This window comes from Mytilus galloprovincialis, chromosome 13 (assembly GCF_965363235.1).
Source record: "Mytilus galloprovincialis chromosome 13, xbMytGall1.hap1.1, whole genome shotgun sequence".
NCBI classification, from domain to species: domain Eukaryota; kingdom Metazoa; phylum Mollusca; class Bivalvia; order Mytilida; family Mytilidae; genus Mytilus; species Mytilus galloprovincialis.
The window spans coordinates 9,669,442-9,802,734 of NC_134850.1; the positions used below are offsets into that span (position 1 = coordinate 9,669,442).

A 133,293-nucleotide genomic window follows, 5' to 3' on the forward strand; every position below is an offset into this window, starting at 1 on the left:
GGTCAAAAGTCTAATTTGGCTTTAAAAATAGAAAGATCATATCATAAGCATCAAATGTACTAAGTTTCAAGTTGATTGGAATTCAGCTTCATCAAAAACTACCTTGACCAAAAACTTTAACCTGTGGACGAATGCACCAACGAACAAACGAACGAACGAACAGACGAACCAACAGAGCCACAGACCAGAAAACATAATGCCCCTCTACTATCGTAGGTGGGGCATAAAAATGAATCCACAGTAGGTACATGCCTTTTGTGTAGGACTGTGACCTTGACCTGTAGACATTTATTGTGAGTGTGTTTTACAGAGGTGAACCATACATATACTGGATCATCAATATATAAACAGTGTTTTTCTTTTTGTGAAATAATGTTTACACTAAACCCATTGGATTTGTGTTGATTGATATTTCAGTCTGTGATGCATGGTTTTTGTCGAGCCTGCAACTTTTGTTGCAGAAAGCTAGATAGGGATTATATAAATAAAGTGATCCGGCGGCGGCGGCTGATCTGTTAGCTAATTTCTAAAAAGCTTTATAGTTAAGAAGGTAGACGACCAGGATGCTTCATACTTTGTATATTATATAGATGCCTCATGATAAGAAGTTTCCGTAAGTCACATGTCCAATGTCCTTGACCTCATTTTCATGGTTCAGTGACTACTTGATAAAAAAGTTTAGATTTTTTGTCATGTTAAATTCTCATTTATTATAAGTAATATATATAGGATAACTATAATTGGAATGTGCGTACCTTGCAAGGTCCCCATGCCCATAAGACAGTTTTCACTTGACCTCCACCTCATTTCATGGATCAGTGAAAAAGGTTAATTTTTGGTGGTCAAGTCCATATCTCAGATACTATAAGCAATTTTTTTTTGTGTTTTGTCTTAAAAAAAGAAGTTGAAAAAGTACAAAGTTTCCGAAAAGTTTTGCCCAAGACAGCTTCAGTAATCTTCCTTGAAGTAAAAAATCTATTGATAAATGCACAGTTTTGGAAACTGTTTATCATATTAAATTTTGACCATATCAATAATAACTCATGTCAACAATGGGCTTGTAGTACCCTATTAGTACCCTTGAGGAGGAAACTTCCACCAGCAGTAACATAGACATAAGAACAAAGACATTTGAAATACTTTTGATTTTAATTTTAGGCTTTAAGCTAAAAGCTTCAAAATATACATAAAACTTAAAATGTACAATTAACTTCACCACACATTCTCTATCTAACATACACAAACATGTCTCATTAAATAAACTTAAAAATGCTCGTCAATTAAATAAAACAATAAAAATATCTACTTTAAAAAAGACTTTCATCACCTGAAACTTTAACAGAATAATTTTTTAAAATGTCCTGCATTAATCATTATTCTAACAATTGTTATAAAGTTTCAGAATCTAAAGATCTATGGGCAGTTGCAGGTCCAGTTCTCTGAAAAAGGGGACCCCAACAAGGAATATTAGAGAAGAACTTGTGAAAAGTCTGCATAATATGTAGCTCCATAAGGGGTCCCCAGTTTCAGGTTATAGGATAATAATAAATTACAAAAGATTTTATAAGCCCTCTAAATCTTTACTTGATTTTCTCTCTGATGTCATTCTGATAATTTAAAATTCTGAAATTTCATTCTAAAAATATATGAAATTCTGAAATTAAATTTTTTAAATTTCATTCTAAAATTAAAATTTCAGTTGTTTGTTATACACGTCGTGGTAAAGGCATGATAAATCATGAGAACCCAAGAGAAATTCAAAAGAAGCAGCTGCCTAAATTGAATACAAGTATCCAGTATTCCAATATTTAAAATCAGACACAATCATATTGGTATACTGAGGCTTAGAAATCTGTATAATAACTCATTTGTTCTGTACAATGTCATAGAAATGTTCTCACTGTGTTGGAATTGTATTTTCAGTAAAAGTTTGCTTCTTTATCTTGTAAATCATCTTATTATAACTCAGGATGCAGGAACAATCAGAAAAATGTGAATTTCATTAATAGGATGATAAATGTAACATCAACTTAACAAAATTTACAATTCTTGGTTCAAGAAAAAATCCTAGAATGAAAAATATATGCATATGGCCTTATTTATTAAGTCATGATTTTAACAACCCTGTATACCTATAAATAACAAACATTACTCTCATTTATATGTCATTTACAAATATTTTTGTTTCAAATAATTAACATAAAAGTGTTTTTTGAAATGAAAGGAACATCACAAAATTCTAGTTTGTGGTGCACTGAATTTTCTTTGTACAAAGGGAGCTAATCCAGATATTATTTTAAAATTACTCTAATGCTTGGTCTAAAGTTTAAAAAAGGTCAAAAATGGGAAGGGTAAGAAAACTAATGTTAATAACAACATAACTTTGCAGAACTCTGGGTAATTCATTGATAGTTGATATTTCAGCATCAGATACTTATAGAAAATCCAAAATGACTCTTTTACAGTTTTTGCCAAAACTGTTTTATTAAACTATTGGTAAATGATTCTTTAACTATATGTACACGATTAATCTTTTAGTTCACAACACACAATTTTTATCACATTAATATTGCACATTATACACACATATATATACATATACATTTATGTATTATGATAAATAAGGTTACATACATTTGTCATATGTAAATGAACAAATCTTGGTTTTTACCAATTCAAAATGCGTATATTTTATACATATTTATGAGCTTTAGATTCTATTTAGAGAGTTGAATATTCCTACTATTAGACCTACTGAGTAAATTAAAGGGAACACATGTCATTTTTTTGGTTACTATATTTAATTTGACTTTTAAAAAAAAAAACAAAAAAAAACTGATTGCATCGAGTCATGATAGCAAGTATATAAAATGTCTGATTGTCATGGGATTTTAAAATAAATAGTCATTTACATAAAATTCTAAAGTATGCATGTTCTTAATATTGATAATTAATTCTAATGAAAGACGTCGTTTAAAAATCATCTGCTAAAATCATGAAAGACTAAAACATTTAAGTTAAATATGTTATACTGTAATATAAAAATTTGTCATAAAAATGTCCATAAATATTATAACTATTGAATTTCTATGAATGTTTTTGTTGTTACTGTTTTTCTGAGGTCAGGAAAAACACATATTCTAAATGTACAAATTGCAACTTTTAATGTGTTTATACAATGTAATTGCATCATAGTTTTTTCTAATAATAAATACCTAAAACAAGATTTCATAAAATATTATTTTTATATTTAAAATACAGGATCAATTCAACTGACATTGCAAATACAAATAGTTCAAATAGTCTAAGATTGTTATAATAAAATGACATTTTCTCCCAACATTAATACAATATAAGGGAGATAATTTCTTTTCTCCCAAAATTTTAATAATATAAGGGAGATAATTTGATTCTCCCTAAATTTTATAATTATAAGGGAGATAATTTTGATTACATTTCAATACTGAAAAAAACTTTCAAGTCTTTGGTATTATGCTTGTGTGTATGTATAAATGATATGTAAATTATAAAAAGTAATGAATTATGCTTGTATTTAATATCTACATTACATCTACTGTTCCTTGTGAATAATGTCATGAAATACAATGAAATATTTTAGGCCACACCAAATTACTAAGTTGTTCTTTTGTGATAACATTTATCTTAGAAAATAAAGAAATCAGTACATGTAATACTGTTATTATTCAAAAATTATTATCAAAGTTCTTAAGACTTGAACTCGAGAAAGAGTAAAAATAATCATAAAAAGGTGTAATGTATTTCCGTCATTTAAAATTATATAAAATTTTTGAACACAAACTTTTAATTAAAAAGAGTTTCTCCTTTTTTCAAAATGAGCAGTCTTTTTAAAGGCTTAATAAACAAAACATTTCCATCTTCTATTAGCACTGTAAGGGAGCAAATATCTTTGAACTTAAAAAATCACTTACTGAAACAAATGAGGATTCCTTTACATGATATGCTTTTGTTTCATTTTGTGCAAAAATTAGGAATAAAGAATCCAAATTAACATCAAATTCATATGGTGTGGCCTAAAAAAATGAGATATTGTGTGATTATGTAATAGTACAATATTCACATGTAGTGTAAACAATGGCAGTGTGCCCCTGAGACTGCACAAGGATAATCCAAGAAAGGGTGAACAAGTCTTAAGGGAGATAACTCCTTTATAGTTAACATTATGATATTGTTACCTCCCTTACTTTAACTTAAGAAAAAAGTGTCAAAAATAGTTACATATACTTAAAACAATCTGTTTATGAACACAAAAATGATAATTAAAAAATTGCCATAGTTGGACCTATATTTTTATACTTTATAAAAAAAAACAAAAAAAAATAAAATTTAAGAACATAAATATAAAACTTTCAAAATAAAACCTTTTTCAATTAAAATTTTCCATTTTTGAAGGTGTTTAATAATTTTTGACCGACCCTGCAAAGGCTGTATAACCAGTCAGGGTCGTTAAACACAACAATCATCAACAATGAATAAACAGAAGTCTTCAGGGACAATAATGTCATATTAACAAAACATGTGAATTAAACAATTGAAGACTAGGCTAATGCTATGATGAATTAGTTTTGGGTGTGATTTCCTGTTCGAACACTGACTGTAATGTATTATGTTTAAAGTCTGATGGGGCGGAGATTTTGCGTTTTGGTGTTTCTACATCTATTGTGAGCTTGTTGAGGTCTTCTTTGACTTTCCTGCCAAAGGCCCGCCCAAGAGAGCCCTGAAAAGACACAAAAATATAAATATAAATATACATTATAATTGTCTAATAACAGATAATATATATTTTTTGATACCTTAGGTTTTATAATCTTGATATTTTGTTACCTGATCAAATTTATTAAATCAATCTTGTTTTAAGTAAAGTAAGTTTCAAAATATCATATAAAATTTCATAATCTGTTTAGAGATCATCATATTCATATTGTCCTCTTTCTAGGCAACTTATTTAATTGCACTCTATCATTATTTTTCTGCTATAATTACACATCCGAAATTCTCATAAAATTAGAACGTCACCCATCTGATGCAACAAAACCAATGGTCATATGCAGTCAATATTTCAAATGTCCCAAAACCTCGGCTAAAGTTTGCTAATTCACAAATAGCAATAATGTCTTTTTAAATACTAAGAAGTTTCATTTGACAAAACCTTTCAGAATTTCTTAACTTCAATGCTCTTCAACTTCATACTTTATTGATTAAAGCATCACTGATGAGTATTTTGTAGACAAAACATGCTTCTGGTGTGCAAAACTTTAAACCTGGTATCTATGAAGAGTTTACTTATATTTGCCAAAAAATTTGTAATGTTTGAAATCAGGTGCTTGAATGGCAATTGATTCCTAGAGCAAAATGAACTGCTTGTTACCATGGCAACAACTTGTAAAAAGTACAATCATACAACCGTGTAATCAAAAAGACAAGTTTCAACAGAATATCCAAACATGTTGTTACATATTAATTGAATTCCTTGTAATATAATAAAACACTTGAAAAATCCATATTGACTTCTTAAAATAAATGTTTTGGATCACTTGGGGTCAGCATCTTTTTAGATAATAAAAGAAAAAGCAAAAAAAAAGCACTGATTCCTTACTGAAAAACAGTAATCAAAGCCCTGTTCTAATTCTTATGCTTTTTGTGTGTATTTTGCTTTGTATGCACTGATTTTGAGACATGGATGGATGTAAACCCAATATCATATGTTTTCTATCCTATAGTAAAAGATTTCTAAAAATTATTTTACTTCCAAGCAATTCAAGATATTTTTGGTGTCATTTTCTTCTAGGAGACTCATATCCTATCTGTTCCTATAAATAGTGTACATATAAAAAGATGTGGTATGATTGCTAATGAGACAACTCTCCACAAGAGACCAAAATGACACAGAAATTAACAACTATAGGCACGGCTTTCAACAATGAGCAAAGCCCATACAGTCTGTATGTATAAAAACTTACCCTGAAGCTAATACGAGTTTTGCTTCCGCTTGTGTCCAAATTTGGACCACGAAACGACCGACCCAGAGTTGAGTTTCGGCCCAATGTGGAGAAGCTATTGTTTAAAGTGAGATTATCTCTGAAAAAGAAAATGGTTAGTGTTGTGTTAGTGGCACTCTCGTGGACAAACATTCAATAAAACAATGGAAAGGTGTGGACACAGATTAGTGTACAAAGGTGGACACACATAAATGTTTAAATCAAATCGCTATGTGATTTGGTACAATGTTTATTGAATGATGGAAATCTAAATCTAAATCATTTTTTAAGTAGATTTTCAGATGATTGTCTAAGAACAGATTTGTGTCTTTTAAATTTGCTTTCAGGATCAGTAAAAAGCTAACAATTCATAATCATTTCAAATTAACTTACGATTAATTTTTATAACAAAGATTTTTAAGAAAAGAGTCATTGTTTTTTTATTTGTGTTTTACTTTTGCAATTTTGTAAGTTTCATATGTATACTAATTAGCAACAACCTATGTGGTTCTATGAAAGATTACCATGACAAAGGGACTTTGAAATGCTGCATGCATTTCCAATATTCACTGTAAAAAAATACATTTTTTTTAACATCCTTTACTTCGACAAGATGTGTGCATTTAAAAAACTAAAGATTGTTTACTAAAGTAAAATTTAAAATGCAAGATGAATGTTTATTTTCCAATTTGTGAAACGCCTGCATAAATTAAATCCAAAATCATTCAACTGAGTTTTTTGTATAGTGTTTGATGAAACATGCTTCTTATCTTCAATACCCATGGGTGACTATCGAACCTCCTTCTCCTAACCCTCAACAGATTCAGTCAGAATGTGGGATCCAAGTGATTATAATTTCCATTGGTCATTGCAGTATCAAATAAAAAAATACCTTCAAGATGATATTTTGTAAAGAAGAAAATGTATACAAAAATGGCTTTTGCAGATTTTGCAAACAAGTTTTTATCCCCAAAACATCCGACAATATTTAGTGACACTTCTAAAGTTCTTAATCAATTTATTAAAATTCTTGGGTATGTTCCTCATGCAATGTTTTAATGTCAAGGTCAATATGCAGATTTTGATTTATCAAATTTTACAAAACACTGGACAGAGAATCATTTTCAGCCCTTCAAACTAAAGAGTACATGTGCTGTCATTGGTCAATTATGATGTAGTCTTGAGTGGGCATGGCTTCTCTCTGTGGCTAGATGGCACTATGTTCACTATATACATACATTCTGTCTTAATCTGCCATGGGTGAAAAAGAGAAGGTCAGATTGTTACCCTTGGCTAGCGAAGATGCATGCTTCTCAGTCAGTGATATGATGCATGTTAATTGCAGGAAACACAGAACATCATGCCGGGATCACAAATGCTCTTTTGCTTTAGGAGAAGATGTGAACACTTACAAACAAATCATTGACAAAGATCATACCAATGTTGCCAGGGAAACACATATTTACCTTGCTGGTTTGACTAGACTTTCTAACTCGGTTTTGAGATGTCGTCTGATGTACGACTTTGACGGAGGAATGCCTAGAGCTGTTGCCAAGGTGTCAGCATTAAACTGAGGCTCTAGAACTAAAATAGCACCATGTACACCACTATCCTTTAAATTCTCTGCATACTCCTATAAAACAGGTAAACAGAGAATTAAAAAACAGAAATAGAGTTACAATAATTAAATAACTCAAAACATACAGGGAACTAAAATAAGTCAGATTATTTGAACTATTGTCCTGTTTACACTAAACAAAATGTCTCCCTTAACATATTATCTAAATGCTTGCCTTCTTAAACATTCAATTCTATATGCCTATAGAGATTTTTTACCACAGTATTAAATAGTTTACATTAGCTGTGTATAGAAAATTCTTTTGAAACTTTTGGTACTAAATGCTCTTCAACTTTGTAATTTATTTGCCTTTTTTTAAACCTTTTTTATTTGAATGTCACTGATGAGTCTTTTGAAGATTGAATGACTGACTTCCTGCATACAAAATTTAAATCCTGGTATCTTTATATGGTGAAATCATTTCAATTTTGCCATTTGCTTAGGGACTCTCTGTTTCCTTGGAATTCAGTATTTTTGTGATTTTACTTTTTTTTTTTCAATGCAAATGCATACAAACTTTCATTTCTACACTTTTCAATCAAATATAATCACCCACATATTTACAATTCATATCTATATAATAGGTCAATCTTTTTACTGGTCCTTGTCTCACATAAATAACCAATCAAAAATGACACATCAATACTTTTTTTGTAATTGATGATAATTGTGAAGAAATAAATGGAGAATATTTCCATAGGACACAGATGATGCCCTGGTTTGCATATAAAGGGATATTACTTAGGTAAGGTAGATATTTTGCTACCCAAATTTGAACTTTATCTGAATTTCATCGTAATAAGCATTGTGCAGAAGTTTTGCAACATGTGGTTGAGGCCAAACTAAAGTTAGAGGAAGTTCTTTTTTTGTAAATGAAAATTTGAAACCATGAATTCAAATACTTATAAACCTTTGTCTTTTGGAAAAATAACTTTTAGATTATTAACATATAAGTCATACAGGTCATACCTCAAGATCTATTGATTGTACCCATTTAATGACTCGTTCATTTGTCCAGACCAAAGGATCAGTGTCACCCTCTTCACTCTTTGATCTTCGCTCAATTAGCACCTGAAATATTTTAAGTCATATGAAACCTCAAATTAAAAAAAAATTATGCATATGTTTTTTATAACAAAATGGATAGTTGTCATTATTAAACTTATGTAAAGATACTCTTTTCTGAAGAAAATTCTTCAATTTGTCCAAATTGAGAAAAAGTTTACTTTTTTTTTAATTGGTTGCTTCCAGGAAGCAATTAGTGGACATAATTTCCGTATTCAAAGTGACCTTAGCGTGACCCTACTCGTAAAAATCTGGTGATGGCAATACGCATGGATCTGTAACTGAAATAAACTATTATCTGATTGTTCATGTTATACACATGCTCAATATCCGTGCTTCTTTGTTGAATGTTTACTTTAAGATGACAATCGGTAAACTACGGCTTCAAAACACGAATATTAATGAGCTGGCATATTTTCACTTCATAATAGACAGAGTGAAAAACCAAGAATGTGTCCATAGTACACGGATGCCCACTCGCACTAACATTTTCTATGTTCAGTGGACCGTGAAATTAGGGTCAAAACTTTAATTTGGAATGAAAATTAGGGAACATGTGTATTAAGTTTCAAGTTGATGTAACTTTAACTTCATCAAAAACTACCTTGACCAAAAACTTTAACCTGAACTTTGCACTATCATTTACTATGTTCAGTGGACTGTGAAATTGGGGTCAAAACTATAATTTGGCATTAAAATTATGAAGATCATATCATGGGAAACATGTGTACTAAGTTTCAAGTTGATTGGACTTAAACGTCTTAAAAAACTACCTTAACCAAAAACTAACCTGAAGCGAACGGATGCACGGACGGACGTACCAAAGGACGAACAAATGTACGAACAGAGGCACAGACCAGAACACATAATGCCCCTCTACTATTGTAGCTGGGGCAAAAAAATGACAATTAAACGGTATTTTTGGGTAAAAATGATAAAATAGTGCAAAGAAGACTAAGTTTATGATATATACATGCATTGGTTCAAGAATTGGATAAACATTATTTTTCACCAGTCACTCGTTTCATATGACTTGAATGAATATGAACCATTACTGACCATGTGACTCCTGAAAAGACCAGGATGTTGGTATATGATTCTGAAGTAGCATTTATCATGAATGTGATTTTCCAATATGGTAAAATCAGAAATTATTGCAAAGTTTTTATTAAATTAATACAAATTAAAGCTAGAGCATCAGGTTTGCCGTAATAAAAACTTGCCTTCATAATTTCAGCAGTTTACATTCTTATATAATTTATTTGCAATCACTTAATAAGATTAAGGAGTCACAATAATAATTTATTATAAATAAGAATGAAATTCAAAACAGTGTAGCTGTGGCCATTGATTGACACATTAAAATCATCCATTGACTGGGACAATTTAGGTGACCGTTTGTATGTAATGACCAATGCTCACTATGTACTTTTTAAAGACACTTAAACTATGGGGTCACCAAAGGTTCTCAACACCTAAATAAAGTAATTCGAAAAATTAATCAGAAATAACACGATATTTTGATTTATATCAATTATATAAATCAAAACACAAAGGTTATTCCTGATTAATTTTTCGAATTATTTTATAATTAAAGGCGTTAAGAAACCTTTGGTGACCCCACAAATTAAATGTCTATCGTAGGTACGTCGTGAACAGTGGTCGTTACAGACAAACGTTCACGTAAATTGTCCAAGTCAATGGATGATTTTAATGTGTCAATCAATGGCCACAGCTACACTGTTTTGAATTTCATTCTATTAATTTCGAAAATTTACAGTATAAGGAATAAAAACAATTTCAATCCAAGTTGAAAATGCAAGTGCCATAAAAATGTGATACTACATTGTGCAGTACCAATATTTTCACATTTTTTGGATAATAAATAAATATGTGTATTCTCTTAAGATTGGCATATACAAATAAGCAATACATAAATGGCAGTTCAACAGTATATCTTAACTTATAAATCAAAACGTTAAATATTTTTCTTCTTATGCAAAATTAACAACATACACAGGCAAATTTTGAGCTTTCACGTGAAATTCACATAAGATTTTCAATGGAATATATGATACTTGTACTACAAAGTATGAGGGGTTAACAAAAGTTTTAAGTTTGGGCTTATTTTTTTCAACTTGGACGTACACCATTAAATATTATTTCATGTGAGCAAAATTTGGCTGTGTACCTGATTTAATTCATTTCTTACCTCTTTATCAAAATTCAACCTGCGCAGCAACTCAACGGCATGTAATACACTAGCATGGTGAAACTTCCGATGAATATTTAAATGTTTTTCCATTTCTTTTTTCGATAAAATGTTCAATATACGTCCATCGACAAGATTGTTTTCAAATTCACATTTATACTGAGACAGTCCTAGATCTGGTATCCATCGATGAGCAATCCACGTGTGGTCCAACCTACTACTTTTGGGATATTTTCTGAAATACAATTTTCACATTTACTACTTGGAGTAAAGAAAAAAAGATTTTTTCTCACCTTGATAAATGCTTTTATACAGTTAGATGATTTAAATAAATGGGGAATGTGTCTGTGGGACACAGCTAATGGCTAACTTTAGTCAGAGAATAGAAACATACAATTCAACAATTTTTCTATTTGTAAACAGACATTACTCAGAAACAGTAAAAGTGACACCACCAAAATTCAAACTGGGTCTGTATTTTGTATTAATAAGCATTGTGTATAAGACTCATAACATTTGAGGCAAACTAAAGTTAGAGAAGGGAAACAAAAAATTCAGCATTTTTTCCTTTTATAATGAGACACAACTCATAGAAAGGTTAAAGTTGATATGCATTTCATAACATTTGGTTGACGCAAACTAAAAAATTTCTTTTGTTTATCACGTTTCAAACCAATCACAACGTTTTGGTGTATGCTTATGGAAATATTACCCAGAATGCATTAGATTCTAAAACGGTAAATTGGAGCTGTGGGACCAGCTTGAGCTTGGTGTTAGGTGTGTGCTTTTTAACTGTGTTTTCTAGATTAACAGCAAATGATGAGATGAAGAATAGAAATAAAATCACAATTTCTGATGGATTCTGAGGCATATAAATTAATTATAAAACTGTACCATTATTTCAATGTTTCATGTCTTAATAAAGCCTCCCCTCCCTTTTTTGTCATTTATTGGCAAAAGTACTAGGTATATACTTACGCCTCTCCTGGATTTCTCTGTTCCTCAACAGCCAATCTTATCTTCTTCCGATGCATAGGATTGGTGATACACAAGGCTGAGCCAAGCTCTGAATCACTTAAACCAAGTAACACCTAGGCAAAGTTACAATGCATAGGATTAGTAATAGACAAGGCTGAGCCAAGCTCCAAATCATTTAAACCAAGTAACACCTAGCCAAATTTACAAATTTTAAATTAAAATGAAAGAAAACTTAAGTTCTGTCCATTTAAAATGTATTATACTTTTGTTCAATATCAAACAGCAGTACATATGTTATGCTATGGATTCATTTTTACTCATGGGATATCAATTTTCAAGGATTATATTGCTATCAGAGGTCCAAGATGATAGATCTTATTACCACTAAGCACTTATCAATATCTTTGAAATCAAATCTAGTTAACTCCCTTGACATGTTCTAAAACATAAATTTAATACTCCAAAATATTTTAAATCATGTTTATAACCCCATCACATTATTTTCCCTGTCCATAGTCAGGAAGTTGTTTTTCTGTGTTCTTAGTTCATGCCTTGTTTTTCTGTGTTCTTAGTTCATGCCTTGTTTTTCTGTGTTCTTAGTTCATGCCTTGTTTTTCTGTGTTCTTAGTTCACACCTTGTTTTATATAATGTTTCATTTCTCAATCAAACCAATAATTTTTTTTTTATATGAAATGATTCTCATTTTCATGTCAAGGGTTTCATAGCTACGGTGGCCTTTAATAATTTATTTCCCCCATCATTTGAACTCTGGTGAATAATTGTTCATAATTGGCAATTGTACCACATCTCTTTATCTTTATATAAGATATGTCAGTGGCTGAGTGGTCTAAGTAGTTACTACTGTAATCACTAGCCAGTCAACACTGAGGTTGTGAGTTAGAAACCCTGCTCGTGCGGGTGCACTTGACTCTAGTCTTAATTAACTAGGATTGTCAGTTTTCCTATCAAGGTCGGTGGTTTTCTCCAGGCACTACAGCATCTTCCAACAAAAAACTGGCCCCAACAAATAGCCTAAATGCGGTGCTTAAAAGTGGAGTTAAAACACCAAAAATCCAAAAATCTAAATACAGTAGGGCTTTTCATTGTTGAAGGCTATATGATGGCCTATAACTGCTTTTTACACATCATTTGAACTCTGGTGGATAATTGTCCATAATTGACAATGGTACCACATCTCCTTATCTTTATATATAAGCAGTAATCACATTTTTTATGGAGGTTAACAATTACCTTGCCACTTTTAACATTTTCTGAACATGTTTTTCCATACATGGGCATGTTGATGACAATCTCTAACCAAGCTAACACCTGATTGGCTTTCCAGGTAGACATGTGACAACCACGTGACTGCTCCACTAACTTGAGCTTGTCTTGGTAATTTTCTGGATTTAACAAGGTAATTCTTGATGGTGAAGGAGAATCTGCAAATGTACAATGTAAATAGTAACATGATAATTTTAAAGTTAAAAGTTGGGTCATTATAATTTTGTAAGCTTGCTCACTTATTGTATTCAATTATCTGTTGATCATTTTGGTTTTAGAATGCTAAATCCACACCATATCTTTTCCTTTCTAAAATAACCAGGAATATGATTCTTCAGAGAAAGCTAATTGTTTAAGTTATACCAATTGATATCAGAAAAAAATTAATTGAGGACACAGATAATGCCCCCTATTTGCATATATTAAGACTTAACTAGAGAATTGTAAAAATGACCCTCACAAATTTGTACTTTATGGTTATAACTTAATAATAAGCATTGTGAACTACTTTCATAACATTTGATTGAGGCAAACTATAAGTTAGAATGAAAATGAAGTGGCATAACTCATGAACCATAAAAGTGAGGCCACCCAAATTCCAACATGATCTGTTTTGTTGTTATTAGAATTGTGTTAGTCATTTGGCAACTAAAGTTAAGAGAATTAAGTAACCAATTTAAGGAGGACATAGAAATGTGTAATAAGACTAAGAAATACAATTATTTTTCTTGAAATGTCAATGTTAACTAATTTAATTTCATTGATAACAATTGTCAAATTATCAACTTTATACTAAATGTATTATAAAATCGCATTATTTATAACATACAAAATAATTGTTTACTTATGACAAAGTCCAATTGAAAGTAAAGTTTTTGGAAAGTTAAATTTTCTATTTAATCTGATAGTACAAATCAACAAAAAAGACACTTTGAACCTGTCCTGCATGTGACAATGAGCTGATATTTGTAAATTAAGTGCAAATTACGCTTAGTTCATTTATTGATTTGGATTGAACAAAACTACTCTGTTTAACATGGCCGTGATATAAAGATTGTGGTGTTACAACTACAATGGCGCAGTTTCCATCTGCTTGTCTGCTTTGTGAAATAGATACTAATATAGAATGGAAGTGTTATGAATGTGACATTTTATTCTGTGATGGCTGCAAAATCAAGATTCATTCCAAGTTAAAAATTTCCGACAGTCATCATGTTTTGAACATTAAGACTTACACAGAAGAAGAAGAAGAGATATTTAAAAAGGCGGAGCTTAAAAACAAACCGTGCAAAAACCATAAATACCGGAAGTGCATTTTTTACTGCTGTAAATGTAATAAAATGATATGTGCCGCTTGTTTACCAGAATCCCATTCAAATCATAAATTCCAGGAGATTGAAGAAGCTTTTGACCAAAAACTGGCAGAAATAAAAAGTATAAGAGAAAAGACAGATAAACAATTCCAGGTCATTGAAAGAGATACAGAAACATTTGAAAAATTCCTTTCATGTGTTGATGAAAGTTATAATAATGAGGCATTTAGAATATTGTATAAATATTCTCTACTGCACAAGTTCCTAGATCAAAAAAGTACTGCTTTGATAAATTCTCTACAAGATGCAAAAAAAGAAGCAGGTGAAAAAATTTCAAAAGAGAAGGCTTTGTTACAGGAACATAAACAAATATTATCGCTCAGGACTGAAAAAATTGACAAAACGCTAATATCTTTGGAACCTGAAAAGGTATTTAGTATTCTACATGAAATTAAAAATGTTACTCTCCCAACTTATAACATAAATGTTGGAAAACGCTTGAATTTCAATTCCCTGTTGCATCAAACTACAATTCCAGATTTAGACTCTATCTCTCAAATTGAAACTACAAGACAACAAGTCAGCACAAAATTTAATATTGTAGAAAAGTATGTTCTGAATATCAAAGGAAAACTCGCTGGTGTTTCTTTTTTTAAGAATGACCATACCATGGCATGGATTTACGATGATCAGAACACACTAAGAAAAATAAAGTTTGCTAAAAATGGTATGAAATTTGTGAAAGGAATCCAGGTTCAAGTTCAAGATATTTCAATTGATGCGGGAGGAACTCTTTTTATCCTTGAGAAGGATAGCACAGAAATCAAGACACGTCTACCGAACAAAAAAAGTATTAAAACTTTTCTGGACATGTCACCTTACTATCCAATCAGCATCCATATTACAAAGGACAACGAAATAATAGTAGGTCTCATCAAGGATAAAGAATGTAAAGTCGTTGTCCTATTAAGGTCAGGCGAAAAAAAGCGGACATTTGAAATGACCTCAAAAGATGAAATGCTATTTTCATTTCCATGCAAAATAGCTACCAATAGCAAAGGGCACATTTGGGTTCTTGATTGTCCACCAGGTAGTAAAGGAAGAATTGTGATCATAAAAAAAGATGGCTACATAAAGTTTATTACAGATGCAAATAATCCCAAGGAAGATTTTTGTCCTGCAGACATCACCACAACTTCAACGGGTCATGTAATTGTCCTAAATTCTAAGTACCATAGACTCTGCGTTTTCACAGAGGACGGTGATTATCTGGCTCATGAATATTTTAGCAGTTTAAAAAAAAATATAGACATGGACAAAAGTGAAATGATTGCAAGCAATATACCCAAATTTCCAGAAGACTTTAGTGACATGACAAAATATTTGTCATTTGCGCTGTGTATTGACTCGAACTGTAATGGACTATTACTAGTTGGAAGTGAAAATATTAATACTAAATTTGCTAAGATATCAACAGATTTATGCTTGGTGAAAATGGAAACTTCTAAAGACTGAATTCAAAATACATGTATTTTTTTATAATCATAAGACATTAAACCATTCAATTACGAACTTGTGTTTTAAAATTGTCATGATTTGAAAATTTTCTTATTCCCACTTAAAGGACCAATACATTCCTTTATTTCACCAATTGATTTTGATTTCAACAAAACAAATATCTGTACATGTATAACAATGCTTATTGATAGATTGATTGGTGTTTAATGCCCCTTTCAGCACTGTTGTGCTATTTCATGGTGGTCAGTTTTTACTGGTGAAGGAATCCAGAGTGCCCTGAGAAAATCACCAACCTTTGGTAGGAAAACTAAGAGTCCTTCTCAATAAAGATTGGGGTCAGTACACCTTCCACATGCAGGATTCAAACTCACAACCTTAGTGCTAACAGGCTCGTTAAGACTAATCATACCACATCTTCTTTTTTATAGTTTTACAATAGATTCTACTACTTACACCATTTGTGCACCAAGATTCTTGTGCATATTCAGAACAAGAAAATTTTGTTAACATGATATGAGCATAAACCCTGCATTGAACTGGACCTCATTTGTTTGTCCTTTTTTCTCAGCTACAGTTCTCAGGAAAACATTTACCTTATGAGGACACATGTGGAGCATGCTCAACTTATCCTTCCAGAGAACCTATGATCTACTTTGTATTTGGTTGTGTTAGAGTTTCCCAGTCTTAAATTTGTTTTGTATTCTTTTGTTTGTCTTTTGATCCTTATTTGATTTTTGCCATGGCATTGTTTATAACTTTGGCATCTTTGGCCAAAAAAGGGACATAACTCAAGAATGGTAAAAGTGAAGCTACCCAAATTTGAACATGATTTAGTGCTTTGGTGATAAGCATCTTGTATGATTTTCATAAAATTTGGATGAGGCAAACTTCAGTAAGAGAATGTTACAGCAGGGCATACCTGTAAACATATTTCCAAGGCACTTAAAGCAAACAATAATTTTGTCATTAACAAACACAGTGTTATAAAATCTGAATGATAAATTTATCATATCAGTGTATATTGGATATTATGCAACAATCTATCTGTTTATTTTCGATTAAATAATGAAAGTTCATGTTTAAGATAGCAGAATTATATCATGGGATCTATCATCAGCTGATTTTATCTATAAATAACAATAGCTTCCTTAAATAATTTATTTTGACAGAGAAGTATCATTATTACATGTTTAAAAAGATATAGTGACGTTTTACTAATTTACATGTAGTTATGGCTCAGAAGCCTTCAACATGCCAACTTTGTGAAGTAGAGACAAATATAGAATGGAAATGTTATGAGTGTGATATACTATTCTGTGATGGCTGCAAAATCAAGATTCATTCAAAGTTAAAAATTTCCGATAGTCATCATGTTTTGAACATTAAGACTTGCAGAGAAGAAGATTCTGAGATATTTAAGAGGGCGGAGCTAAAGAACAAACCATGTGAGAAACACATAAAACAGAAGTGCATTTTTTACTGTTGTGATTGCGATAAAATGATATGTGCGGCTTGTTTACCGGAGTCCCATTCAAATCACAAATTCAAGGAGATCGAAGAAGCATTTGATGAAAAATTGACAGAAATAAAAAGTATTCAAGAAAAAACTGAAAAACAATTTGAGGTTATGGCACGAGATGCAGAAACATTAGAGAAATTCCTTTCATGTTCAAATGATTATTATAAAGTCGAGACACTAAGAATAAATTTAAAATATTTTAATTGGCTGATGCTTGTAAAAGAAAAATGGAATCATTTAACTAGTACTCTACAAGTATTGAAAAAAGAATCAGATGAAGGAATTTCAAAAGAAATGGTTTTGCTGCAAGAAGGTAAACAAATATTATTGCGAAGGACCGAAAAGATTGATGAAACACTGAAATCTTTTCAACCTGAAGAAGTATTTAATGTTGTAAAAGAAATGAAAAAAGAAAATATTCCAATTTATGATGCAAAAGTGGGAAAACGTTTACATTTCATCTCCAATTGCGATTATAAATCAGTAATACAAACAGACTTTATTGCACAATCTGAAATCATGAGACAGAATGTCAGCACAGATTTTGAAATCTTAGGGAAGTATGTTCTTGATATACCAGGAAAACTCGCTGGTTTATGTATTTGTAAGAAGGACCCTACAATGGCATGGATATACAATGATCAAAACTTACTAAGAAAAGTATATCTGGCTGAAAATGATATTCAGACCATAACAGAAATAAATGTCAGTGTCCATGATATCTCAATGGACCAAGAAGGTATTCTTTTCATTCTCGTGAAAGACAATACTGAAATTAAGACATTCAAAAGGAAGAGAAAATTAAAAACCTTTGTCAACATGTCTCCTTACTTTCCAATAAGCATCCACATAAATGAGAAAAACGAAATATTAGTTGGTCTCATTAAGGATAAAGAATGTAAATTCATGATCTTATCAAAATCGGGAGAGAAAATCCACTCATGTGATTTAGATTCAGAAGGAAAGAAAATCTTTACATATCCACACAAAATAACATCAAATATCAATGGGGATATATGGGTTGTTGATTGTCCACAAGACAGTGCAGGGAGAGTGATAAACTTAAATGATGGAAATATCAATTTAATTTCGAATGCAAATGTTATCATAGAAGATTTTTGTCCTGGAGACATAGCAACAGCTTCAACTGGTCATGTCATTATCATAAATAAAAAGCACCATACACTTTGTATTTACACCATGAATGGTACTTATTTGACTAATGAATATCTTAGTATATTCAAAGATTATTTATGTGAGAAAGAAAGAGACAAGACCACAAGCCATTTACCCAAAATTACATCAGATATCTTTGAAAAATTTAAAGAGACTGAGAAATATTTTTCTCTACCACTTTGTATTGATGCAGGCAATAATGGCCTCTTACTAGTAGGTGGTGAAACAAGGAGTACAGGATTTATTCAAAATTCAACAGGTTTATGTGTGGTCAGACTAAAATCTTCAGAAGCAAGTGAAGTAGAGCAAAATACGATGACAGTTTTAAAATATTTAAGTAAATATGATGTAATAAATTTGTAGTTTACATCGTTGACTTATCATTTTGGTGGTTGGGGTTTTAACAGGTAAATAAATGTTATAGCTTCACCAATGCAAGTTGTTTCTCTTTCGTGTAAGAGTTGTCCTTCTTGGATTAGTTTCCAATGCAGATTTTTGAAATAAGTTTTGCTACGTCTGACTTCCTAAATGTCATCAGAAAATAGGATGTGAAGAATTATCAAATAGGATAATATACATTTAAATTCTCATGCACTTTGGAGGTTAATTTGTAACACATTTTGAAGGCATAATTTTCCTACTATTGTCAACTATCAAACATGAAAGCTCAAAAACAATGGAAGATGAACATTCCTAACTTGATAGGACTATTTATAGATGTCTGTGGTGTTATATAGGTTTTTAATACATTGATAATGGGCATTCTGTGACCTATAGCTCTTAATTTCTGTGTCATTTGGTCTCTTGTGGAGAGTTGTATCATTGGCAACCATACGTAATGATAATCAGGTTGTCTGCATGTTGATATTATATAAAAAAAGAAGATGTGGTATGATTGCCAATGAGACAACTATCCACAAAAGACCAAAATGACACAGATATTAACAACTATAGGTCACCGTACGGCCTTCAACAATGAGCAAAGCCCATACCGCATAGTCAGCTATAAAAGGCTCCGATAAGACAATGTAAAATATCACTGTGAGCCACAAAAAGCCTTTATATTGTGTTGAGCAACAACTGTATGCAGATAACCAGATAATCCATTTATCAGGCTTTATTTGCGTCTTTTGGAAGTGTTTTCCTAGTTTCACCAGCAACTGGCAGATGACTTGATAAGTTCAGGTAAAACTTATCAATGTAGATTCAAACGTTATTATGCTGCCGATCTGTCCAGGTCAAAGTTATTAAGGCGGGGTTAACGTATTTAACATCTCAAAGCCGTGATATACAATTTTAATAAGAGCTGAGCAGAGTAATATATACAGTGGGATGTACGATAACACATCTTATTTTTTTATTGATATTTTACCTTCTAACTCAGTTCCCACAGGTATTGCTATTGACCTCCGGACCCTGCCTCGTGTGAACACTTTGGATAAGGATCCCAGACTGATCCTCTTTTTCTTCTTGGTTTCAGACGATGTTTCACTGATTGGTAATGATATACTACTTTTATTTTGACTGTCAATCAATGGCGTCAGGGAGTTACTGCGATCTCTCAACTCTTTTGGCGTACCAAACTGTGCTAGAAAAGGAATGAAAACTTTATAAACCAGTGAAACTGCGAGCTACTGCTCACTGATGATACCCCCGCAGTAAGTGGATAATTTTAATAGTGTATAAATATGCAAGTGTTCGGTAAACAGGAAGTTGTAGAGTGATGAGTCTGAAAACGCATCACACTCTATAGCTGACTTATATAAACCCTGAAACCAAATTTTCGAAATCCTTGTATTGTAGTTCCTGAGAAAAATGTGACGAAAATTTTCCACTTGGCTATCATGTGAAAAATCATACAAGTGTTCGGTAAACAGGAAGTTGTTGAGTGATGAATCTGGAAATCACATGATATAGCAGACATATATAAACCCTGAAACCAAATTTCAGAAATCCTTGTATTGTAGTTCCTGAGAAAAATGTAACGAAATATTCATGGGACAGAGGGACTGATGGATGGACTGACGGTTGGATGGACAGACAGACATAACACAGTAACATGTGGTATAATAAAACAATTGTGCAGATATATCAAAAGACTACATACTTGAATTTGATAACGTGTAAAGATAAATTTTTTAGAAGTTTGGGTCGTTGGTCTTCATTAGATTCTTGAAGTTTGGGTCTTTGGCCTGCTTCAAATTCTTAAGTTTGGGCCACTGGCCTTCTTCAAATCCTCTTTTGTTTGCGCCAATGGCCTTCTTCAGACGAAAAAATTACACACAAATGTGCTCCAAAGTCAAAGTTCTTAATTTGAAAAAAGTTTCAACATTAATCAAAGCCGACTTAAAATTAACAGAACATAAATAATACCATCAAAACTTGAGTCGTTATGTGTGAGGTTAGCTGACAATGGTGGTGTTTCGTACGGTGGCAGATCTTCACTGTTTGGTGTGGTACAGCGGATGGTGGGTGGTGTGGACGGCACATGTAAAGTATACCCAGTCTTCACTGCTTGCTCTTTCATCTACAAAAGGCAATTCATATTTCTTTCAAAGTAAAAAAAAAGAGTTTCAAACTTATGCTGAAACTGATAGATTTATAGTACTGATAATCTCCCCTTAATAACTTTAATATTATGGATACACTTTGTTGTCAGCTATCAAATTTTTGAATTTTGCCGAAGGAACATTCTTTCCATCAAAATTTAGGATTTTGAAATATTTAATTTTCTTCCTTTTTTTCTTTTTCAATAATTTAAAACACTTTAAACCAGGTGCTCCGCAGGGCGCAGCTTTATACGACCGCAGAGGTCGAACCCTGAACAGTTGGGGCAAGTATGGACAAAACATTCAAGCATGATACAGCTCTGAATTTGGATTGTGATCAAATTTTTGACATTACATGTTTTTTTTTTACACAAAACAAATGCCAAGATTTTACAAATCAATTAAAGATTTCTTCTTCAAACTTTTTAAATCTAAAATTAAATAGTTGACACAGCATAGGTTTCTGACACAGAATGAATGTGGTCTAATGAACTTAAAAGGTTTTTTTTGCCTTTGAGCAAATCACTATGCTGTTGAATATTAATCCTCTCAAAAAAATGTTTGAAGAAATTTTCTTTTTATTTATGAAATCTGAAATGAGAAAAATTTAACCCCCCCCCCCTTTTTTTTCACATCCCCGTTTCCCTTTTTCAAAACTGATATCAATTCAAATTTCTAATGGAGTTTGCAACAATAACTACTCATTTAAATACATCATAAAATATTAAGATGTAAAAAAACTGCTTGTTATCACTGAATGGTAAAGATTATTTAAATTTATCAGTTGGTAGTAAAAAGTGTATATACATTGTATATTGTATATAACAAAGATTTAAGTTGATTCTGGACAAAGAAAGATAACTCCAATTAAAAAAAATTCTTGCTATTGCACAAATAGGATATTTCTTGCTTACTATTCTGGACAAAGAAAGATAACTCTAATTAAAAAAAAATTTGCTATTTCACAATATTGTGCAATTAGATATTTCTTGCCATTGCACAATACTGTGCAATTGAAAAGACTTGCTATTGCACAATACTTAATATAATAATTTTAGATCCTGATTTGGACCAACTTGAAAACTGGGCCCATAATCAAAAATCTAAGTACATGTTTAGATTCAGCATATCAAAGAGGCCCAAGAATTCAATTTTTGTTAAAATCAAACTTAGTTTAATTTTGGACCCTTTGGACTTTAATGTAGAATTTGAAATTTGAAAACAGGACCAAAAATGAAGAATCTACATACACAGTTAGATTTGGCATATCAAAGAACCCCAAGGATTCAATTTTTGATGAAATCAAACAAAGTTTAATTTTGGACCCTTTGGACCTTAATGTAGACCAATTTGAAAACTGGACCAAAAAAACTTCAATAATCAAGAATCTAAGTACATTTTTAGATTCAACATATCAAAGAACCCAACCGATTCATTTTTTGTCAAAATCAAACTAAGTTTAATTTTGGACCCTTTGGACCTTAATGTAGACCAATTTGAAAACGGGACCAAAAGTTGAGAATCTACATATACAGTTAGATTCGGCATATCAAAGAACCCCAATTATTCAATTTTGATGAAATCAAACAAAGTTTAATTTTGGACCCTTTGGGCCCCTTTTTCCTAAACTGTTGGGACCAAAACTCCCAAAATCAATACCAACCTTCCTTTTATGGTCATAAGCCTTGTGTTTAAATTTCATAGATTTGTATTTACTTATACTAACATTATAGTGCGAAAACCAAGAAAAATGCTTATTTGGGTCCCTTTTTGGCCCCTAATTCCTAATCTGTTGGGTCCTAAACTCCCAAAATCAATACCAACCTTCCTTTTGTGGTCATAAACATTGTGTTTAAATTTCATAGATTTCCATTTACTTAACCTAAGGTTATTGTGCAAAAACCAAGAAAAATGCTTATTTGGGCCCTTTATTGGCCCCTTATTCCTAAACTATTGAAACCAAAACTCCCAAAATCAATCCCAATCTTTCTTTTGTGGTCATAAACCTTGTGTCAAAATTTCATAGATTTCTATTAACTTAAACTAAAGTTATGGTGCGAAAACCAAGAAAATGCTTATTTGGGCCCTTTCTGGCCCCTTATTCCTAAAATGTTGGGACCAAAACTCCCAAAATCAATACCAACCTTCCTTTTATGGTCATAAACCTTGTGTTAAAATTTCATAGATTTCTATTCACTTTTACTAAAGTTAGAGTGCGAAAACTAAAAGTATTCGGACGCCGGACGACGACGACGACGACGACGACGACGACGACGACGACGCCGACGCCAACGTGATAGCAATATACGACGAAAATTTTTTCAAAATTTGCGGTCGTATAAAAATGACTAGTTTATATATCATTTTATTCTGGTATCACCTAAGTTGAACAAAGGTATACAGAAAAACATATAATTTAATATAACATTGCGTTGTACATTGGTTGACGAAGCATTAAATGTTATATTACAAGGGTATGATCAGTATAGCCGACAGGTTAATATCAGAGAGAATCCAGTTTGTCATTTAGAATTCTAATAATTTGGCGCAATTTCCAAGTTTAGATTTCTGTTTTTGGTTCATAATAGCTTTAAATTTTAAAACATTACAGTTCAATAGGTATTTCTTGTCAATAAGTAGTGCTCTATCTGTCATTAAATAGTGGTATTCGTCACGGATAGCAACTCTGCAGAATGGACAGTGTTTTCATATAAACAAATTTAAAGACATCTATCTGCTACCCTCCAAAAACTAGACAACATTCTTTGGTTGTATTTCGTTCTTACCACAGAAAGTTCCATTTCCAACTTTTTAACGTGTTGCTCTTTGGATTCCAGTTGAGTGCGTAGAATTACAGCCCTTTCCTGAGCGTCCCGAGCTTGTTTGATTATCTCCCATTTCTCTTGTTCAGTATCCTCTCTTTCACGGGCCAACTATAAAATACAATGTATAACATCATTTAATGTATGGTGATTTGTCTGTGATGAGAAGGTTTTATACTGATTTAAATGAGCAGGATATATGTGCTGGAAATAACTATTATATGGTTATAAACTCACGATGAAAACTATCAAAAGAGAAATATAAAAGAACATTTAGGGAAGATCACTCACAAACATGTTTAACCCCATAATATTCTTTAAGTGCCTGTCCAAAGTCAGGAGTCTGTAGTTAAGTGGTTGTTGATGTTTAATGTCTGTCATATTTGCAATAGTAAATTATAAATTAGACTAAGTTTTCTCACTTGAATTGTTTCATATGCCTTTTATATAGGCAATACACAGTTATGGTTTTTTTACTCATTGTTGAAGGCTGTATGGTTGCCTATCAGTTGCATACATCCACTTCATTCAAACTTGGGTGGATAGTTGACTCATTGGCAATCATATCACATCTTCCTATAATAGTTGTTAAATGTCAGTGTCATAGGAGAATCAAACACACAACATAACTCCTGTAAATTGTTAAAAACAAAAACAGTTCAAAAATAAAATCTTCCTTTTGCAGCAACAGTTTTTTGTAATGAATATGTCTAATGTCAATTTTTTTTTTTCAAAGATGTCTACCTGTTTGATGGTTTCATCATTTTCTGCCATTTTCTGTTGATAATTTCTGATAAAGTCCCGTAACTCTGTCTCTTTATCCTCCAGTGTGGTGTACAACTGTTTCATCTGGTTCAGAAGCTCTAACTTTTCTGCCTTTAATCTCTTTCTGTCAGATTTCATTGCTGAAATATAAAAATATATCATGATTTAAAACACTCTGGAGATTGAATTGTTCTGTGCATTTGATTATGATTTCAACAATAATTGACAACTACAGAAAAAGTCATATATGATACTGCAGTCTTTTAAAGAATGGCTTGTTTATATGTTTTGAATTTGTTGCACATCTTCAAAGTTTCAAATAAGGATACATTGACCTCAGAGACAAACAAACTCTCAACCATAGTAGTAATAGTTCAAACAGAACATTGATTTCAATAGTGCTTTATTGTTTTCAAAAAGGGGTTGGTATGGCCTTCTGTTTTGGGAGCTTTATGGTGCATAAACACCAGTATATCTTTAAAATTTGTAATCTGGCGTGTAGGTGCATGTATAACTAAAGGTACCAGTCTTATATTACATCTCCAGTTTTCGGTGCATGTCAAAACAATGAGGGAAACAAAATAGTCCACTTTTTTCCGAATTTTTTTCTGGACTCAATTTTTTCTGTTTGATTATAGGTTCATGCTGAATTGAAATATATATATAGATTTTTTAAAAAAATTGCATCTTTTTGGGGATATCAATCCAGGAAAGTTTACTGGAAGTGGTGGGGCCTAGTAAAAACACCAAACAGAAAGTAAAAAAAATGTTTTGACTTCAGGGTTACGTTACTTATATTCTTGTTGCATGACCCACTTTTTTTCTATTAAATCACAATTTCACATTATTTTTTTATTTTCAAAGATCAGCTGTTTTGCATGTAAGCCTAATGGAGCAGTCAATTACAAGACTGCAACCTCAAACCTACTCTGTTCATACAGTACAATTAGAGTTATTTCCCCTGGACCTAACTACTTGGGGGGAAATTAACCCAATGAAATGTTTGTGTATTTTTAAATTTTATAAGGAGGTTATTTATTACTGTATGCTTATAAGAGAACAAAACTTTACATTTTTCATTGCGTGCATGCCTTTTATAGCTTCATTGCTGTATGGGCTTTGCTGATTATTGAATCTGTACCATGACATATAGTTGTTAATTTCTGTGTCATTTAGTCGCTTGCAGAGAGTTGTTTCATTGGCAATAATACGTACCTGCACTAATTATTATTATATTTTTTTTCATCATATTTTTAACTCTGGCTTTCCAGACAGGAATGCATGATTAACAAGAAACTATTTGTCAAGAGGAATTTGGTTATCAAAACTTAGATATAAACAGACACTTGAACAGCTGCGAGTATCTTAGCTTATAACTTTCTTTAGTAGAAAGCACATTTAAGGTGGTACCTAACACTACAGGGAGACAACTCTGTAAAGTCAGCTAAACATTTTAATTATGTTGTGTTGTAAAAGGAATATTAAGCTTCTCAATGATCAAAATTGGTGTTTGTCAAATTGCTATATAACCAGTGTAATTTTACTGACAAAACGGTTGGTTCAAAAAAATTTATATTTTTGTCAAAGGGTCAAAGTAAATACTTTGTCAAAATTTTATGAAAATTAAACGAGCCAAATTAATTTTAGTGAAAGTGTTGGGTACCACCTTAAATCCTTTTTTCCAAATTATTAGGTGTATTTTATTTCCAAAAAATAGAGAATGGAAATGGGGAATGTGTTAAAGACACAACAACCCGACCATAGAACAGACAACAGTAGAAGGTCATTAATAGGTCTTACATGCAGCAAGAAACTACCGCACCCATGTTTGAATCATTAGACATAGTGTTGGTAGCTGGACAGATCAAGATTTTATAATGTGTTTTACGTCTATGAAATATGAGAAAAGGGTGAATTTAATGAGCATGAAAAAAGAACCTGCAATCCCATTTTGTGCCTGCATGTACCAAGTCATGTGTTTTTTTTTAAAATAGAGAATTGAGTCAGTAAAAGTGTCAAAGAGACATTTACTACCCAAACATAGAGCAGAAAGCAGCTAAAGACCAACCCTGGGTCTTCAACGCTGTGGGAAAATCAAACATCAGGAGTCTGCTTTAGTCAGCGCTTTGTTTGTTTGTATGTTTGTATGTTTGTTTTTGGCAATTCCTGTTATCCTTTTTATGTGTTATTATTAGCATACAGGCTACCAATATTTCAGAACTGGTTCCTTGTTACAACTTACCCTGTAATGCCTCCTTTGCTCTATTAAGCTCCTGCTTAGTCTGAATTAGTTCTAGTTTCAGTTCACCATATTTACTTATATCACAGTTTATATCTTTGCCATTTTCTTGTGAAGATAAAATGTCATTCTGAGCTTTCAGCCGAGAGTTCTCTTCTTTTAATTGTTTCATTTCGTTATCTTCATCAACTCTTTGTTTGGGATTTATATCTGTAAAACAGAGAATACATGTATTTATGAATACCCAACATTGCCTTAAATACGGGTACATACTTCTAGCTATGAAACCAGGTTTAATCCACCATTTTCAACATGAGGAAATGCCTGTTCCAAGTCAGAAACATGACAGTAATGTTTACAATTGGTTTGGTGTGTTTGAGCTTTTGATTTTGCCATTTGTCTTTTTGATAAAGGACTTTCTGTTGAATTTTCCTTAAAGTTTGGTATTTTTGGTATTTTACTTTTTTCTTTTTTATAAAGAGAATGGTAATGCTTGGTCATAGTGTATTTATTTGGTAATGCTTGGTCATAGTGTATTTATTTGGTAATGCTTGGTCATAGTGTATTTATTTGGTAACGCTTGGTCATAGTGTATTTATTTGGTAATGCTTAGTCATAGTGTATTTATTTGGTAATGCTTGGTCATAGTGTATTTATTTGGTAATGCTTAGTCATAGTGTATTTATTTGGTAATGCTTGGTCATAGTGTATTTATTTGGTAATGCTTGGTCATAGTGTATTTAATTGGTAATGCTTGGTCATAGTGTATTTATTTGGTAATGCTTGGTTATAGTGTATTTATTTATGACTCAACATCCATGTCTTTGTACCAAACGAAACTCAGCTACTCAGTGCAGCCCTTAAATTGAAAAATATTTTTCATCAACTAGTCACTGGGACCTGGGTTACCATTTGGTCTAGGTAGTGATACTTTTGAAGTGAGGATGTGTTTATTTTTTGCTTATTTTGTTCCTTAACGATTGCTCTTCTATTTATAGTACTGTAAATTCAGAAATTATTGCGTGCATTTATTATTGTTATTTTGTCATTTTAGACTAAGATGCAATTTTAACTTTTGCAATATTTAGAAAAATCCTGTTTGATTCATATAAAAAATTTCAAAATGCAGTTTAGATAATTACAGGTATAAACCTGAAGCATTAGTTTCTGAATTTACCGAATCAATTTTTAAATTCAAATTTTTTTAATTTCACCAGAGACTGTTTTTCGAATCATTATCTATATCAAAAGTAACAGCTGGCACAATATTGTAAAAGACCAGCAAAATTTTGCACTTTATAAAAACATTCATAAAATGTTTGATTCTCTTTTTTTAAGTTACAAATACCATACAATAATCCATCAGTTTCCTGAAATAGGTTATCATGATGGTAATTTTTTCTGAACACAGATGCTAATGATAAGATTATAAAAATATGTGGCTTTACTTATTAAATCTTCAATTAAAAAGTTCAAAAATACCTCAAAACAGATGCCTTTTGAGTGATAATAAAAGTATTATTATTAGTTATCCTGTGTTTATTTCATAATCTTTTCCTTTGAAATAAGATATGACCTTTTAACCTTGTAGATGTTAAATCAGATGAGGTATAGAGGATGAAATTATAAACTGAACAAACTTGTTTTTGTTCTCCATATCTCTCTATCCAGAAATCTCTATTTATCTTTTATCGTTGCATAATTATGTATAAATTGATGAACAAACAAAACAGTCAAACTGTATGAAAAAGTTTTACAAATTTTATTTGCTAGAAAAAAAAAAAAAATTTAACCAAACAGAACAAATAAAACAAACATGTGCCTGAGGACATGAATGCCCCTGCTTTATAAATTTCAGCTTCAAACAAGTGAAAATGGGAGGGATGGATGGACAAAATGATAGAAAGACAGAATTAAGGGCAAACGATAGAAAGTTGGAAGGACACAAGGTCAAGGGTAACACTTGAAGCCCTTTATATCTTTCTGCCCATTATTCTTTATTTTGTAAAATACTCACGTTCGTCATCACACTTTGTCCCACAATCCTGTTGAGGTGTTGATTCAGTTATTTCACTAATTTCTGTTAACTTTTTATTCGTGTCCAGCAATTCGGCTCGTAATGAATTCACTTCCTGGTTGGCAGCGTTTATTGATCCGTCGATTCTCGCAGCTAATTTCTTATTATCCTCCACCATCTTACGGAATTTACTCTGAGCGTCGTGCAGAAGTCGTCTAATCAAAACCATAGACGACTTCAGTGTGTCCTGATGTTTTGGTGACAAGTCTGTGTCAAAGGATATTTCGCCATTTCTTGGTCGGAAAATGTATTCCACAATTTGATCATTAAGACAATCCAGTGACTGGATAGCTGAAAAATAAAGAACGAAATGATTTTACCTCCTGGTTAGCAGCATTTATTGAACATAAATCTGTAAAATAAAGAACACAAATTTGGTTAGTCCAGAAATGAAGTGATCAATGATTTTAATTCAAAGAAACTTATTCACCAAATTAAGTATCAAATCTGGTCTCAACAAGATTTTTGATTTTTTTTGATTTTTGGTGTTTTAACGCCACTTTTAAGCAACGCATTTAGGCTATTTGGTGGCGGCCAGTTTTCATTGGTGGAGGAAGCCGGAGTGCCTGGAGAAAACCACTGACCTTCGATAGGAAAACTGACAATCCTAGTCAATTAAGATTGAAGTCGAGTGCACCTGCACGAGCAGGATTCGAACTCACAACCTCAGTGTTGACTGGCTTATGATTACAGTAGTAACTACTTAGACCACTCGGCCACCAAGGTCCCGGTCTCATCAAGAAGATACAAAGTTGAACTAACAAGTGGTTACATGTTACATAAAGCATCAAGCACAGAAGTCATTTTATTTAGGACATGACAAAAAATGGATGAAAATATAATTGCTGGACATATAAAAGAAAAGATAAGGTGAAGGCAAGCAAGTGGGGGATATCATCTTTTATTCTAATGAAACTGAACAAAAATACTTAATAATGAGTTATCTCCCTTATGAGTTTGACTGTCCCTCTGGTATCTTTCGTCCCTCTTTTATGCAAGTATCAAATCACAGTTATTCTCCCTTTTAAATTGCAATATATATATATATCAAGGAATATTATATATCCTAAACATAAAATATTAATGGATTAAATGATTGAGGTTTTCAGCCATTTTCAGCCCTATTGGTGGCAGAAACTGGACTGTCTGGAGAGAATCACCAATTTCTGCAGGAAAACTGACAATCCTTGTCAAATAAAAGAGTAGGATTATTATTCCGCCATTTAAATTAAAGTTAGACACTAGTCGCAGCAATTATCCACTGTCTTCTGTTCTTATATTTTAAGAAAAAAACCCTTAATTTACAAATTAAGACCTTAAATGCCTCCTTCTATAAATTGATGATAAACTGTTTTTCAAACAACAAAGCATGTTAATTTTTAACCTTCATGTATATAGCTCCAGGTTAATTCATATTTGATTGCATACGAATCAATTTCACCAGAAATATCTTTTAGTAATGTACATTTCATATTAATGTTTTTGTTTCTTTACATTTTCTAAAGAATGCATGTTTCTATGAAGAGGTTATTACTGTTAATTTGTTATAAATATCAATAAATTTCATGTTATCTCACAGATCATAGATATTATGCATCTTTCAGATAGACATACATGTTTGAAATTACATTTCTGATTGCCGGATTGAGTCACAAAATATAATACATAAAACTTCTTCGTCTATAATGTACAGTTTAAAATGATGATTGTATTACGTCAGAATTTCAATTCTAAAGGATAAAATTGAATACATCCTACAATCATACAATTAACTGTGTAAATAGAAACATAATTGGTAATAAATATAGTAATCTATTCCGTAATATACAAGTTTTGTAGATAAATTTCCTGCTTATCCTTAACTTAATCTAAAAGGTTAAATTGTATTTCAGACACAACTATTATTTCAAAGGAGACAACCTTCAAATATATCTGCATCTAACATTGAATATAGTACTGAATTATATAAACAAACAGAAATGAATTTGTATGTATGTTTCCAAAAACTTTTCTTGGTGGGACCACTAATATTACAACTTCCAATTCTTTGCTACCACAACCCCTCCCCTTATTTATATAACTTTATGTAAAAGTTTTAACCAGTTGCTGAATTTATTATTTTAAATTATAAACTAACAGTGGCTGAACTAGAATAATCAACAAAAAAAAAGAGTGTGTGGTGTATCACTGGAAAAGGGCAAAAGTATTCCATTAATAATTGTGCAGGCAGGCCAGACAGTCAAATTTCAGAAAATGTAAAAAAAAACAAAAACAACAACAACAACCGCGATCTACCCTGCCCTAAATATTCAAGACATGTATATCTGCTGACTTTGTCTTTTTATTCAATATGGTATATACCCAAATCTTTCTTATTTTATCTTGCTCTAGCTTACCTCTCAAACTCTATACCTTTAAAATATGATTTTGATTTTTGGTGTTTTAATGCTACTTTTAAGCACCACATTTAGGCTATTTGGTGGCGGTCAGTTTTTACTGTTGGAGGAGGCCTGATCAGTGTCCGGAAAAAACCACTGACCTTTGATAGGAAAACTGACAATCCTAATAAAGTCAATTAAGATTGGAGTTGAGTGCCCCCACAAGTGGGTGTCAAACTCACAACCCCGTTGTTGACTGGCTAGTGATTACAGAAGTAACTACACTGGGCCACCAAGGCCCCTATATCTTTTATATATAATGTAATAACAATCTAAATTAAGTATGTACATACATTATTGAACTTTCAGACACACTAACTAATAACCAAGGAAATGAATTATTAAGCATGGACATTCATCCTCACTATTAATTCCATACTGGATGAACTTCCCCAGAAAAGATACATCACGATATGATCTGGTACATTGTACCTGTATTCAATCCTGACTGAATCTGATAACTTTTAAGACAGGAAATGAAAACAGGTGATAATTTTCTTTTAAGAACTCCAACAAAAATACCAGTTAAACCTCTTCTTTTTCTAAAAGTCTAATGTCTGTTCTTTTTGATAATGGCATTTAGATAAATCTCTCAAAAATACTGGTCTAATCTCTGATTCCTATTAAGCTCAAATTATTATCTAATACTGCTCCATGAAAAGAATTTAACATTTAAATAGGAAATCTTAAAATTCTAAATCCAGTGTGAGAAAAAAAACAGAGCATAAATAGACTGTAGCTTAAAAGACTTAACATTTAGATATCCCTCTTGGAATAGGATTCTTACATAATCTGGAAAATCACTTCAATTAGTTATATGAAATATTATATAATTACGTACAATTTCATTGATCGATTTCCGAGTTGGATTTTGTATCTCATAAATTTTCCTCAAATTTAATCCTCAATGGGCATCAGTATCCAATGTAAATTAAGTCACTATATAAACATTGGATATATTATCTTATACTAAAGCTCATCCCAATCTAAAAGCTATAAATAATTGTGTCCAATGTTGATTCTTCCAAGTACGATTCACTAAAATCAATTCCCAACTGAGATGAATTTCCGATACATTTCATGCTCAAGTACCTGTATCCCGCTAAGAATCGGACACTCTTCCTTTATGGTAATGTATCACTCAAGAAAAAATGCTTCTAATGAGAACTGACATTCTCTAAAAAATTTCACATATACAGTAAAACTTGGCTAAACCAAATCCTACATAAACCAAAAACCTGTATAAACCAATTATGTTCTAAAGCACCATCATATCAAATTGTATGTGTTGTGAACCTGATAAAACCAAACATCAGCAAAAACCAAACAAAATCTTAAGTCCCAAAGAAGTTCGGTTTAACAAGTGTCACAGTATATTTCAAGCTAAAGACAACCACACAGCATCCCCCTTCAAATCTGCATCCTTTTTTTAAGGTAATGGATCACTCAAGAAAAACGTTTTCGAACAGAACTGATGAATTCAACACTTTTTTATACATCAATTTCACTGATAACGCTGATCGGCAATAAAAAGTATTAAATTCTTTATGAAGCTATGATAAAAATCTGATAAAACTTTCTAAGCCATCTTTATTTCTAATGAATTAAAACAAGAAATGGATTTCCGATATAAGTATCTCCTTTAATCGTAAGGATTATAAGTACCTGTAATCAGCTTTGATTCCAATACCCTTCATTAAATATAATCGTCAATTTAAGTATGTAAATTGCAGATGTTAATTTCACATCTAAGTCTTACCTTTTTGAAAAAGACGTTTAATCAAGTTTTGAAATCTATAATCATGGAATCGTTAACATCTAATGGGCTCTAAATTTTTATCTCTAAATTTTTATCTCGTCTTTAAAAATTGCACAGATTTTACAAAACTCAAACATGAATCACCGATACATTTCTTGTTTCTAGCATAGTGTAAACTTTGAACGATTTCATTTTTAAAATTTATTGACCCTTGTAAAGTGTGAACACATTTCCATGATGAAGTGATATTAATGAAGCAATGATGAAGAAATCAGCTCTTTAAAGTTTATGCGATATATAAATACTTTTATATTTACATACTATTAAATATCATTATTTTTTGCCAATATTTACATAGTAAAATCTGTTTCAAAAATATAAATTCATCTGGTTTATATGTTTTACATGTTAAATAAATTACGCATGTAAATTTTTTTTTTAATCTTGAAGTTTTGAGAACTAATTTATCAAGAAAAGTCATGATTTTCTCAGATCAAAAGAATTGAAAGATTCTCATCAATTTAAAAAAATAAGATATATATAGCTGAGGGCAACTATTCTACATATGTATATCGATACATTTCAATTTGGTATACTCAGGAAAAAAAACTTATAACAAGGATGTTTTGCAGCTGTTAATAAAATATGCACAAAAATTCCATTGAAAACTAAAATTTGTTGTACTGTTAGTTTAAATAACCATCAGCAACTATCTCATTACAAGACTAGAAAAAAATTGAACACTCAATGTCAATTAGAAAGACTCTGCAGTTTATTTTGATCTAGATTAAAGTTGGGAAACCTGGACAAGCATTTAAAAATGAACAGGGTAGCAGTATATGTTTGCATGAAATAATAAGGTCATGCAGCTACTACAATCAAAACCAAAAATGACTATTTGTAAGGATCCTTGTACTGTATTAGGCAGCAGATTAATATGAAATAAAATCATTGAGACAGCAACCCAACAAAACAGAAATAACTAAACAGAGTAAGACATCCAGTCAGGTCCTAAGACATTTAGACAAGACTTGAGGAAGTCATCTAAGTGCCATGACCTTCAGTAGGAAAACTTACAATCCTTAAGTCAATTAAGATTGGAGTTGAACAAGGTTTGAACTCACAACCTGAGTGTTGACAGGCTAGTGATATAATTGGTCAACTACTTAGAACATTCGGTCTGATAGAGGTCCCAACCAAACAGATGCCCAGGCTAGTGATACAATAAGTGAACCACTTAGAACATTCAGTCTGATAGAGGTCCCAACCAAACAGATGCCCAGGCTAGTGATACAATAAGTGAACCACTTAGAACATTCAGTCTGATAGAGGTCCCAACCAATCAGATGCCCAGGCTAGTGATACAATAAGTGAACCACTTAGAACATTCAGTCTGATAGAGGTCCCAACCAATCAGATGCCCAGGCTAGGGATACAATAAGTGAACCACTTAGAACATTCAGTCTGATAGAGGTCCCAACCAAACAGATGCCCAGGCTAGTGATATAATAAGTGAACCACTTAGAACATTCAGTCCGATAGAGGTCCCAACCAAACAGATGCCCAGGCTAGTGATACAATAAGTGAACCACTTAGAACATTCGGTCTGATAAAAGTCCCAACCAATCAGATGCCCAGGCTAGTGATACAATAAGTGAACCACTTAGAACATTCAGTCTGATAGAGGTCCCAACCAAACAGATGCCCAGGCTAGTGATACAATAAGTGAACCACTTAGAACATTCAGTCTGATAGAGGTCCCAACCAAACAGATGCCCAGGCTAGTGATACAATAAGTGAACCACTTAGAACATTCGGTCTGATAGAGGTCCCAACCAAACAGATACCCATTAGCTTGTTATATTCACTCAGGTGGACCTGAGATATCTAAGTGACAGTATTTCTATCCCCCAGTAAACTTTTAAGGTGGTACCCAATACTTTCACTAAAATTAATTTGGCTCGTTTAATTTTCATAAAATTTTGTCAAAGTGTTTACTTCGACACTTTAACAATAATTTAAAAATTAAAAAAAATTTGAACCAACCGTTTTGACAGAAAAATTACACTGGTTATATAGCAATTTGATAAACACCAATTTTGATCATTGAGAAGCTTAATATTCCTTTGACAACACAACATAATTAAAACATTTAGCTGACTTTACAGAGTTATCTCCCTGTAGTGTTAGGTACCACCTTAAGGTTGATATAAAAAGGATTAGAAATCAATTCCAGATCTATCAAAATCAAAACTATGTTTTTCCTTTTCATACGCCTCATATATTTGGTTCCAGACGACTTTTCCCCTAAGATTTTCAAAAATGGAAATAATTATGAAAAATTTTACATCAATAATTTTCTAAACTGCGTAATTTAAACCACTATGTTGGGTTTAACAAAGATGTTAATAAAAATAACAATAAGATTTCTCACAAAACTAATTCAGAGAAAATTAATAGTACTTTTTTACTTCCACCACGCCCTATTACTGACTATCACTTTGGCAGATACATTAAGATCTGTGTTTAAGATTGCCATTAAAAACAATTGTCTCTTGCAGCAGATTGCCTTGCCATACAATGCACTTTGCTATCAGAAACAGAAGAATACAATCTTTGTACCAGATACACCCATGAGGGCATTAACCCAGATTGTGTGTTTCTAATTTACACCGAGATATTATTGTCAATTCAAAATTATAAGTTTTCATTAATTTATTGCAGGGGTCCTTTAGCAATTTGACCATATGTTATTGAAATGCATGAGAAATGCAGGGTACCTAATTTCATTTAACATTTACATCTTGGTGTATTAGTATCATTAATTAAGTCTGCTGTTCTGATAGCTATTAATAGAATGTGCAGCTCACACTCAAAACAAAAATTTGTAAAGACCATGAACAACAAGCAATAATAACAATTTTTTTACGAAATACTAAATTAGGATAGATTTAGAATAAAAAATTTACTTACTATATTTCATAAAATATAAATCCTTATATAGATATGTAGACGTACTTACTATCATACATGAATGAGTGTTATTTATTATGATACCTACTTAAAATTCTTTAATTTGTATACTATTAAGTACATAACTGGTTTGTATAGGATGGGTGCAGGAAACTATCAGTTAGTTCAAAATGTAAAACTGTTCAAGTGTCTTAGGTGGATCATAGTGCAACAGCTCATTGTTGGGTGTCTGTCTATTATCATATAACTTGGGTGGTTTTAAGATTGTTGGTCTGCTGCTTCTTATCATGTTAAAGTGTCTTAGGTGGATCATAGTGCAACAGCTCATTGTTGGGTGTCTGTCTATTATCATATAACTTGGGTGGTTTTAAGATTGTTGATCTGCTGTTTCTTATCATGTTAAAGTGTCTAATGGGTGGATCATAGTAACAGCTCATGGTTGGGTGTCTGTCTGTCTATCATATTATATTTCTTGGGTGGATCAAAGATTGTTGGGTTTCTGTTTTAGATCATTATCTTAAATTTCCTTTTATTCATTTTTTTATAATCTTGATGCTCCTTTTAATTATGATTTGTATAGTCATTCATAATATAACTATATAAGCAGTGAATATTATATACTATAAAAAAGATGTGGTATGACTGCCAATGAGACAACTAATAATCCACAAAAGACCAAAATGACACAGACATTAACAACTATAGTTCCCTGTACGGCCTTCAACAATGAGCAAAGCCCATACCGCATAGTCAGCTATAAAAGGCCCGGATAAGACAATGTAAAACAATTCAATCGAGACTAACAGCCTTATTTATGTAAAAAAAAAAAAAAATGAACGAAAAACAAATATGTAACACATATACAACACCCAATAAGTTGTTTTATGCTGCATGGTTCAGATTGATGGAGGCCGGGGCCAGACTAATATAGTATCCGGAGAACCAGTGTGCCCTTCTTCAATAAGAAAATAGGCAATATATACTAGTAATTAATGCTGCAAATAAATTCTTGTTGCTTCCTTCTTCAGCATTCTTAGACAAGTTATGATTTTTTTGTCATCCGTTAAAATTGTCATTTAAAAAAATCAGTAGAAAATTGCTGTCTGATCTATTCAGTTATGAGGGGGATGGGGATCCCGGTCTATTCTTAGATTTTTGACACAAATAAGTCATACATTTTGTATCATATCAGTGGAATTTGTTGACCTCTGAATGTCAAATAATTGAGATATTTTGAAAAGTCTTTTTTTTTTTAAACTGAAAGTCAACCTCTAGATATCATTTAAGTTATTTGAGTCATTGGGTAACTATATCATTGAAGAGGTTACCAAACATATCTCATTTTTTTTTTATTACACCACAGTTAATTCATTGTGAACATGAATATGTATAACCAAGGAGGTTATATTAGAAGGAGAGTGAACACTCTGCTTGATACAAAATTAACATCCCCAGGATAGCAGTTCGATCAGAGAAAAATGATAATAATGTAAAGAAACCGACATGTTTATCACCCACTTGACATGGCCCTCTGATGTACCGGGCTGTTACCGCGAGCAGTTCGGGCTAATAGATAAATCGCATATGTCACGTGGTTGTTATCAGTGAGTGGGTCATTAAAGTTCAGGTGTATTTTTGGTAACAATGCAGTATATAGGTGTTTATGATATGGAAAAAGATTGGACGCGCAATTTCAAAATTAATCGTCTGTCTACCGTGAAAAAAGATGAAGAAATGACAAAGTTATGAGGGTTTAAAGGAAAGTTGGTGTGCGATTTTTATTCAACACTACATTGCTTTAAACAAAGATTTTCGCTTCACCTGTCAATTCCTGTTGATGAGAATTGGCAGGTAATAATCATGGAATATATACGAATATGCAAAGTACTTTAGTTACGGTGACCGGTAACGACCGGAAAGAATATTTGCAATTGAAACATAGAGAAACTTATCGGGAACAACGTAAAAGTGCTTTCTGTTGGTATTAACATTGACGGCAATAAGACAGATATTCGTTTCATTTCTATTGGTTAGAAGTTAACTTTTAACATAAAATTTTAATTTTTAATTACTTAATAAAAAATATCACAAAAAATCGTATTAATATATCAATAATTATATTTCCGGTCAGTTTATGACACCTCGGGTGTTTCCGTTCTTACTCGGGTATGTAATTAGGACAAAATCTCCCTCTGTGACAGAGTCGATCTCAAGTAATTAACACCCACTTACAGAAAAGTCGGTAACATTTTATGTGTAATTATCGTCTTTCGTCCTCTCTCCTTCTAATATAACCTCCTTGGTATAACCCATCAGTCATTCAACCCTTACCCCTGAATGTTAGAGAAAAATGCTGGCAACATGAAATGTACACTGACTGATTGATGTTGGTGTAAACTTCACATAATTAAGAAATGTACAACTTATTTATAGAAACAGATAAGAGGGTATGATAAAGACAGGTTAATAAAACAGTCAGCTTATTTTTAGATCTTTTATTTACATACAACTGCCAACATTAATATCTAGGAGTTAATTAGTAAACAAAGATGTCTACACCTGTTGATTATAGAAATTCTCAATAATTTGCCATAATTTGAGATTTTTAAACCATAACTTCCCAATAATTTTGTCTATATGCACAGATGTCTTTTTCACTCCAATTACTTGTATTCAATGTTGGGGGTAAAAATCTTACACTGGTTCTATAAAGATGTGCATTCAGAGTTTAATTACTGAGCTTGATAAAGACAATACAGTGACGGATCCAAAGGGGGATTCTGGGGGTTGAAACATCTCCCTTCCCTTTTTTTTGGACAATCATTCAATGTATTGGAATGGGGACATACAGTTTGAACCCTCTCCTCCCTTTTAAAAATAGCTGGATCCGCCCCTGCTATATATAAGCTTAAACTTACTAGCATGATCTGAACAAAATTGTTCTCCAATGAAATTTTGAAATATACAAGGAGGATTTTAATTTCAAAGATCACAACGACTGGCTGCCCGCTGGTGATTGTTTTTGGAAGACTCATAAATAAATTGTTGAAAAAAAGGGGGATGATGCATCATATCAAAGAATGTCTGAACCGAATTTTCAATGAATATGCAAATGCAAACATAATCAAGTCTGACATGTACTTTAATTTGCAAACTAGTTCTCTTTTTAATAAAAATTAAAAAAAAGGGGGGGGGGGGGAGGTGTTTGCATCAAGGCAATAAATATCTGAACACAAAATTCAATAAGTCTCAGATTTGCTTTGCAAACTATTTCCATACTCAGTTTTCAAATTAATGAGAGGAAACATAGATTAACAAGGGGATATTGTTAGCAACAAAGATTTCAAATGATATAAAGATCTTGAAGATAGTAAGCAGCTATGACTCAACTCCTCTTTACAACTGCATGGTGTATCATAATTCAAAAATAAAATAAAATCAAGATATATTATTGCAGAAATAAAAGAATTTTGGTTCATCTTTATCCACTATGAATTTGGTCTGTTCATTTATTGCTTTGATGATTCTATGCAGACCAAGGTAAAAAAAGAACTTAAGGGGAGCAGATGGAAAACAAAAGGGGGAGGGAGGTCACAATTAATGGAAACAGTACAAAATGCTAAAATGTCTTAATCGACTGCTCAACCATTCATAGTTATCTCAAATTCTTTGCAGGAGAAACAAAATTTCCGATTTTCACAACAAAAATCTAGAAGGTGATAATTAATGCAAAAGATTTTCAAAATCTGTTAAAAATTTATAAAGCTGCTTTTGTTTTTTTAAGTTTTAAAAAAATGTGTGGCTCTGAGGATGCTCTTGCTTTGTAAATTTTAAATTGTGGATAAATACTATAATATGCTAAATCAGTTTTTTTATATATATAAATTTGATAAAAACAGCTTACATCGATATTACAAATAAGATGACTGGAATGACTTTCAATGAGACACCTAGCTATCTTATAGCCAGATACAAAGGATTTAAAAGGTAGCAAATATAAGGTCAAGAGGCCTCTTACAATGAGCAAAACCAATACTGCATAACATGCAATAATCTTAAGGCCCAGACAGGACAAAATGCAACAGCAAAACAATTCAAATGAAAAAACCAACAGTTTGATTTATGTACAAAACATTATCAACGAAAAACAAATTTGATGTCAGCTGTAAGCATCTGCAATTATCATTCTTAGCTGATTAATGTAGTCAATTATCAACAAGCAAAAATCATAAGATCTTAAAAATAAAATAAATAAAACTTACAGATTTTTTTTTTGTAAATCCTTCATGTGAAACGATTTTAATAAATCTCTCCATACAATGAAATGATCAACATTCTTACTGTCATTTTTTTTCAGCAGCTATGCCAAACTTTTTACAATATCTACTTTAAGTCAGAAATTAAGTATGATATATAAGACGACAGTGCTAACAAAAATATAGTGGCACCTGGCAAATTCGTAGATAAAATTCTGTAAAATCATGATATATCTACTCTAACTTCTGTATATATCTTGATAATCATCTGACTAGGTTACAGTGACTCAATTTAATTTCACATCCATCAATTCTAGCAATAATATTGTTTTTAAGATAAAATTTTAAATGTTTTGATGAAAATTTGCATGAATAAAAAACATATGACGATTTATCTCCCCTTTACCCAGATGTTATTGATGTTTTAGAAATTTAACCGGCTTTTAAACTTTATTGATTCCTTATATTCAATGCTTTCAAAAATTTACCGTACACAAACAATATTAAGCATCAATTGAGAAATGGGATGCAGTTAGTGTATTTTAGCAGTTAGCTGGAGGTTGGAGAGAATCTAATAATTAAACTTAAAATTAACAGTGTATAAAATTAGTCAACTCAAAGCCGTGTAAAATTCAAAATCAGGGGATAAAGTGGTATAATTAGGTACTGTAAATTCAGAAATTAATGCGATGTTTTTATTATTGCGAAAAATGCGACTGAGTTGTAAACGCAATAATTTAAACTCGCATTTTGAATTTTTTTATATAAATTTAACAGGATTTTTCTCAAAATCGTAAAAATTAAAATCGTATTTAAGTCTAAAATCACAAATTCGCAATAATAAATGCACGCAATAATTTCTGAATTTACAGTAAATGGCTAAAAGGTCAACATTTCTATATATAGATGAAAATTAAAAAAAAAATCATCCAGTTTGGTATTTTGGAGAAACAACTTGGTTCATTTATTCGAGATTCAAAACATTCTAAATAGCAACAACTACTTATAATCCAAAATTTCATCCAAGTAGTCATTTTGTGGTTTTAACTTATTCTTAGGTTGCTGTCTATATTGATGTGTTAAACCATTTATCTCAAAGTATATACATTAAATCTATGATGAACTGTGTTGTGGCTAAAATGTAACATGAGAATAAAATGTTTTTTCAGTGATATTATTTGACTTCATAGTTTTACCATTATTACACAAAAGACCGTAAAATCCACAAAGTTGATAAACCAAACAGTACTTGACTTAACATATCAAAGTGATAAAATACCTAAATAACAAAAATTCTGATGAAAGATAAAATGTGTTTACCTTAGAAATAAAAGTATATACCCTATCAGTTGTTGATGATAAAAGCAGTATATCAATTAACACTGTGGCCTTGAAAACTCTACTCATCTTTTTTCTTCCCACAAGAAGTATACATTCAATGAAGGCATTCAAAACATTAGAGAAGGATTGTTAGAGATTAAAAATTAGGAATTTCTGAGCAAATTTATGTCATCTTTCAGGAAGAGGCGACAGAAATATTTCATTTCGTATTTATAGATCTACTTTTGACCACCTTAAACAGTAGCAAGCTTCAACCTCAATCAGGGTTTCTTTCATTTGTTTTAACATAGTCATTTTAATGACCTCTAAGTTGTCTCTTGACTAAAGATGTATGTGTTTTGGGTTGCTGCCTATACATATTTAATACACAAAGTCCACTTCTCTTTTTCTTAATGCTTACAATTCCTTTAGTCAATGTGTATAAAATGCATCCACTACACAAAGTTACTACACCTTTTGGACAATAATTTGGATTATATACAACCAAATACAGTATGTTTTTTAAACATAATAATACCTTTCTTTATAAAAATAATAAAATGTGGTATGAGTGCCAATGAGACATAGAATCCACTAGAGTCTAAATGACATTTTTACATAAATAAGGCCATTAGTTTTCTTGTTTGAATTGTTTTACATTGTCTTATCGGGGCCAATTATAGCTGACTATGCAGTATGGGCTTTGCTCATTGTTGAAGGCCGTATGGTGACCTATAGTTGTTAATGTCTTTGTCATTTCGGTCTTTTGTGGATTGTTGTCTCATTGGCAATCATACCACATCTTCTTTTTTATAGATCTAGTGAACAAGTATAGGTCATTATTATAGGCCTAAAAAATCTTCTTCCATTTCACAACGAAGTGGAAGATATTCAGAAATATTACTGCAACCTGTTCTATCTTAAAGCTTTTAAAATGATTGAGATAACTTCTGCAAGACCACCCAGCTAGGAAATGCTACTGCCCCCCCCCCCCCCCCCCTGAAATATTTTGGAGAAACTTATATATAAATCAAAGCAGTTCTATCAACATAATTTTTTTTTACTATATAATTTTTTGTTACTAAACATGATACATATATGTCAAATAGTTAAAAACAATTTCCGCGGAAGACACTGAAAAACAAATATTTACTCAATGACTGTCCTTGCAATAAACTGTCACCTCGTCTTAATTTGTAAACAATACATGCCCCTGAAGTGACGGGCTTAAATCCTTAAGACAAATAATCCATCTTTGTGTAAGATTATCTATTTAATCTACAAGACATTATAATGAATATAACTGTCCATTCAAAAAAAACTGACTTTGCCTTAACTTGTAAACATATTACAAGCAGTCTGAAGTAGGGTTAATTTAATCCTTTTTCATCCTAATTCTATTACTGTCCATGCAAAAACACTTAGTCTTAATTTGTAAGCAAATAATAATAATACATGTGTTTGAAGTACTGCTTAAATCTTTATAATATAAATCCATTTTCATCTTAAATGATCTGAATATTCTACGACTGTCTGTTAAAAAACTGACCTTGTATCTTTACCTTGCAGCCTCAACGAAGTTACGGTTTAAATCCTAGAAGACAATTTATCCATGTTCCTCTTGAATTATCGGTATGTTATCCTATGAAAAAACTGACCTTGCAACAATACATGCAGCCTCAAGTTACAGCTTAAAATAGTTATCCATCTCCATCTTAAATTATCGGGCATTTATAAAACTGACAAATATTTACAAACAAAATTCTACAAGACAGAGAAAATAGTTCTTACCTTTAGTTAACATATAGATGTGTTAATCAGTGGTAAAAACATGAAAACATTTTCATCTTGTACAGTGGTAATCAACAAAAGCCCCTTAGGCCATATATAAGTTATTGTATACTACAAACTAATCATGATTTTATCATGTAACCTAATCATCAGCAATGAGTGAGTTTTCTCGTTTGACCTAACATCAGAAAGGTCGTAGCCTATTAGCAGATTATTAGTTATGATTTAACAATTGAAAAGCATCTTATTTCTGGAGGAATTTAATAATAATTCCATATCATACACTTCACTAAATCTTATCTAATAAAACATTTGGCCTAGAAAATTTGTTTGTTTAAACACTTAAACTCTACTTCAACTTGGTGGTCAATTCTTTTTTAAATTCATTTCAGTTTGCTTATAGTTTATCAAATATACATAATGTTTATTTGATGCAGAAAAGTATCAACAGAACTGACCAAGGGGGAGATCCATAAAAACTGCAAAAAATTAAATGTTAGACTATATCAAAACACTAATGGGAAACAATTATCAGTATTCCTGATTTAGTGCATCTTCGCTAGCCAAGAGTTACGATCAAATTCCCTCCTCTCCGCCCTTGGAGGATTGGGGAGGGTAGTGGATCATAACCCTTCGTTGGCTAGCGAAGATGGATTTAGTGCAGACGTTTTCAGAAGAACCTGGTTTAATAGCTAGCTATACTTCCCACTTGAATGCAATTGTTTATAATTTGTTAAATTACCTCCCTTATTGTTTACTTACATAACAATTTTAAGCAGGGATTGAATTTTCCATCCATTTTTCATGTCCAAATTGCATGTTGCCATTAAAAATGTGCAGTATAATGCACATAAGCAATTAGCATTTGTCAAAAAAATTAAATAATAAATCACTTTGTTATTAATGATTCCCCCCCTCCCCCCTAATCTTACTTATAAATCTTCCAAATATATAGTAAGCAATGATCTATGATAAGAAATTCTATCAAATGCATTTGTTATATCTTGAAGGAAGAAAACAACCCAGAAAATAAATGATGTTGGCCTGACTGACTATGTAACACACATTCCTAAGACAATCATGCTGTTTATTATTATTGATAAGTAAATATCATCAATGTCTGACAGCTATGATGCATTTACTGGTACCTATGGGTGTAGGATATTCATTTAAACCAGTTACATATGTATAAGTTGTCTCCCTTGAGAATTCATTGCTAAGGTTATGCTGATGTAATTTGTGATGCAACATGTATAATTTATGTTACATAGAGACATTGTTTTGTGGCAAAGTCTTTAATTATTAATGTAGTATTGAAAATGTGTCTAATTGAACATAAATGATTTATACTCTTTAAATATTTTATCCAAAATTCATAATTACACTACACTTAAAAATACCATTGACAATTCATTGTCTTGTTTAAAAGACCAAATGCATATGTGCCCACTTACTCTCACAAGCGTTAATGGCTGATTAACATGGAAAAATATTGCATTCATATTCAGATGAAAAACAGGTTATATAATATAAACACAGTTTTATATCTAAGGATTGCAAGGTACATGTGTAACATTATATTCAGGTTATATGGTATGACTACTAGAGGTTCTGCAGGAAAAAATATGAATTATATATATATTTGCAACTTAGAGTCTTCAATACATCCATGCTTTGGTAACCTAAACCCCAAATATATCTAATCTAAAAAAAACAAAATAGGTGTGCAATGGTATTTAATTTAATTATGGAGAAGGTTCTGAGAAAAAATTCTTCAAATTTTCATGATGTACTATTAAGTAGTTTTATAAACCTTGACTGGCTGTTTTAGCCCTCGCATGGTCACTTCTGATTATGGATGTAGGAAAAGGGGGAAAATATATGCATATAGTAGTGTGTACCATGATTTACTGACGGAAACTGTGAAAATGATAAACATAAGTGGTGGCAAAATAGCTTTTTGTGATAAAGATTGCGAAAAAGCTTTAAATAAATTGTAATCCCAATTTAGGAGGAGTAAAGTAGGATATAAAGTAAAACATTGGGTTTTTTTGGCCAACAACATAACACTGTCATCAAAGTGAGAGGTTTAGCGCTATAAAACCAGGTTTAATCCACCATTATCTGCATTTGAAAATGACTGTACCAAGTAAGGAATATGACAGTTCTTGTCCATTCCTTTTTGATGTGTTTTGTTATTTGATTTTGCCATGTGATTATGGACTCTCCGAATTGATTTTCCTCTAAGTTCAGTATTTTTGTGATTTTACTTTTTACAAGTTTAAGACGAGAAAATAATGCAAGAGCAGACAAAATCTTCCAAAACAGAAATATTCAAACAAATTCATGTGTCATAAAATTTAAAGCTTCTTTTTAGGTGGGTAGGAACGGTTACATAAAACAACTTAAATGTTATTTCTGGCCTAACATTTCATATTCATCATTTGTTGTCCTTAAACATGTTAAAATATCAGAAATCCAAAATGACAACTTTTTTTCATTCTAGATCTTATATAGATATTAGGCTAAAAATAGTATCTCTGAAATGATTAAGAGTAAATCTGACATGGAATTTCCAGACCCAAGAAAATTACTAATTTAAAGTCAACTGGTTTTCCATATCACTCTTTCATTTTTCCATATTTTTTTTCAGTTACGTAATTTCCTGGAATCTCCAAGCTGATCAACGAAGACATAATTCCCCCTCAATACAAATATCTTTTTATTAAACAATGCATGTAATATCTTCAATGGGTTTACTGAGAGAATCAATAAAGTATCTTCTTTCGCTGTCAAAATGGTTGTGATTGATAAATCGGAGCTGTTACAGCGAACAATATAATCCAATGCTGATCAGATGAAAACAAATTGCAGACTTTTGAGAAGGAAAAGAACTTATAAATATAAAATTTTGTTACTGCACAGGAAGGGAACAAAAACTAAAATGTTCCAAACTTTTTGTCTTCAAAATATTGCTTTAGACCTCAAATTAGTCTTTACATATTTAACCTCAATGACCCCTCTTAACACCACTTTGCTAAACCTGTTTTTCTCTAAAGGAAATAAATCATAATAATTTGTACCTTACCAATATTCCAAAATAAAACTTTTTTTAATTTGAAGAGAATTATTTTTATTTATAATCAGACTAAACACAGACAAGTTAAATTAAGAAAAAAATTGTCTATGAAGATAAAAAAAATTGTTACCTTACCTTCCAGTCCCTCACTACAGTATAATGTTACAAAAGGGAGGTAACTTTAAAGAACTTCCGAACACCACAAAAGGGGTCACAAAATACAAGTTTTCAGATTTACGATGAAATCGAAAGTGAGAAAAATACTTGACTACTTAATTTTCAAGCTTTTTGCTAACCATGATTTAACTTCAGACTAAAGAAACTATCTTTTGTTTAATTTGAATGTTCTTTTTAGACGTGAGAGGTTTACTCAGCGTATAAGGTTTCAAAAGTTGCTGTCAATGTCAACATGAATCAGTCTGTTCGCCAGATTTTCTTTAAATACATTACGTAACGAAAATAAAAAAAGTTCTTCCCTGTCAAGTAAATCAATATTTTGTCCTTTGTGTAAAATACTAATCGTTGCATGTTATATCGAATTAACAATTGTAGTTTCAAGCATTGAATGGTCCCGTCCTACTTTATAGCTCAAATGAATGTCTTTGTAAAGTAGATTCGAATACACGCAATGAGGTGTTGATATTTCACAAATATTCTCACAAGAAAATCTATGCAATTGAATATAGAAAGTAAGTTAATTTTTTAACCCCCTCATCATAAAGTTATCAATACATCTGTCTTCGGTTCATTGTCTGTTATATAAAAGCAAGGTCATCACTGAAGATCTTAAACTACAATTATTAGTAATTTCATGCCTCTGAATGTCATAAATTGAACCAAATTCTAATGACTGAAAAAGGTGACACAACTTAATTTTACATCTTAAATTTTCAAAAATCAAAATTTTCATCTTCATTTACATTTAATTTTAAACAAATGACCTCAATATTTTCATTCACATAAAAAATTATAAGTCCCCCCCCCCCCCCCCCAATTCCCCCTAAGAAAAAACATAAGCTACACAGAAGAATGTGAGAAAGAACATTAAACATCATTAAATAATTCTTAACAAAAGTGAACTAAGGGGAGATAACTCACTTTTACTTTATTTACTTACAAACCTCATAAAATGAATTTGTATAATTATCCTTCTTCCTATTAAAAAGATGACCTTTAATGCACTTAACTCAAAGAGTTCAAGGTCACATATATTTTGTCCACCACATTAAATCCTTAAATACACTATGTAAACATTTGTGGTTTAAGCTAAAAGCTGTACTTGACTAGAAGCTAATCTTTAAAATGGCCTGGGGATATGTGACAACATACCAAATCGATGGATTATCTTTAACAGACTGCTGACACTTCAATATTCATGTCCAAATATTGACAATATTTTTCCATTCATGCTGACTAAATTGACACAGCCTTTTAACATAAATTGATTCAAATAATTAACCCAATTAGACTGGATCTTAAAAATACTTTTTCCTTTGACAATTTTCTTTACAAAAGTATTTACTTACTAATTGGATCACATTGTATAGGTATATCATTATAATTTCTTTGATCACTTTGACCATATACTTATATCAAGGAGAAATCACATGTATCTAATTTAATACCAATTATTATAATTAATGCAAACTGATAGATTTTAATAATTTAAAAGAGCAAATATTCAATGAACACAAAAAATAAGAAGATAAAATTTGACATTTCTGAATTTAGAAATGATCTGATATTAAGACCAACAATTTCGGGACCTTTTACAGCTGACTATGTGGTATGGGCTTAAATGCTCATTGTTGAAGGCCATACAGTGACCTATAAATGTTAATTTCTGTGTCATTTGGTCTCTTGTTGAGAGTTGTCTCATTGGCAATCATACCACATCTTCTTTTTTATAAACAAACAAATTATATCACTCCTTCTTTTTCAATAATCTACCCTGATACTATCATCAAAGTCTACCTCCAGTTATATCTGTACAATCTAGTCAATCATCCTAAATCCTGCACCGGATGACAATATTTCAACCTGTTTGTAGCTTTGAATGATCTGATTCAAATCAATATATATAAAGGATTGGCGATATTTATTTAGGTTGATATATATAACACAACAAATTGATAATCAATGATTTACAATATGTTTTACACATTTGTGCATCACAACAGATTAATACTTCAAATTTCTTGTTCAAAAGATCTGCCACTCCTTTAGTATGAAGTCTAGCATGCTTATTTAAGTTTAATAATTGTACCAAATATCAAATAAACAGGACATTTAGAAACCAAAAAATAAATTTTGAAAAGAAGAATAAATTGCCCTTAACTTACATTTCAACATGTCAATGTTCAGTGAATAGTGAAATATAGGTCAAAGCCTTGTCATATAACAAAATAAGGTCACAATGAACACCAATAGTAAGTTTCATGTTAGTAATAAATTATCTCCAATCATTACATCTGTAAACCCTTAATTGTATATCCTTTCCCAAAGTTATCTCCCTTTTTCATTATCCGGAAAGACAATTTCTATAGAATGAAAATAGCTAAGTCTGTTATATCCCTTACACATATACCAAGGAAAGACAACTGTAAATGACATATCCCTTACACATATACCAAGGAAAGACAACTGTAAATGACATATCCCTTACACATATAACAAGGAAAGACAACTGTAAATGACATATCCCTTACACATATAACAAGGAAAGACAACTGTAAATGACATATCCCTTACACATATACCAAGGAAAGACAACTGTAAATGACATATCCCTTACACATATACCAAGGAAAGACAACTGTAAATGACATATCCCTTACACATATACCAAGGAAAGACAACTGTAAATGACATATCCCTTACACATATACCAAGGAAAGACAACTGTAAATGACATATCCCTTACACATATACCAAGGAAAGACAACTGTAAATGACATATCCCTTACACATATACCAAGGAAAGACAACTGTAAATGACATATCCCTTACACATATACCAAGGAAAGACAACTGTAAATGACATATCCCTTACACATATACCAAGGAAAGACATCTGTAAATGACATATCCCTTACACATATACCAAGGAAAGACAACTGTAAATGACATCATCCCTTACACATATACCAAGGAAAGACAACTGTAAATGACATCATCCCTTACACATATACCAAGGAAAGACAACTGTAAATGACATCATCCCTTACACATATACCAAGGAAAGACAACTGTAAATGACATCATCCCTTACACATATACCAAGGAAAGACAACTGTAAATGACATATCCCTTACACATATACCAAGGAAAGACATCTGTAAATGACATATCCCTTACACATATACCAAGGAAAGACATCTGCAAATGACATATCCCTTACACATATACCAAGGAAAGACATCTGTAAATGACATATCCCTTACACATATACCAAGGAAAGACAACTGTAAATGACATCATCCCTTACACATATACCAAGGAAAGACAACTGTAAATGACATCATCCCTTACACATATACCAAGGAAAGACATCTGTAAATGACATATCCCTTACACATATACCAAGGAAAGACAACTGTAAATGACATATCCCTTACACATATACCAAGGAAAGACAACTGTAAATGACATATCCCTTACACATATACCAAGGAAAGACATCTGTAAATGACATATCCCTTACACATATACCAAGGAAAGACATCTGTAAATGACATATCCCTTACACATATACCAAGGAAAGACATCTGTAAATGACATATCCCTTACACATATACCAAGGAAAGACATCTGTAAATGACATATCCCTTACACATATACCAAGGAAAGACATCTGTAAATGACATATCCCTTACACATATACCAAGGAAAGACAACTGTAAATGACATATCCCTTACACATATACCAAGGAAAGACAACTGTAAATGACATATCCCTTACACATATACCAAGGAAAGACATCTGTAAATGACATATCCCTTACACATATACCAAGGAAAGACATCTGTAAATGACATATCCCTTACACATATACCAAGGAAAGACAACTGTAAATGACATATCCCTTACACATATACCAAGGAAAGACAACTGTAAATGACATATCCCTTACACATACACCAAGGAAAGACAACTGTAAATGACATATCCCTTACACATACACCAAGGAAAGACAACTGTAAATGACATATCCCTTACACATATACCAAGGAAAGACAACTGTAAATGACATATCCCTTACACATACACCAAGGAAAGACAACTGTAAATGACATATCCCTTACACATATACCAAGGAAAGACAACTGTAAATGACATATCCGTTACACATATAACAAGGAAAGACAACTGTAAATGACATCATCCCTTACACATATACCAAGGAAAGACAACTGTAAATGACATATCCCTTACACATATACCAAGGAAAGACATCTGTAAATGACATATCCCTTACACATATACCAAGGAAAGACAACTGTAAATGACATATCCCTTACACATATACCAAGGAAAGACAACTGTAAATGACATATCCCTTACACATATACCAAGGAAAGACAACTGTAAATGACATATCCCTTACACATATACCAAGGAAAGACATCTGTAAATGACATATCCCTTACACATATAACAAGGAAAGACAACTGTAAATGACATATCCCTTACACATATACCAAGGAAAGACAACTGTAAATGACATATCCCTTACACATATACCAAGGAAAGACAACTGTAAATGACATCATCCCTTACACATATAACAAGGAAAGACAACTGTAAATGACATCATCCCTTACACATATACCAAGGAAAGACAACTGTAAATGACATATCCCTTACACATATACCAAGGAAAGACAACTGTAAATGACATATCCCTTACACATATAACAAGGAAAGACATCTGTAAATGACATATCCCTTACACATATACCAAGGAAAGACAACTGTATATCCTTTACACATACACCAAGGAAAGACAACTGTAAATGACATATCCCTTACACATACAACAAGGAAAGACAACTGTAAATGACATATCCCTTACACATATACCAAGGAAAGACATCTGTAAATGACATCATCCCTTACACATACACCAAGGAAAGACAACTGTAAATGACATATCCCTTACACATATACCAAGGAAAGACAACTGTAAATGACATATCCCTTACACATATACCAAGGAAAGACATCTGTAAATGACATATCCCTTACACATATAACAAGGAAAGACAACTGTAAATGACATATCCTTTACACATATAACAAGGAAAGACAACTGTAAATGACATATCCCTTACACATACACCAAGGAAAGACAACTGTAAATGACATATCCCTTACACATATACCAAGGAAAGACAACTGTAAATGACATATCCCTTACACATATACCAAGGAAAGACATCTGTAAATGACATATCCCTTACACATATACCAAGGAAAGACAACTGTAAATGACATCATCCCTTACACATATACCAAGGAAAGACAACTGTAAATGACAATCTACATTCTATTAGGATGGAACACTTAATTGAATATCATTCCCCAAAGTTATCTCCCTTAACTTATAATATTGAGATTTTTCATATGGTAAAAGAGGGGAGAAGTATCCTTAAAAAAACAACTACATTGTATATAGTATTCTTATTTTTACACTTCATAGGTTTTTTTAGGGTGCATCTTCTTCCCCTTTTTTCCATAAGAAAAATCTACAACTTTCTACCTGTGGGTCTCTGCTACCAATTTTGTAACTGAGAACCAACTTGACTTAAAGCTTATCTACATGAGTTTGAAATAAATTGTTTGTTCAATTATCAAGGTACCCTAACATAGGATTCCTCCATTATTCTGTATACTATTCAGTAAACATATTACATACCCTATATCACAATCAAATTGCCATGTCATACATTATTTTTCACTTCTTAATTCTAACACTCAGATGTTGCTTGAAAAACAAAGCCCACTGAAATATTTCTGTGAGGTCAATGACATATCTTAAATATCAAGAGATAATGAAACACAAAAGGCCTAATTCTCAACAACACCAAGTTGGTCTGATAACAATACATAAAAGGCCCAAATTCTGAAGGTCACCTAACTTGTATAATACCTATAGACCCGTACTTAAATACCTAGGAAAAAGTTAAAGTTTTATTTCATTCTTATATCTTATATTTACACTAACAAAAGTTACGAAATTTAATAGGTCTGTACAAAATTATCTGATTGAAAAAACGTTAAATTTTTTGTTCCAGCTCAGATTTCATGTCCTGACCACAAGCAAAGATAGGACAATGAGCGGGTAGTCTTTTATCTCTAATCATGGATATGTCTGTACGTAATAAACCATAATTGTCTATGTGATCAAATGTACTTTAGCTTTAATAAAAATCGGAAATTTAAATTTCTGTGGTTGAATATGTTTTAAAATAAATTGTATTCTCGTTGTCGCTTAGTAAGAAATGCACCTTTTCTAGTAAGAAACTTATCATCAAATTCCATTTACTACCAAATAATAGTTCACATTATAAAAAGAGATGCACCAAGTCTATATTCTTAAATTTAAAAGAAAATATGCAACATCCTTGTACAAAATTCACAAAAAATTATCAAGTTTAAATTAATCATGCTAATTATTTTGACAGAATTGAGTATTGCATGGTAAAAGAAACAGTTTGTTTCAAATTATGTACTTATCGCAAATTTTAGACAAATTACCAAAATATTTCAATTAGAAATAAAATATAACATCTTCTCAGTGACCCTATTGGTCCTCCCTTGTTTGAGTCAGATAATCAAATTTCAAAAATATTGTCAAAAAGGTATGGACTATAATCCACAATCTTTATTCTACCTGTATACTAGTGTGGATTCATTAATATTCGTTGGATACTAATTCTCGTGGATTTATTAATATTTGTTGGATACTAATTTTCGTGGATTTCGTTGGTACAGGGGAACCACAACTTTAAATGTTCAGCGAATTACAAATTTTCCAAAAAATTGTACATATATGCCCATTTGAATGGTTTTACATGCACTAGTAATTTTTGAGGCCCTTTATAGCTTGCTCATTCACTCACTACAGTTTGGTGTAAGCCAAGGCTCTGTGTTGAAGGCCATATCTTGACCTATAATGGTTTACTTTTATAAATTGTTATTTGGATGGAGAGTTGTCTCATTGGCCCTCATACCACATCTTCCTATATTTATTTGCCATCACCACAAATATGCAAGTTTTCCTCAATCCACAAAAATGTACCCATGAAAATAAATAAAACCACAGTTATATGTACTAGTGGCGGATCCAGGAGGGGGGTTCCGGGGGGTAGGAACCCCCTTTTTTGGACGGTCAATGCATTTGAATGTGGACATATAGTTGGAACACCCCTTTGTCCTGGGTTGGGACCCCCCCCCCCCCCCCTTTTCAAAATGGCTGGATCCGTCCCTGTGTATCTATGAAAATAAATGAATCCAAAGTAATTTGAATATATAAGTCACAATCATGACAGACAGTGATACAGTTTCTTTTTAAATACAAGTCTCCATATTTTATCAAATGTTTTCTCAAATATCTAGTAAACAAGTGTTTTTATTGTTTATTTAAATCGATTAAACCTAATTAACCACAGAGCTATAATAAATTACCACAAATAAATTCATTATATCGTTTATTGACAAGCGATATATATCTCCCTGTCAAACTTCTAAGGAATTTGACATTTATTTCACTGTTTTACATATTTTATATATTATATATACACAAGGTGGAGTTGATCACAAGTCTGTGATTAATTATAAAGACCCCACAAAAATAAAGAAAAGTAAGATTTAATATCCTTCATCAACAAAGAACATTTTTCTCAAAGCCCTAGTTGAGACTAAATGGAAACTTCTTATCTTCATGGCAATTTCAGTTTCTCCACATATGGACCTGTCATATATGGCTAATGCATAAATGTTTACAAGTCCCACTTTTTAATGTTGCTTTCATAGTATTATGGTGGGCCATTATGCACTAACATGGACTTTAAAACAAGTCCCACTCCTAATGTTGCCTTCTTTCTGATAGGTCCTTCTTTCTCAAAATTCTGGATTCCCATCTGTAACCTGGGCTCAAGCTGATGGAATGCATGTATAAGTATATTCAAGGCAAAATTTCTATACCTGAATCCTTTCAAGTTCCATTTAATCCTACCTTCACTTTGAGCAAGAAGCAAGCTGTTTGATAAATTAATGTAATTTTTATTTCCTCTTAAATATTAATAATAATGTTCTCCCTTTCTGAATTCTGCCCCTATTTTTCTTAACACTAATCCCCCCTTCATATTTCAAAGCTTATAAAAAAAAAAAACATCTGGTTTCTTTCAGTACAAACTGGTAACTTTGAATGTCCAGCAACCCCCACATACTTCAAAGCTCAGAAAAAAAACACCTGGTTTCTTTCAGTACAAACTGGTACCTTTGAATGTCCAGCAACCCCCACATACTTCAAAGCACAGAAAAACACCTGGTTTCTTTCAGTACAAACTGGTACCTTTGAATGTTATGTCATTTAAGTCAATATTGACTGTTTATCTAAAAGATAAATATTTCTATCAGATAATATGTTTTCATACCTGACAAAGACTCATTCAAGCTTTTAAAGAAAGAAAAATATAAATTACATAAGAATGTCTTTGTTGTCCCACACATGTCAAAATGAATCAAATATGGATATGTAGGAAAAGGGAAGGAAATTCCCCCTGATTGTAAAATCAAACATTGCACCTTTAATCAGTTAATCTTCATCGTGTCCATGTCTGTCTGGTAATAATTCAGTTCAGTTGTACTTTCAGCATATCTTTATATAATAACAACAATGTGTTTTTTGCAGATATTTAATCTGAATTTAAATTTTAAGTCTGTAGAAAATTTGAACTTGATCTAACATTTGAATTCAAAGTCACCTTTACAAACAGTCCATGACTCCATGACAACGGGTGTCCCACAAAAATAATAATTCCACAGTATACCTTTTTGTTATAAGTCTTTAAAAAACTCTTATCTTTTTATTCAAAACATCAGATAAAAGTATGTTACAGCTAGTTAGTTTAGTAAAATGGTTTAAAAGAAACTCAAATTTAGGACCATTAACTCCCTGTGAAAAAAACAAACTCAATAAAAAAAATTAAACATGATTTACAGTACTTACGAGATTGAAGTTGATTAGACCTCTTGCAATTCAACAAAGAAAGTAAATTATTCTTGACAAAATACTTTAATTGGTTGCTTAGTTTTCTAAGTACTTTCTAATAAAAACTGTACTTTTATTTTTAAATTAATCAAAAGTCAATACAAAAACATGGTAATCCGTCTACCACCCAAGGACTAAGGCTGTCCTGTATGGCATTTTAACTTGTACTTTTCAATCGTAAATTACATTGTCAAATTAAGACGTAGGCACCTGTTGATCACAGATAATTAGATATTGCACCTAAGATGTCAGAATTTCTATGTTTGTTGAGATCCTATCTTAATGACCAATTACATGCAAGATTAAAAGGGGAGATAAGATAAGGGTTATCTCCCTTTTAATAAGGGTTATCTCCCCTACCACAGAATATGCCCCTGTGAAAATGTGGAAAAGAATTTTTCTCCTCTAAGTTGAAACAATTGATTCAAATATTTACTTCCAGTCTGTCTAAATGACCAATTAAATGCAAGATTAGAGGGGAGATAAGATCAGGATTATCTCCCTTACCACAGATTCATACAGGGGCATATTCTGCTAGCAAAGTATGCACCAAGCTGTAGCAACTGATTCAAAGATGTACACCCCGAGTCTGTAGATAATGCATATGGTAATTGATGCTAAGCATGCATAAAACAGGTTAACAGCTTCTTACAACATTTGAAGTTAACATGTGTACTCTTACGTAAGTCATACAAATCTCTAATATTCCATTCTATTTTTTCAGATAAGTCAATTGATGGATCAATAAGATAGATCTTGTTGCTGCTTAAATTCGATTTCTTGAGTTTATATAACCTCTTACTTAAAAAATGGGATGAGATTTAGTAGTTTTCAAAGTAGTCAAGCAAATTTTGCGCATTTGTACAAATGGCAACAGTGAGGCTGGGTGATCTTCTCTATCTATAGTGAGGCTGGGTGATCTTCTCTATCTATATAAGCATTCAGCTCTTTGTTGCCAAAACTTATCCTAGCTCACAAGTCTCGTTGCCAAAACTTTAAACCTAGCTCACTCGTCAAGTCCATAGGATATGATCACATAAGTTGTCGTGAATTATAAATTTAGTGAACATTTGACAGTCTCTTTTCAGCCTGTAATTACAAATAAAAGAAGACGCAAAAATAACTCGCCATACTGCAACTTCACCGAATTCATTCTGTATAAATGAGATATCAAATAAATTTATGACAATCGTTTCACAACTTACCTCAAATAACACTCTCCGAAAAGGTCATAAAAATGAATTACATGAAAATAGTAATTTTCACTTCGTAACAAGTCTCATTCAAGTATTTTACAACCAAATTAACAATGGCTACGTGAGGACAATAACAATACGTCGGTGTAATTGTGTCTGACGAGGGGTTGTAAACATCCAATAACACAATTAAATCATAATATTCTCTTTTTTTATCTTAATTTTCTACCTGGGTAGATTTAAAGGGGTAGAATTAAGATTTGGTTTTAAATTTCGTAAGTTACCCTAAGGTTACATAGTATGAATGTAATGTGTGTGAGGTTTTTATTTATATAACATTAGTTTTTGTTTATGTTTAATTGAAATGTATGTAATATTTACTCAAAATAATTTCAAGACAAATATGTGGTTTCGCAGGTAATAAATTATGACTTGCACCTTATCAAATTTCCGTTACAGCTCACCGATTATTTGCACAAGTGATTCAATTTTTTAAAATTCAATTTTTTTTTTACAGTTATGGAATTTATAACGTTGTTATGGGCTTATATACAATATGAGATTATTTGCACAAGTGATTCACTTTTTTAAATTCAACAATTTTTACATTATGAAATTGGCTTATACAAAAAAAAGACAAACTTAACATAAATATAATGCGATGTTGGGGTATATGTCAAAACACTTATTGAAATACTGTAGAAACCTGACTAGAAACATTCAGTATATATACAGTGAAACTTGTCTACATAAGAGTAAAACCTGTGTACAGTGAAACTTGTCTACATAGGAATAAACCACCTGTGTACAGTGAAACTTGTCTACATAGGAATAAACCACCTGTGTACAGTGAAACTTGTCTACATAGGAATAAACCACCTGTGTACAGTGAAACTTGTCTACATAGGAACAAACCACCTGTGTACAGTGAAACTTGTCTACATAGGAACAAACCACCTGTGTACAGTGAAACTTGTCTACATAGGAATAAACCACCTGTGTACAGTGAAACTTGTCTACATAGGAATAAACCACCTGTGTACAGTGAAACTTGTCTACATAGGAATAAACCACCTGTGTACAGTGAAACTTGTCTACATAGGAATAAACCACCTGTGTACAGTGAAACTTGTCTACATAGGAACAAACCACCTGTGTACAGTGAAACTAATGTCTACATAAGGGTAAAACATGTGTACAGTGAAACTTGTCTACATAAGAGTAAAACCTGTGTACAGTGAAAGTTGTCTACATAAAATCCTTGATAAAAGGAAAACCTGTATACAGTGAACACTTGTATAAGCACCTTTAAAGTAGCAATGTATGACTGTTACCCTGTAGTTTGTGTGAATAAGGTCACCTCTGTCTAATTGAATCTTTCTTTTCCGCCCTGAAGCAATTCCAATTTTGGGCAGTTTGAACTGTTGCAAATATTTCATGCATATTTTTTTTTTATATAGATTAGACTGTTGTTTTTCCTGTTTGAATGGTTTTACACTAGTAATTTTTATAGCTTGCTGTTCCGTGTGAGCCAAGGCTTCATGTTGAAGGCTGTACCTTGATCTATAATGGTTTATTTTTACAAATTGTTACTTGGATGGAGAGTTGTATCATTGGCACTCATACCACATCTTCCTATATCTATATTCAAGATTTAATGTATTGGACAGCAGTACGTATCAAATCAGTAATCGGATACAGCAAACCAACAAAACAAAAACAACAAAATAACATCAAAGTTTTATGTCTCCCCCTTTTTTTTTTTAAATATTACTAGTATTAGTTATAATCAATAAAAAAATAAATAAATTTTACTCTTTTCACATTAGTTTTGAAAGACTTGATTTGAACCTAACAAATTGTAAACTTTTCAAACATAGCTAATAGTATTGACATTTTTCCAAACATTGAGATCAAACTATTTCAATTACAACAAAAGATTCTTTTTTAATTTTTTCATGCTTATTCTCAATCCGATCCACGTCAAAATATGGCCCAGATATTATTTCTCTGTGTCAACGACTATTACACAAGGTCAAGCCATAATACACCTTTGTTCCGGAGGTGTACAAATATCATAATCTAATGTAATCTTATACATTTTAAAAATCAAATATTGATAAATGTATGTATACATACATACAAATTGAAATCATAAATAAAAGATTTCAAATTGTGAGTTATCTCCCCCTATCTGAAGTTTTGACAGGACAAATTCATGTTTCATTCAAAAGCTGACAGGTGAATTTGTCTAAGCCATTGACCAGAGGTCAGAATATGTTAAAGAAATAGATATTAGAAATAATAATTTAACTAATAAAGAGTAACTTATAATTTTCCAGTTGTGCAAAAACATGAAAAAAACTATTAAAAAATATTTCTCATTGTAAAAGTAGCTTCATATTTTTTTGAGAATGAATAATAAAGCAAGTTAACAATAAAATTTGCACAAAAATGTCAATTCCATTTCTTCAAAAATGAAATATTTACTTTTTAATTTGCTTACGTTTCCCTCTTCCATTAACGACTAAATTTTGTATCTAACCAAATGTTATAAATATTTTCATTTGCGTCTAAAATTATCATTCTGTCAGGTTTTAATCAAAACCACAAAAACACAAAAGCTGATACTAATGATGAAAATAGCCACATTATTCATTCCAATATTAATCCAATGGTCAAACAGAATCAAAGTTATCAGTATTGAACAAATCATTCTTAATAAATTCATAAGGATTAACATTATTTAAACCAGACATGCCTTTTTGTAAGACATCGATATTTGACCCTATCCTTTTTTTCCACACTCCACTCCAACACTCTAGAACATATCTAAAACTCAGAAGTCCAAATAAAGATGTTAATTTCTGCACTCAAATACCTCAAAGATGTTAGTTCTGACCTCAACGTTCAATCTATAAATAGCAAACATGACTTACCATTTTCCGCTATATTGTTCTGCTTGTTGAAAACCTCTGTGTATTTTTTCCGTGCATTTTCCGACATGATGTTGACAGGCAGACTATCCAGGTTTAAACTGAGTGGTCGATCCATTATCAAATAATATATATATATGTATATTGATAAGGGTGAAAAATCACTGATTACCGGGTTTCTTGTCACTTGTACAATATTTACATTTTCAATTATTTAAATTGATAACAGTCGGCAAATGCATACATGTACATGTATTTATCACATGTTTTGTATTTTTTTTCTTTTCCCGATAAACTGACGAGAATTATCTAATTTGGTAATACACTCCCACTTTCTAGATGTATCAGCAGTATTTATTGTTTAGTTTATTTCGCACATGATATTTCCAATAATTTCCACAGCTTCCATTTACTAGAAGGACATGGATTTGTTGTTCCGAGTGCAGTGAATATCTACTTCTGTTTACAATTCTAATGCCAAATTTAAATTGCAAATCATGACCGTATATATAATTTACACTATTTTGTCACAAATTGGTTCAATAATATGTTACATAGTATACCAGTCCGTATTCAATTCAGTGATTATTACGATACACAAGATCTGTCGTAAATCCGATGAAATCAATCAGTTTAACGATCTTCCTATAGTGAAGAATATATACTCTTATTGACAATTTATGTCAGTATTTGTTTAGAAGATTCAGCAAGACACGCAAGGACACTACGAAGCTATTGTTTCTTTTATATGTGTGGGTTTAAACCACCCTAAATGTCGATGACTGAAAAATCAACTCTGCTAATCATTCAATATTTATTGTCGAATTATAATGCATATTAAAATCTCCACCTTATTTAAATAATATTACGTGTGCATTCAAAGGTAAGAAAGTCCATCTGTGACCCGTTTCCAAATGTCGTACAATAGAATGCAATTTCTATTCACAAATGAAAGTTTTCCGTGCAGTTTTTAAATGAGCTCGATCAAGCAAAAATAAGTTCATTTCCAAGTTAGATATTATCTATGGATATTTAGATTATCCAGTTGTATTTAAATAAAATTTCAGTTTTTTAAAATTTAAATCAATCTATCCAATCAGCTGTTAATACACTTTGCTTTCTATTCACCTGTTGTTGTGGTCTCTTTTCTTTTAACGAAAATCCTCATTCACAAATCACATCCTATGAAGAAATATCATTCAAATGTGATCATCTATTTTTTTTACAGAGAATAGCAAAAAAATACTGTTTCAATTTGTCAACAAAAACAATTTTAGCCAAATAACACTTTGACATTTGATCAAAAGGTGTTTTTACAAATAATATTTTTCTTAGATATTAGTGATTTATCAATCATTGTCCAATGACCCTTTGACCCCTCGGGGCTTGAACAAGATAGATAATTAAAGATTGATATAATACTAAGTAATACAGTTGTAGATGGCGTAATAGCATAATTATATATATTGCTTTAACTATCTGTGTCTTGTCAATTTCCTTGTTTGGGTGAAAACATGGTCGTTAATATAAATTAAAGAATAATAATATAAATGTTGATATATGTCAAAGTGCTATCCAAGCAATTTAAATTAAGCTAATTGGAAATTTACTATTACATTTATAGCATTTTAAAAATTTAGTCTAAAATGAGCACAAATTTTTGTTCCTCAATTAATCAACATCAGCATTGATTTTAAGGGTTTCTTAAACTTTTAAGGATACAACTGCATTTTAATGGCGCCTAATTATTTTCATATCAAAAAGTTATTCATTACAAAACAATTTACATTATACCAGATTTTGCCTCCAACAATTTTTTTCTTAACTTCATAATTTGTCACAATACAATATAACTGTAGGGTATTAAGAACATCGTGATGACCATATACAAATTATTACATATTTTTTATAGCTTCCTTAATTATTTAATCTGATAGCCGATTGGTTAGAACATTCAAGAGTTATGGATAATATTTCATAACTTAATATATGATGTAAACATACATGAGGGTTTTGATGGAAGTTTTACAGTAACAGGATATCATTAGTCTAGTATGATGAGCAAAAAATATAAATAGAGAAAATGGACCAAAAGAAGAATAGAGACTAATGGACAAAACATATTATTGAGAAACGGGGAAAGAATTCAAAGTAAAGAATACAGATTTGAAGGACCCCATCCAGACCATACTGCATGTTTTCTAACAGAAATGTTAAGAAAATAGTCTCAATTTTCTGTCAAAAGAACACCTGAAACCATCAGTATGTTTTTCAAGATTTAAATCCTGGTCACGGGCACAAACAACTTATTAACCTGACTTGAAGGAGAAAACTGAAAAAAAACCCAGAAAATATGACTCATAAAGAAAGCAAATATTTGAGCATTGTGTGCATAGACAATCATGTGAGAGTTAAAATTCAATGAGATTGCATTAATGTAAACAAAAAACACAAAACGAAAACTCAAAACACATAATCGGGAGCTAGATTTTATAATATGATCCTTATTTTTAAACATAGGCATTCAGTTGGACTAATTAATTACCACTGGTTCTTATAGGATGGTCTGGGTGGGGATGACAGAATAGAGAATAAGGGACCAATACATTTGTGTAAATACAGAAAAATTGGTCAACAAATAAGGAAAAGAGAAAAATAGGCCCGATAATATGGAATATAATTAATATATTTTAAGAAAAGAAAAAAATGGGCAAAACTTATAAAGAATAATTAAGACAAAATCACCTAACAAATAGAGAAAACAGAAGTGCTCCTCATCCAGAGCCCCTAGTTAATTATATAAAATGCACATATCCTATACAGTCCTTCAGTATCATGTCTGGGGGATAATTTTGATATATCAATGCTAATTTCCTATGATTATGGTCAGTTTTGTCCTTAATTATTGTGTCCTTGGCTGTAATGACCACCAGGTTTCATATGATCATACAGACATCTTGTCAATAACTATTAATTCTTTGTTGTTAAGATTGATAAACAAGTCTTGATGCCATATTAATATTCAGCTGATAGATTTTTTCCTGGAAGTCTGAGAATGAAATGTAAGACCTTAATTTATAGTTATGCACCTAGAAATGTGATGAATTATGTGTAATTGAATCCTTTGTTTGATGAAGAAAAAAGATTAATAAATTAATATACCAAGGGGACACTCAAACACTAAAATCTAAAATTAAAACAGGCCAGGCTTAAAAAAAAAAGGACAATTTTAAACTCAATCATAGAGAGATCAACAAAATGTGGCAAAAAAAAGAAAAGCCATGAAAAATACAAACAACAGTCCTTGAATAACTGCATATTAAACTTTAGATGGAGTACCGGATAACACAAACCACTCCAATATCTTGGTTGAACTTAAGTCCTATTATGTGCATTGACTGCATTCTATACAAATGTTCACATCTTATGAAAGATTATTCAAACAGTAATATCTAAAAGAATAAAAAAAAAGATAGATGCATTATTTGCTTCAATTTTCAGTTATAGGTTTAGGAGACATTAAAGTTGTATGCAAAAATCTGTGACAGAATAGCCCATTTACTGTAACTCAATGACCTTAGTTTATACATACAATTGATACACATTTAGTACTTCAATTTAACCAGCCAGCAGAGACAATAGAAATTAATTATTGCATAAAAATAAAGTAATGGAGTAAAAAAAATTTGGTGAGACAACTATTCACTAGAGTCTAAATGATAAGAATAATGAGTGTTACTGTAAGTCACAGTACAACCTTCAACAATGATCAAAACCAATATCATGTCATGATTGTCTGAGCTATAAAAGGTCAAGAGAGAGAATTCAGACAGGAAAACCAATGGTAAGCACTATAAGCAATTATAAATCACTGTACACCTCAACAATGAGCAAGACCCATGCCATATAATGATAATATTATAAGTCAGATGATACTTAGTTTTGGAGATGACAAAATCATTAAAGAGAAACCATTCAAACAGGAAAACCAATAGTAAGCAATATAAGCAACTACATAAATCACCATAAACTTCAACAATGAGCAAAATCTATACCATATAAGTAGTATAAGTCAGATGATACAAGGTTTGGAGATGACAAAATTATTAAAGAGAAACAATTCAAACAGGAAAACCAATGGAAAGTAATGTAAGCAACTATAAATTATTGTACACTTCAACAATGAGCAAAACCCATACCATATAGTGAAAGTGACAGCTATACAAAGTTCAGAGATGACTAAATCATTTAAGAGAAACAATTCAAACAGGAAAACCAATAGTAGAAGTAATGTAAGCAACTATAAATTATTGTACACTTCAACAATGAGCAAAACCCATACCATATAGTGAAAGTGACAGCTATACAAAATTCAGAGATGACTGTGCAATATCATCAAAGAGAAACAATTCAAACAGGAAAAGAAATTGTCTGGTTTAAATGACAAAAAAAGTTAACAAAGAAACAAATATGACAGACAGCAACACAAGACAAGCACCCTCTTGTCAAGTTGTCATACTGGTCATGCATGATGAAACAAGTATCATACTTATAAATTACTGCAAATTCAGTCTTGCCTAATTTTGTTCTACTTGGTCTGTTTCTTGTTCAATCGCCTTGACCTATTCCAAGCTCAATTTATCAATTTATTCCACAATGGCTATCTGCAGATTATTCCTTCACTCTGGTCTCCGAAATCCAGCCTTTAATTTAATTAATTATGATTGATAATTAGGATCAATAAATAATTAATTATCACAGGTTTTAAACAGGTAACTCACAGGTGTAATCCTTACAATGATTATTGATTCTGGTCATCTCTACAAACTAAGTTCCAAATATCTTCTTTTAGGGGTTATAACTGAATTCATAGTCCAAATGTGTCAAAATCAACATAATCATGAATTTCATCATATGTATTTTTTATCCAGGTGTGTCAAAATCAACATAATACGAAATTTCTTCTAGGTTCCAAATATCTTCTTCAAGAGTTCCAGCCAAATCTTAGTCCAGGTCTGTCAAAATCAACATAAGAAATTTCTTCTAGGTTCCAAATATCTTTTTGAAGTGCTCGAGCCCAATCTTAGTCCAGGTGAATCAGAATCAACATAATCAGAGATCACATATATTGCACTTCTGAAGATTATCCACATTGGCCATCCACAAGCTTATTTAATAATTGAAGATAATCCACATTGGCCATCCACAAGCTATTAACATCAAATCCCCTTCTGATAATCAACAATTATTGTCTACAGGTAATTATCAGCGTATTGTCTCAATTACCCAGGTAATTAATTACTGCTGATGTTATGATCCAGCGACCATATGGGATTATTGATTTGTCCGACTGATTAAATATTAATTATAATTATATGTGAAGTCCAGTATGTTGTAGCAATATTGACCATGGAATAATTAGTTGTGGTCATTTGGTAATTATGTACACACACTTTCAAAGTTTGTGGTCATCCATTTACTGACAGCATAAATCAATTTCTCTTCAGATCTTAACCAAAGTTTGTTCACATGTAAAAGCCAGCATCAGTACCCATTGATGAAACTACGTAGCATGCAGAAATATATATAAGGAGTCGACCAAGATGGACAGAAATTCAGAAATTCAATTAATTGTAATTAGAGATAGCTTAATTAGTATTGAAAGATCCCCAAGAAGAACAAAAGTATAGAATCTGCTTTCAACACTCCAGGTATCACTGTTTTCATTAAGTAGCCTTTTAAGATAAAATCTTAATATTGTCAAAGAAACTAATCAAGAAAAAATGAGAATGAAGCCCATTAAGCACCTAGAAGAAATTATAAGCCTCTGCAAAAATTAAGATTTGTAAAAAGATATTCTATTTGTAAATGAATCAAATTGGTTACATACAATTCAACATTTTAAAAGTTAATTAAATAATTTATTCTAATTTAAAATCAAATAACATACCATGATTATTGAATCACCGGTGTAAGTTGCAATGTCCAATTAAGATATAAAAGCACAGTTATTTTGAAGCAGAGGATATTTTGTATTTTGAACTTTAACCCATTAATTGGTTATCAAAGTTACCAGGATTGTAATTTAGTACCATACTCTTGTCAACAGAATATGAAAATAATCTCCAATTCATCACATTACAACAAAGAAACTAAAACAATGAATTACACAATTAACTCGAAAAGTAATTCATTTTCTATAACCCAAGGCCATTATGATTAATATCCGTACAAATTTTAGCTGCAGATGCAATTGATCACTCCGTGTATACACTGGATGCAGTCTATAAACTAGCCGAACTTCCTACTTAGAATTAGCAAAGGTGAAAATACAGGTGTTAAGTGGTCACTTCCCTGCTAATTATCGGTTATTTTGATCCCTTAATTAATGCCAGGCGCTCAAAGATCAATTATCCAATCAGAACTTCATAACATTGTCCAGGTGAACCCAGCTGTGGAGGGAGAAAGATGCAAAAAACATCATTTCAAGTCGTCCATGAAATATTCTGCCAATGTATTTAGAACTAATCAGAAAAAAATACGAAAATGTAGAAAAATCATTATCCTAAACTGTCCGTGAAAAAGTCAACAGGAATATATATATATAATAAAATAAACGGTACCAATTTTCTTGTACCAGATGCGCATTTCGACAATACATGTCTCTTCAGTGATGCTCGTTGCCAAAATATTTGAAATCCAAAACTATATATATAAAAGATGAAGAGCTATAATCCAAAAGGTCCAAAAAGTATAGCCAAATCCGTATAACAGGCCAGAAAAAAATTGCAAATTAAAGAAAAATCATCATCTGTAATCACCAATGAAAAAATCTCTAGAAATTTTTATATAACAAAAAAATTAGAATCAAAGAAAAATCATCATACTAAATTTTCCATGAAAGATTCTCAATAAATAATTATAACATCAGAAAAATATAAGAAAACTCAGAAAAATCATCACCTAAACCCTCCATAACAATTTCTACAGAAATAAAACATATCAGAAAACATCAGAAGACCGAAAAATATATAAAAACACAGAAAAATCATCACCTAAACCCTCCATGACAATTTCTCCAGAAATAGAACATATCAGAAAATATCAAAAGAGTAAAGTTTAGAAAAGAATGAAAATGTGGTAAAAGTATCAATTCTCATTATCCATGTATTTCTTCTAACAAAAATATATAACAAAGTTCCTTTATTATGTCTATGGGTCTAATGAATACTTTTTTGTTGTTAATTACCGAATCTCTTGAAAGAATTTTATAGTTAATTACACTTCTTCTGTACAAGTAATATAAAAGTTAAAAATAAGCTATTTATAGGTGATATGAAATGGAATTATAAAAAATTTACATTTTCATAAAAGTTTAGAAACATCAAATTTTATAATACAATGTGTGTAACATGTTTAAAACTGCTATAGACCAACACTTTTTTACATGTTTCAATTCATTCAAACAGACTTAAATATTTAGCAAATTTCAGTTTATATAAATGGAGACTTTTATTTTGTTTAAATTACAGACAGCATTTAAATGGTTTACGACACAATTTATAAAGAACATTTGTTCTTAAAAGTTGTTAATCAAGAACTTAAATTTATTAAAAGTTTAAACCTTGCATGGTAAAAGTTACAATTTTTAATGATTTTCTAAGTTGAAATATATTTATACTGTTTTTATCTGTTTAGGAAAAACCTAAGATTATCTCATTTTGTCTTTTTCTTAGAATTACATTTTTCACCTGCTTAAAAAACATCCACCTTTTAACTTCATTTTCAATTACATAATCAGTTCATAAAGTTTTAAAAAGTTAGAATTTAGTTTTATTTAATTTTACAACTTCTAACATTAAACAAAGAGATTTTCAAAGATCTTAAATTAAACAATACTTAATATTACTTAACATCTATAAATTCACCAATATTAATAAAAATCAATTAAAAATAATCTCACGCTTTTCAGAAGAAAATCTGAATTCCTCATTTTATCTGTAGCGTCAATAACACAAAAATCCCAAACAGAGAAACTAACGAAAAATGTTGCTATACCTCCCAAAATAAAATGTCAATTTCACTGACCTGGAAATCTACAAGATATTTCCTTGTTAATAACAAATGCAGGTAAACTCTGACTAACGATTTTACCTTAATTAACACCAGACAGACTTATTGATTAGCTTAGAATATTCTATATTTAAATACAAGCCTCATTATCCGATTGGTTTATAATATTTAAACCCCCATTCATAACGTCCGTTTTGAATAAATATATGAAATATCAAACTTTAAATTTGTAACTGCATGTGAAAACAAAAATTCAATTTGACCCCGGGGTTCAGGTAAATTTCTCAGGTGTGTGCGTCTCTTCAAGGACAGGTCTCTTATCTTTTATATCTTTTGTATCGGAAGTGTCATCATGAGCAGATGTACCCGGACTTTCACCCCGCTAATAGACATGTTAATCCTGGGTGACCTTAAAATAAATTACACCTCTTGAGCCACTGTGTAGCTAATTTTTAAAGTCTTGAAAGAACTATTGTCTGACTTTTTAGTGACACCTTTTAATAGCTTTATAATAGGATTGTTAAGGTGTATGCACTCTACATTTAAATGAATTTATAATAATATTGTTTAAAAACCCTTAAGGATTTGAACAGTGAACTTTTAATATTTTGTTCTACAACCTTTTAAATGTGACAATAATAATAATAATCACAACAAATATATACCATGCAATGTATATTTCATGTCACTGTTAATATTAAGACCTTGACCAATTCACTTTTTGCCTTTTTTTTTTTTTTTACATCATATTTATACAATTATTGTATAGCAACATATGAATTTTTCCAAATGAAGTAGGTGTACTGGAATACTTGAGAATCGCGAGGTAATACCATCAACGAGAAAGAGAGAGATTGTACCAGTTTAAATAATATCGTAATTAAAGTTTAAAAGATTTTAAATAATATCGCAATTAAAGTTTAAAAGATAAAATTCATCAGTAATCAAACTTAAATTCAGAATTTTTATTCCTGCATTATCTTTCAAGGCACTGTTTAAACAAGTTCTTTAATGAGTTGATTCCAGTGCAGAATAAGGGCAGTATTTCTCTACAGGACACACCCTGTCTTCATAAAAACTGGCTCATGGTGTGATATATCAAAGAGTGTTTAAGTGGCGTTAAACACCAATAACTTATCAATCTATAATTCATTAAAGTAAATCTGTCAAAATATATTGTTCTCTGTGAAACTATATATAATAATAATAGTGTTATATAATTATTTCCATTTTCTCTTTTACTGGTTGTCAATGGCTGTATTTAGAGCTCTTTCAACTTAATTTATTAAAACGAAAAAAAAAAAATCTAATGATTTAATATTAAACAATAAACTACAGTCCCTGAAATACAGGCTCAGTGACTTAGTACATACATTAAGTGGTCGATCAGACTTAACATTTAGGTGACTTCAACATAAAGTCAACTTTCTCGACCCTGCTAACATCTAGATTATAAATCCAATCAATTAGAAAACCCATTACACTCACATCTTTAAATCAGATAATATGTTTGTACATAATATAGGTAAATATATTATACTGGGTGTACAAATAAATAAATAAGTACATATTCCTTTAAGGGGGGAAAAGTTCTTTTAACAACACTTATGTGGGAATTAAAGAGGCTTAAGAAATAAAAAAATATCTTAATGGTAAATCTAAAACACCTTAAAGTGTTGACGTCAATGTAAACATAAGCAACAAAAAAAAAGTGTTCAAATATGGGCGTTTATGAAACAGGTGTGGTTGGTTTTTCAAAGCACCTGTTGACAAAAACAAAATGTCAGATCTAGATCAAAATGAAATAAAATTTATTTTCTTCCTTTTGATTCAGATCAACAATGTTATTAATTATACTGAAAAAAAATATTGAACTGAAACTGTCCACTAATGTCAAATCTTTTGCCAACACGTCCTTCATTTATTATATATCATTATTATGTCAAATTGACCATATTGGTACATAAATACTCTTTTTCAAATAAGTCATTGAAAATTTGTATCTATCTATTAAAGAATGCTGGCAAATACAATAGCATTCTTTGAGTTACCTCCCCTTTACTGACAGTTTCCTATACTTGAAAGAGAGAAATATTCCAATCAACAGAAAAAGAATTGCAAATATTATTTTAAAGATGTGGTGCCAATCAATGACCTCTATCCCTCTTCAAAAGACAATGTTTCAATTTTTAATAGTTACATTGATTTGCATTTTAACATTAAAAAAAAAATGATAAAAAAAAGTCATGAGGCATAAATTTGAGTTTTTCCTTTAAAAACCTCAAATTGGATTTATACTTATATCTTTTCAAAACATTGTTTCTTTTACCATTTTTGGTAAAAAAAAAAAAAAAAAACACTTTAACTGAGGACAATAATTGATTTTTAGAAATCATTAAATTGATAAAATCTTTAATACTTGATTCATATAAAAAAAATTCTAAACCATATGTTCTACATATACATGTACTATAATCATGATAATATAAAGTTATCCAACAATTTGATTCATTACTCCTAAGTCATTTCATCAATATGTCTGTATCAAAGTAAATCAGTCGTATATTACATCTGATGACTGATTGGTTATTATTGAAATACATTACAAAGTTATGAATTGAAAGTTCAAATATTGCAAATAATATCGCAGCAGCTGCAACTAGTTTGTAAAATGTAGAAAAATATTTATCACCAATAATATTGAATACAAAAGCTAATTTACTGAGTCAATGCACTGAGTAGAAAATGGTATTAGCTTCGTTACTCATCTGACGCAAAGTTTCCTACATTAAGAAGCTTTCAATTCACTGCCCGCCATATGCTAGATTTTTGGATTTAAGAATGTTAGACAAAAGTGCATCTAACGACATATTTTTCAAACTTCTTCAAAGCAGATCTCATAATATCAATATTAGATTCTTTAACCACTGTAGACAATAAGGTTAACAATTTGCACATTACAAATATAGGAATACTAAATCTAAATGATATCAAACATGTATAATATGTCATAAAACATTAAAATCTAGCTTAGAACTGTTTCAACATTTGTTTGGAAACACGAAATAGGGACCTACCCACTATTGTCTTTTAGAAATATGTAAGTAACGCTTTTGTTCAGTCAGAAAGGGTTACAAGTTTCTAACATAATTTATCTTAAGACTACCTCATAGCAGAATATCTTTTTTTTCAGACAGTTTTTCTTTTGGACCAGGCTTTCAAATATTAGGGAATATCAAGCTTTCTTGGATAAGCTTTTCCATTGCTTCAAGAAGTTTATACCGTATGCAAGTTTTCAATACTTTTTAATGGTTTTGACAATTTAACTACACATATAACATGTATAATATGTATGACATTCATTAGATATATACTATTGTTATTTTATTGGACAAATTAATGTCTCAGTGGGACTGGAAATGGTTGAAGGATCAGCTCTTCAGTGAGTTATTCTTTCTTCTACTGCCGGAATACTGTTTATAGGTAAATTCAATGAGCACTGATTATAACAACCAGAGGCAAATACCAAATTGTGGTCTATCTCTGAGATTACTACAATGTTATTAAGAAGTATCATTCTTTCTCTTGCAATTTTCTGCACATGCATGGCTACATGTACCTATAAGTTGTCAAGAAAAACACATCTTCAATATAAAATTCCTCACACTCCCCCTTCTTCTTTCATCTGCCCTTCAAGAATGAGTGGAATGCCCTGCTTAACCTATATTTTGACTTATTAAAGTCATATATTCTAACACTACAAAGCAACATATGAAGCTGTACATCCATTTCTTTACATAATTTAATACATTTGACAAATGCAACCATTTAATGCCAAGAAATTTATAGAGTAATTAAAAGATATCTTTGCAGGTTATTTTATTTGCTCATCTTCTATAGTTTGTAGTTGATGCAAACCAAATGAGAATTTATTCTGCGGTAACAAAATATGTATACATAAATATAAAAAAAAATGTCAAAGTGAAAGTACAGAAACTGAAAGTAGGACAACCACGTGATAGTAATGAATTCAACCTTTTTGTCTTTAGATTTTATCAAAACACACATATTAATCAATATATCTACTTACCTTTGACCAAATTAATTCTCTCAGGGCTCCCTCCTTCTAATTGTGTATTCATTTTTAGCTGTTATTTCGTCTATCTTCCATAAAATCTTAAAATAATGTCACCACCAAAATGTCAATATGTCCAACATTATCAACAGGGTCGAAAAAAATGTCGAAAGGTAAAAAAAATCGATGACAATCTTCCCGCAGGTGTGATTGATCTATCGTAGCCGTAAATATGAAATAATTAGTGTCATTTCATGGCTATTAACCATTGATTTTTGTTTACATAGATATAATTCAGTTATATTGCTGTACACCTTGTCAACTTCGCTCAAGGCCACTCCTGCACGTGTCATGCGCTGCATGGGTTCTTCTATTGTTTTAACAGGGGTGATTTAAATCTTTTGTTTGAGTAAGAGAATACACAAATAAATTGATACCCATTTCATTTTTCAGCAAAATAAACTGCTTGAATGAAACCCTTAAGTGTATTGAATGAAGTAGAGAAACATTTAAATTACATGATTAATTAAGTAAGTAGGTCACGGCGATTTAGTTCAACATTATCCAGATTCATCATTATACTATGCGGGAAAATTGCTTTTGTCAAATTCAATTTCAACTGAATAGATTCGTGTTTAACACAACTATCATCTGTGTGTGAACGTCCAACATGTATAGTGAGGCTCCCGCAGGGTCGAAAACGATCTGCGACCTCTGGGCTTTTTAGAGGCGACTTCCGACCTGGAGCCTTCTAAAAACGACCTGAGACCTGTAAAATTTGGAAAAAAACGACCTCCGACTGACTTCCGTCCTCTGTGTTGGGGAAAAAACGACCTGCGACCTGTACATTTCCCTTAAAAACGACCTCTCGACGAATTTAAAAGCGACCTTGCGACCTGAGGGGGGTACCCTGTGGGAGCCTCTATAGTGTATGATTTACTTACATGAGTACTGATGGAATTACTGCAACCACCATCAATGTCCTCAGTCGAGGCCATCCGTCATCATGTGTTTCGACCCCTAGCTCGGTACACTCTCAGGATGGGGGGTCCACAGTGGTGATCAATCACTGCGCATCAATAATTGGTGGTGGGTTTCCAGCTACTACTGTCTCTCTTCATCCATATCCAGCAAGATGCTTTCTCTGTTGCTTGGCCCAGTTTCTTGATTGCTGCTCCTCTATTCGGCCAGTCACTCCAACTGCAGAGATTCAGAACATTCTCCACACTGACTGTGAAGGGAAGCCTCTGCAGTCAACCTCAATAGGAAAGTTCCATGTTTGCCATCCTCTATCTCTGCACTCTGCCAACAGTCCATCATATTTTGCCCTCTTTCTTTCATTTGCTTCACCATATCTCTAGATCTCCTCCCAGGGAACTGTCAACTCTATGATTACTACCTTTTTACTACTTGCAGACCAAAGTACCATGTCTGGTCTTAGGTTAGTTGGTACAATATCAGGGAATTGCATCTTCTTTTCTAGATCAACTTCTAACTGCCAATCCTTCGCCTGATTTACCATTCCTGATATGTTCTTTTTACTTTTCTGGCCTACTTCACCCTCCTTCACAAACTGGATCTTGATAGGTTTGTTTCTAATGTTTTTTGCATCTTTCCTCTGTCACAAGTTCTCTATCACTTCAGCGAGTTCCCGGAGTACTTGGTTGTGTCGCCATGTATATCTCCCCTGTGTAAGAGCGATATTTCACCCTGAAAGAACATGTTGTAGAGTTCCTCTGTTTCTTGCACAAGGGACAGTCTGGTGTTTCTGAAAGTTTCCACCTGTGCATATTTGAAGGTGTCGGTAACACATCATACACTGATCTCAAAAGGAACTGCAGTTGGTATTGCGGATATTGCCATATATCTGACCATGTAAGGGATCGTTGTTCCAATTCCCATCTCGACCAAACGCCTTGGCTCCCTAATTCTACTGTCTTTGCTTGTCTGTTTTCTTCTCCTCTAGATTTTATCTCTCTTTGAACAAGACTTCGTCTTTCTTGGGTGTTACCGTTCTTCCAGTAGCAACTTTTTGATGTACCAAAGCCCTGTCGTCCTACTGCCACTGTTCCTACGATATCTTTAGGCCTCAATCTACTCTCTGCCTCTGAAACTGCTTTTGATGCTGACCTTTTTCGTCCTGTTCTTACTTGGACACCTGCTGTTCTTACTTTGTAATCTCTAGATTCTTTAAGTGTCATCACAAGGCGACTTTTGCTAACTTTGAATTCTTCCACTAGAGATGTAAATGGTAGCTGCAACTTTGCGGTCCTGCTGTGGACACATAACCATTTCCTAAGATGTCTGGTGATGGTTCTTTCATGCTTCTCAACTGTTGTCAATGTAATTTCGTACAGCATAAGTGGCCATGATATCCTTGTGTATTCATTGTTGGTCTTTAATGCCACTTTTATCATTATTTGCTATTTCATTGCGCCCAGCCATTCTTTTTTGTGTAGAAAGGTGGGACTCCCGGAGAGAACCACTGACCTTCGGCAAGGAAACTGTCAATACTAGTCAATTAAGCTTGGAGTTCAACCAAGCTACCACATGTAGGGTTCGAACTGTAAAATAAGCAATGAAGCAATGATTTATACTAATGAAAGAAACTTTTATTCAGTTTTTGTTTGATATATGGTTTTGTTTGTTTTCTATTATTCAAATTGAAGAAATCAAGACGTTTTAAAAAAGAAAAAAGGTAGCCGAGTGCATAGTTCTTTCAAACATATTCTTTTATCGCTGAGATGCTGTCTCGTCGTGCCTCCGTTGAAATTTTGCAAACATCCCATAGAGCAAATTACAGGGATTTTTAATATTGACCATTTGGTATATGGCCATGTTTTAAGCGACACGTACATGTAGGTCATAAATTAATCTTTTAATGAAATCAAATCTGTTACTATTAATAGGTTCCGTAGGAGGTCAACCGGATTTTTTTAGCGAGGATTTATTGCCATGTTAAACGGGCATTAGCTGCAAGATATAAAATGAAAGTATAATAGTGAAATACTAACTCGCTTTTAGTTTTGTCAAAATAAGAAACATCGATGTTCAATTATTCACTTGCAAGTGAACACTTCGACCTCACTGAAACGGTTTTTCTGTGACCTCGAATTTTACCCCTGTGCTGTAGATGATTACGCATAAACTAGGCGTGTTCAACTATTAAAATAAAAAAAAAACTCAATTTTGAAAATGAAACAAGGGTAAACCAATTGGTTGATTGATTCGAACCACATGTATACTTATACAGGTAAAACGATGATGTTACAGACTTATTTAAACTTTAAAATGAAATCCAACAGCCTGGGAAAATCCATTGCATGTGCTCGCTATATATATTTATATTGATGTTTATATCGCGTTACATGACTTTCGGCAGTCTCCGGAGGTCACCCCGATGGTTAATTTGGGGCAGCACCGATATTCCAACACCCCATTATCTCATTTGTGTACAAAGGAGCACAATGAAGCAAAACGAATAATAGAAAGACCATTAAAGAGCTGTGCCATGGCCATAAGCGCATGATACGTCCGTCAGTTTTCCAACTATAAAGTTCCATAACTCCTCAATTTCATACCAGAAATTTGTAAAAGAAACCTAAAGGAAGCTTATTTAATAGATATAAACCAGTCACTAAAGCTGCAGGGGATCTGAACAAGCATTGTTTAGTTATTGTCCGAAAATCCACCTTTTTATAAATAAAATCCCATGCATAACACGGAAAAGTAAAATCTAAAATTCATAAAAATGGATAGGGTGCTTACGTCAATAGATAAAAACAATTGGACAAAGCGTTTTTTGACTTCTTCTCCAACATGCTGACGACTGACGGCCGTCAACGGTATAAAATAATACGTCCTGTAATTAAACGGCGGTAAAAAAAAGTTACAGGGCATTATCAAATGTTCAGGTTTATAAGTTTATAAAAAAATGTGTCTCATCCTATTTGTATCCTCAAATGAAAAAATCATACTAAACCGAGTTACTGGAATAAAACCGTGCGAAACACCCCTGATATATAGATTCACATTATGTATCTTCATTAATAGACACTCGTCAACATTTTGGACTAGAATATGTCGGAATAGAATTATGAAAAAATACTTTTTTAATCATTTTTCTGATTACAATTTCTCTCATCTTTTGTATTTTTTACTTAAAAACACGGAAAGAAAAATATTTGGACAAAATTCCACTTTTATATAGGCAGAAATTGGATTGTTGATCATTTTTGTTATCTTATAGTTTTTTTCTAGCCTGCGAATTCTGTTGAAAGCGATTCGTATAGGGAATATTGATCTGGCGTCGGCGTTAACTAACTTCTCAAAAGCTTAATATTTCAGAATGTAGAAGACTTTAATAATTCATACTTTACATATATAGATGCCTTATGTTATAAAGTTGTCGTCATATGTCAATTGTGCTTCGTATTTGCCCATTTCATAATTTCATATCTGCCTCTCATCATGTCATACATTAGTGGTCTTCGTGTTTCCTTTCTATTCATTTAACTTTGAAAGTTGTTCATTTGATTTAGTTAATACCAATAATTTCCTGCAAAACATAAAAAAAACACGAATAAGGATTAACAAATAGGCATACTATTGAAAATATCTTTATTTAGCCAGAAAGTGTTGGTTGTATGATAAAATAAACACCCGAGGTTGGTTGTGAAGTAGTTTTTATAATAGACCCTGAAATTCATAACAAATATTATGTACAAAGAAAGATAACTCTTTTCATTCCCGATGACAGTACACAAATATATTTCCTACTTGAAAACTAATGTTTCCATGTTTTTGACTTATAAAACTATACAGATCATTAAACCATGAGAAATGTTGTTCATCATTATTCTTACATTTTAATTTTTAAAAATATTAAATTATACCAAATATTCTTCTGATAGTAGTCATTTAAGGCCATTTCATATTTAAAATGACCAACAACATTGTATATATAAGTCCATTTAAAGCATTATAGACTACTAGAACACACCCGCGAAATCGCGGGCTTATACATCTTGTGAACTGTTGTAGAATAATTTTTTTTTTAAAAAGATATTATGTAGTTGTGGTTCTTGCGATCTAAACACCATGACATGGAGAACGATTTGATAGGCTTATTTATTTTTCATTTTTGTTATCTATCATACGATTGGTTTTTTAAAAATGTGTCACATGTTTTACTTATTTTAATATATATGCAACTGGTATGACCCCTTAAATAGTAAACAATTGAAAGAAAAATAGAAGACAGAATACAGAGAGTCTCTATATATTAAAGTAGTATAATCGTAGTTTACATGTAGATAAACGCGAAAAATAATTGTCCTCTATAAGGAGGTATAATAGTTGTGGTTCTTACGATCTAAACACCATGACATGGAGAACGATTTGATAGGCTTATTTATTTTTCGTTTTTTTGTTATCTATCATACGATTGGTTGTGTTTGTGCATGTTTCAAACCGGAAGTCTTATCTATGACTAAAAGTCAGTCTGATGACGGAATCATATCCGGACTCCTTTTTTGTCGTTTTTCTCCCAAAATAACTCAATCTGAATAATCATAAGAATGGATGACAAATGCGACTATGCATGTTACCTATAGGACACAGAGGCATGATGATTGATTTATTGTGGAAGGAAGAGAAGCGACACCCAAAATGAGGTCTTCTCGTTTAATAGTATAGATAGCAACACACATCACTAAGCCTGTTAATACACTGATTATAACCATGATTAATGCGCCTGTCCTAAGCCAAGAGACTGTAATTCAGTTGTTGTCGTTTGTTTCCGCATATCATATCTGTTTTATCGTTCTTTATTTTGTACATAAAGCAAGCCCCTCCAATTTAGAACGTTAAAGAGGCCCTTGGCCCTACTCTGACACAACAGAGTGCTTTTGGTGTCATTTTTTTTTTTAACTTAAATTAACAAACAAATTTGCAGAAATAAAACTTTTGGTGAAAGAGAAATATATTTAGTCCATTTTGAACAAACATTTACATGTCTATGAGTTTGCACTAAAACATTTAGGACACATGCGCCCCATAGTGTACTTATGTAAGTTTCCAGAAAACCAGGGGTTATTTTGATGTAAATGTGTTCTCAAGGTCATATGTTTCTTACAAGACTTTAAAGGTAGGTTGAAAATTGGCATGTAGAAAGGTTATACTATGTATGTTTCAGGATATACCTTGTTTCCATCACCTTTCTATACATGCTAATTTTCAACATTTGTTCTCTTGTGATGAGTTGTTTCAATGGCAATCATACAACCTCTTATTTTAATATTAAGACACATGTTTAAGGACAAAACGAACACAAATATACTTAGTAAACAGAATACAAAAACTACCATGTATAATGAAAAACTATAAAAATCAGATGATAAAAGCTTGCAATCACACAAAGCTTTGAGAAAACAAAACAAAAAGACAAAAGAAACAAAGTACTGATATTAAAGTTTTAAAGTTACCGAAAGATATTTTAGATTCAATTACAACAATCAAATAGATGAATGTTTCTCGAGGCAGTCAATGAATCGTTTTGTGTATTATAGCCGGCCAGGCATCGTAGTCATAGGTCAGTTTTGAATAGTACATAGAAATCGTTCTTATCGTCTAGAAAACACACACTCAAACTATTGTCAACAGTGCTTCTACTTTGTGCAGCATATGTTTATTGTTAAATACTATGGCATTGTTTTCGTACTGTATGATTATGTTTACTTACTTCAGACCCGGTACTATTGTGAGTTTGATAGTTTTGTTTTTGAATGTGCGTATGCATATATCTGAATTTTATAAGTGCTTGTCTAGAATTTTATGTCCAGAGTTAGGTCTTCTCAAGAGTTTGGAATAAGAGAACCTTATTTAACCAAATTTGTTGTTACTTTACCTTCCATACATTTTCTTTCTTTTTATCGTGGAATAGTCGACGTTCATCGGATGCGCTTCGTCTTAATCTTTTTATCGTGGAATAGTAGGCGTTCATCGTCTGCGCTTCGTCTAAATCCACGCCTGACATTGTTTATATTCTCTCATCATATGCGGTTCATGCTACTTTCTCCTTTTATGGGATTGCCACTATTGACTCATTAATATATGATGAAAACGATTTTAAGTATTAAAGAAATCCGAAATTAACTGTCAAATTTCGTTATTATATACATTGATCAATTATTTATCACTAACGTTTTCGCCAACTTCTTTTATTTCTACAGTAAGTCTTGACCAATGTTGACCTCATTTTCGGAATTTCATGGATTGCTAAATATATTCGAAGACCATAACTAAATTAGAGACAAGACCTTTTAAAATATATTTGGAAATTCTTCACCGTCACCTTTTTTTGAACGATCAATGCATTTGAATAGGGTTATATAATTGGAACCTCTCCCCCTCTTTATCCTGATTTCGGAACTTGGATGGATCTGCCCCTGATGATAATACATAATCAATTTCTTATTTAATTAAAAATAGTGATTGTCATATGATCGGGATATCCAATAAAACTGTACTATAAATATATCTATTATTATATGTCGGTTAAAGTGTTAATGGGTTACTGATTATGAATAAGTCTTTGTGTATTACAAGGAATTTATACAACTGTAATTTTATGCATCTACTTTCCTGGCGTGAATGAGAGAGGTCATTTGGATTATTTCAAACGTAACCTAGTAAGTTGTTTACGTCGATAATTTTAAACCTAAAACTAGAAGGATATAATAGAGACCCAAAAAGGGTAAAAAAAAATTAAGAACAAGGAAGGAATAATATATGAAATGTTTACCTTTATATAAATTGAGAATAAAAGCAATTTAATGTCGAAGAATGAATCATTATTTTAATCGTTAAAAAAACTCAACTCAACTCCCATTACCTCCAAAAAATAGAAATTTCAAAATGCATGTGTTTTTTTTTTATTTTGTTCCTCTTTAGTACTCTCGCAAATGATAGGTTGGTACTAAAACATTGTTTATATGTAAACTGTATATCATGTAAAATGTGTTTATCCATTGGCGATTGCATGGATTGGCCCATATGGGCGTAAAGCGCTTTTCAATAAAGTTTTACTAATATTTGAATACTTGTGTTTGCCTCGTTCGAAGATATTGTTTAAAAATATATATATACATTACAGTTAAAGAGTCTATTAAATGTTTGTCTGCAACTTATTACAGATGGCTGAACCAGAGGGAACGGTAGACTGGCAAGATGGCAAATCACTATCAGAATGTATGACGTATATGCTAGAGAAAGAAATTATGTGTGACGTCACTTTCCGTGTTGGAATAGATCATAGTATTATCAAAGCGCACAAATACATGTTGGCAAGCCGAAGTCCAGTGTTTTATACCATGTTTGAAGGTTCTTGTCCTGAAAAGGGAGAAATCATCGTAACAGATATAAATTCAGCAACCTTTAAAGTTTTGTTGAAGTAAGATATATATGTAGGTTCTACCTCTGTTTTGCATGCAAGAGAAGGACAATCTAACTTCAAAGTGTCTAGGGGGGTGTTCTGATTTAAGAAATAAAATATTGTGGTCACGCAGATGACAAAGAAATTGTCCTGAATCAAGATTTCCCCCATACCTTGTAGTAATAAATTTTGGAAACAAAAAAATGATTTTATTGATAGCGTCAAAAAACTTTAAAAAAAACCAAACAAACTATACCCTTTGACGTTAATCGCTATTTTGTGCATTTTTCCTTTGATCTTTCTTTGTGATAATTTTTCATATCATGCTCCTCACTTGAGATGGAAAATTATCGCTAGAAACTTAGGAGGCACATGGCGTTGCTTATGAAATTTACATGAAATTGACGTCACCATAGGTCAAATAGCGATAAACAGATTATCAATGCATCTCGATTGGCTAAAGCGAGAATATCAATCTCGTTGAGATGATCAACGATAAGTTATAATTATTACTAGTATTCTCTATTATAATAAAACCACACAGACTCTCATATATAAGCGAGATTTTGTTTATTTCTTTACAGGTATATTTATTCAGATGTACTGGATCTTTCACTTGACAACATTCAAGAAGTGCTTTATGGTGCCGAAAAGTATATGCTATCAACAATGAAAGATGAATGTACTAGTCTGCTCTTATCGTCAGTTGAAACATCGAATGCTCCAGGGGTGTTCAATGTTGCATCTCATTTTCACCTTGAGCATCTTAAAATGAAGAGTCTTGAGCATATTCAGAAAAATGCAACTGAATGCCTGATGGCGCCAAATGCTATTAAAATGTCAAAAGAATGTATGGAAGCTATCCTTAGATTGGATTCCATATATTGTTCCGAAACAGATATTTGCCGATTTCTTATAAAGTGGGCAAGTCACCAATGTGAGGCCGAATGTAAAACGGCATCTGGTGAAAACCTGCGAGAACTAACTGGTCCCTTGTTGTATCTGGTCCGGTTTCCGCTGGTTGACAAAGAGTATTTTGCAAAAGAGATTGCCCATTCTGGTCTGATGAATTCGGAAGAAGTAATTAGTGTCTTTTCTTCCCACTATGGTAGGAAGAATGAATTTTTCGCAGAGTCAGTCCGAAATTCAAAATTATGTTACAATAAGAAAGATTGCACGGTTTGGCGCCATAGATCTGTTGCAAGTCCATGGTATAAACATACTGGTATAGAGTATGATGCTTTGAATGTAAAAGTGAATAGAAACATTGAACTGAAATCCGTGATTTTATTTGGTCCAGTCGGTAATGTGCCTGTCTCTGTAAGGGACATTACGGTAAAGATTCTAAATGACGGCGGGAATGAAATATTTACTCAAAAGTATGAGAGCTGTACACAGAGTAGTGAACTACAAACTGTTCTGTTATCAGAACCTATTCCAATAAATGCTAATAAATTGTTTACTATAATGGTAGACAGTATAAAGTATGATGCATACTATGGGAAACAATGTAAACAAAAATGCAGAATAGATCATGATATAGTTATAACCTTTGAGAATTCACCAAACTGTACCACTGGTACAAGTGTAGAACAAGGTCAGATAGCAGGGATAGAATTCAATGCATAATATTGACCTTGACATTGAACATTGTGATGACGTTGTGCAACTCTTGTTTTATTTTTACTTCATATATTGACAATTAAGTGCCAAATGTATATATCTGAGGTTAATTATAATTCTTATTCATCATGCAGGCTATATGAGTAGAAACTCTTCCTTTTGTCTGTAGGGACGCATATTGGTGCTTTAGGTAATATAACCAGTTTAGTCGTCTAGTCGTTATTTTACTGGTTGTGTTCTTTTTATAATTATTACATTTTGACAAAGTATAAATTGGCATAGCGAGTGATGCTAGCATAACAATAGACGCTTATCCTGTCGATATAATCGGCCTATATCTCCTTCTATCAACTTTTAACCTCATAATTCTCTTCTTGGTAAATGTTCTTTATTTGACCATCGGAAAACCGATGTGGCCTTAAATCGTGCTGATAGCCTGGATGAATTAAGTTGTCTTTTTTGGCAATTATTCTCGTTTTCTATTCATGCGTACATTTGATTAACTCAGCTAAGTTGAAAGGCCAAACAACAAGTAAGTTCCCGTCGTTTGTCAAATTAATGGAATCTGTACCAATTGAATACTGATTGGTTTTATATGTTGGTGATGTTGTATCTTCGTTGAATTCTGAATCAATGCCTCAGGAATCGTACCTTTTGAGACATGTTCACGTAATTTGACAAACTAATTTACAGTTTGATTTCTTTCATGCACGTGAAAAGATAAATATAGCAAAAACTTATTGTTTTTAATATTCAGCATCAATGGTCAGTTAATATACATGTTGACACTACTAAGTTTCTTGACATTTTCTTTAAAATTGGTCTCTGCCATGGATTGGTTGATAGACTGTATATATACATTTGTAGATTGCTAAAGGCAAGTGGTTAATGTTGCATGCATTATTATTCAGGACGATCTCGGTCAGTGAAGTTCTTAAAAATGCCAGTTTAATTTGTTTCAAATACGAACTTGTCATTTTGAAGAAAAAAAAAACGTTTAAACGATAAAGACAGTCTATATTTCTTTTTCAGTTGCCGGATCATTTGGGAGCAACCCCTCTACTTCGTTCGAATTTTAATGCCATAAAGATTCCTGCATACAAATCCAAACATATTTAATAGTTTTAAATATTGTTTGAAGAATATTCCAACTGCAGTTTAATTTGTAAACCATATAGTTTTACTTCAAGGGAGACAAATGCATTTTTTATTGATTTTCTGTCCAGGTGTATCGAAATAGTTCGTTTGGATTTTATACATCATTTAAGATAAGTGAACTTCAAGGCAGATTTCTTCTGTGGCTAACATAACCACCACGTAAAAAAGATATTTTTTTTTTCAAAATCAGGAAGCAAACTGTAAGTTGGACTTTTATCTCTAAATATATTTTAGCAACAATGTAAGCTCACTTTTTTATAACTTTTGCGTAGTATCGTCTTGGACTGAAAAATAAAAGGACTTTAAATTAATTGTGATTTTATTTTCAATTTCAGTGTTCCGTAAAGTTTACATGTAAATGAGTTTTTTTGCAGGCATTTCTCTGTTTGACATTGTTTTTCAATTTTTTCTATTGTTCTTAGTATTGAAAATTAATATCGATATACATTCGACATTTGTGATGAATAAATATGGGTGCTTAGTGCTTATTTTTATTTCCTAATTTCATTATAAAGTTTTAGATCGTTGTACTTCTGCTGTTAAACGATTTCAAAGTAATGTTTTCAACTATTGTAATTTTATTCTCTAATATATATATATATATACGATAAACAGGCATTTTATCTGGTTAAAGTGGAGACCTTTCATAAATCAGATATTAGGTCCATTTAATGTATTAGTCAAAGTTATCGCAAAAACAAAATCTATTGTACACGTGTTTTACCTTATATCTGATTTAAAATCAAATTGTTATATCATTTCGACTGCATATAAATTGTTCAATATGTTATCTTCTAGTAGACGCCCACATGCATACACGTTTGGATTATATTCATTCTTTTTTTTCAAAATGCACTTTGTTAGCTGATAAAAGGATGTACTTATAAACGTTGTTGCACAGTCCTCATGAGAGATTACCGTGATGAAGTTATTTACTGAAAATCCATTGTATAAGTCTTCAATGCTATTTTAGGCCATGATATCTTTTGAAATAGATAATATATGATAAGTCTTAAACAAACATTACACTAGGAAAACTCAGTAAGAAAATTTTGAAATGATTCGAAATATATTAAAAAACAAGAATGTGTCCAAATTACACGGATGCCAAATCCGCACTATCACTTTCTGTGTTCAGTGGACCGTGAAACTGGGGTAAAATCTCTAATTTGGCATTAGAATAAGAAAGATCATATCATAGGGAACATGTTGATAGGACTTCAAATTCATCAAAAGATACCTTTACCAAAAACTTTAACCTGGGACAGACGGACAGACGCACAGACCAGAAAACATGATGCCCATGAATGAATTACAAATGAATAAATAGAATTCAGTCAAATCTCTCTGACTGTTTTATATCAATAAAATGTGTCTTACAGTTGGGCTAGCCATATGAAAAACCTATTAAAAAGATTTCCCGAAAACGATTAATATTTGACCTATGACTGACCAAACGTTTAACTTTGTTATTCAAAATCTGCACATTGAGAACAAGGGGTTCATGATGTTTTTCGGTCATTCGAGATCATGCAATTATGATGTTATGAGTTTAGGAGCTTTTCATCTAATGTATGTCATTACGTCGTTGTGTACGTTGTTATTCTGTCTTGCTGATGTCTTGTTATTGAGCTTGTATCGATAGTTGGAGTTCATGATAGGTTCGATCCCTACCTGTCTCCATCCAAAGACTTTTCTCAACTGAACACGCCGTATTTGTGAGTAAGAGTAAAGACTGGTTGACTCAGAATGGAGTCTCCGAGAAGGGACTGCAAACTTATTGAAATTATGTACTAGTAAGTTAAAGCAGGCAGTGGCGGATCCAGCCATTTTAAAAAGGGGGGTTCCCAAACCAGAGTAAAAAGGGGGGGTTCCAACTATATGCTCCCATTCAAATGCATTGATTGGGTTTCAACCCCCGGACCCCCCCCCCCCTCCAACTGGATCCGCCACCGGCAGGTCAACCTATCGAGAAGAAAAAAAATAAAACATCATATTCATATTCATGATATCAAATTAGCAGACTCCAATTTGCAGGTAAATTATCACTAGATCTTAAACACCTTTCCATTATCATTATCGTTGTATATTGTTTCTATCGTGAATAGACAGTGATATTCAATTGACTGGTTTATTTATTTTTTTGTCTTTTTCTCAGTCTGTATCTAACCAATAAGCAGCTTGGGATAATTTCAATTTCCTCTTTTTCTTATTCTTATTAAATCAAACAATCTACAAATATAGATTTGATCAATTTTGTTAATATGCATACACTTTCTTTGTAGATGGCCAAAAACAATTACTCAAGGGATTGGCAAGATAATAAATCCATAACAGAATGCATGATGTATATGCTAAAGAAAGAAATAATGTATGATGTGATTTTTAAAGTTGGGGCAGAACAAAGTACTGTTAAAGTGCATAAGTACATGTTGGCTAGTCGGAGTCCAGTATTCCATACTATGTTTGAAGGTGGATTTCCGGAAAAGGGAGAAGTCATTGTACCGGATGTAAATTTGGGTACATTCAAAGTCTTGCTAAAGTAAGAATTACCTTTTGTTAAGATGACGAAAAAAAATATTATCAGAACGAAACATTTGTTATTACGCATACTCATTTTTTTGCAAAATACTATTTAAATTTTAGAGTATTCTATTTTCATTTTGATACCCTTTAAGTATGTCGCTCTCGTAAAAGAATTCTCATTTTAGCTCATGTAAAAAAGAAATGATATACTTTTTTAATATTTCAGTCAATTTTCAGACTTTTTCCTAGCTGTAAATATTTCAGACAACTAGCTTGCAGTTAATTAAGTTTTTGTTTAGAATTTTCAGGACTTGTTATCTACATTAAACATTATTTTCATACTTTACTATCTTAAAAAAACTATACCGAATACACTTCAAGGAGATTGACAAAGCAGAAGATAACACTCTAGTGAATAAATCTGAACATTGAATGAACTAAACTTTTTTTCACTAGTGATAGGAAAACAAAACGAATATAAAATAAAATACATAAAAATCAGCAGAGAACAACCACTTGCTATTGCTTCAGGCATACATTTATAAATGTGGACTTAAGGTAAATGATACACATATACATAAAAACACACTTTATCTATATTACCAGGTATATTTATTCAGATGAACTGGATCTTTCTCTCGACAACATCCAAGAAGTACTTTATGTTGCAGAAAAATACATGATACCCGAAATGAAGAATGAATGTGCAGTTCTGCTTTCATCCTCAGTCGAAATATCGAATGCCTCACTGGTAATTGATATTGCATCTAAATTTCACCTTCAGGATATCAGAAACAAGGGCCTTGATCATATTCAGTACAATGCAGTGGAATTTCTTAAAGCGCCAAATGCTATCAAGATGTCAACAGAATGCATGGAATCTTTCCTTCAATTAGATTCGGCAAATTGTTCCGAAACAGAGATTTGCCAATTTTTTATAAAGTGGGCAAGTAGTCAATGTGAGGCATAGAAGATCACCCCGTCCGGCGAAAACATGCGAAAAATAACTGGGTCACTTCTGTATCTTGTTCGGTTTCCTATTATTGACAAAATATATTTTGCAAACGAAATTGTTCATTCTGGGTTTCTAACTTTGGAAGAGGTAGTTAGTGTATTTTCTTCCCATTATGGTAAGAAAAATGCATTTTTCGCAGAGTCAGTCCGCAGAGTATGTTACCGGAAAAGCTACAGGGTTTTGCGTCATAGCTATTTATCAAGTTCATCGATGCGATACAATAATAAGGAGAATGATGCTTTGCAGATAACAGTCAATAAGAACATTGAGCTTAAGTCTGTTATATTATACGGTCCATCAGGCAATGTATCTTGCAATGATAGAGAAATTGCTATAAAAATTTTAAATGATAGTGAAAATGAAATATGTAACCAAATATATGAGAGTTGCACTAATTGGTGTGATCTACAGACTGTGGTTTTGTCAGAGCCTATTCCATTCAATTCGAATGAAAGTTTCACTATTATGGTGAGTAGTGTGAAGTTTGCATCATATTATGGGAGCAATTGCAAGCCAGAATGCAAAATAGATGATATAATTGTAACATATCAGAAATCACCAAAATGTAATACTTCTACAAGTGTAGAGCAAGGTCAAATTGCAGGAATAGAATTCAATGCATAACATTAAAATTTAGAATTAAAGTCTCAATGAAGATGGTGGCAGTCTATGTCCAACTTTAAATTCACGAATCGATAGTGACGTTATAACAACAAACATTTGTTTCTTTAACCATTGAATATTAAGAATAATTTCAGAATGCCATAGATTAAACCATGCCTTAACTTGTTTCTGGTTTTTGGTAATAAGGTGATGTTTGGGAAATTATATAGGATGAAATGAATATTCAACTGAGAAACATTCAGATATGTTATAAGCTATTATGCAAGATTGTTCTAAAAGTTTTCAGAATATCAGTGTTTGTTGCAATTGGTAAATTGTGATTTTTATTATGCATTCTTTTAAAAACTCCAAAGTATACGACTGAAAATTCTACATTTAACCCTTTGAAAACTCCAGCTTAGCACTTGGGATACACCATTAAACATTTTGAAGTCTCCAGTTTAGTATTTGGATACTCGAAATAACCTTTCAAACACTCCACCTAATCACTTGGGATACTCCACTTATCATTTGAGTCTTCAAACACTCCAGTTAAGACTTGGGATATTTCATTTAACCTTTCAAACAATCCAGCAAGTAATGGTGCGCATTCAATTAACATTAGTAAATCTTCAGACCTTTACACTAAGGATACTACTCAATACAACACCTAGTAATTGATATTAAAGATTTTACATCATTCAACATATATATGCTGAAGTGAGGAACACAAAAATTACTCCAAAATTAAGTACCAATCGATTGGTAAGGTCGTTGATACAAATCAGAAAAACAAATGAATGGCTCTATGAATATACAGGCTACATCAATCTTTACAGAGATCCAAATATTGCAAAGCGCCTATTTTTTCATCCATGACAGATATTTTGTTATTCCAACAAATGAAACACCAAACAATTTCGCCTCTGTGTCTAAAACAATTTAAATAAACTGTTTGCTAAATAAACCAGGCTTTGAGAATATATGATCACTAAAAAACTCAATATATACTCCCACGATTCTATCAAAGGAGAAAATAAAGTCAGTGTTTAGTTCACCTACATTTCAACCAAAGATGAAGAACTGTATCTTCTTCCACTGTTACGCATTGGATACTTAATTTGCATACGTGTCCATACACACAACGTCATATTGCTGGGACTTTTAAGTGCTCCACCAAACCTCTTTCTATACTATTGAAATCAATTGTATCAGCACTTAAAACTGGGCTTCACATTTATGTTGAAACTACCTGTTCTAAAGGCGGCGTGTATCAGATGTGGGTACTAAAAAGTCCATTTATCTGTTAGAGTATACAGAATCTTTAAAGACTCCTTTTGAATTTTCTTCTCTTAACACAATTCCAAACTAAAAGAAAAGGTTGAGAAATTGGTTTTCACTATTTTCATACAACAAAAATGGTCAACGTTAATACAAGTATCTTGTCGGAGGGAGGGATAAATTGAACATTTTAAAAATCCCTTCGATTTAAACAAATCATTTTGTTAAACTGACATTGTCAAGATGCTTGAATTCTTGATTGACAACATATTTGTTACGTTTGGAGGACTAGTTTGTCAAGCTACATTCAGCATTGCAATGGGAACCAACTATGTTCGATTCTTGCCGACTTGTTCCTTTATTTACTTACTATTTTATTTATTATGTCTTTTTAGTTCACGCATCATTGTAAATATAACGGAATTTGATGAGACTATCAACAAAGTGAGAGGTTTAGCGCTAAAAAAAAATGGTTTAATCCACCATTTTCTACATTTGAAAATGCTTGTACCAAGTCAGGAATATGACAGTTCTTGTCCATTCGTTTTTGATGTGTTTTGTCATTTGATTTTGCTATGTCATTATGGATTTTCCATTAGATTTTTTACTGTGTTCAGTATTTTTGTGATTTTACTTTTTAATCATATTTAACTGACCTTAAACATGTGCTTCACATAAAGAATGTTTAGGAGCCATCATTATCATTAAACATCAACTTCCGCTATATAGAGTAGGTCCTCTCTTTAATAATTCATAGTTTAATGACTATTTGTCTCTCACATCGAATTTGAAATAAAGGATACAACAGATACAGTAAAGTCTGCCTCAGATCTAGAAATTGACAACGAGGGTTTGATGAGAAAAAACACTTTACGGCAATGAGATGATTTCAATTTATTGATCCTGAACTTTACATTTCTTTGTTGCAATATTCAACCAGTGCCTACATGAAATATATATCTCCCATACCATACGATATTCCAGGGTTTGCGTGCCCGATTATGAATGACTTGATACATGGTTGCTGCTCACAAGGTGAAAATTAAACCAACAGATCCAAGTGGTGTGTTTGAGATCCTCCCTTTGAAAATTTTACGGACGGCATCACGAGTTGTAGACCGTTATGTATTATCAGATGACGACGGGTCTGTTCCCATAGTCGGAACCAAGATCCTGCCCACCTGTTTCCTGAATGAGACCTACATAATTAGATTTATTATCGGATTGGCACTTAAACAAGCAACACGACAAATGCCACATGTGAAGCAATATGATTATCTGCTTACTCTTAAGATGCACCTGCTATCACCCATAGTTTCTTATACATAACCAGACCGCTTAAAGAAAATATAACCTTCACAAATTCAACGTAACAGCAAAATAATAAGATCTAAGTCGTATAAAGGAGTAGGTCCGGTAAGGACCGATTTTGGCCTCAAATTTCAGTTTCATCTGACGAAAGATTTTGACCACTTTTTAAACACTTAAGTGTCTATTTCATATGATGCAATTAATTTATGTGAAAGATTTTAACTTATTTAGTCATTAAAAACGATCCGATTCTGGCTCAAATATGAGAAATCTACCAAATATGCGAAAAAATGTCACTTTTCAGATGTTTTTTTGTCAAAATCGAAAGTGGCCGCATCCGTGTTCATCCTCACTTTTTATATATGTTATGTATTATCATTAAATACAACTTCCATTTCAATATTTTGGATGAACACGAATGCGGCCACTTTCGTTTTACACGGAAACCGTCTAAAATTTAACTAAAATGCTGGAATTGTGAAGATTTCAGTAATTTAACATGAATTAATGGTGCTAGTTCTCAATATATGTGCATTGTATTGGCAAAAAGAGCCCATATTTATGTAGCAGAACCTTTCTACTATCCAATAAATGAATAAAAGTTTACATTTTAACAATTTTGTAAAACTGCTATATTTTGGGGCCAAAAAGGGGTCTTACTGGACCTACTCCTTCAAAATTTACAAAAAATGATTCCTATAAGTCTAATATGTCTGTCCATATTAATATCTTATGTCCTCTCACTAATGGCTTTGTAAATACAATTTATGGATTGAGAGAATAAAGCGACAAATACACCAATTTTTTTTGTAGGATCTACATCATGTGTTACTAAACACATATTTTATACTTTTCTATTTATCTGCATACATACACCATGTGATAATGGTTATTGTTTTATTTATCGTGTTTATAGCATGCAGTCTCTGAACATGACATTTTATAGGTCATAAGGTGTATACAGAGAATCAACATTAACCTCTGAACATAACTGATAACCGGGGTGTTAGTAAAATTGTTTTCCAAGTGGAGATGGAATTCAAATAAGACGGTCCAAACAAAACAAAAATTTGGTGACATGCTGTTTGGCTATTGTTTGTCTTTTTGTCTTTTTATTTCTTCTCGCAAAGATCATGAAGATGCTGTGGATCCTCAAATCTCAATTTTTATCAACTCCAACAATCTTATGCATAAATCTTTTCAACCATGCAGCGTGTATTCATTCCACAATGATCCAGGTTAGACTTTGTTTGGAGTTCATGTAATTCTCTTTGATTAGTAGTTGTCTCTTTGGATTTTCGCTTTTGATCATAGGTTTACTTCTTTTGCCTCTAAATTAAGATGATAGATTGTTACTTCTTTTTTTTCAATATAAGCATGAGAAAAATGGTATTCATTGATTTCATTCACATTGTTTTTAAAATAATGTTTATCCTATTCAACTATACATGTTTATAACCGTGCTCTAGATATTTTAACAATGTGAAATTAAATATAATATAGCAGACAAGTTTAAGTCGTTTTTCGTACAGGTCTGTCAATAATTTTGATTTGGTTATGCATGTTTACGTTACAAGATCTTATAAGGGAGATAACTCTTTTTTTATTTACGTTCCCAGTCTGACGAGAACAATCAGCTGAACAGTATAGAAGGTTACACTTTCAATCTATTTATTTGCCATAAGACAAGTATAAAACACAATACTATTGTCAATAGTGAGAAGGTATGTGAGTTCAAGCAAAGAGACTTATCACCAGTCATTCAATGATTATAATAATTGGGATAATTCAAAAGGTTCTTATTTGTCTACCATTGTGCTATAAATACACTTTAGGTATCAAATATCTACTTTCGATATCGATTTGTTGACATAAATGATTAATCTGTCGAAATTTATGATATCATGTTTTCATTTTCACGGTGATCGTCATTTTTTTTTCGTCATAAAACAAGAGCAAACTCAAAGGTAATACGAATACACATAATATGTAATGCAAATAAATACATCTTTATTAGGTTGTAATGTTTATGCACATTTCCAATAAAGGGTAACCTGGTAGCCCACGCATGCAGTGTGACCTCGTAGTCGCGAGTCAAAAGACACACACAGTGTTAAGTTGGCAGATTATCCTTAGTTAACATGGTTAACTCGATCCTGACCTGGGTTAATCGGGTATGGGTCTGTTGATCTTGTAATTTTGTATCCAACGTATTTAGTTTGTTGAGAACAATTGTATTAAGAGATTATGAATTTAAATACAAATACTGTCTTTCACCTGTTTGGTACAGAGACCCGAAAGAAACCAACATTATGGATGTTCAAACTCATCAGAGGAAAAAAACTGACAACGCAAAGGCCAAAACAAAGAGAAAGACAAAAAGTCAAACAACAGTTCACAAAACACAACAGAGAAAAGTAAAGACTTATCAACACGAATACCACCAAAAACTGGGGTGATATCAGGTTCTCCGGAAGGGCAAGCAGATCCTGCTCCACATGTGCCTTCCATCGGGTTGTTAGTATTCCTATATGGGCCTATATATAGCATGTATAGAGTCAACAGTAGTTTAACGAGTCGTTTAAGTGTTTTTCAATCCACTGACGTATAAATTCCGACTTTCAATAGCAATCAAATTAACTAATTAAAAAAACAGATTTTGTTATACATACTTGCTATTTCTTTTTGATGTTTAAAAACATTTTCTCATACTAGTAATCAGTGTAATATCTTATACCATTTAAAATACCTTATTTGTAACAAGAAATTAAATTAAAGAGAACTATTTTCGACTACACAGGCAAATGTTCTGCTTATGAAGATCATGTGAATGTGAATTGCACGTAAAATATTTTATGTGAATTGACATTGAACGTGATATTCATATAAAAAAGAATGTAAAATTCACGTGAGATTAACGTAAATTCAAAATAAAAATAACGAGAAATTAGTTCAAAGGAAATTCACACGAACGAAATGTGTCTTTAAATAAAAGAAATCAGCTGATCCAGAAGATACAGAAATGAATATATGTATATATTTAAAGAAACATGTTTTACTCTGACTGTGTCATGCTGTGTTAAGGAGGTTCCCTGCTTTTTTGGCTCGTAAACCCTTCTATTATTACTCGTAAACCCTTTTTTTCTTTTCTTTTCACTATTTTAAATCATATAACCTTAAAAGCATGATCATTATCTAAAATTATTGATTATATTTCATTGTGTTTGTGAGAATAAAGTTACAATGGTAAATTCACGAAAAATCTAGAATGAATCATTTACCGCAAAATTTTCAATTGATTATTTCTCAAAAAACTTTCAAAAACAAAATAAGTGACATCCTTTAATTTTATCAAAAGTAAAAAGGCTTTTGTGTAAAAAGTAAAATCACAAAAATACTGAACTCCGAGGAAAATCCCTAATCCAATGGCAAAATCAAAAGCTCAAAAACATCAAACGAATGGACAACAACTGTCATATTCCTGACTTGGTGCAGGCTTTTTCTTATGTAGAAAATGGTGGATTGAACCTGGTTTTATAGCTAGCTATACCTCTCACGTGTATGACAGTCGCATCAAATTCCATTATATTGACAACGATGCGTGAACAAAACAGACACAATAGCTAAAAATGTTAAAAATAGGGGTACAGCATTCAACATTGTGTTATCGTCTTAATTACTATAATTTCAAACAAATGTGACTCAGCCGAACTAAAAGGCAAATTAAACAACATCATTTTGCTTTTTTATTATACGATTTTATTTATATATTTAAAATCCACCTATAAAGGATTGAAACATTGTAAGTACCGGGACCGAATCCTTACCCTGACAGACACATATGGTTAGATTAACATTGAATTTGACGTAGAATCCCCCGTTTGACGTCACACAGGTAGAGATAGGATAATTTTGTCGTTCAATGTATGACGGGATGCATATTCTATAGACTTAACAGTAAAAGTAATATTGATAAAGACAAATAAAAGAATACTATAACACGTTATTAGGATTATAAACAACGGTATTGACATTGTCATTTACAGTGGATAGTTTTACCGTTTTCCTCGGGCATATATAGACAATAATGGTGCATTGACTTGACATATCATCCATATAAGGATGAGGCTTAGAAACCGGGAAATGCGAGGCTCTGCCGAGCTTTTTCCCCGTTTCGGGTCGAATCCTTATATGGTTGATATGTCAAGTCAATGCACTATTGTTTTCTTTATACTGCAATCTAAACAAAACATTTTTAATTGTTGTTTAATGTGTTAATGTTATTTATTTGATTTAAATATTGGGAAAAACACCCCTTAAAAAAGGCCTCATATTATGCAGGCGGAGAAATATACATCACAATGACATGTACATAACCTGTTGAAATCCGCAATCGACGGTGAACGAATTCGCGTTTGAGTATGGACTAAAATATAAACAATAAGCATAAAACATAATGATTTATAGGTTGCAAACAAAAAAAATCTCAACAAGTGAAATATGTTTTTCCAAAATTGGAATAGAAACAAGTTTGAGTCATTCCACGCATCGTTGTATACATTGGATACAAGGACAGGTTAAAGAGATCGTAGGAATAATTAAATATAATTTCGCCAACCTCTGTATAAATATGCATGAGGAAAAGTGAGTTCAGGTCAGTGACTGTATATGAAATAGAAATATACAGTCAACGCATTTTGACTGCTCAAATAGAACGAGCGCAGTATATTTGACATTAAAAGATGAATAGGTCTCCATTTTGCAAAGTTTAATGTATAAAAGTTCTATTTTAGGTCTAAAATCTTCATAAAACATGACTAAGTACTGTCTGACCAATTTAGAACATATTCACATTTTCGAGTGACCTTATAAAACTATCCTTTCCCATTGTAATATTCAAACCTAAATAAGAGTTCACTTTTTATAATGAACTAAATATAAAACATAGGTAATGATCATTTCAATGGATGAAATGAAATAGCAGTGACATAGTTTGTGAAGGATAGTTTGTTTTTCTTCTGCTTCAGGTAAAATTTAATACTTATATATATAAACCCAATGGTATATAAATCCCCTTTATGAAATTTGATTTTTTTTTTATAAAGATAAAACTCTCTGTATGAATATTTGAGTTCAGACCATTCAACATTAAATGCTTACTTTTTATTGATAAATTTAAATGTATTGTGTTTCTCCGAAAACAATGATTTGCTTTATATATCAACAGTCTGGCATTGTGTTTTTTTGAAAGAAAAAGAAAATAATTCCCTCAAATGTAAGGTTTATAAATTAAATTTGTTTTGTATTCTATATATGTGTACCATTAGAAAATGCATGAAATTTTGCAAAATTCAAAATGTTTTTTATTGGTTTTAATGTTTGCTCTTTCATCTTTAATCATTAGGCTATTTTACGAAGGAAAATGCCTTAGGGGATTGTACACTTCGTTAGTGCAGCTATTAAGAGTTCACTTTTATAATTAACTGACAATGAAAAGTCATTCATGTATAGCATTTCATAATGCATGGAAAACCATGCACTATGAAAATTAGAGGGCAAAAAACTTACTTTTCATTGGACGAGAAGGGGTGAGTATGTTCTTAATTCAAATGTAACATACATTGAAAGGGATGAACAAATTGAACAACTTTTGCATTGTTTTTTACCAGACCACGAATGGCCAATCATTCTTTCAGCGTCCTCTAATCCTTGTTATCTAGTTGTACATATGTTTTTATGAAAATGTGTATACTAGTTCAGTGAAATGGACGTCACGAAAACTATAAATGAACTAAAACTAAAAAAAATCCATACAAGATGAGTAAAACTAAGATGGTCCTGACTTGGGTCATGCATAAACATGCGGCGGTGTTAAACATGTTTGTGAGATCTCAACCCTCCCCCTATACCTCTATCAAAATGTAGAATAATCGAACACACATGTTCATATGTTAATATTTGAAATATTTGATGCAGATTCAATGATTATTATTCAGAGAAACATGTTTTACCCTGACTGTTAGATGTTGTGTTAAGATTGTTTCATATTTTTTTTGCACACTTACCTCCTTTTCCTTTCATCATTTTATAACATATACATTATGGACGCCATCACGAGTTGGTTGACCGTTATGGAATAACCGTTTCACAAATGATATCGGATATGTTCCTTACGTCGTAACTACAATCCCCTTCCCTTTCATGAATATGACCTACCGAATACTATTTACCGGATTTGTAATCACTTAAGCAACACGACGGGTGCCACATGTGGAGCAGGATCTGCTTACCCTTCCGGAGCACCTGAGATCACCCCTAGTTTTTGGTGGGGTTCGTGTTGATTATTCTTTAGTTTTCTATGTTGTGTCGTGTGTACTATTGTTTTTCTGTTTGTCTTTTTTGTTTTTAGCCATGGCGTTGTCAGTTTGTTTTAGATTTATGAGTTTGACTGTCCCTTTGGTATCTTTCGTCCCTCTTTTATATATCCTAAGAAGCCATTTTTAAAAATCATATAAAATCCTTGTAAACATTTTATTGTGTTTGAAAGAAAAAAAGTCACAATGTTAAATGCGCTAAAAATTTGAGAAATGTCCATTAATAAAGCTTTTTAGTTTGAAACAGAGGAGCGAACATCGTTCAGTACTAATTTCAGTTGATTTATTTTATCGTAAGTCAAAAGGTGTTTATGTAACATCGTCATTCCCTGTGGTTATTTTTCCCGTTTACTTTATATTTGACATCAAAAGAAGAAAAGTTTTCCATTTGGCAAAGAATAATGTGTAAAATGACCAACCGCTTATAGTCCTCGTATAGCCATAGGACAAAAGTGAGTTCCCACTCCAAAAATGTCCTGTCATTTCAACTAAAATCAATAATTTTCAAAACAATATAACCAAGTAACTTTATGTACGATTTTTATAAAATGGATACAATAAGATACAGAAAGGTCTGAAGTTTGTTGTTTATTTAACCATAATTTTAAGAGGTTACAAAACTTTGGATTTTTTTTTGGAAAAACTAAGAATTTTCTTATCACAGGCATAGATTACCTAAGCCGTAATTGGCACAAAATTTGGGAATTTTGGATCCTCAATGCTTTTCAACTTTGTACTTGTTTGGCTTTATAAATATTTTGATATGAGCGTCACTGGTGAGTCTTATGTAGACGAAACGCGCTTCTGGCGTACTAAATTATAATCCTGGTACCTTTGATAACTATTATTATACTTAGTTGTACATGTGTTTGTACTAACATACATTTTTTTCTTAGATGGCAAAACCCAGAGATACAGTAGACTGGCAGGATGGCAAATCACTATCAGAATGCATGCTATACATGTTAAATAAAGAAATTATGTGTGATGTAACATTCCTTGTCGGAACAGATCAAAGTATTATCAAAGCGCACAAATACATGTTGGCAAGCCGAAGTCCAGTGTTCTATACTATGTTTAAAGGTTCTTGTCCTGAAAAAGGAGAAATCATTGTACCAGACATCAATCCAGAGATATTTAAATCTTTATTAAAGTAATATATTAACGAGAAACACTGCCTTTAAGCATATTTTTCTTTCAAACTGAATTGAAACACGCTAATCTTTACGTTATAATTTGTGGTTGGGTGTAACATTACTAGTGCTTAAATTTCATAACTGGTATGGCCCCAGAATTGATTGATTCTAGCACCATTGATGGGTGTAGACTAAAAGTAGGTCTAAATTATTACTCGGATTGCTTTAATCAGTTTTCACATTACATTTAAAATAATCCTGCTATCTTTAACGAGTTTGTTGAAATTGATAATATTGTTTACTTTATTCTAAAATGATAAGTTCATCATATTACAATAAGAACACTTATTATAACATTTTTATTTAAGTATAGATAAATTATTTGGAATATATATATAAAAATACTTTTTATCTTTTATTACCAGATGTATTTACTCAGATAAACTGGAAGTAACTCTTGAAAAGATTTCCGAAGCCCTTTACGTTGCCGAAAAATATATGGTTTCTACGATGAAACCTGAATGTACAAAGCTGCTATCATCCTGTGCTGAAACATCAAATGCTCCAGTGGTATTTAACATTGCGTCTCATTTTCATCTCCAGCCTTTAAAAGCCATAAGCCTCTTGCATATCCAGAACAATGCAGTGGAATGCCTGACAGTGCCAAATGCTGTGAAAATTTCGAAAGAAAATATTGAAGCTATTCTGAAATTGGATTCCATGTCCTGTTCCGAAACGACTAAGTGTCGATTTCTTATAATGTGGGCAGGTCATCAATGTGAGGTACAGGGGAAAACAGTGTCTGGTGAAAACATGCGTAAATTGATTGGCGCAATGCTGTATTTGGTCAATTTTCCATTTCTTAACAAAGAATATTTTGCAAAAGAGATAGCGCATTCTGGCTTGCTGACTTCGGAAGAAGTAGTAAGTGTGTTTTCTTCCCACTATGGACGGAAGAATGAATTTTTCACAGGGTCGGTCCGACATACAAGAGAATTCCACCAACATAACACTGTTCTCCGTCATAGGGGTATTGCAGGAAGCTGGGGTCCATACAAGGATATTATTAATAATGATGCTTTGAATATTAAAGTTAATAAGAATATTGAGCTGAAATCAGTGATATTATATGGTCCAAATGGTGATGTGTCTAGCTCTGCTAAAAACCTTACTGTAAAGATTCTAAATGACAGCGGAAATGAAATATATAGTCAAAAATATGAGAGCTGTACTGAAAGAAAGGAAATGCAGACTGTTAATTTATCCGAACCTATCGAATTAGATGCAAATAAATATTTTACTATCATTTTAGTTGGTTTGACGTTTAAATCACACTTTGGAACAAAGTGCAAACCAGAATACATAATAGATGATGTAATTGTAACCTTTCAGAAATCACCGAAGTGTAACACTACAACAAATGAAGAACAAGGACAAATTGCAGGAATAGAATTCAATGTATAACATTTGTCTTCAAAATCATATTCTTAGTATACAAATATGTGCTGACTGTAAAAACTTCATTAGATAAATTGACTAAAAATGTGGAACGCTACATGGCGTCTTCACAATAACCTGTATTCAGGATAAAAAAGTTTAATGATGCACATTTAACTTTGTATTTATTATACTGATTCCGATTTGAAAGGAAGTCCTTGACACTTTATTACATATTCAAAGCGTATAAGATTTGAAACATTACATACATGATTCGTATTCCTTGATCAACTATTCTTATGAGGACATTTACATTGTTTGATATAATGCACCATATGTAGCAAATTCAATTAATTTCAGCACTCATTTGTTCTATCCAATTTTACACAAGTTTGTTTATGTGTTACATATTTGTTTTTTTGTTAACTTTTTTGGTATAAATAAGGCCGTTAGTTTTCTCGTTTGAATTGTTTTGCATTGTTATTTCGGGACCTTTTATAGCTGGATATTCGGTATGGGCTTTGCTCATTGTTAAAGGCCGTACGGTACCTATAGTTGTTAATTTTAGTGTCATTTTGTTCTCTTGTGGAAAGTTGTTTCATGGGCAATCATACCACATCTTTATACTAATTACAAAGATTGAACATTTGAAACCTTAAACACGAGGTCGAGGTCAGATGAACCCTGCATGACAACATGTACACCATGCAATAAATTATGCCATCAAATATGTATACATTTTGTAGTTGCCCTATTGTTTAAAGTATCCGATAAATAACCATGAAAAATAGCACATACTAGTGACCCATCAAAAGGAAGTCAAGGTCAAATGAAAAATGGCAGACAATACTTTCAGTTCTTCCATACACCAAACATATTAGTAGTTGACCTATTGTTTATCATATCCGATGATATATATGAAGATGCCGTATGAGTGCCAATAGACAACTCTCCATCCAAGCCATAATTTGTAAAAGTAAACTATCAAAGGTCAACAGCCTTCAACACAGCACCTTTGCACACTTGGAACAGCAAGCAATACAAACATACCTTGCAGGGATCCCATATACCAAATATAATTTTGTGCATTAGGTTCAAAAATGTTTTTTGTTGTTGTTTTTTTAATTAAAGTTGTATATCTGACTTTGGCTTAAGGTTATTTGTTACCCTCTTATGTATATATATTGTTTTACTTTTGGCACATACAAAACAATATTAATCAATGTTTTATATTATTTTATTGACATTATCAGACCTACTTTTACAAAAATAACAATCAACAATCAACAGATTTCCTTGCTATAAAGGAAATTTTAACTTCCAAGATTCAAAATTACATCAGAGACAAATATCTAGATAGTCTCTGTATCATATCAAATTACAACAAAGTACATATACTATTGTATATATAGAAATGATATTAAGTATTTATACAAAGTTTCTGTACATGAAAAATACTTACACAAAATTACTAACAAATAATACAATTAGCTGTTACCTTTATGTAGACAATCAATTGGACAAATGTTCTGTACAAACAAATATTTGGACAAATTCCTATACAGGCAAATATTTAGATACCTTTTACCTTTGTCTACAGACAAAAAATTAACAATTCCCTGTACAGACAAATATTAAGATACCTGCTACTCTATCTTCAATACAGACAAAACTGAGCCAAAGTAAGATATCTTTCTGTACAGATTAATATCTAAGACATTTTTTGTACAGAATTTCCTGTACAAATAATTTAAAAACTGTTTCCTACTTATTCATTTGACTGCTGTTAAACAAGAATATGAAATAATTCCAAAATTAGCTGCACTAGCCTTACATTGCTATAATCAAAATTTGACCAGTTTAAAGATTCTACAAAAATAAATATGTCATGCCTGATGCTCAAAATATCAATCACTGAGACACTTCATTGAATTTCTTATGCAAATTTTATCACAATTACTGTTTGCAGTTGATATACTACTTCACCTGTAATTAAACATGAATTATCAAAAAGGTAAATTTCTTTGCAACAACAGTCAGAATTAAAAGTAAAGGCTTGTTGTTCTCTATGGAAAGAAAATCAAATTTTAATCAGAAATTTAAAAAAATGCAAATTTATAAATATTGTTAAAATTCAAGTCGATTTTAAACACAGCATTGAAAAGAATAATCATTTCATATATTTTACCAACACAAAACAAAAAACATCAAAAATTATTTAGGTAACAACTTCAGTGTTCTATCTTAATGATTCATGATCTATATACAATTGTAAGCAAATACCAACTCTTTGCATTTAGCTTATAATTCAATCCAGTTTTGCTATGATTGGGGTTCAGATAAGACTTGCTGCAAAATATATTCAGTACTATCCTGATTGGGGTTCAGATAAGACTTGCTGCAAAATATATTCAGTACTGTCCTGATTGGGGTTCAGATAAGACTTGCTGCAAAATATATTCAGTACTGTCCGGATTGGGGTTCAGATAAGACTTGCTGCAAAATATATTCAGTACTGTCCTTATTGGGGTTCAGATACTGTGGATTCATTATTGTTTGTTGGATACCAGTTTTCGTGGATTTTGTTAGTACAGGTAAACCACGAAATTGAATGTTCAGCGAATGACAAATTTTCTATAGGCTTGTATGCAGACCCTGGCAAAACCACGAAATTTAACATCCATGAACATAAATTTTTCCCTTATCCATGAAATTGGTACCCACAAAACTAAACGAATCCACAGTAACACAAAATGAAAATATTTTCAGTACTGTCATCATCCTACCAAGCATCTGTGCTTTATAGTAAGGACTGCATGATCTCTTACTATGAAACTCATCAAAACATTCAGCAAAGCTGAGAATAAAAGTTTGATATTAATGATTAAAATGAATTTTTTATTTTCAGCTTTGCTATAAAAATGCAATTCATAATTTTTAGATATCTTTCATTAACAATCCTCAAAATAAAGCAACAAATTACAAAGTTATACAATCATATACAAAATCAAAACCAGCCATAACTTTGTCACTGTTTAACGTTTAATGTATAGGACTACAGGTATAACAGAATGACTGGCCAGCACAGGCATCTTTATGTCAAATGTTTTTTTTTCTTTTTTCTTTTTATACAATTTATACAGAATGTGAAGAAAACCTCTCCCAAACAATGCACATTATCCGACAATAAAACGTATTAATTAACTATTAAAAAGCAAAGTTTATTATTTTATGAGCTATACAAATGATGGCAATGGTTTGTACGAGAGAAAAAAGAATCTCCTCCCCCCCCCCCCCAAAAAAAAAAATATATAAAAAAACAAACATACAAAAAACAAAACAAGATAGAGAAAAAATACAGAAATAATTCCTTATAATAACAAGAATAAAAATATACAGTGGAGATACAGGAGCTTTATAACATTAAACATTAATGAAAACATGAAAACTGAAGAGTAAATAATCATTGGCCTGCATATCTAGCAAGATTTAGTTCATACCAAAATATGTATATCTGAAATAAACATCCCTTTTTCAACTTCTGTTTGATATTGTTTTTTTCCCTATTTCATAAGCCAAGTTCAGCTCTTCAGATTTCAATCAGAAGCCTACTGTAAAGTTGATAAGGAGCACAGATTCAGAGACAATAAAATTTTCAAACAGGTTCTGACTTTGAAATCACAAAATTTAAACTCTGAAAAATAATAAATTTCACAATTAAAAAGAACAACCAAATGTTAACTTTCTAAATAAGCAAGACTCTTTTGTATCTTAACTTGAACTCTATAAGTCTTTAAAAGCAAGGATCTAGCTGGCTACCATAGACAACATGATAAACTTTTGTTCAAGTTTTCTTCTCCTATATATCTGTGCAAATATTTGACAAGCTCACAAATACAACATAGATGAAAGCACATGGTAGAATACTTCGGGAGCAAATGATCAGTAGAAATTGACTGTATGCAAAATTGTTCTTTGACATCGTGGCTCAAAGTCTTGCAGTATTTCATCAATGTCGTTATCCAGATCGTCTGACTCACTTAACTGAAATTGAATAAAAGTAATTGTGTCATATAAATAAGAAGATGTGGTATGAATTCCAATGAAACATATCTCCATCCAAGTCACAATGTATAACTAGAGGCTCTAAAGAGCCTGTGTCGCTCACCTTGGTCTATGTGACTATTAAACAAAGGAAGCAGATGGATTCATGACAAAATTGTATTTTGGTGATGGTGATGTGTTTGTACATCTTACTTTACTGAACATCCTTGCAGCTTACAATTATCTCTATCTATAATGAAGTTGGCCCAGTAGTTTCAGTGGAAAATGTTAGTAAAAATTTACAAATTTTATAAAAATTGTTGAAAATTGACTATAAAGGACAATAACTCCTAAGGGGGTCAATTGACCATTTCGGTCATGTTGACTTATTTGTAAATCTTACTTTGCTGAACATTATTGCTGTTTACAGTTTATTTCTATCTATAATAATTTTCAAGATAATAACCAAAAACAGTAAAATTTCCTTAAAATTACCAATTCAGGGGCAGGAACCCAACAACGGGTTGTCCGATTTATCTGAAAATTTGAGGGCAGATAGATCTTGACCTGATAAACAATTTATCCCCCTGTCAGATTTGCTCTAAAGGCTTTGGTTTTTGAGTTATAAGCCAAAAACTGCATTTTACCCCTATCTTCTATTTTTAGCCATGGCGGCCATCTTGGTTGGATGGCCGTGTCATCGGACATATTTTTTAAACTAGATACCCAAAAGATGATTGTGGATAAGTTTGGATTAATTTGGCCCAGTAGTTTCAGAGGAGAAGATTTTTGTAAAAGATTACTAAGATTTACGAAAAATGGTTAAAATTGACTATAAAGGACAATAACTCCTATATGGGTCAACTGACCATTTCGGTCATGTTGACTTATTTGTAAATCTTACTTTGCTGAACATTATTGCTGTTTACAGTTTATTTCTATCTTTAATAATTTTCAAGATAATAACCAAAAACCGTAAAATTTCCTTAAAATTACCAATTCAGGGGCAGCAACCCAACAACAGGTTGTCAAATTCATCTGAAAATTTCAGGGTAGATAGATCTTGACCTGATAAACAATTTTCTAATAGTCAGATTTGCTCTTAATGCTTTGGTTTTTAAGTTATAAGCCAAAAACTGCATTTTACCCCTATGTTCTATTTTTAGCCATGGCGGCCATCTTGGTTGGTTGGCCGGGTCCCTGGACACATTTTTTAAACTAGATACCCAAAAGATAATTGTGGCCAAGTTTGGATAAATTTGGCCCAGTGGTTTCAGAGGAGAAAATTTTTGTAAAAGATAACTAAGATTTACGAAAAATGGTTAAAAAGTGACTATAAAGGGCAATAACTCCTATATGGGTCAACTGACCATTTCGGTCATGTTGACTTATTTGTAGATCTTACTTTGCTGAACATTATTGCTGTTTACAGTTTATCTCTATCTATAATAATATTCAAGATAATAACCATATAACGGCAAAATTTCCTTAAAATTGCCAATTCAGGGGCAGCAACCCAACAACCGGTTGTCCGATTCGTCTGAAAATTTTAGGGCAGATAGATCTTGACTTAATAAACAATTTAACCCCATGTCAGATTTGCTCTAAATGCTTCGGTTTCAGAGTTATAAGCCAAAAACTGCATTTGACCCCTATGTTCTATTTTTAGCCATGGCGGCCATCTTGGTTGGTTGGCCGGGTAACCGAACACATTTTTTAAACTAGATACCCCAATGATGATTGTGGCCAAGTTTGGTTAAATTTGGCCCAGTAGTTTCAGAGGAGAAGATTTTTGTAAAAGTTAACGACGACGACGGACGACGGACGACGGACGACGACGGACGCCGGACGCCAAGTGATGAGAAAAGCTCACTTGGCCCTTCGGGCCAGGTGAGCTAAAAAGTAAACAATTATAGGTCAAAGTATGGCATTCAACACAGGGCCTTGGCTATTACTGTACAGCAATCTAGTATAAAGGACCCCAAAATGACTGGTATAAAACAATTCAAACAAGAAACCCAATGGTCTAATCTATACTAAAAATGAGAAACTAGAAACACTTATGTTCCACACCAACAAATGACACCCAATGAACAAAAGGGATCCTGATTTAGGACAGGTGCATAAAAATGCAGCACGTTTAAAAGTTTGAACAAGCAACAACCTTCCACCTAACCAAGACAGTAGTGTAACATTACAACATAAAAAGATGCACTATGAAATATCAATTGAAATGGCTTTACTCGATCAAATATACAAATCATAGATACCAGGATTAAATTTTGTACATGCGCCAGAAATGCGATTCGTCTACAAAAGACTCATCAGTGACCTTCGATCAAAAAGACATTTTAACAAAAACAAGTAAACATACACTAAACAAATAAGTTTGATCTATGACACCACAATATTATGTCATAGTCAGATTTGAATACACATTATGTGACCATGCTACCCTAATAATCATCTGCTTTAAATTTTGTTGAGAGATTTTTCTGGATTTTCTGGATCTTTTGAAATAATATATATCTTTAGTAATGTCCAAATTTAATGTGTTGACATAGTTTTTATCAGAATTGAAAGTATAATTGAGTAATACAAGATCCTTTTAATTAATTGCGGGTACATGATCGGTTTTTTATGTTAAAAATATATTAAGTTATCTCCAATTTGGTCATGTAAATCTAACTTGTACATGAAATTATCACTAGTACAGCAAGTTAGGCAAATATTCTATTTTATTCTTTTTTGAGTTATCTCCCATTTGGTAATGTATTTCTAACTTGTACATACATTCTTCACTTGAACAGCTAGTTTGGCAAATATTCTATTTTATTCTATTTTGAGTTATCTCCCATTTGGTAATGTATTTTTAACATGCACATGTACAGAACTATTTCCATTTTATTTATTTTATCTCCCTTTTGTTCATGTATTTCTAACTTGTACATGTATTCTTCACTTGTACAGCAAGTTAGGCAAATATTCTATTTTCATTTTCTTTTGAGTTATCTCCCATTTGGTTATGTAGATTTAAAACTTTCTTTACTTGCAAAGCCAATTAGGCTAATATTATATTTTACATTTTAATTGGAATAATTGGACATACAGACAAATACCACATTAAACCCTCAGGTATGCCTCTTGAAAGCTGGCCATTTTGAATATCCTATCAAAGTCTCCACATTTTACTTACCATGGAAACCAGATCACATATAAGAAATGCCCCAATGGTAGCCTCTTCATGATTATCCTGTATATCAATATTTATGATGTGGACCGGGTTCATGTCATCTTTCTCTCGAGTTTCCATATCTGCCAATACATTAAAAATGTCTTTTATATTATTTGAATTACCATCAAATAGTATTTGATTGAATAGTGTATTATTAAAGTACACAGCAAATATTACATACAAATTAATAGAAAAAGTGTGTGGAAACACCAAGATTTGTACTTAATTGACATGATCTAGGTGCTAACATCTACATCATTTGGTCTTTTGATATTTGTCTCATTGGCAATCATACCACACATCCCTAAGGGAGCTACCATTTGATTTTTAGGGGGAAAAGGGGGGGGGGGGGGGGGGGGGCTAGGATGAAAAATTTTGTCCAGCATTTTTTTTTAGTTGTAATCTCTGTCCTGCCTTTTTTTTCCACTCTGTTCGGTCCTGCTTTTTTTTTTTTTTTTTTTAGTTTATCCTGACTTTTTTTTACCTAAATTGTCATCCTGACTTTTTTTTTTACTCAAAATTCTTGTCCTGCCTATTTTTTTCAAATTTCATCCTAGCCCCCCCTAAAAATCAAATGGTAGCTCCCTAAATAATAACGAGTTAGATAAATCATGTGGTAGGGTAAAAGAACCTGATTTTACCCATACATAGTGTGAGTACATCTCTTTTAATGCATAGACTCATACCAACCACATACCACATCTTCTTATATCTATATAGAATAAATTCATAGTGTAATCTATAAAAGTTCTGTAATGAACACTAGCAATGTTTGTTTTCCCCTTTAACTAACAAATCCTTTCAATTTGAAATAAAGAGAAACTGAAAGTAAAGAATAATGCTGCTGTTTTCATAAATACCTACTGTAGATTAATTTTTGGATATGTGACACCAATTTTGTGTGCTTTTCATTGGTACAGATTATCAAAGAATTTAAATGATCAACGAATTACAAATTTTGTATAGAAAACATTCTGAATGTTTGCAGATGTTGTCACAACAATGAAATCAAATATCACTGTACACTGAAATTAAGATAAAGAATAAGAATCTTTTGAAAATGCTCTCTCTAGTACTGTAAATTCAGAAATTGTTGCAGGCATCTATTATTGCGAACTTGTCATTTTAGACTAAAATGCAATTTTAATTTTTGTGATATTCAGAAAAATCCTGTTTGATTCATATAAAAATAAAAATGTGAGTTTTAATTATTGTGATATAAACAGTTGCATTTGTCGCAATAATAAAAACATCGCAATTATTTCAGAATTTACAGTATATTGACAGCTGCAGGCCAAACACTATTTTTTTTACGAAAATTTTGCATAGATTATATTGGCCCATTAGTAGAAACTTTTACATGTCAAATCAGGGGTTTCATTATCTTTCATGTTGACTGGTACTTTCCACGTTTCTAGGTGGTACTTTTCAATTTTTCCATGAATATCTTATATAAAAACTCCTACATTTAGGCGGTACTTGTCAATAGCATAGTAGGATAAAAGTACCGGGTTCCGCCTCCTAATGAATGGCCTGCAAATAGTATTTTGCATGCTTGGGCTGGAGGGCCAGTGGCCAAGGGTGAAGAATGATATGTAAAATACTTACCTTCAAGAAGCTGATCATAGACTCTCTCTTCACAGGTTATAACGACTTCAAATTTATCTTTACACGACTGAAATCTCTCAGGCTTAGGTTTGATTCTACGGTTCCTGTCCAACATATGTAGAATACCATTCTGTGTATATCTAAGGAGCTAGTTAAGGAAACTTTTCATTTGTAATATGAGGTGTCAAGCTAATTTTCTTAATACAATACACTTATAGTAGATTTTTTTTATTATTAATAATTACATACCAAAGTTTAAATACTTGCTTCAGTGCATATGGTCAACATCTGTGTGGCAACAGAGGATTTCTGTACAAATACTAGGGTACATAGCTTCCAAAAACTACTCTTATACCCTCTCATTACATCAACTTTTGTAAGAAACTGTAAATTAAGAATATGTCAAGCATAATGATAGTTATTTGGTAATTATTCTATTTTTGAATTTTTTTGCTGGAAAAGTGCATAGCTTAGAGAGTTAAGAATAGTATGCATACAATAGTTTTCTGCTTCAAAATGTTTTGGTGTATTCATAAATTTTGTGTTGCTCTGGTGATTAGCTGGTATAAATGAAATACTGTTTGATTTTTTTGTGTGTGCACGAACAGACCACTTTCGAGTTTGTTGGAATTGCACACAGCAAAATACAAATGCATATCAATGCACACAACAAAATAGGCTGCAGTGTGAATGTTTACTAGATGAATTGATTACAGTGTGAATGTTTACTGGTTGCCTTGATTACAGTGCGAGTGTTTACTGGTTGACTTGATTACAGTGTGAATGTTGACTGGTTGCCTTGATTAGTGTGAATGTTTACTGGTTGAATTGATTACAGTGTAAATGTTTACTGGTGGACTTGATTACAGTGTGAATGTTTACTGGTTGCCTTAATTACAGTGTGAATGTTTACTGGTTGCCTTGATTACAGGGTGAATGTTGACTGGTTGCCTTGATTACAGTGTGAATGTTGACTGGTTAAATGGATTATTGTGAATGTTGACTGGCTGACTTGATTACAGTGTGAATGTTGACTGGTTGCCTTGATTACAGTGAGAATGTTTACTGGTTGCCTTGATTACAGTGAGAATGTTGTACTGGTTGACTTGATTAGTGTGAATGTTTATTGGTTGACTTGATAACAGTGCAAGTGTTTACTGGTTGACTTGATTACAATGTGAATGTTTACTGGTTGACTTGATTACAATGTGAGTGTTTACTAATTGACTTGATTACAGTTTGAATGTTTACTGGTTGATTTGATTACAGTGTGAATGTTTACTGGCTGCCTTGATTACAGTGTGAATGTTTACTGGTTGACTTGATAACAGTGTGAATGTTTACTGGTTGAATTGATTACAGTGCGAGTGTTTACTAATTTACTTGATTACAGTGTGAATGTTTATTGGTTGACTTGACAACAGTGTGAGTGTTAACTGGTTGACTTGACTACAGTGTGAATGTTTACTAGTCGACTTGATTCGTGTGAATGTTTACTGGTTGACTTGATTACAGTGTGAATGTTTACTGGTCGACTTGATTCGTGTGAATGTTTACTGGTTGACTTGATAACAGTGTGAATGTTTACTGGTTGAATTGATTACAGTGCGAGTGTTTACTAATTGACTTGATTGCAGTGTGAATGTTTATTGGTTGACTTGACAACAGTGTGAGTGTTTACTGGTTGACTTGACTACAGTGTGAATGTTTACTAGTCGACTTGATTCGTGTGAATGTTTACTGGTTGACTTGATTACAGTGTGAATGTTTACTGGTCGACTTGATTCGTGTGAATGTTTACTGGTTGACTTGATAACAGTGTGAATGTTTACTGGTTGAATTGATTACAGTGCGAGTGTTTACTAATTGACTTGATTGCAGTGTGAATGTTTATTGGTTGACTTGACAACAGTGTGAGTGTTTACTGGTTGAATTGATTACAGTGCGAGTGTTTACTAATTGACTTGATTGCAGTGTGAATGTTTATTGGTTGACTTAACAGTGTGAGTGTTTACTGGTTGACTTGACTACAGTGTGAATGTTTACTGGTTGACTTGATTTCAGTGTGAATGTTTACTGGTTGACTTGAATACAGTGTGAATGTTTACTGGTTGATTTGATTACAGTGTGAATATTTACTGGTTGACTTGAATACAGTGTGAATGTTTCCTGGTTGACTTGATTACAATGTGAATGTTTACTGGTTGACTAGAATACAGTGTGAATGTTTACTGGTTGACTTGATAACAGTGTGAATGTTTACTGGTTGACTTGATTACAGTGTGAATGTTTACTAGTTGACTTGATTAAAGTGTGAATGTTTACTGGTTGACTTGATTACAGTGTGAATGTTTACTAGTTGACTTGATTAAAGTGTGAATGTTTACTGGTTGAATTGATTACAGTGCGAGTGTTTACTAATTGACTTGATTGCAGTGTGAATGTTTATTGGTTGACTTGACAACAGTGTGAGTGTTTACTGGTTGAATTGATTACAGCGTGAATGTTTACTGGTTGCCTTGATTACAGTGTGAATGTTTACTGGTTAAATGGATTAGTGTGAATGTTGACTGGCAGACTTGATTACTGTGTGAATGTTGCCTGGTTGCCTTGATTAGTGTGAATGTTGTACTGGTTGACTTGATTACAGTGTGAATGTTTACTGTTTGACTTGATAACAGTGTGAGTGTTTACTGGTTGACCTGATTACAATGTGAATATTTACTGGTGGACTTGATTACAATGTGAATATTTACTGGTGGACTTGATAACAATGTGAATATTTACTGGTGGACTCGATTACAGTATGAATGTTTACTGGTTGCCTTGATTTCAGTGTGAATGTTTACTGGTTGAATTGATTACAGTGCGATTGTTTACTTATTGACTTGATGACAGTGTGAATGTTAACTGGTTGACTTGATTACAGTGTGAATGTTTACTAGTCGATGTGATTACAGTGTGAATGTTTAGTGGTTGACCTGATTAGTGTGAATGTTAACTGGTTGATTTGATTACAGTGTGAATGTTTCCTGGTTGCCTTGATTAGTTTGAATGTTTACTGGTTGACTTGATTTCAGTGTGAATGTTGACTGGTTGCCTTGATTACAGTGTGAATGTTGACTGGTTAAATGGATTAGTGTGAATGTTGACTGGCTGACTTGATTACAGTGTGAATGTTGTACTGGTTGACTTGATTAGTGTGAATGTTTATTGGTTGACTTGATAACAGTGCGAGTGTTTACTAATTGACTTGATTACAGTGTGAATGTTTACTAGTTGACTTGATTACAATGTGAATGTTTACTGGTTGACTTGATTTCAGTGTGAATATGTACTAATTGACTTGATTACAGTGTGAATGTTTACTAGTTGACTTGATTTCAGTGTGAATGTTTACTGGTTGACTCAACTCTGGGCAGGATTTAACAAGTTAACAAGGTAAGTCCAAGACTTGATTGATTGGTTGTTAGCTGCTTAATGTCCAGTGGCAAGTAATTCATACATGTTCAGGATGAGGACAAATAGACTTTTTTATATAGATTAGACCGTTTATTTTCCGGTTGGATGGTTTTACACTAGTAATTTTGGGGCCCTTTATAGATTATTGTTCGGTGTGACCCAAGGCTCCGTCTTGAAGGCCGTACATTGACCTATAATGGTTTACTTTTATTAATTGTTATTTGGATGGACTTTTGTCTGATTGGCACTCACACCACATCTTCCTATATCTAAATACAAAAGGAAGGTCCCGTCATAGAGACAGTCAGAGATAAAGGTTGGTGAAATTTTGACTGCCACTGGAAAAACAGAGAAAAGTGGTAAGGGACAGAAGATTCTCCCTACAATAGGCCACCTACAGACTCCTTTAAGAGTTGTTATAAGGGTTCCTAATGAGCATACAGAGAATGTGGCAACCTGTACACAAACATAAAATTAAAAAAATGTCCCCAATTTGACAGGCCCTAGCTGCATACTTGTATATTCAAGACCAATGGACACCCCCACTTTATCAAGTTTTACCGCCAGTTGGAAGTTGTTCAAAGTTCCCCTATATCTACTCCCCAGAATTTTTTTTTTTTTGGCTGGGTGGGTGAGTGGGAGATGTCATCACACATGACACATTTCATACCGTAAGCTGAAAGTCTTTGCTTCTACTTCTTAATGCCATTTGCTAAGCGAAAGAAGCAAATTCCAAATTTCAAGTTTTTAATTTGAACGAGCCAGGGACTAAATCGACAACCTTGCTCTCAAGTTAAGCACCTTACCATAAGACAGCTAATGTCGTCTATGTAGGTTAGACTTATTGCAAGTATTCTTTTAATTTCAGCACATCTTGTTTGTATTTAATTGGTGCTACTTTTTAATTGTATTCTGATAGTACAACTAATTTACTAAAATCTACAAGCATTAGCTATTGACTGCATATTATTGGTAAAACTTATTAACTGCATTGTTGGTTGGTGGAAAATATTAACCACATTCATAAATAATTGTTTTCTGTTGGTGTGGATTATAGCCTGTGTTATATTGGGGATATTTATATATAGAATTACATAAATATGAAATATTGACCGTTGGCTTGACTTATTGATTGTATTCTGTAGGTGATATATATCAACTGTATTCTACATGTTAAGCTACTTATCGACTATGCTGTATGTTAATGCGACTTAATAACACAAAATGAATGTGGTCTAATGAAATGTATTTGGCATTCAACTTATTGACTGTATTCTGTAAGTTCACGAGTCACATTGGCTGTATTTAGTATGTGAATGCCACTTATTGACTGTATTTGGTATGTTAATGCAAATTATGAACTGTATTATGAATGTAAATACGACTTGACTGTTTTTTTGTATGTTAATATGACTGATTGACTGTATTATGTATGTTAAGGAGACCAATTGACTGTATTATGTATGTTAATTAACATTCTATATTGTAATCAACTTAATGACTGTATTCTTTGTTAATTGACATATTTACTGTATTCTGTATGTAAATGCAACTTATTGACTGTATTCTGTGTTAATGCTATTTATCGACTGTATTTTGTATGATTATGTGACCTATTGACTATTCTGTATGTTATTGTGATTGTGACTGCTTTTGTGTTGGTTGTTTGTTTCTCATTTTTTTTTGGTCAATTTCTTTCATGAAGTTACAAATGTTGTTTTTGGTAGCCTGTGTTGCTTTAAATGTAATGACTGGTTTATTGCACCAATCTGACCTACCTGTTAGTGTTACAACCTAACTGGTTGGTTGCTATGGTAGCCAGAAAAATGGCCCTGAACCAACCAATTAAATTGCTGCATCTTCAAAGCATCATAATTTCCATCATGAAATATTTTAAACATAACTTTTTGTTCCATTGACTTATTTTCCTTTAAAAACTATTTGACTTTGATGAAAATATTTACATGTTACATAAAACAACTCAATTCTGATACTTTGAAATGCTTGAAAACTGCAAAACATCTGTTTCTAAAGAGACCAGTTTATGGACATCTGAACCATGCCATCAACCATTCTTCCTTCTCTCAAGAGTTTCATCAGCAAATCTGCCAAAGTCAGTCAGGTGGATTGCTGTAGGCTTCCATCATCATCCAATTTGATTTCCAGTATTTCAGTTCTTCTTCCATTAACACTTTTTCCCAAAAATTTATAATGGGATAATTCTAAAAGACACAGCCAACTTATGTGCTATAGCTATGTAATATGAATTTCCCACATACCTAAAGTAGCAGTGGGATACAATTCTATTATAAAGCTGGTTGGCCAAAATGACAACCTATGCCAATGATTGATTGATTGTTGTTTGCCAAGCTTGCTAAATTCCAGTGGCAAATATTTCATGCATGTTCAGGACTAGACAACTGAATATTGAAATCTTAACCCTCCTACCAAAGAAATAAAGTCACACTGTGGATTCATTATTATTGGTTAGGATACCAATTTCCGTGGATTTCATGGAAACAGAGGAAATACGAAATTAAGTGTTCAACTAATGACAAGATTTTAAAAAGGTTATATGCAATCTTTGACAAACCAAGAAATTAGAAATCTACAAAACAGGAAGTGTTGTTCAATCCACGAAATTTGATACCTACATAAATAGATGAATCCACTGTAAACTATTAACATGATTAACTTGAAAGCTATTTGATCATGAGACAATTTTCTTCACAAAATTTGAGTGCCCTCAATTCAGCTGTGTGTCAATCTGTTAAGAAGGTGGTTGGCACAAACATGTAATTAACTTTGTCCGGTTGGTCTAGTTACTTATTTTCAACAAGCATCTTAAATTTATGTTAGGCATACTTCGTAGAAATGAATTCAACCCATTAAAAGAGGTTAATATATGGCTTAACAAAACCTATATTTGATTATAGAATATTGTTGAAGATTGTATAGTGATATCCATATATATGTCTTTCTAGATTTTTACGTATTGAGATTAACTTCTATAAATGTACTACTACAGATTCATAAATGTTCATGAGATGCCATTTTGTGAATTTGGTAAATAACAAAAGTTAAATTTTTTTTCAAAATTTTCTAGACTTGTATCTATATATGCAGACTTTGTAAAATAACAAAATTGAATATCCATGTAAATGTAACTTTTCATCAATCCTGAAAAATTGGTACCCATGAAAATAAATGAATCCACAATACGGTATATAAACACATGTGCAGGTCTATTGTTGAAAACCGCATGTTGACCTCTGGCCTTGAAGGCATAAAACTTTGCTCAGTGCTCGGTGCACAAAAATCATGCTCAAAACATGAAATCCAGCAATTTGATTGGTTGATTTTCGAGTCTGAGTACAAAAATCATGCTCGAAAATTTTATGACCGTGAGGCCATGTGTCTTTCAGTTATAGCAGTCTTCACGCAGAGTGGCAACCTAGGCTGGTAAAATTGATCTCGGGACTGTAAAAATCAGACCTACAGGCCGTCAGAGCTCAGACATAAATAAGTCTGAATCTGCTTTTGACTCATAGAGGTCTAAATTTGTGAGTTTTAGGATTTGTCTCCCTTTAATGCAAGACAAAATACGACTTCAATAAGTCAAATATTGTTAAGCAAGAAATGATTGACCAGAATCAAAAAGTTGCAAATATTGACCCCTACAAGTCGATACGTTACCAAAATTGGTTAACTTCAAGACCCACGCATATTTATAAAAAGGTCATGCATCTAAATCAAATAATGACAACATTGAAAGCTAATGCTTTGTCTTCTAAAGAAAAATATGAAAGAGAGTCTAAAAAATCGGGGATAATGTTAATTAACCTTACAATGCAACCACCTGGATCCACACTTAATGAGGTAAAACATCTGTGTTTAGTAAGGATGTTCAATTAAATGATTAATATAGATAGCTCAAGTCTTTGTGAACTCTCGGACAGGTTTTCAATGTCATAGGTGGTGTACTTTGGCCACCAAGTCAAATTAAGTTTTTTCATCAACATAAATAGACCTAAACAAGTCTGTCATTTTGTGACTTAGATAAGTCTAAAATTGAAAACACATTTTAATAATAAATACATGTTTTGACTTCTTTAAGTCAAAAACAGAAATTGACTTGTTTATGTCTGAGCTCTGACTGTATTATACTAAAATTCAGCATAACTTTTACTGTTACTCAAATGTTTAATCCCACCTACACTTTTCTACCATAAATTCAATCTGGTTTTCAAGGCATACATCAGAGTGTTATTTTTACTTTCCTATCAAACCAGGAAGTAAATCTGTAGCTATACAGGCATTACCAAGATGTACAGTTAAAACCAGGTGATGGGTAAATGAGGGACTGAAGGGGAGTACACGTACTAACTAAGTTGTGTCTATTCGTTTTTGTTATATGTAATAGTGAATAAAATATTGAAATGAAAATGAGCCTTCAAGTTAGGGCTGTTCCATAAACACATACATGGGACCCAGTGAAGACAGTTCCAAATCTCAACTATGGGTTGGTGTCATTTATGTTTTTGCATAATGGAAATGTAAGTGAAATTCTAATTTGCCTTTATAGGTGGTTACTCCATGTTTAAAATGCCTTCCCTGGAACTAAATGGAACAGCCCTTATAAATTGTATCCCTTGTCTACAAAAATATTAATTCAGTTTTTCTCTCACTGATAATGTAATCTGGCCACCTCCATTCTTTAAATGTTAATACAAGTTTAATCTAAAAATGACCTAAAGAAGTAGTTATCAGTGGGAACATTTTCTTTGTTTATCTGTCAATTTTGTTTTGACTGTACAACATTTTCTCTACCCAAGGCTAATTGACACATGTTTGATGTGGATCAAATGGCCAAATCTTCATTGAAAATTCCTTCTCTGAACTAGTTTTTCAAATAAATGCAGCCTAATTATCATGACTAGCCACACTTTATAGCATATTTTTTAGAGGTTCTAACAAGCCAATTTATAGGGTGCCATTTATATTTCATTTTAAGAACTTTCCTATGCAATGAACATCTTCAGACTTGTGTTCAAAGCTATACAGGAATTTGGTTGAAATACTGATCCACCAAAATATCAACAGTTATCAACAAGTAAAATAATTACCATGAAAAGAGATTTAAAAGCCTCAACAAAGGAAGTAAAACCTCAAAACATAAGTTCTTCCTTCAAAATTACATTCATGGTCAAATAAAATGATACAAGATACTATAGTGAAACTGAAGCCAACATACCAATACCAGAACAACCTTATAAACACAAAGACATTTTCAAATCTATCACCTTACTTTCATAATCTATTATTGTTTATTTGAAAATTAATAATTGTCTGCTGGTGAATAACTTAATTATAAATGACTGACCCCTCGAAGAAAAATAATGAAGTGAATTTTTTTTCCCCTAAAAGTAGAAGTTAAAATGGGACAAACATCTTTCAAATTAAAAATAAAATCCTATATACATGTAGTTTAAAATGTAAAAAAAAATTAAAGGATGTAATTCGATCTTCATCCACATGCTTATAAAACTTAAAATTTCTGAGACATATGTACTAAAATTATCTCCCTTTTACAACTTTTTTCTTTTCAATCCATTGAAATATGACATCATGTGCAAAACAGTTATAAGTGTGCTTGTTTAATTGTATGAAACTTTAAAAATCAGTTCCCGCTCACATATTGTGATTTTGAAAATATCCCACCATTTATATTTTTGAAATCACCAGCAGACAATTACAAATTTTCAAATATTGTGTTCTGTCCAATAATAGTTCGAAACTATTTCATGATAACTTATGAAATAGAACTAAAAACAATTAGTGAATTATTCGTTTATGTATACTAGCTTTCAATCATGTTACACATTAAATACAAGTTACAAACCATTTATCAATAAACAATGTGTTTATTTCTGAAAAAGAGAATAAATAATAAGAATACATACATGTACAATATATATATAAAAGTAATTATCAATGCAATTTAAAAAAAAAAAAAAATAATGAATCGAATTCATGCTATGTTGAATTGCGAGATTTTTCTGAAAAAAATTACCTTTAAATAAAAAAAATAAATCTTCAGATGTACAATGTATACTTACCTGCAAGTGTTTCAGGTCAAAATCACCCAGAGTTAGATAGAACTTGTATGTTTTGTAATCATGGTAATGGCTATTCCATTAAAATGAACATGGAGGTAAAAAGCATTTTTAGTAATTTCTCAAAAACTAACATATATCTCTGTTGGAAAGTTGTCTCAATAGCAATCACATCAGATCCCTAATCATTTTTATATCATATCTTTACCAACTTTTTTATATACATGATAAATGACCCCGACCTTAAGTACCCCAAAACCTTCCCTAATCCACATTCATTTTAATGGAATGCTCCTAAATAAATTATGATATCAATCTATTCATACTCCAAATTTGAAGTAGTTATTAGGAAGTTGATGGATACAGTTCGGGATCTTTACGTAGGAGATCTTTGTACATTTCATCGTATGTTGTGTTGAAATCATAGATGTTTGGTTTATCTAAAGATGGACCTGGTAACTTCACCTGGTTTCCTGTTCCAAATGACCTCACTCTGTATCCTCTCTTACTGAAAAATAAAGTAAAATAATGAAACAGATATACATGTATTAATTGTTATAGACATACATGTACATTATATAATGTAAGATATTTTGTTAGTATATCAAATCCAAACAATAAGATTGCTACTAAACACAAATACAAAGAAAATACAGAGCTGTGCTAAAAGTGCATGATACGCCTGTTGCCCTTTTAGCCTGTCTTTATGCTTTAAGGATGTACTTAGGTGAGGTTTTGAAATAAGTGTCAAATGTTCGGACTCCTTGGTGTTTTTCTATACAATACAAGGTAAAAGAGTTTGCCCCATAACACCTATTTATCTTTTAACATAAGACTTTATAGCTCATAAAAGTTCATTTGACAAAAATTAAGCAGTTTCTTGATTTTCTTTCTTTTGATTTGAGACCCATAAATTACCAATGCAAATATAAGGTAAAAGTCCCAGTTCGTCTTTTCTCGCCATATTTTATAAATCAAATATCTCAAAAAGGAGCTCCATGAACTATCATTTTTTTTGCTTATTTTAATCCTTAACTAATACTCTTCCAACTAAAAGTATCAATTTTGAATTCTTGATTTATTTAATTTTACCTTACAGTCAAAGCTCAGACATAAACAAGTCGAATTTTGTTTTTGTCACATTGACTTAAAAAAGTCAAAACATGTATTTATCATAAAAATGTAATTTCAATTTTAGATTTATCCAAGTCGGAAAATGACAGACTTGTTTAGGTCTATTTATGTTGATGACAGAACTTAATTTTACTTGGTGGCTAAAGTACACCACCTATGACAGCAAAAACCTGTCTGAGAGTTCACAAGGACTTGAGCTATTTATAATTAATTATCTACATTAATTGAACATCCTTACTTAACACAGATGTTTTACCTCATTAAGTGTGGTGCCAGGTGGTTGCATTGTAAGGTTAATTAACATTATCTCCATTTTTTAGACTCTCATTCATATTTTTCTTAGAAAGACTAAGCATTGTCTTTCAATGTTGTCATTATTTGATTAAGATGCATATGCATGACCTCCTTTAACTGTAAGGTAAAATTAAATAAATCAAGAATTCAAAATTGATACTTTTAGTTGGAAGAGTAAACACAATAAACATTTCAACAAAGTTTCATTAAAGTTGATGGAAGCATTTTTAAGTTATTGTCAGAGAACTGGAAATCCCCCTTTTTTTTAAGGATAAAACTTTATAACATGGACACGAAAAATCTGAAATTTACATATAAAAAATTGAAAGGGAGCTTACATCAATAGATATAAACAATTCAACAAAGTTTCATAAAAGTTGGTGGAAGCGGTTTTTAGAAATTGTGGACGACGGAGAGACAGACAACAGTATACCATAATACGTCCCGTCTTAGACGGGCGTATAAAAATAAACACTATATTATGAACCATGTACTTAAATAATAAGAATGACCAAGTTTTCATGCTTAACCAGCTTGTAAAAATGTTGCAGTGACAATCATCAATTTTTCTAGGCGCTACATGAATATAACAATGAACGTGCGCATCTATTTTGGGTGGACAAATATCCACTTTTTGATATGGGACGAGCTCCAACGTCCTACGGCCCCAGCTTGTCTGGCAAAACAGCCGTTGGACGTCAGAGTAATCTTGGACTACATGTCTTCCTGCATATCAAGTTATAAATCCGACTCATCTTCTGTTTAGTACACATTCTCAAACTGAGTTTGCCCTATTTGAGTACATCAGTGTTTTTCGAAAACTGTCAGACTGTAAATTCTTTACAAGCGAAAAACAAGAGATCAGCCAATTAATATAAAAATAATGAATTATTTAGACTTTTATAGTGTAGCAGTTGTCCTGATGCAAAGGCGAATCCAGGGGGCTGGGGTGCCCCCCCCCCCCCACCCTCTTAAGTGGGAAATATCTGGTTGATTATATAGGGCATCACAGAAGCATGACTGGAGTGGGGCCCCTTATGAAAAGTTCTGGATCCACCACTGTGATGTTATACTTGAAAGTTGTTCTTTTATTTTAATTCTTTGGTAAAGAGTATAGCTCCTGATTGTTAAGTTTTACATTGCAATTGATTGTAGTGAAAATCATGTCTGAATAAAAACGGCTTGCATCTAATTGTAACGAATTACCTCCCTTACTTCTGACCTTGACCCAATATGTCAACAAAGCACCACACCCCCTTATTTCGGATTGAAACCGTGAATCGATTAGTGTTCGTTATCATCCCCTTATCAACCATTTCTCACCTTAGAAAGCTATGAGCTTCCATACTTCTGTTTTGGTTACTCGAACAGACAACAGCGACTCTCATTTCTACGCCCATTGTTTATTTCCTTAGGCTTTTCTCGCTTTAACTTTGAGAATAATACGAGAAAGCAGAATCTAAGTGTATAAGCTATGAAAGTGAACGAAATCAAGAAACCTAAGAGATAGAATTAACCCTTAAAATGTGCAGATTACTGATGATTGATACGACAAATTTTTCATCAATGTTCCGTTTATTTAAACCGGATGTCGGATGTAGGTATAATTTTTCGGATTTCAAATTGCTAAACGAATTTTTGCTATAATAAAAAAAAAATGGTGTGAGGAAGGGAAGGGGAGGCTTGATCAGGCTTGATCTGATTCTCTATTTTTTACAATATCTTTGATTTTTCTTCTTTTTCCTTTTCTCCTGCTTTATGTTTCTGACAAGGATGTGTTTGATAATATCAAGGATTTGTATAGTAATACAAATCCTTAATAATATATCACGTCTTCATGTCTTAATTTTGAATTGTACAGAAATTTCTACCCAGTGTTCACATTTGCAAAAACATCATGATGAAAAACAAAATATTATATTGTTTCCCACTATCCCTCTATCATGGTGGCATGCTGGATGACTTATAAATAAATAATGTAATAATATAATGTTTGTCATCATCAAAATTGTATAGAACTAGTAACCATATTTCAGTATCAAGCCTTCGATCAACGGGTCTGACAGGCTCTTTCTTGAAACTGAGTCAAGTATTAAAAGTTTATTTTATATTGTCTTTTTTATGTTCATGGACACCGATTCTTATTTTACATTAAGGTATTCTCATCAGAAGACTGTTTGAGAAAATGAACTTCAACAATTGGATGATCAGTGAAAAAAATAAAATTTGGACTTACTTTCAGTTATCGCATGTACTCTTAGAATATCTTCAATACAGAGGGATCAAATACACAGTACCCCATAGATACGGATATAGGGGAAGACCAGGGTACCAATTGTGCCCCCTTATGGAGCTTTTTATATGATAAATGCAAACATTTTACATGTGTCACTCAAGACGCTGGTTTAATTGCCAGCCCCAGCAGATCCACATATGTATGCTTTATATAAACCTTTTCATATTTGTTTAATACAAAAATACAAATCCGTAGTAGTAAATATATTGTTTATAGAAGATATATCTAATACATATAACTATCATGCATGCTAAATTACGCGCTATTTCATGAAAAATTATTAGCTTAACTTTTCTTTATTTCTGAATCCCAATAGGGGACACATGTTATATTATGTCTATTATGGTAACTAGTAATTTCAAAACCATTTTGTAAAGTGGCGGATCCAGGATTTTGGAAAGGGGGCGAAGTTTTAAAAAATCGCCGAACCGGCAGCGAGGAGAAAAAATTTTGGGACCTTTTTTAGCCTAAAAAAACATTAAATAAGTGTAAAATGCACCTTTTAAACGGTTTCTGACGTGGGGCATGTATATCTTATAGTTAAGGTAAAGTGTAAGGGTAGGACATTTTTGATGCTTTATTCCCCCTATAAACTGTCTATCATAAAATGATAGTATGGATTCAAAGCTATGTACTGATATATTTGTTGTTAGACTTGTCAGTTACAAATAGACCTGGAAAATTCTCGTTTGTTGTATGTTGAGTGAGCATAACCTCGTTAAATTGTTGTAAACAAGATATACGCCGGGCTATTCGATGAATAACATTGAGAATCGAAATGGGGAATGTGTCAAAGAGACAACAACCCGACCATAGAGCAGATAACAGCAGAAGATCACCAACAGGTCTTCATTGCAGCGAGAAATACCCGCACCATAGGAGTCCTTACAATACGTAACGACCGACACGTGAGTTAAAACAGACGAACACGCAATTGTATTCAAATGTTTGGTTGATATGTTTCACCAAAAAAAACGAGGGAAGTCAGGGGTTCCAAATCAACAAAAGGCTACGAATGAGTCTGAACTGACAACGAATTTATGAACGACGGTGGACAAATGAAGACATAAAGGCGACACCCAGCAGGCAGGTTGCAGTTTGGTCTTGAGAAAAAAAATCAATCATATCAGTTCGGCGAAACAGGCATTCAGGTCAGACATGCAAACCTCCAGCCCCCCAAAAAATACGCCCGTTTTTTATTCATCATGTTCATTTAATGCTTAATGATTCTGTTGTAAATTTTCGTTTCTAATGGCAGATAAGTAGACAGGATTATTGTTTTCAATCAAGATACGCGTCCAGAATTTTTGTTTAAGGCAAAAATCAGAGTCAGATTTTGTTCACTCATATATCTCAGGCTGCCGCCTCAAATCAAATGGTTCGTACCTTAGACTTAAACTATATATCTAGAGCTTATATTGAGTGGGGGTCATTATTCAGCTACATGTATGTTATTTTAGTACACGTGAAAACTTTGACTCTTCCGAAATTTCGGGTCAACCGAGTTCAATACAACGAGAGTTAACTGTATGTTATTTTAGAATATGCTGGGGTGTTTGGGTAAAACATGCTCAATCCTGTGTCGCTTTGAAGGTGTCATGATTGTCAGTCTCAGACTTAGAAATTTGTTACTGTAATTTGAATTCAAAATAACTGAGTGACGTTTATTCGACGCACTTGTTAACTCCATCATAGCGAATCACATGACTTTAACACGATAAGTAAATACCAGCGAAAAAATATCTTAATAAGTAAAGAATTGTCGCATAAAAGTTAAAGACATGGGCAATGGCAAAGTTCACGAAGTCTAGTCTGATTATTTTCTGATTATTTTACAAAAAAAAAAGTCCGAGCAAAAGGGGGGGGGGCGTACGCCCTCTAAACCCCCTCTGGATCTGCCACTGCCACCTCTATCACAAACACGACTGAGCTTATTTCATATCGGTGTTTTGTATTATGTTTTTATTATATTACTTTCTTTTCGAGTTAGGTGGGTTTAATGTGGCTTCATTTAGAAAGATTGGGTAATATGAAAAAGAAGATGTGGTATGATTGCCAATGAGACAACTATCCACAAAAGACCAAAATGACACAGACATTAGCAACTATAGGTCACCGTACGGCCTTCAACAATGAGCAAAGCCCATACCGCATAGTGAGCTATAAAAGGCCCCGATAAGACAATGTAAAACAATTCAAACGAGAAAACTAAAGCCATTTAACAACTGATTTTGAAGTAGAAAAAAAAAATAAAAATATTTACATGTAGGTTTTTTTTTAATGTCGACTCGTGCAGTTATATACGTTGTCAAATCTCTATCTCAATCGATCAGGTTTAATATGGAAATTTATCTCTCACAAACAAGTTTTACCCTGCCATATTCTTTAATATGTTACCCGTAGTATCATATATTATAATAATTGTTTCCGGCCATCTTTTTCCAAGATCAATCTACCCCCTTTTTTATCCTCACATCCCCACTTTTTTACGCCCGTTATCTTAAAATCCCACATCCTATCTTTATTGGAAATAGATGTTGGAATATATCAATCTAAAAACCGATTTTTCATCGCTCCCGTTTTCTGGTATGTCGCGTGCATGGGAGCGACATATCAGAAAACAGGAGCAATGAAAGATCGGTTTTTAATTAGATTGGGTTTGATCTATTTTTATTCCAAAAATTAACCAAACTCCTCTATAAATAAAAAGATTTGCATTTGGTTTGTCTGTACCTGTAGAAAACTTATTTTAAAAGAAATAGGACATAGAAATTTTACGGTGATGGTTAACAGTGAGCCCGTAAATTTAGTAATGATACGATCCGGGTATACTTATCAATTCTTTAAAAAAAACACTTGCTTTGTCTAAAATGTAACCAACATAACACATATATGCACTTTCACATATTGCACTAAAATCTTTAGATACTATTATTATATATTGCAGGGGCGGATCAAGCCCCCAATTTTAAAAAGGGGGTCCCCATCCAGGATAAAGGGGGATGTTCCAACTATATATATGTCCCCATTTAAATCGTTGATCGTCCAAAAAAGGGGGATTCCATCCCCCGAACCCCTCTCTGGATCCGCCACTGTATTGGCAGTGCACAAAGTCATGTTATTCATTATAGATATAGGAAGATGTGGTTTGAGTGTAGATAGACTATAATTTAAACGCAGCACTTACTGGATTTTATCATCAATGAAATGAACTTTTATATATATACGCACACATCGAACAACTTCGCAGGCTACGGTATATATATAATATAGTAATTATGGATTTTCCGCAGGCATAAATATAAATACTTAAAGTGCCATGTCTAACCGTTACCCAGCTAACAATGTTACGTCATAATTACGTCGTGACAATGTCATTTTTTCGTCGCGTTGACGTCAGGTTATTACGTTGTATTTACGTAAAAGTGTATGGTTTTCTTTACGTTGTCACAACGTCGTACATTTACGTTGTAGTGACGTAAAATTACGTTTCTACAACGTTATTCCTGACATTACAACAACGTTTATATCACGTTATGTCGATGTTGTCACAACGTCATACATCAACGTTGTGGTGACGTAAAATTACGTTTCTACAACGTTATTCCTGACATTATAAAAACATTTATATCACGTTATCACATCTTATCGGTCGTCCCACTGTCTATATCACTCTGTTCAGCTCTTAATATTATTCCGTATCATGTCTTTGTGACGTCAAATACGTTGACCCGGCCTTAATAACTTTGACCCGGACATATCAGCGACGTCATAATGTTTGAACCGACGTTAATAACTTTGACCCGAACTTATCAAGTCATCTTTTGTGTGCTGGTGAAACAAAGAAAACACTTCCGAAACACGCAAATGTAACCCGATAAATCGATTATCAGATTATCTGCATATTGATATTGTAAAATATCAGCTGCTTGACATTATATGAAGGCTTTTTGATCTCGTTCGCTACGCTCACTCGACAAAAAGCTTCATATTATGACTCGCAGCTGATATTTTACGATATCAACATGTAGATAACCTGATAATCGGTACATACATTAACGTTGTGGTGAGGTAAAATAACGTTTATACAACGTTATTCCCGACATTACAACAACGTTAATATCACATTATGTCGAGGTAATATACTTGCACTTTCATTTTATGCTATCATATATATACACACATAGTATCAACTGTGTTTGGGACCATGAGGTGACCTCTAAATGATATATGTTGGTGTTATTCTCTGAAGGAAATCGTATATTCTGCATCATCATTTTTTTTGTAGTTTCAATCGAATTACTGTTTCAGTAATTGTGATATAACAGAAATGAATCCTAGGGCCATCTATAGCTGAGTGGCTGCCTATTCGTATGCAGTTCTTGATAGTTAGTGCTTGTAAAAATAATATGCATTTATCATTTATGTTACTCTATAAGAGGGATGTTGCTCCGGTCTCTTTTAACCCGTCTTTATATTAATTGCTGCCTATACGATATGGGATTTGCCCATTGTTGAAGGCCGTACACCTATATAGTTAATTTCTGTGTCGTTTGGTCTCTTGTGGATAGTCTCATTGGCAATCATACCACATCTTCTTTTTTTTTATATTCAATTTATTTCATCGTAGTATACATTTCTCATTTAGCAACCCCAAGGGTAACTGGGGAATAGAAATATGGTCACTTGGTCTTCTCTTCTTCCGACCGGCAGTAAAACGCTTGCAGAAATGGGGCGTCCGTTTGGCTGTGCGGGATGTATCAAGTTCGCAGTCACGTCCGGTCAGAATGGGGACGTTAAATCCGATGTCTCGTGTGAAGAGAGTGCTACGCTCTTTGCACGTTGAGAACCCTTGCAACAACTCTTTGAGGGGTCCGTAGGTGGCCTGTTGCAAGGCAAAATTTCTGTCCCTATCCAATATACCCTCATTTTCTAGTGGCAGTCAAAATTTCCCCGACCATCATTTCGAATGGGCTCTATTATGATAAGACCTACCTATGGTATTTATTGTTAACTTATTCTCGTCCTGAACATGCATGAAATATTTTCCACTGGACGTTAAGCAACCAACAATCAATCAATCTCATTTAGCATGTTCACGTTCTGAATATAATATCTGGCTAGCTTAATACCCACCCATGAAAGTTATAAAAAAGTTTATGAAAAGTAAATAATGTCTGTATATATCAAAAAGTGAAGAATTGATAGTTAACTTTGTTTATTTTAAATGTTTTCTTGGGTCCCTGGTAGTGGTATTTCCGATCTGCTGCAATTACCCTCTTAGCAAATGGTTCCTGCAATGACAATACAAAAACTTATTTGTACAACAAGTTAAATTGTAATTATTTTAGGTCTAACATTATTGCAAATAAATACTAGATGTAGCTGTGTGTAAGATGTGGCTTTCCAAATCTCCTTGAAAAACACATAAACCAAATAATTATATTATCAGTTAAATTTAATGTTACCCTTTATTGTCCCAAAAGAGTACATCTTGATCTTCACAATGCTAGTTACAAATTATTACTGAATTAAAAAAAAAATAACCAACATAGAATACAAACAATAATAATTTTCGGAATAATCCAAGATAGGTTGGCAGCAGTCCTTTTGCGCCAATTACTGTTTTTCAGGGGTATCATTTGCGCCATGTACACAGAGAGAAGAAAACTTATTGCTTTGCTGAATATTTATTACAAGATATTCTAAAAGAGAAGAAAATATAAGCTTTTGCTGATTATGTTTAGCCAAATACGTTGATGACACAGTGCTCTGCCCCCACCATCCGTATTGGCTGAAACTCTATCTACCGCAAGACGTACTAGTAATGGAACAGAAGCATTCCACGGGGAATGAATTATCATGAACTGTTTTTATGCATTTCATCCTTCAATGTTTGTATTTTTGGACAATAAAGTGAAGTCACAAGCTACTAAGTACATTAATTAGGAAGTACCCATGCAGCAGCAGTAAGAAGAAAGTATGTTTCAGAAAAGAAAAAAAAATGCCGTGTAAACTGCCAGTTCCAAGTCCGAATCAATAAAGGTGGAGGGAAGTCATTTTTCTTCCAATTGGCGCAATCGTATGTTTTATTCTTGGCGCAAATGATACCATTTAATTTTAAAACAAGTGGCGCAAACGTAGCATTGGAGAAAAACAGTTGTGGCACAAAGGACACATTTTTGGCGCGAACGGATCTCTCCCGATAGGTTGCACTATACGGGTAAAATAAGGATATTCTTACCTTATAGCGTGTTCCGCCTGGTTTTAAAGGTGTATGTTTTAGGGTTTCCCCTATCAATTCTTCAATATCCGATGTCCTTGCTGAGGGGTAGTTCTTCATGTAAGACTCTACAAAAATTGACATTGATAAAATTTGCATAGTGATATTTAATATAATTTAAAAATAAACCTTATCATTTATCAAATTAACTAAACAGCTCCTTATTTTTTTTAAATAAATTTTCACATTATGACATATTCAAATCTTCATTATGACTGATATATCTTTTTAAACTTCACAAAGAACCGGCGGTCGGTCGCGAAAAAATAACAAATTCACAGTATTGCCAGCGCCGGCAAAATATCCATTACTTTTGAATCATGCTATTACGCTTTTAATCAAGATATTTTAATCAGATTATAATTACTGTTTCACCGGCAAATTAGCCCCTGCCAAAATATAAAAAAATAAATATAATTGAAAGTTATGATCAATAAATGTACGTTTTACATTTACAAATTTGCCATATGATATGTTCCAGACTATATGAGTATTTGGACCGTACGAGTACGGTCCGGACCGTAAACGTATACTCGTACGGTCGGACCGTATGATTATACGCGTATGGTCCACTACAAGCTGACCATACATGTAATTGGATCATATGGTTTACATTTAGACAACCATTATCACAATCTTTATTTTTAGTATTACAAATTGTTATTATAAAAATTAGATGGACGTATTTTTTTTTGCGTTTACATGTTTGCTGTTCATGCATGTTCCCTTGCATTTACATTTTTGTTTGTAAAGTTGCTAAATATTGTACTCCCACATGTTTACTTCCGATATTTTCAATTTCAGTGATCATATAATTCAATTAATGTATTACTGGTCGACATGTTTTAAGACATACAAGAAATCAACAGATTTAATTAGCGTGAATTTTTTTATAGTTAAAATAATTATATAGTTTTTATTTCAATTACATTTGCACTTTTTTATATAAATTTGAGAGAGTGCAATATATGTTCTACGATATTCATGCAATAACCCTTTTATTGTATAACAAGATAATATTTGAAACTAAAAATTGGCTGGAAACTTTAAACTAAGATTGTTCCGTTAATGACGTCATGAATTTTGAAGATTTATTGCACTAGTGCAATATTAGAATTTATTGCACGCTAACTTTTGGTTACTTTCTGTGGGAAATATTATATTGCTATGCAATAATTAAGAAATAATTCATGGAAGCCATAGATTTGTTGGAAATTTACACATGGCCTGGGACGTGATATTCGAATTTTATCCTGAGCGTTAGCGAGGGATAAAATTAACGAATATCACGGCCCAGGCCATGTGTAAATTTACTACAAATCTATGGCTTCCATGAATTATTTCGATTCTAATAGGACAAATAAGTTCACTCAAATACTGAAGCGATGATGGGTATGCCGTGTGTGTAGCTGTTCCTTTTTACTCCTGGTTAGATAGAGCTCAAATAATCACATAAATCTTTAGCTTGCATTGATTATTTCGTAAATTACCGCTAGAAAAAGATATGTTTAATTCTCACACCCAATATTTGCGACTTTTGATTTACATGTTTTCTCGTAAGCTACCATCAAACTGACCAAAATTGACATGTCGTGGACTCGCTGAAATCAGTTAATATGCGAATAATGCAATAGAATAGAAAATAAAACAACACAGTTCTACCTCAGAATTCCATTTTAATACAATAGTGTACGAACTTTGATGGTTACAAAAAAAATTATATTGTTTTTATACTGCAACTTAAATCAGTATATTGATAGCTTTTAAAATCGTAACATAAATATCAAGATAATTTTCATCCCTTAATGAACCCCTGATTTTATAAAGAAAGCGTTCCATGATGAAATTGACAAATGCACAAAAGAAAGCTGTGTTACTATATTTAGGAAATAAACACAACTAGTTGTAGTATATTATTTCTTTTAATTATGCAAGAATAAGTCTTAGAATAATTTTTTTTTGTCTTCTGTTTTATTTCAATTTTTAATACAATAAAATCGGCAATGCGTTTGCAATTAAGTTCAAATAGTCTACATGTGGATTTACGTGGGAGGTATATTGTAACATCCATTATATTTCTGAGTCTGCGCTAATATCAGATTATTCCATGGCATTTTTCATATCGCATGTATTATCAGCCCTAGGTTCAATATCAGCCCAAGAGCCGCATGGCTCGAGGGCTGATATTGGCCGAGGGCTGATAATACATGCGATATGAACAATGACATGTTATGATCTTTTTATCATATGCTTCAACAATGGAGAAAAATAACAGATTCAAATAATGATCCTATTTCGGGGTTCCCAAAAAGAAGTTCAAAGAGTGAAAAGTTCACGGACATCGGACCCCAAATTTAGTACATTCGATATGAAATCTTTCTATCATATGCCTCAACAGAGAAGACAAAACATTTTGATATGGACGTAAAGATAAAATTTACCAATATTCATAATGAACACTGTTTGGAAAAGTCAACTTTTTCAAAGTAACTTTCTAAATTGTGTTTGAAACTTTTAAAAAATGCACTTATTTGATAATTTGTTTTTTATTTCTATTATTTTTTTACACAATATACTTTCAATTATCCAAATAATTGTTTTGTACACACTACTTTGTAATGTTTTTCACTGAAAACGTAGCATTGAGGTGTATTTTCCGGAATATGCCGAGTATCACCGGAATGCCATGCGATAACGTTACGGAAAGGCATGTGATAACAATCGAAGCATGTGATAAACTTTTCATATCAGCCCGCTAAGCACCAATTCGAAAAATATGGAATTTACGTTAATTTAACACTATTATTATACAGTTAAAATCATATGTTATTTAGTCTAAGCATATGATAAGTATATAGATATATCGAGAATTTTCACACGGTGTTGTTTACAAAGCGAAAGAAGCACGTCATATTAGAATATATAATATACATTGCACAATAGTAAGATAAGACAAATACCCAGCCTACATAGGCTTATGAGACACTATACACAGTCATGGGTCAAAATTAATTTTTCACTCAAAAAATTTCCTATCATTTCAACCGAAATCAGTATAATTTTGAGGTGTAAATACTTCATAAGATGGCTGAAATGGAAGATATATGCCGGTAACTTAGATTTTTATAACAAATATGATTATTTTTTAAACTACGACAAAATTGCCATCTATATCTAGGTGCTCATTTTCGCCATATCTTTCCATGTTTTCTGCAGTTTATGTGCAGGTCAATACCTTTTTGAAGTATACTGATACTTCTATATGAAGATAACTTCAAATGCAAAATATTCTTAAGCTTGAAAACGTGTTTGTTTGAAAATATTCATCTGAAAAGTTAGATTAAAGGGTGTTGAAATTGCCTGATGTTTTGTCGATGGGGGACACATATTCGCCGTTTTTATACATCTAATGAAAACCCAAATAACTGCAGCTTTAAACAATATTTTTCAAATCAATTTCATTATAGATGGCAATAACAGACATTTAAAAGGTGTACAGAACTGAAATTTAGGGCAATCAGTCAAAGACTTACTAAGAAATACTTCTTTGAAATCGTGTTTTTCATTCAGGAAATTGGCCGAAAATCGTTGTCCGTTTTTCAGTCCTTTGCGGTAAGTGCCGCAATTTTGTCGTAGTTTAAAAAATAATCATATTTGTTATAAAAATCTAAGTTACCGGCATATATCTTCCATTTCAGCCATCTTATGAAGTATTTACACCTCAAAATTATAAAACGGCGAAAGTGTGTCCCCGGCGAATATGCGCACCCCACTCTACCTATTTAACAAAATTAATACACAAATTGTAAAACATATATAGTAAAATGTCATAAATGTTTAAAATTATCCGGATTTTTCAAATAATAATAAATATTAAAATATGTAGGCCTAATCAACAAAACATAACCTTTAAAAACAGAAATATAAATATAAAAAAGAAGATGTGGTATGAATGCCAATGAGACAACTCTCCGCAAGAGACACAACACAGAAATTAACAACTATAAAGTTGATTTTTGTAAAGAAATCTTTACTAAATTTTTATCAGTTCTTTTAGTTTATGAGTTATTTTCAAGGTATGCCATCACTGTGTCAGTGTATAACATGACATGGCAAAAACATACCACTGATAGCTTGCTATCCTGACCTCAATAGAATCAAATTAGCTATACGTGTGTAAGATTTCTGCAGACGAAATTAACAAGTTTTTTTGTAAAAATAATTTATAAAGCAAGAGTACAACATTTAATTTCTTCTCTATCTTCCAAAATGGTTTTATATATTACATCATGCACGTGTTGTAAAACCAGAATAGTGGTGCGATATGTCTAGATTACACGCTGATATCGTAAAATATCAGCCGCTAGCCACAATGTAAACCTTTTTGACGAGTTGCTGATATTTTTCGACATTTATACGAAGAAAACTTGCCTGTGACGTTGCTGATAAATTCACCTCTCACATTGTGACGTCGCTGATAGTGATAATGCTTGGAGAACAACAATCATGCTCGAAAAAACAAATCCTGTATTTTGACATATACCGGCCGCTTGAACATTTGACAATAACTTTTCCATTGTGGCGTCAGATATTTTGTTTTATGACGTCAAAATTTTACGGGAACATCATTCTGTTCTTTTATAATAGAAACTTTATAAAAAGTAAGAAGAAAAAACAAGTTAAAGAATACAGATAAATGTACTTACATTGAATCTAAGTCTTTATTGCAGTGGCTTGGTGAATGGCGTTTATTTTGAATATGACGTCATCACTTAAATAGCGTCACAACTGAAAGCCCTAACAACAGAACCAAAATCGGAAACGTTACGGTATTTCCGTATCTTTTTTTAACATGTTTGAATCAATAGAATATATCACAGGTAATGCCTGCCTCATATCAAATATCGTTCATTAGTTCTACCAATAGAAACAAGACAAATTAAAATTAAATTTAGTGCATAATAAAAGAAGAAATGTTGCTATTGTAAATTTTAGGGTTATCGATAATTACGTTGCAACAACGTTTTAATTACGTGATTTATTTGATCGAAGTACAGAACATATTGCAATTATTTATTTTTTTATTTTTTCATTATTACGATGTATTATTGATGACAAAAACATCGTTCCTCTTTTATAAAAGCGTAAACATCAAATCGACAAAAAATATGACGACGTTGCTATAACGTCACAGATACGTGACAGATGCGTCGCAATATGACATTGCAACAACGTAATATAAACGTTATTAAAAACAATAATAACGTTGTCCTGACGTCGGTTCTACGTCGTATCTGACGTGACGTAAAATTACATTCTCACAACGTTGCAACAACGTCGTACTTACGTAACGTCAGTCATGACCTTCCAGCGACCAATACATAACGTCGCAAGGACGTCATGTGTTTCCTGGGTACACTCCAAATTGAAACACTGCAATTCAATTGAGATTTCATATAAAGTTTCAAGGAGACATCGAAACAGGAAAAAAATGGAAGAATGATTTATAGAACATAGTTCGAAATTCATTAATCCAGAAAAAAACAAATCCAGGTTACAATTTAACTAAAACTGAGGGAGACGCACTACTTTTTCT

At 32.2% G+C, this 133,293-nt stretch overlaps 5 protein-coding genes across 11 annotated transcripts; 2 read left to right on the top strand and 3 right to left on the bottom strand.

Moving 5' to 3' along the window:
• Positions 1 to 1,130: 1,130 nt before the first annotated feature.
• On the bottom strand, positions 1,131 to 72,667 carry LOC143056777 (kazrin-like). 7 transcript variants are annotated; one of them, XM_076229933.1, is made up of 15 exons: positions 68,143 to 68,281; positions 60,183 to 61,361; positions 29,094 to 29,444; positions 27,080 to 27,286; positions 24,817 to 24,977; positions 24,037 to 24,183; positions 21,075 to 21,228; positions 20,074 to 20,289; positions 13,143 to 13,333; positions 11,891 to 12,003; positions 10,913 to 11,147; positions 8,605 to 8,706; positions 7,484 to 7,650; positions 6,000 to 6,117; positions 1,131 to 4,756 (listed from the first exon to the last, which is right to left on the bottom strand). In XM_076229933.1, the coding sequence occupies exons 2-15, from the start codon at positions 60,295 to 60,297 to the stop codon at positions 4,589 to 4,591; spliced, it is 2,445 nt and encodes an 814-aa protein (XP_076086048.1). In that variant the 5' UTR covers positions 60,298 to 61,361; positions 68,143 to 68,281; the 3' UTR covers positions 1,131 to 4,588. The 7 variants fall into 7 exon arrangements, with proteins under 7 accessions (XP_076086048.1, XP_076086049.1, XP_076086052.1 ...); XM_076229934.1 differs by lacking the exons at positions 60,183 to 61,361; positions 68,143 to 68,281 and adding an exon at positions 72,343 to 72,667; XM_076229937.1 differs by lacking the exon at positions 6,000 to 6,117 and having other exon boundaries at positions 68,143 to 68,284.
• A 1,017-nt stretch (positions 72,668 to 73,684) lies between these two features.
• Positions 73,685 to 74,528, bottom strand: LOC143057392 (uncharacterized). The gene is made up of 2 exons (XM_076230697.1): positions 74,241 to 74,528; positions 73,685 to 73,900 (listed from the first exon to the last, which is right to left on the bottom strand). Exons 1-2 carry the CDS (start codon positions 74,526 to 74,528, stop codon positions 73,685 to 73,687), a joined length of 504 nt encoding a protein of 167 aa, XP_076086812.1.
• Positions 74,529 to 79,878: 5,350 nt separating this feature from the next.
• On the top strand, positions 79,879 to 83,175 carry LOC143056356 (BTB/POZ domain-containing protein 2-like). Its single transcript, XM_076229445.1, has 3 exons — positions 79,879 to 80,018; positions 80,523 to 80,779; positions 81,346 to 83,175. Exons 2-3 carry the CDS (start codon positions 80,523 to 80,525, stop codon positions 82,388 to 82,390), a joined length of 1,302 nt encoding a protein of 433 aa, XP_076085560.1. The 5' UTR covers positions 79,879 to 80,018; the 3' UTR covers positions 82,391 to 83,175.
• A 14,377-nt stretch (positions 83,176 to 97,552) lies between these two features.
• LOC143056437 (BTB/POZ domain-containing protein 2-like) lies at positions 97,553 to 99,657 on the top strand. The gene is made up of 2 exons (XM_076229523.1): positions 97,553 to 97,805; positions 98,214 to 99,657. The coding sequence occupies exons 1-2, from the start codon at positions 97,606 to 97,608 to the stop codon at positions 99,250 to 99,252; spliced, it is 1,239 nt and encodes a 412-aa protein (XP_076085638.1). The 5' UTR covers positions 97,553 to 97,605; the 3' UTR covers positions 99,253 to 99,657.
• Positions 99,658 to 102,756: 3,099 nt separating this feature from the next.
• On the bottom strand, positions 102,757 to 120,715 carry LOC143057330 (RNA polymerase II subunit A C-terminal domain phosphatase SSU72-like). Its single transcript, XM_076230631.1, has 5 exons — positions 120,442 to 120,715; positions 118,055 to 118,198; positions 108,113 to 108,252; positions 106,466 to 106,584; positions 102,757 to 103,269 (listed from the first exon to the last, which is right to left on the bottom strand). Exons 1-5 carry the CDS (start codon positions 120,516 to 120,518, stop codon positions 103,168 to 103,170), a joined length of 582 nt encoding a protein of 193 aa, XP_076086746.1. The 5' UTR covers positions 120,519 to 120,715; the 3' UTR covers positions 102,757 to 103,167.
• Between the last annotated feature and the right edge of the window lie 12,578 nt (positions 120,716 to 133,293).

What these genes read in the sequence shown, in the direction of transcription:
- LOC143056777 (XM_076229933.1), bottom strand. Translation starts at nt 60,297, where the DNA reads ATGGATCGACCACTCAGTTTAAACCTGGATAGTCTGCCTGTCAACATC. An exon ending in TGGAAATGGAACTTTCTGTG is followed by an intron (nt 21,229 to 24,036) that starts GTAAGAACGAAA and finishes TGCCTTTTGTAG; the next exon opens with ATGAAAGAGCAAGCAGTGAA. An exon ending in GGTTGAATTTTGATAAAGAG is followed by an intron (nt 8,707 to 10,912) that starts GTAAGAAATGAA and finishes AAAATATTTCAG; the next exon opens with GTGCTAATTGAGCGAAGATC.
- LOC143056437 (XM_076229523.1), top strand. Translation starts at nt 97,606, where the DNA reads ATGCTATACATGTTAAATAAAGAAATTATGTGTGATGTAACATTCCTT. An exon ending in ATATTTAAATCTTTATTAAA is followed by an intron (nt 97,806 to 98,213) that starts GTAATATATTAA and finishes TTTTATTACCAG; the next exon opens with ATGTATTTACTCAGATAAAC.
- LOC143056356 (XM_076229445.1), top strand. Translation starts at nt 80,523, where the DNA reads ATGGCTGAACCAGAGGGAACGGTAGACTGGCAAGATGGCAAATCACTA. An exon ending in ACCTTTAAAGTTTTGTTGAA is followed by an intron (nt 80,780 to 81,345) that starts GTAAGATATATA and finishes ATTTCTTTACAG; the next exon opens with GTATATTTATTCAGATGTAC.
- LOC143057392 (XM_076230697.1), bottom strand. Translation starts at nt 74,528, where the DNA reads ATGACACTTAAAGAATCTAGAGATTACAAAGTAAGAACAGCAGGTGTC. An exon ending in TAGAATTAGGGAGCCAAGGC is followed by an intron (nt 73,901 to 74,240) that starts GTTTGGTCGAGA and finishes ATCAAGATCCAG; the next exon opens with TTTGTGAAGGAGGGTGAAGT.
- LOC143057330 (XM_076230631.1), bottom strand. Translation starts at nt 120,518, where the DNA reads ATGGGCGTAGAAATGAGAGTCGCTGTTGTCTGTTCGAGTAACCAAAAC. An exon ending in CTACGTAAAGATCCCGAACT is followed by an intron (nt 108,253 to 118,054) that starts GTATCCATCAAC and finishes CTAGCTCCTTAG; the next exon opens with ATATACACAGAATGGTATTC. An exon ending in TATGTGATCTGGTTTCCATG is followed by an intron (nt 103,270 to 106,465) that starts GTAAGTAAAATG and finishes ATTCAATTTCAG; the next exon opens with TTAAGTGAGTCAGACGATCT.